Here is a 144,179-nt window from a genome sequence, read left to right on the forward strand (position 1 = left end):
CCTTCGCTATCTTCCAGTCAGAAGGCAACATTCCTGTAGTGAGTGACTGCCGAAAAATGTGAAACAGGATATTGCCAGACACATAAACAGTGTTCTTTAATATATTTGAATTGATATCCTCAATACCAGAAGGTGATGACATCTTCAGATTTTCAATAATTTTAACTGTGCCTCAATTGTGATATCTAGAGGTGACATGAATGAGTAATCGCGTACAACAATTTCTGGGAGATGATCATGCTCGCTAGTAAACACGGATGAAAAGAATGAATTGAAGACACGAGGACAATCAGTGTCGGAAAAAGGAGTGTTATTTGCATCGTGTAATGAAATGAAGTTATCGTCGCGATCAGGACTTATTACTTTCCAGAGTTTTTTCGGATTAGATTTTAGGAGTGAAGGCAATGCCTGGGAATAGTAATTATTTTTCGCAGTTGTAATTTCGTGGCAATATTTCTTTAGGCATTCCTCGTATCTATTCCCAGACGTGTGTAAACGCGAATTTTTCGCAGACCGATAAAGCTGCTTCTTTTTGTTTTTAAGTCTCCACAAAGACTTGTTGGACCATGGATTAGTTTTATCATTCGTAATCGTTATCAACGGCACGTGTTTTTCTATTAGGGCTGAAATCTCTTTCTTGAAAAGAACCCAGTTTTTCTCAACTGAGCGACTGTAAAAAGAAGGCAGTAGCACATTGTTGATTGATTGATATGTGGGGTTTAACGTCCCAAAACCACTATATGATTATGAGAGACGCCGTAGTGGAGGGCTCCGGAAATTTAGACCACCTGGGGTTCTTTAACGTGCACCCAAATCTGAGCACACGGGCCTACAACATTTCCGCCTCCATCGGAAATGCAGCCGCCGCAGCCGGGATTCGAACCCGCGCCCTGCGGGTAGTAGCACATTGTCAAGGAAAGACTCAAGTTTCCTGTTAATGGCTTCGTAATGGGCTTTATTATAATCTATAATTTTCTTTGATTCGGTTCCTGCAAAAGGTGGCAAAATAGAAAGATCAACTTTCAGCAGTTTGTGGTCACTTAAGCCATTCAAATAGTTTATGTGGTCTATAGTTTCAGGTGCAGTTGTAAGAACGAGGTCAAGTGTATTCAATTGAACCGCGAGTTGAGTGAGTGACAACCTGAGCCAAAGTAACCTAAGGGGGTTTTAATGAAAACTGAGACCACGATCACCGTAGAAGCAACTTCGTCTTCTTTCTCTACACATGCTTCCCATGTATTTCCTGGTAGTGACACTTTGTATCATTCTCCCTTTCTCAGACGAAACCCTGTGGGTGAGTCCTACGCGTAAACAAACGACTTCAGGCATGCAACATGCGACACCTCCGTCTTGCATGAACATCAACCACCAGTGGTCATACGTGCAACTTCATAGTTGACCTCACTGAGCGATAGAGTAGTATTGCAAACTGACCAGCGTAGTATGCGAGTAGTTTCTGGATTAAGCCATGTTTGCGTATTGGGGTCCACAGCTACAATAGATCACCGGGAGCATAGGTTACATGCTGCTCTTGACTCTCGTAGCAATTTTAGAGGACTGTTGCACTGCCAGCGTTTGTAAGCATGCAAGTTGACGTGCCTCTTCTGAACGACACAAACTTCCCGCAATTGTGGTATCGTCATGGGCGACAAAAGGAAAAATAGCGTCCAGCGTGTGTTGAGGTGAGCGAGCGTAGATCAGGTAAAAAGGGCTGTAGCCTCTAGTTTCGTGTTTTGCCGTGTTGAAGGCGTACATCACGAGTTGTAATACTTCATCCCAGTTCTTGTGGTTGTAGGCGACGTACATAGACCACATGTTGATGTGCGCTCGGTCAGGCTATTAGTTTGTGAATGATACGCAGTTGAGTGTCGAAACTTGGAGGCACACAAACGAAGTAATAATTCCACAACATCAGCGGTAAATTGGCAACCACGGTCTCTTATAACGATGCGAGGTAACCTGTGTCGGAGTACGTCTAAATGCAACAGGAACTTCGAAACCTGCGCTGCAGTGGCAGAGGATAAGGCAGCCGTCTCGCAGTACCGTGTCAGGTAGTCAGCGCATACAATAATCTACTGATTACCTCTTAAAGAGCATGAGAATTGTCCCACAAGGCCAATACCTACCATTTTAAAATGGAAATCGGGGGTCTTTACGGGCTGCAGGTGACCGACTAGACCTGAAGTGGGTGGCTTTTGAGTTACAGCTGGCCACGTAGTTTTGAAATGTTTCTCTCATTTTAGGGCAATAGAACTGCTCTTTCGTGTGACTAAGTGTCCGTGCAGTTCAAAATTGCCAGAGATCGGGTCGTCTTGCATTGAGCAGCAAAACAGACGTTTGAAGGGATGCAGGGACAACTAGCAGAAAGCAGGTGCCCATCGTTGACAAGTCTTTCTGGTAAAGAAGACTATTTCAAACGCAGAACCGACTTTTGGTTATTGACTTTTTTGCTCCAGGGAAGAGAGCTTTCAAGCCTGGGTTATTGCGCTGCTCAGCGGCTAAAGTCATGGCATTGGGAAAGCCAGGCGACAGAGAAGCAATAAGGTGGTCGAACTTATCGGCTTGTGATGTGGTTCACTGACGCTAGAGGTCGGGAAGCCCGACATGTGCTAACCATGAAGCGTCGAGGAGCGGCGGAAGTCAAGCAGCCAGAATCCGGGCAAGCGCGAGCTCGAGTATGGTGATGCTACTGACGCTGGTGCTTGCTTGCTTGCTTGCTTGTGCCTTTCATCGTCGTCTTCCCTTCACTACATTTGCCCCAGGGAATAGAGGAGCCATTCTGGTGACTTAAGGCATGGAAGTACAGGCGCGTCATAATAGGGCTTGATGCGAGAGACATGGATGATTTCTCAGCCGCGACGACGAACTCGTCAGATGGTGTCAAGGGCTCGACCTCGTAATTGACGGGAGAAGTCCGAGCAAGAATGCGGTAGGGACCGATAACTTAGAGAAAAGGCCAGGAGTATTCGGTGGGACGCAGAGCTAAACTAGTGCACCCCTTTGAAAATTAGCATGAGGTCGGTAGTCGTCATGCTTAAGCTTCGGGCGACCTTGGTCCTCACTCGTAAAGGAACGAGCCAACTTTCGACAATGTTCTGCATGCCTGGCAATGTCGGGAATCGGACTGTACTCTCAGGGGTCAGGTGTGTAAGGAAGCATGGTGTCAAGCATGCATGATGGTTCGCGTCAGTATAAAAGAAAAAACGGTGAAAATCCCGTGGTCGCTTGCGTTGCAGTGTTGTACGCATATGTGACGAAAGGAAGGACGGCATCCCAGTTTGCCTGGTCAGATGAGGTGTACATCGTCAGCATATCACTGAGAGTGCGGTTAAATCGTTCGGTTAGGCCATTGCTGTGCAGATGGTATGCGCTGGTTTTGCGGTGAACCATGTTAAACTCAACGAGCAATGCTTCGAGGGCTTCGGACAAAAAAAAACACGTTCTCTGTTGCTCAGAAGTTCCCGGGGTGTGCCGTGGTGCAGGACCAAGTTGTGTAAAATGAAAAATGCAACTATATATACTATATATATATATATATATATATATATATATATATATATATATATATATATATATATATATATATATATATATATATATATATAGTGGGAGTAATAATTCAATGGGCCAGTTAGTCTTCTTGAAGGTATGTGATATAACACAACGAGAGCATTGTCAACAAGGATAAATATATTTATTTCCCAACAGTTTCGGGAAAGGTCCTCCCTACATCAGGGGATTCGGTTGATGTTGTGCATTCGTATCCGCATGCACAATAAATAACGTCAGCAAAAAACTTAGGTGACGGTAGAGTATTTGGATCTCTCATTTAAATTTGCTGCCACAACAGAATATAGCAAACGAGAAAACCTTAATGGAGAAATAATCACCCTGCAAAGACTATGACGCCATACAAGGTTTAGTATTTATTTCACTCAATGGACTATCGCTCATTTTTATTTCGTAAGATGATGCTACCAAAACATTTCGCCCTGCTTTCTATTGCTTTTTTCTAGCATCAGGGGATCTGCTCAGATCCCCTGATGAAGGAAGGAACTCTCCCGAAACTGTTGGGAAATAAATATGTTTATCCTTGTTGACAACGCTCCCGTTGTGCCATATCCCATATATATATATATATATATATATATATATATATATATATATATATATATATGTGTGTGTGTGTGTGTGTGTGTGTGTGTGTGTGTGTGTGTGTGTGTGTGTCTGTGTGTGTGTGTGTGTGTGTGTGTGTGGGTGGGTGGGCGGGTGGGTGTATCTGTCTGTCTGTCTGTGCGCCCGCCCGCCCCCTGTTGGCTTAAACCAAAATTATTGTGAATGGGCAAGATGGTTTGATGAGTATGATTTTCTAGTCATGACATAAATAATAGGACGATGCTGTCACGTACTACGTTAAACCATTTTCGCCATACAAATGTTGCCCATACCCGTATTTCACGGGCAGGTATATGTCACAGGTAAGTGTTTACATGCCACAGGTGATCTGTCTAGCCGCCTTGCTGCGTTTTTGATCACTTCCTTGCGCTGAGCAGACAAAAATTAGTATTGGAGAGACGTACTGGTATGCGCGAACACTGCGCGATCCGTCTAGTGCAGGCGTACGCAATAAGCCGTATAACATACGTTGCCCCCTACCTCAAATTGCTAGGCTCAGAAAAAAACAAGATCGAATGTATAATACGAAAAGCTTTCAAGAGAGCAATTGGAGTTCCACTGAATGCGAGCACTGAAAAGTTACTAGAACTTGGACTGCACAACTCACTCGACGAGTTAATTGAGGCTCATGTCGTTTCGCAAAACGAACGCTTGTCGGGGTCTAAGACGGGTCGACACATCCTCGAGTCACTTGGCATCCGGTACCACACTCAGCAGGGAGAAAAAGCGGATGTTCCTGCCTCGGTTCGCGACCGCCTAATTGTTCCGCCGCTTCCTAAGAATATGCACCCGACGCACCACGTCGGGCGCCGTAACCAGCGAGCTAGTGACCTTCAAAAGAAGTACGGCACTAGCGACGAAGTTGTGTACGTAGATGCCGCGAGATATGGGGACGGGAGACACGCACACGCCGCTGCGGTCGTTGACCGTGCGGGCAAATGCCTCGCGAGCGCCACGGTGACCACGGGACATACGGAGGCGGCCGAGGAAGCCGCGATAGCCCTAGCAATCGCCACGGTGCCGAACGCTACGATCGTAATCAGCGACTCGCAGGCAGCAATCCGCGGCTTCGCGCGCGGCCGCGTCTCGCGGGAAGCGGCCCGCATCCTTAAGATGTGCGGTGATGGTGACTCAGCGTCGCGATCGCCACAACAAAATTTAACAGTCTTCCTCCTTTGGACCCCGGCACACACCGATGTCCCGCTTCCGGGCAACGAGGCGGCCCACGCCGCGGCTCGAGGTCTCACTCGCCGAGCCGCGGCACATTCCGTGGCCGCCGCCTCCGCTCCCGAGAACGGGGCTTCTGATCTGCCGGATCGAGACACTTTGACAGACACGCAGCGACAACACAGACCACAATGGTCGCGGGGTGATCGTCTCATCACGTTCCGAGATATTACGCAAAACTACAGACTGGAAAGGCGAAAGTTCCCGCCACCGCATGACAAATTAAACAGACACGATGCCGTAAGCTATCGCTTACTACAAACCCACTCTTACCCCAGCCCGGTCGTCTTACGCCACTGCCACCCGCACTTACACATTACCGATCTATGTAAAGCATGCGGGCACAGAGCAACGCTGCGCCACATGCTCTGGGAATGCGCCGATAACAATGGTCGAGAAACGGCCGCCGTTCGCGATGCGCCTATGGCGGCTGCCAATACCAGGCAACAGGAAGCCTCGAGCTCACTCGTTCCCGCCGCCGTCCCGTCTGCGGGAGCCGCGGGGGACCTTCTCCGTCGGCGACGCCGCCGCTGGGAGGCGGCGCTCAGAAGCTCGGAGCTCAACGACCAGCTCTGGGCTGTCCGGCAGGCCGAAGATGCCGCCCGAGTTCAGGGACTCAGCGCCGCCATCTGAGGCCACCAAGACCAAGCTGCCGGCCAAATTCTAATAAAGTTTCCTCTCTCTCTCTGGAGAGTTGGAGGGTTTACAGCTTGATCATGATATGAAAAATTGGCGGAATGTTAAACTTCGGCTTTTAAAGTGGAATGCGATAGCGAAATCTAGCCCATAGTGCGCCCTTCAACCGCTGAGTGCATACTTATTCATATGTTTCTTACTTACACATGCACGCACACAAACACGCACACAGTGGATTGGACCAGCGCGTGCTATTATCGCCGAATGGCCTCGTTTTTGTTGTGACACCTGTCGAAACAATTACGTTAAAGGGGCCCTGAAACACTTTTTTCAAGTAATCATGGAATGAATTCACTTGAAAAGCTTATTTCTACGTCAATTCAACGCCGCGAAAATTTTAAGAATCCGTCCTAGTATCGTATGGTCCTTGCATTGTTAATTATCCTCATGAAGCTGCTAATCTTGAGCTCTCCCTTAAATCTACGCACATAAAATATTTCTATAATCCCACCCTAAGTGAATACTGCCTCCATGAGAAGGAATCGAGAGCTTGCGGCGAGCTCAAACGCTCAACGCCAAAGCTGCAAAGGCACCACACTGAACCGTTTATTGTGCCGTCCCTCATTTACATTTTGCTGCCACAACAAAATATAGCAAACGAGAAAACATTAATGGAAAAATAATCACCCTGCGAAAACTATGACGTCATACAATGTTTAGTATTTGTTTTACTCAATGGACTATCGCTCATTTTTATTTCGTAAGATGATGCTATCAAAACATTTCGCCCTGCTTTCTTTTGCTTTTTTCTAGAGTGCTAAACTCTTTGAGTCGGCATCGCTTTTCTTCGGCTTTATTCCTGTGGATGGCATTTACTAAAGAGCACAATACTGTCTCGCTGAAGCTGCGGTCATTACACGACCCATCACCTTTCGCGCTAAAGTCGCTGGAAGGCAAGCAATACCACTCCCGTTGCGCTCGTGCAGCGATTGTTCACGCACAAAGCCGGCTACTCTGTTCCACCAACTGGAAAGAAGCCTCTGTGGACAAAATTACTGTGGGAGCATGGGTTTGTTCTTCAGTTCACTTTATACAGGAGACCCTCTGTGCCTTTATGCGTTCTCCGGGTTTTCCACAACGTTTTGTTCGTGGTCAGTCACTTTCCTTACCTTCCACGGAGGCCCTCCATCTTCAATGACCCTCATGTGCCGTTGAGGTTGGTTAAGCAAGTTGATTGTGCAAGTAGTTTGTTGCTGGTGGCCGCTTACTCAAGCTACTGCCTCTAATAAATAAGCCAGATGCAGTTTGTTCATGTTCTCTGCGTTTAGTACATGCAGCGCTTCGGTGGTTCTTCGGTGGTTCTGTTTCTCCTTCCTGCGCAAAGTTTTTGTTTCTCCAGCGTTGCGACGCCAGTCCAGTGAATCACCTCCATGAATGTCAATTAGTGTGCGTGTAACAATTTCGAGGAGCGAAAGTTCATCTATACCCGGTGAGTAATGATTTGAGAAAATGCGTGCCAGTGGCTTAATGAATCTCGACGTGTGTGGCTTAAAAATGTTTGGCGGGGCAATGCAAGCAGGTCAGATCATAACGTGCTGCTTTCTACAGTGTTTGCAATTTTATTACAAGTATGAGATGGCGGTTGGATGCTTTGTGGTAGATCAATTCTCAAGTATTTTTTACTGCATGTAGTAGACTTACTTTTAGCTCCTTCACGCGTAATGGAGTCAAGTTCGATGCAGAAAAACATATGTTTCTGCAATAAATCAATAAGACTTACACCATGTTCACTGCTGGGATTTTGAAGTAGAAAGTGATTATACTATTTTAAAAGCACCACAGCCTCTTGGGGACGACAGCTGCGACAAACATGCAGTACAAAATTAAACGAGTTATATTTGCTCGCGGCTTCTAAATGGCTTTTTATGTGGTGCCACATACCTCAACAAGACCTCGTAACATCACTTACTGTAGCAATAAAAAAATGTGAATTAATCAACGATGTATCAACGATTCAACAGAAAGTCTGGTCATATATAAGAATTAGGCCCTTCGTTAGAAATGCTGGTTGCTGGCTTGCGATTTCTAAAAAGCCAACATTGGTATTTTTAGCAGAGTAATGAAATTTGACCACTTTGGCTGACGAAATTTTCTCAAAGAGGGCTTCGATTTTTTTTTTCTGTTGATGCGAACCCCTGTCGCCTGAATGAAATAATTTTGTAATTGACGTCTTTATTTATGTCAAGACCACCAATGAGCAATTTATTATGAAGGCGACTTGCAAATATTCATGTTCGTTATTCTTGAGGATATTTTGACACACTTCTTTAAAAACCTCAAGTTCGATATAAATTGAATGTTTTGGCTTTACGGCACGCTGTGATTACGAGGGTTGCCGCTGTGCAAGAAATCGTGGCAATAAAGTTCTCTTCAACGGGAACCTCAATTCATGTTCGTGGGTGTCCAGCATTTTGTCTCCCTCGAGAGGCGGTGGTTGGCATTGAATTCCAGGGCAATCGTGTCAGCAGTCAATAATTTTAACCACTAAAACACCGGCCCTGGAGCACGCGGAAAGGAAGGGGGTACATAGTTACCTTTGCTAAAGTGTTACACATGTGTTTGTGCACGTCCCTATTGAAATGAATAACCAAATAGCAAGAAAGCGAGAAGCGTTACTGCCATGTCTTCAAGCTGACAAATGTGCTTTCGAGCGCACCTCTTTGCATCAAAATAACGGAATGCTGACCAGGAGCCTTTGATTATTCACTTACAATCATAATGAATTTCCGTGCTTTCCACAAAACCATTCATTATTAACAGCCGTTGTCTACTGAAAAAAACTGAAATTGGTTATTTAAGTAAGCAATAAATGCCACCTTAATCATTGTTTCAACATCTAAGTTACATACTGTTACTTTTCAAATAGATTTTGCAATGTCAAATCTCACCTTACTTTAATACGTTTTGGTTTTGTGTGCGGCTTTGCGTGCAGTAATCACTGAAACGTGAAAAATGTTTTTACTGGCAAGGTAGACACATACACATGCGGATGTTTATGGAGGCGATGGAGGCAAAAATTCTGTAAGTCCATGTGCTCAGATTTGAGTGCTCGTTAAAGAATCACAGAGCCCCAGGTGGTCGAAATTTCCGGAGCCCTCCATTATACGGAGTCTTTCGTAATTCTATAGTGGTTTTTAAACGTTAAACCCCACGTATGAACCAATAAAAAGGTAAACATGAAAGGAAAGGCATCATGCCTGGCTTAAATTCTCAGGTCTACACACATATCGTGCACTTTGATTGTTGTCGTGCCCCGTTTGCGCTAACCATCATTTAGAACAAGCAAAAGCGAACGAGATACCGACAGCTGCCGTAGGTGCCCTGGCACGTTGTCCCAAGGTTGTAGGCTTGGTTTCTATAAGTGTGAACGTTGCGTTTTTGTCATTTTTATTTGTTTGTGTCAGGATCACTGCACTACATTTAAAGACACAAAAAAACAATTTTGTAATACTTTCTCTGGCATCATTATTATATTTCATGAAGTTGTGTAAAAGAGTGTAAACAATTTGGGGGACGCCTTAGTTTCTCCTTCAAGAACAGATCGCGATAGCGTAATCTCGCTTCGTGCACATCACCCCCTGAACTGCTAGCCTGTTTCTGTTGTCGATGCGTGTCTCAACTGCGCCGCTAGGATACGAGTGATTGGTGCTTAACCCGGGTCGTTTCGAAGTATTGTTGAATGCCTAATATAAGAACATGTGAATAGTGCCCACTACGCCGTAATGATTTGGCCGCCGCCACCACTGCCGCTGCTGCTCTTGTTGTTGTTGTTGTTGTTGTTGTTGTTGTTGTTGTTGTTGTTGTTGTTGTTGTATATGAATACGTATGACTGACCACCTTTATATGGGTGGGCTTTGAGACATCTTCTCGGTTCTCAACTATCATCTTTGTACGCCTGATGCTGTTTTACGCTCCTTCCACTAGGTACCTGATGCGCTAAAAGCACTCCATGCACTACTTGTCATTCATAGAGCGTTTTTTTTTCTTGAAAAGCAGTTTCCACAGATATGTTGACTCTATCTTAGAACACCTCCTTGCCAAGCAAAGGACCTGGGTTCTATTGTCACTCAAAGCCGAAAGCTAATATTTGTTCGCACATTTCTCAATTTTTCGGTCAAGCAAGAAATCTTCATTTTTTGCTTACAACCAACGATGGCAACGCCGACACTGACGCTGGAATTTCTGATAAACAAACGCTTTAGAGGCACATTGAAATGGTTTCGATGATTTTGTACAAACACATTTGGCCAGTAAACCATGTCTTACGCGTCATTTACAGACAAATGTAAGCTCTCTGGGTAAAGTTCTTACATCGCTTTAAAGCTTCCAATCACTGCAGGTCACTGCGGCTCCGCCAAACGTGCTTCCAACCATCCATTCACAAAACTACATCGTCTGGTAGGGCAACGTCACCCAGGCTGTTGATCTGATTGGCTGTGGAATACGCGGAATATGGGCTGGTAGGCCAGTGGCACCTATCTGCCATTTTCGTCTGTGTTGCCAGACGGCATGCGTGCTGTCCGGTGTATTGGGTGATGGCCTCCGAGGTCGCACGCAGCCTGTTGGCGTGCAATCCCGGAAGTCCAGACTGGGCGAATCTGAAATATTTGAGTGGGCTAATGAGAGCTCTGTGAAAGCCAGGGGTGACAGCGTGTCTGATGAGCTGTAATGGCAGGGGTGAGAGGCAAGGTAGGGTATAATTGTCCGTAGCTACCTTGGTACACAACGTGTCGCTCAATGTGTGCTCTGAATGGTTTGATGTTTTAGCCTCAACGCTGACAAAACATAAAGAAAGGAATGTTTCTGGTTCCCATTATTTACTTTAACACTCATGTTAACAATGAAACGAGCTTCCATTCGTTCTCCTTCCTTCGTAAGTTTAAATAGGAGGAATTATATTGACCTGGAAAAGAAATGAACATCTGAGTGGAGGTTACTGGTGTATGAATATAATAGAAGCCTGTATATAGTGAATGGTGGCCATTTTCATTAGTAAATACAGAACTAAGCGGAGTCAGTCTTTATGGAACTAGTACAGTCAGCAACATTCCTGCCTGCGCACGCCAAGACACGCACATAATCAAAACTTATTCTCGGGCATGTGTTCGTAGACAAGCTCACGAAACAGGTTGTGGTCAAGAAGTTTCGTGGTCTCTCGTTGCGGTACACCGAGAGTACGAAGCTTGATTAAATATGCACGCAGATTTGCCAGCCACGTGTAACGTTCTAGCACCCAAGTTGCGTGGTTGGGCAACCAAGACTAAGCGTAGCCTGTGGCATCTTCTCTCCCAACTTTTTAATAACGAGCGTCTAAGAGCCGGCGCCGAAAGTCACCCAAGCTTGTAACGGGCGTAGGCGTCGTGTTATTGAGCTACGAGTTTCTCATTAGGGTGCCACGTGGGAAACTGTGCAGTGCATGAGGCCCAATGGTGAGAGTGTATTTTCGCGGCACGCCCTTTTATGTGGAAGATTCAGAGAAACAGAGGCTTATTTTCTTCCTAATTGTTTGTACCAACTTCAACGGGTTCATGTGGATTGACCAGGCGTGAGACCGACATCCAGTGAAGTAACTAAATGGCAGGCACAATTTACTATTTCTCCAAATAAATAGGGGCCGGAGTTTAACTCAGAATGCTACCTCATTAAAAATCTACAAATTAGTCACGATTTCAATATGCTCCTCAATTCGATACCAAATTCTAGTTCAAGCAGTCATAGTTACTAAAGTAAATAAATTTTTGGCTCATAAAAACTTTGTCAATATGGTAGCAGATCCAAAGTACCTTTTGAAATCTTCAAACAATTCAGCTTTGTTAGCCCACACATCGAAGTAATTTTTTTGAAATCCACTTTCTCTGGCTCCACCAAGTTTTCTTGAGCTCCCATTTTTGTATATATGGCAAGAGACACCCTTGAACAAAACCGATTTAGTGCGATATCAAATTGGCAAGATGGCTTTTTGTGCCTTAACTTCCGGATACCTAATTGGCAAGATGGTTTTTTGTGTCTTTCAGGTACCTAATTGGCAAGGTGCCTTTTCGTGGCATTCTTTCTAGGCAATTGGGCTCCTCGTGAAAGCACGCTCATAGGAGCATCCGCGCGTCACCTCTCTGCAGGCAGCTGCGTAATACGTTCACTTTGAAAGGTCGGTATTGCCGATATCTTCTCTACCATCTTTACGGGCCACTCCTCTGTAACAGTGAAAAGAGAACCGTTTGGCAAGAAAGCGGCAGCGTCACTTGTAGCAGCAAGCAGCAAAACCTACGGATATTTTCGAAGAGATTTTGGACTTGGGAGCCGAAGATAGGAAAATACTGCGAGAGACGACGAATGTGTGCACGACCGCAGTCATTTGTGTCCGCATGCAAAATAAATAATGTTAGCAAAAAACTTAGACGACGGTGGAATATTTGGATCAAGAGAGGAACGCGATCATATAGTAAAACCCTATGCGCATCGCCTTCTGAATGTTTAGCCTGGCATCGGTTCTTGATGCCTAAACCGTACCATTAGGTAAGGAATGACTGGCTTGTAACAGAGGTTATTTCACGCTATCGTAAAATGCCTAGAGCAAGTGCAGTTGTTAGCTGTCTACTACGTCAGAAGTCTTCCTTTTGCGAACCAGCAATGGGCCAAGTAGACGTCTGTAACGCAACCATGTGAGCCTATGCAACTGCTTCTTACATTAGTGTTTTACCAGCTGATCACAACTATGTCTGGGCGCTTTGCAAACGGCGGGCCTCTAAAGCACCTACTCGCTGCAATTGCCATGTCTTGGCATGATTCTATCCAGAGCAGTTAGGACCATAAGCATGACTTTGTTGTAGAACGCCAGCGTTCCTCGCAGATGACTTGGATTAGATTCGAATTTGAACTGACTACCTATATTATTTATAATTTTATGATCATCGTTCTCAATTTTTGGTCATGGACAAGTTGATGACTTTGCCTCACAGCCAACAACTTCAGCGCCTACACTAACTCCAACGCCTAAACTAGAATTACTGCGAAACAAGTTTTTAACGCTATCGCGGTAAATTTGCAAGACGCTGCAAGAAATGCTACTTACCTTCGTGATGACTCATGTTAGCTATGGCTGTAAATATACACAGTATGCTTACCAAAAACGGGCATGCACGCTCATCTCTTGAAAATATGAAGCATCATCCGTTGGGTCTGGCACACACAAATTACATATATTCGACCTGTTTGTCACTGTACTTCAACCACAAAAAATTAACAATGGCCAGTCTCTTGTGAAAGGTAAGCGTAGGCTTAGGGGCACAGCCTGAAGAATAAAGATTGTCTACTGTAGCGTCATATAGTCATTTCAATGAGGCTTGCATTGTCGGACGCACAGCTTCCTGAATAGCTCAACAGCACCTCAAAAAGCTCTGTCTAGGGTGCCTGCCATGAACATCTGCCAATGAACCAACACGGTATGTAGCTAAATATACAGCGACGAGTACATCACCTTCTGAAACTATAGAAAGGATGCCAATTCCAACTATTGTATAAAGGTCTTAAGTAGCTATGCATTATCCAAAAAAGAGCAATCATGCCACCTGCAGATGTGCCTTTTTCATCGAGTAAAACAACGAACACAAATGCGAATAGGCATCTAGAAGAATCCCGCTATCGCTAAGAAAGGTTCTTGCAGATTAGAAACTATTTGAATCGTTCATGATTTGTTTTCGTGCAAACAAAATAGTTCGAGCGTTCTGGCGATTTCTATACAATAGATATTTGTTTTTTTCGCAAGTGACATTTTCACGTAGGTAAAACTACCTCGAACAAAATGGTTAAAACATGTGCGAACCTTCGTCGGCATTACTATACACATGCCCTCTATTTCGCTTCTGCTCGGGATTCCTGTTCCGTAGTTTTGTCCTCTATTTACCATGCAGCCTCAAGAAAGAATTCCATATAGACATGATGCAATGCAGCAAACACAACCTTGGTGCATTCGCAGAGTTTGTAAACGCGCACGTGCTGTCTTTTCGGTCTCCTAAAACTTTTTTTTACAAAAAAACTTTCTTTCCTAAAGTTCAAGCCTATCAAGTTAGGACTCGGTATAGTAAATACTTTAAAAGAATTGTGCATTGCGCCAAATGCAACCCATCAGTCTCTTCTTCATGTCATTGAACACAAAGGACACTTAGCCATGTCTTCCTACAGTGGTTCTGTATGCAGTGAAGCGTTGTTTGCGATTTCAGGCGACAACTTCGGTGTTCCAAAATAGAGACGCATTTTGGCTATATGTGAAATCTTTTACAGGTCACCGTTTTTCCGCCTCAGATATTTTTGACATTGGAAATGTGTCTAAAGGTATATATTATCGTACCTATTCTCAAAAAATGTCGTCGGGGTCTTATATATATAACAACGCAGAGTCTCCAGCAAGCAGACCAGTGAAAGTGAAAAAAATATAGTCATAAAATGGAGACATACAATGTCTCAAGTTCTGCATCGATAGATAACACTCTACCTTGCACAGCTTGTATGCTCGGAATTCTCCAGACAGTACACAGGTTATACCAGCTGCTTTTCAGTGGTCTCCGAATTAAGTTGTCCGGATTTTCAGCAGCAGCACGAAAAGTGTAGCATATAGCCACAAACCGTATAGTGAAAACGCGTAGGAGTCGGCGTACTTTTTAACATGTGCTGCAGCATCATTTTTACGTTGTGCTGCCCAAATTAAGTTGTCCGGATTTTCAGCAGCAGCATGAAAAGTGTAGCGTACAGCCACAAAAAAACCGTATAGTGAAAACGCGTAGCAGTCGGCATACTTTTTAACATGTGCTGCAGCATCATTTTTACGTTGTGTTGCCGCTAAAGATTCCAAATCCCCAAAATACTGAAGGTATACGGCAGAATTTCCGCACGAGCAAATCGTTCCCGCTAACTGCGGGTTTTTCTTCGTTACTAACCGTACCGCACCTGAACAAAGCAAGTATTTATAAAAACGAAATGATATTTACAATCTTTTAATGAATGACCGCCTATGAAGACATCCTGTCGCTCAAGCGTGGAATATTCAAGAGGGAAAATTTGAAAGATCGATTCGTAAACTTCAAAATGTGTTCGCCGAAAACCTGTGTCCACTCGACTGGCTGTGTCATGTCTTTTTCTTGATATACTTTGTTTTGTTGTTTTTACGCTATCACGTGACTAGCGAGAGAGAGGGACAGAGAGGCCACTACCAGCAATGTTTCGTTGCACAGACGGACAGACAGACGCAAGTATCAGCTATTGAAGGCTTTCGCTTTAGAAACAATCGCAGGATATTCACGGAGAGTGGTGCGTAGTGAGTGGGGTGAAGCGTCCATCCATCCGGCCTGACGCACGGACAAACTGAGAGACGCCTGGACAGACGGACAGAAGAATGAACGCACAGACGGACGGATGGACGCACAGATGATTGGACTGATAGACGAACAGAAAGACGGACGGACACACGGATGGATGGCAGCATGGACGGACAGAGAGATAGACGAACGGACCCACGGAAGGGTGGACGGGCGGGCGGAAGCATGGGTGGACAGAGAGATGGCTAGACACACGGACAGACAGATAGGTGGACGGAAGAACGACTGGATGGATCAACGGCAGCACGGACGGACTCACGGACAGATGGTCGGAAGCACGAATGGAAGGATGGATGGAAGCGCAGACGTTTTGAAGGATAGGCTATCAAACGGATGAACACACGGATGGATGGACGAACGCTTCGTCCCACTCGTTATCATTCACCCCATGGATATACTGTAAAAACTACTAACGCCATGTACTTAAATAATTTCCAAATGCATGTACACACTACGCCATCTATTGAGCAACTCATAAACTAGAAGAGCCTACATACTAGCTCTACGACAACAGTTGAGGGAAAGACCCGCAGCCTAAAGAGCATCGCCCCTAAAATGGGGCACCCTTAAATTCACTTCTCAAGGTTGAAGACCATAGTGATATCTTGTCCCTAGTGCATACTTGAAACACCTAATGAATAAAGCATTGTCGAAATTGCTTTGCACTCACTACGTGGACCTAAGGGAATATGCGCAGTAATGTGTGATCCTTGTGTGGAGGTCAACCAGCTTTAAACCATTAGGTCATTATAATGATAACATGATCTGATGTTCGATGGCAATTTAAGTTTGTACCACACAATATTACTGCAATATTTATTTTTTGTTGTTAAGCATGTGTACAAGACGTATTTGTTTTTAAGCATGAAAATTACTTTTCAGTTGTTTCAAAGCAGAGATTATTGTTTTCACTGCATTCACACGCAGACGCGCGGCTTTGTAGTTGAACACCCACTTGCAATGCAAAATACTTGGATTCGATCATTACTTTCACCTAAGTTTATTTATTATTTTTTTATTTGCATTGTTCTCTGTTGTTGGATCACGCATAAGATTACACTTTTCTCACAACCAACGGCGCCGAAATCGTGGCAGATGGCGGAACTTCAGCGAAACGAACTCTTTAATGCCGTCGTGTCAAAACTACAATCGATCTTATTTCTTACTTTAAATGGCTGGTAGTGGCAATAAAAAGCCACCGTTCACATGCCCAGGTGTTTTTTTTTAACTTACCTTGTGTCATTTTACACTACCGAATCGGATCTCTGAGGCCACGTATAAAGAAGCGAGTGGTCAAGACCTTTCCCGCAAGGCGACGCAATTTTCTCAGATGCTCACAAGACAACCGTCTGCCCATTCAGTGAACGCAGTCAATTTTTCATATTTACCAAAACAGTTGATTGGCCGTGGTATTAGTTGTACTAGGAAATAGGATTTATTTCTTACTATCAAACAGAATCGTTTATTTCTATTTTTAGAAGACTTCTTGTGATTGCCCGTCAAAACAAAAGTATCTGCTCAACCAGATTTGCTTATCTTCGTACGCTGTTGAGTAGCCACTCCAATGCTTGAAAGTCAAAGGGGCTGATTCGTCACTTGTACCCCTTCATCTCGAGAGCAGGTTCAATTTGTGTGATTTTCATTTAGGTGTACGTGCGTGACAAAAGGGTAATTTCGTGAATCCATGCAATTTAACTCGTGTCACTGCATAAGAGAAAAGAAGAACAAGTTAAAATTGACCCTAAAATTTTCACTACGTAATAACTATTCAACATGTCTGTAGCTAGTCTTACTTCCTATTTAGTGCTTTATTTTTTACTACACTCTTTGCTCAAGTTGTGAGATGTGTGGCTAATCTTTCATTGCACGCTGGAGAGCTTTCACAATTTTCTGCAAAGGGTCAAAAGTCTTCTGAAACGTTGTTACAGCCTAAATAAGAATATTCAAGTATTTGGTCACCTTCGACAAGGTTTGATCTGCTTTCAAATAGAAGAAAAGAAATAGTAATTGTTGATAGAAAGTAACAGCAATCACATTTAAAAGGTACTGTCTATTTGAAATGTCGTTGAAGCCTTCTAACATGTTGCCCCGTGGCGCTGTTCTAGTGGCTAAGGTACTCGGCTGCTGACCCGCAGGTCGAGGTATGGAATCCCGGCAGTGGCGGCTGCATTTCCGTTGCAGGCGAAAATGCTGTTGACCTGTGTGCTTACACATGGGTACACGTTAGGACTCCAGATGGTCGAAATTGCCGGAGTCCTTCAATACGGCGTCTCTTAGTCATATGGTGGTTTGGGGACATTAAATTCTACATATATATCAATCAATCATTCCTCGGACACGTTCAGCACAACACCGAACCGACTAGTTCGCTCAGAATAAATATCAGCTGAGGCACCGGCATCGATGCTTGAAACCTTTCTGCAGGCCTGCAAGGATAAGTGTTGCTTCTCCACGTCACTAGCACTCAAAAAGCAAAGCACGCTCTACAGGCAGTTGTTCCAGAAGGCATTATCATATTTCTTACTAAAAGCAATCATATTTAAAATGTATTGATTATTTTAGTTTGTTGGTAGGTGGGGTTTAACGTGCCAAAACCACCGTATGATTATGAGAGACGCCGTAGTGGCACGCTCCGAAAATTTTGACCACGTGGTGTTCTTTAATATGCAGCCGAATCTCGCGGGCCTAAGGCATTTCTACCTCCATCGGAAATGCAGCCGCCGCCGCCGCCGGAATTCGGTCCCGCGACTTACGGATCAGCAGCCGAGTACCTTAGCCACTAGACCACCATGGGGGGAATATGCTATTTTATATGTCGTTGAAGCCCTCTGACACGTTCAGCACAACACCAAACCAGGAATCAGCTGAGGCATCGGCATCGATTCTTGACTTCTTTCTGCAGGCCTGCATGAATATGTGTTGCTTCTCCGCGTCACTGCCCATTAAAAAGCAAAGCTTGCTTTGAGGCAAGTGCACACAAGTTGGCGTTATAATAATTTTTACCTAAAGCAATCATATTTAAAATGTATTGACTACTTTAAATGCCATTGAAGCCCTCGGTCACGTTCAGCACAACACCTAACCAGGATTAGTTTGGTCAGGCTAAATATCAGCCGAGGCACCGGAATCGCTGCTTGACGCCTTTCTGCAGGCCTGCATTGTTTTTGTGTTGCTTCTCTGCGTCAATGGCATTCCAAAGCCAAAGCAGGCTTTACAGGCAAATGTATCAGTTGGCGTTATAATGTTACCCCCTACAGCAATCATATTTAAAATGTATTGACTATGTTAAACGTCGTTGAATCCTTCTGATATGTTCAGCAGAACAACGAACCAAGAACCAGCGGAGGCACCGGTACCATGTTTTTTTTTAATTAAAGACCGCCATCCAATAAAAACTTACGTGCATGCTATAAGAAATTTGCCAACTCACTGCCTGATCGACTTAAGGAAGCCAAAGCCAAATATTACGAAAACAATATACTTAGGTGTGGTTCTGATGTCAAGAAAAATTGGGAGATAGTGAATTTATCTTTAAATAGGAAAGAAGCAACGGGTAACGTATAACAAATATCCCATAATGATAACACTTATCCTACGCCACTTACGATTGCAGATGTTTTGGTGATTTTTTATTTTCCGATGCCAATCCACACACACAGCATACCTTATACGCCCCCAACGCTTTTCGCAATCATTTTATATGTTTCTAACTACTCCTGATGAAGTCGCATCAGTAACTAACAATTTAAGAATAACCAGCGCTGGGTTGGATAACATTCATCCAGGACATGTTAAATTAATGCGTAAACTAGTATCATTTGTCATGTCTCACATGATCAACCTCGTGTTTAAAACTGGAATCTGTCCGCGAGAACTCAAACGAGGTAGATTAACTCCAGTTTTTAAGAAAGGAGATCGCTCAATAGTATCCAATCATAGACCGATCTGTGTTTTACCTTTTTAGCAAGGTCACTGAAGAAATATTAGAGAAACGATTGTTAAAATATTTTAACAAATTTATTATACCTTTAACAGACCAATTTTCATTAGCTAAGGTTACTTTACTGACTTAGCACTTATATCTCTTACTGGCCAACTAAAGAAAGCCATTGATGAAGGTAAAATTGCAGGTTCTATATTCGTCCACTTTGCCCGGGCATTCGATAGCATCGATCATGACATTCTTAATATTAAACTAGACTTTAATGTCATAACTGGTCCCCCTTTACTGCTCCTAAACGACTACTTATGAGACCGGTATCAAGTTGTCAGTATATGCAATGCATATTCTAAACCTAAAATTACTAATCTGGGTGTACCGCCTGAGTCAACTTTGGGTCCCCTAATATTTTCAATTTATATTAATGACCTGCCTAATTGTCTTACCTTTTCCAAGTGGATATTACATGGTGAAGACACTACAATTATTCATTTTATTGAAGATCTATCAGTTGTAGTAACCCCACTCAACAGTGACCTTCACAACTGCTTAGGTTGGTGTTAAACTAATAGACTTACTATTAATCTCTCTTAAACTAAATTTCTTTTGTTCTCGTCACAAAATGAATCACTACTGTGCATTCCGCTCATTTTTATTGATAACCACTAGTTACAGGCAAGGGAAGAATGTTTTTACTTAAGCGTAAATATCGACTATCATTTGAAATTTCAAAACCAGTCAAACATTTTAAAAAGAAATTATCTCACGGAATACGCATCCTAATCAGAGCACCTTCATTTTTTTCACGTCCGGTCTTGCTCTCACTTTATTGCGCATTTGTGCACTCACACATAAATTACTGTTAACCTCATGGAATAACATGTACGCCACTCACCTAAAACCACTACAAATCATTCAGAACCAGGCTGTTCGATTAATCACGTTTAGTTCACCCACCCTCAATGCTAAACAGTTGCTACAAGAAAATAAAAGTCTCGAAGTTGCCGCTCTTGTTGAACTCATTTTCGCCACTTTTCTTTTCAAACTAATCAAGAAACAAATAGTATTATCATCAATTCATTCTTTATCTTTACTAAATACTAACCCAACTCGTTTTGTGCAGCATAATAACTTCATTCTGCCCAAAGTACGAACTAATTATTGCAAACAGACAGTTAATTTTGCGGCCATATTATGGAATACATTGCCATTTTTAATAAAAATTAAAAATACATTGTCATTTTTATTAAAAAACGTGTATGTTTTGGCATAAATTGAAGAAGTTTCTGTTATGCCACACTCACTCTTCTGCTTAACCGGTTTCTCCCTCGCTATGTCATTCACTTTTGACTATCTTTTTTTTTCCTTTTTGTGTAACGCTATCTATATAGATATTTATCAATATATTTTACAGGTTATACTTCCAATTGCATATAGTTGATGAGAGCATCGTCATTTGATTGTATCTGTATTTCATTTTTTAACCTTGTATTTTTTATTTTTGCACTGTTGTTGCCAATCAAATACTTATGTTTACATTTTATATGAGGTTCATTTTAGTGTATACTATGGGACCTGCTTCTGTATATCCTTTTTTGCACATCTTATTGTGAAACAATAAAACTTGATTTGATTTGAATTTAATCTGACTTATTTCTGCAGGCCTGCATAAATATGCGTTTCTTCCCTGCGTCACTACCTATTCAAAGTGAAAGCAAGCTTTACAGGCAAGTGTACCAATTGGCGTTTTAATATTTTCTCCCTAACTCTTTAGTTACCAAGCCTATTCAAATCGATCACCAGTGATTGATCTCAAGTGCTTTTCGATCATCAATCCTGGCCTGTTAAATTTCTTTTTCGCGCACCCAGCCCTTTCTAGTAGTTAGTTCGGCCACTCAACATTCAGAATTTTTTTTAATTTGCTGACTTGGGCAGCATAGTGATTTTTCCCACTTTTGCGCGAACCAATGTGCATGTGTAGCTAGGAAATTGCACTAGGTTGGTGAACTTAACATAAGTCTGTTCCCCTCGTGATTATGTTAAATTGACATCAAAGTTCTGTAATGAAAAAAAAAACTTTGCAAGCCAAATATCGAATTTATGCGTTAGCTTCGCAATTTGACTGGGTTGAGCAGTAATATTTGTCGGAAATTTAGGCCAGTTAATCAATATAGAGCTGTTGCTAGAAGTAAGGGAAAATTAACTCGAGAAAAAGTAATTTCCAAGGTCCGCCGCATATATAAAAGGTGCAGGTGACTCTCGAAGCCAGTTGCCAGCCACATTGGTTTGGTTTGTATCCTTATATCAGACACAGGGTCATATTTAGTCACTAGTTGCTCCTATTACGCAGTCGTCACGTGCGCATGGGTGCGCATCGGTGCTGCAAAACACGTGCACTGTTCGAAACTGTCTTGCGACCTAACCTGAATTGAGTGAGAATGAGCTGAGAGTTCGTGGATGACAGCCCCTTAACTTCACGTTTTATGGCAACAATGTTTCGCGTCAGCCTAAGACCTCCGTAGCTGTTCATGGCTTTGTTTTATTTATATTTTCAAGTTATGTACTCCACCGCAAGTGCGTATAGCTTTAGATTTTTGTGCATAATCTTATAGTTATTCAGGTTACATGCGTGGTCCACACTTCGCTAGGGCATAGTGCGCTGGCTCCAGAGGTTATCCTAACGGCAAAAAGGCCCCCGGAGCACAACTTGTCCCGGAATGCGAAGCAATGCGAAATATTTTAGAACTGCACGCAATAGTGCCCTTTTTTGCTACGATAGGCGCAAAGATACAAAGGAATATGCTTGGATGCGTATATTGGATTGCCAGCCTATGCAAAGTGAGGTGGTTCATGGAAAGAGGGGACGCTAGGTGAAGTAGCGAAGTTTATTGGACGTCTCACTTAAGTGGTATAATTCTCATCACGGATATTCAGTTATAATGGAATACCTAAAGACCCTTACCGCAACGCAACGAAAAGTTACTAAGAAGTGTGTACGAGTACACTTGTGTCTCACGAAAAACAAAACAATGCTTCACCGCATGGCATGAGCAATGAAGCAGCACCTCGGTTATGATTTTCTTTGTCTATGTGAAGAGAAAAAATTTGTGCAAAAATAATTATTTTTATACTGTTTCTGGGCCATTTATCTACAAAATGCATATTGTGAATTTTCTTTTTTAAATTTTTGTTCATATATAGTGTTTTTATTCCACTGTTTACCAGCTAGTGACAAAAATTTCAAAATTTTAACATTTTTATTCATATAAAATATATTATTGCAATACAACGTATATTTTTTAAAAAGAGCATTTCATTCTGCAAAGTTTGGTATCCTAAAATGCGTGCTGGAGCACTTTTCAAACTAGCAAAAACAATTTTCCCGACACATAAGACAAACAATATTCTCGCGTGATAACGAAAGAGCTAAAGCAATCATATTTCAAATGTATTGAGTATTTTAAATATGATTGAAGCCCTCTGACCCGTTCAGCACAACACCGAACCAGGAATAGTTCACTCAGACTGAATATTAGTTTAGGCACTAGCATTGATCTTTGAAATACTTCTGCAGGCCTGCATGTATAAGTGTTGCTTCGCCGCGTCACTACCTAGTGAAAGGCAAAGCACGCTTTATGGGCTGTTGTTCGAGATGGTGTTATATTTTTTGCTCCCTAGAGCAATTACATTTAAAATGTATCGACTATTGTAAACGCCGTTAAAGCCATCTGACTTGTTCAGCACAACACCGAACCAGGAATAGTTCGATCACACTAAGTATGAGCTAAGTACCAGCATTAATGCTTGACAGCTTTCTGCAAGCCTGCAAGAATTATTCTTGCTTTTTCGCATGGCTGAAGTTCAAAAAGCAAAGCACGCTTTACAAGCAAGTGTACCAATTGACATAATAATTCCTCCCTAAAACAATTGTTATTAAAATGTATTCACCATTTTAAATGTCGCTGAAGCCCTCTGAAACGTGCAGTACAACATCAAATTAGGAATAGTTTGCTCAGACTAAACAGCTTAGGCACCGGCATCGATGCTTGAAACCTTTCTGCAGGCCAACATGGATATGTGTTGCTTCTCCGCGTCACTTCCAATCCAAAAGTACAGCACGCTTTACAAGCAGTTCTTTGAGATGGCTTTATATAATTTCCTCCCAACAGCACCCTTGTCACCCATTTCATTCAGTGCCAGCTGTGTGTCATGCTGCAATTTTCGTAACACGGTGATTCCACGAGAGATCGATACGGGTCCAAAAGTTGATAGTTTAGATTTCATTGAGTATCTTATATTTCGTGCACCTCTCACCAGGTAGCCCGAAAGTCAACTTCGTTTTATGATTAACGGCATTACCTACGAGAAAAAAAAATCAAAATTCACCAACACGGAGGCACCAATTTCATCACCTGTCATTTTCGAAAATCGCAGATGCTATAAAAAGACAAATATTTTTGTTTCAAGGAAGATATTTTTTACCGGATATGCATGTCTAATGAAGAATGAATTCATATGGTTTCAAGTTTGTAGACCTTAAGAAAATAGCTTCTAAGAATGTCTCATTTTGCGACAGTTTAAAATAAGTTATGTATTCCCTATTTTTTTTCACCGAAAGTAATGCAAGCAACATTTTCAAACTTGACATATTTTAAGGATATAGTGTGTTCATTAGGTACATAAATTATTGCTGCCGTACGGCAAATGTAAGTTTTTATATGTTGCCTCAAAATTCTCATATCGGCAAAAGTGTACTCCACTGAAAGTTGAATAATAAAAAAAACCCATCTTTGAGTTTTCTTAAAATCTCGTAAATAGACAACTGAGGGCCATCATACAGTAATATAGAAAAACATATTGCATTATTTTGTTTCTAGCGACAATATTCGTGGTACAAATCAGAGCTTTTCGAGAATGCGCTGATAAGTTTAAAAATCTAGAAATCGGAACGGAAAAGTGGCCATAAGCTTCAAACGCGAGTAAACGTGACCACATTTGGTGAAGAAAGGCTGTTTTAGCAGATAGGAGTAACTATTTTGAACACGGTATTCTACAGTATCTGAATTCACTCTTATACGTAGAGCACTGAGACTTATATTATGTGGTGCCTTTCCATTATTGACACACAAATAGAGCTGCTGTTACGGCCATGTATTTTCAACACGTTGTGTAAGAGAATTGAATGTTGAATGAGTTCATATATGATTAATAACAAATTTTCATCATTTGCGGCACGAAGACTGCCGCATTAGACTGAAGAACACGCTTTAGGGCAAGTTGTCATCTGTTGTCTGCTCTACAGATGAATTGCTGTGCACAGCATCTCGGAGCAATGCTTTAGATCATATGGTTCAAAGTAGGGACAAAGATTACGCCTCCCGTAATTTTATCGATAAAAACATTGTGAAATTCCATTTAACGTACTATACTTCAGTTTTGCATTCTCATTGTGGATACTTGTGCGCAAGTATCCACAGTGAGAATGCAAAACAAAAGTATAGTGTGTCTGTGTGTATATGTGTGTGTCAATAATAGAGAGGCACCACATATTAGAAGTCTCAGTGCTCTACGTATAAGAGTGAATTCAGATACTGTAGAATACCGTGTTCAAAATAGTTACTCCTATCTGCTAAAACAGCCTTTCTTCACCAAAAGCGGTCACGTTTATTCGCGTTTGAAGCTCATTGCCGCTTTTTCGTTCCGATTTCTAGATTTTTCAACTTATCAGCGCATTCTCGAAAAGCTCTGATTTGTACCACGAGTATTGTCGCTAGAAACAAAATAATGCAACATGTTTTTCTATATTACTGTATGATTGCCTTCGGTTGTCTATTTACGAGATTTTAAGGAAAGTCTAAGAGGGTTTTTTTATTATTCAAATTTCAGTCGAGTACACTTTTGCCGATATGAGAATTTTGAGGCAATATACAAAAATTTACATTTGCCCTACGGGAGCAATAATTTATGTACCTAATGAACACACTATATCCTTAAAACGTGTCAAGTTTGAAAACGCTGCTTGCAATTCTTTCGGAGAAAAAAATGGGGAATACGTAACACATTTTAAACTGTCGCAGAATTAGACATTTTTAAAAGCTATTTTGTTAAGGTCTACAAGCTTGAAACCATATGAATTCATTTTTCATTAGGCATGCATTTCAGGTAAAAAATATCATTCTTGAAACAAAAATATTTGTCTTTTTATAGCATCTGCAATTTTTGAAAATGACAGGTGACGAAATGGGTGCCTCCGTGTTAGTGAAGTTTGATAATCTTTTCTCGTAAGTTGTGCCGTTAATCATAAAACGAAGTTGACTTTCGGGCTACCTGGTGAGAGGTGCACGAAATATAAAATACTCAATGAAATCTAAAATATCAACTTTTGGACCCGTGTCGATCTCTTGTGGAATACCCCAATATAAAGTTGTAGTGAAGATCCAGTGAATAGCATATTCGTCGCTGAAGTGTTTCTATCTTAAATTACCCCTCAAAATGTTCGATATACATGTCCGTAAAACGACAGCTCCTATACAGTAGTACTACTGTGTGTCGGGTATTTAGTTCTAGTCCACGAAGGTTTTCTTTCAGTGGTGCAAGTCAACCTATTCTAAAAGCGTTAGTATCACCGACTTTTTTCTCAGTTCCTGAGCAACTGCATGAAATAAGCTATGAATTAGGCAAAAGCGAAGAACGTGCTGTGTTCACTGGGTCGTGCTATGCAGTATGACCTGAGCTTCTCGGGCAGACGAGTTTTCTCCGACTTGCTCTACGGCAGCCATGGCTTGAAGCCAGTTTGGAGCGCGGTATAGTAGTGAAAATAACAATGGCCACGACAACGCACGTCGCGTTGGAAACGCATGTGGAGTATTTGTGTTGATTTTCTAAGATACAACGCGTGTGAACACGTCAGCGCCGCCACTCAGTCGACATTTTAATAGTGCGGCGACGTCAGCGTAATTATCGAGCTATTTTTTGCCAGCTATACACAAGCCTCCCACAGGCATGTTTTTGGGCATTTGTCTTTTTTTGAGCAGATTTTTTTCGTTCCACCTGCCACATAAAAGTTTCCATTCTCGGAGGCACCAAAGGTCACACGCAGCACTCTCGTGATGGTCATTTCGCTTATAATAAATATTGCAGATAAATATAAGGGCAGGAGGTCACTAAAGACCCTCGCATCGTGGCAGAAACGTAGTTGCGAGCTTATACGTTGTGAGGGCCATGAAATCAAACGCTGGACATCATAGCCGTGCGGGGATATCACTTTTACTTCTGCGTGCGTGTGCGCATAGTCCGCGTGATAGAACTGATAAATTATTTGTGCCGCTTGGCGTCAACACAGCTTTTCGGCAACAGCAAACGTGGCGGGCGTACCCAATATTCACTGTGGGCGTCTGTCAATCCAACTGACTGACACGTGAAATCGGATACAAACTCTCTGATTTTAAGAAGGCCACAGTTTAACTCGGGTATGCCATGACGTCGGTGTGACTATCAAGCGTTTGCTGTGGTGGACGCTAAGCAGCAGCTTCTTCGCATATAAGATAATTTGGTCACCTTGCAGTAGTTGTGCAAGGCTGAAGACACAGAGGAGATTGTGAGAACCTAGCTTCTTCCAGCTCTTTCAGTCAGTCGTGTACTCGTCTGTTTGGTCGGCTTCGAAGTGAAGACCGCATCAGCTCTCTCTCTCAATTTTTATCATACGGAGTGACTATAAGGCCTAATTAACATTAGACTGAATTGTTTTGTCTTCATCGATAAAGTTTTAATTGAAAGGCAACTATCTCGGGGGCAAATATCAAGATCATCATCAGTATAGAGCTATAAATGTAATCCTGGTCAGCACAATTCTAATCAACATCATATTAGTAATGCCTAATTAGCATAAACTTAGCTAGAGTACTCATGAATAAAGTCGTGGTAGTTGTCATAGTTTGTCTTGCTCATCAACTAGCATTGTTTAGTTATTATGGTGATAGTTTTATACATAGCTTCATTAGCTTGGGCTTCTTAAATATGGCGTAATTGCCTCGGTCTTGCCACGACTCAGTGTAATTGGCTAGGTAATAGCATGTCTTGGCCTAACTAGCTATGTATACCACCCTGCCGCGTTGGCCTAGGGGCTAAGGTACTTGGCCGATGACCCGCAGGTAGCGGGATCAAATCCAGGCTGCGGCGACTGCAATTTCAAAGGAAGCGCAAATGCTGTAGGGCCGTGTGCTCTGATATGGGAGTACATTGAAGAACCCCAGGTGATCGAAATTTCTGGAGCCCTGCATTACGGCGTCTATCATAATCATACTGTGGTTTTGGGACATCAAACTTCACACATCAGTTATCAACATTGCTATGTTCTGTTGTACTTTTAAGCATGCCTGATGATTCCGCATTTCCATTAAAATTTGGCGCATTGATTAGAAGCAGGCTATAGCACATGCTTTTCGCTGAATTTAACAGACGTAATAATTAATGAGCTTGAAGTCCCAGTAATATACACATTCACGAACACCACGTTCAGTGCCTAGTTCACCACTTAAAAATCTGAATTTACAGGCAGTATTTTCATTGTTTATAAATATAACAGATAAACACAGACAAGACGTACATCATTTCAATACCGGTAAAAAAGTAACCAGTATGACGACGTACCACAGCATTACAAGCTGCTGCTTGGAGAATGCTTTTAAATTACTGACTATTGCTTCGTAATTAATACTATCGACCACGTGTGTATGAAAAACGCTAGAAATACAAATGAGTGGGACTCAGTAATCTTACCATTATCTGGAAAATAAAACAAAATTTGCAGCACAAATCTGTTTTCTCGGCGTTATGTGGAAAAGATTGCATTTTGAGGAGAGAAAAGAAGTTTCGAAATAAAATTCCACATTCGTACACGTGGTCCACTTGCAGTGTTCTTTTAAACTGGCAAATTGCGTGAGTAATCAAAAGGCGATTTCTATATAGAAACAGCACTTTCGCTTTTAACGATGCAGGAATGGTAAAATCAATATTTGGAATGATTGAGTGGGCAGCCAGCTCTGCATCGCAAGTTCGCTTCATATACTCCAAGAACATAGGTAAATATTTCAAATTTAAAAATAAACGTGGTTCATAAAGAAAGCTTCCGAAATTTGGTGTGCTGCGTGCTCCTGTAGAACATACGGTTAGATCTGGAATATTGCTTTCACGCTCAGTATCAGACTATTGAAACCAATGAAGAAAAAATGGCCTCCATACTACCCTGCAACATGCAATGTTCAGGCTAGCATTATCACACACCACACGTACTAAAGGGAGGGGGGCTAGTATGTTCCTTATTTTTAGTAATTTAAAAAAAGGTTATTGGGATAATCGCCTTGTGGTCACTATAGAACAACGTGATTGGTTGTGTGTTTCAGCAAGACGAATTTCTTCTTTTACTCTAGCATTGTGTGCACGCTGTTCATCTAGCGTCTAACTTCAGCGTTTTACCAATGGCAATCTTAAAAATAACTGATTATTTGCTTAACGAGCGTGGCTTTTATGCATGAAAGCGGGAAACACTAGCGAGTGAAAGTAGGGGTTTGACAACGAATGGGAATAATCACTTTGTGGTCACTATGAAAAAAAGTGATTGGTTGTGTGTTTCACCAAGAAGAATTTGCTCCTTTACGATAGCATTGTATGCACGCTGTTTATCTGGCGTCTAAGAGAGAGAGAGACAGAGAATAAGGATGAATGAAAGGCTTGAAGGTTACCCATGGCTGAGCTTCATAGGCTACCTTGCACTGGGGAGGTGGTAAGGGGAATAAAAATTAGAGAGAGAGGCGGAGCGAAAAGTCACTCATGCCGTCGACAAATCGGCAGTTATCTGCTTAAAACACAGACGATGAGCCATACCCATGTCCTAATCAAATGAGCACATTCGTTGTATTACGTGACTTGTATGCCTTGTCCCGTGCACCCGAAATCCTGCCGATGGTGAAGCCATGATGATGCCACTTGCGTTCTCAAGCAGCAGACTGGTGAAGGCTTGCGAGAATTGGAGTGATAGTGTCAAGCAGTAGCTACGCGCTTCAAGCTGTCGGTGTCTGCCTCTTGCTCAGTAGCACGCGCATAGCACTAACCCGGGTGCTGCTGTAGAACTTGTCATTCTTCGTCCGTCAAGCTAAGCGGTACCAATGAAGTATCCCTCACTGCCGAAGTCTGATGACTCTCATCAGGCGCATGTATCTTTGGGAGTTCGGGCCAAGTGTCACCTGCAATGCTGGTAGAGGCATCACTGTTCTTTGAGACAGCTGCGTATGGACTGGGTAGCAAGAATGAAGCGTCTCCTCCACTGCGAGCAGAGGCGTCTATGTTCTTAGAACCGACAGCGCTTGGCTTGAGCGGGGGAGGTGGAGGTGGTTTTGGACGTGCTTCGCGAGGGGACGAGGTTTTGGAGGTTCGGTGTAGCGCTAGCGACAGTGCCGTCGTCACGTAATGGATGCAGCTGCTTCTCGGTGTGAGATGTAATCTTCTAGCCCTTTTTTGAAGTATTGTTAGCAACCTTCGAATAACAGTACACTACTTTGAAGAGGCACCATGTGGCCCATTGCAATTAGAGCACTTCAATATCTTGGCCTGGCACGTGTTCTTGTCGTGGTGCCCAGTGCATCAGAAAGAGACGGTAGAGCTCATTCACATCACTTACGTGACCTAAACTTCATGCACTTCCAGCACTGAAGTGGCTTCGGTACAAAAGGGTGAACTGCGTGTCAGAAGTGATTCGCCCTTAAATCTAATTTCAGTGTCTTGCCAATGGAAACCTTAGAATGATCTGAATATTTGATAGACGGGTGTGGTTTTCATAAATGAAAGCGGGAAACACAAGCGGGGGGAAGGAAGAAGTTTTACAGCGAAAGCTGTTTTGAGACGACAACTCTGGTCACGCGCCGCGCCGTAGTGGTCCGTCACCATCGCCGCCTGTGTCCGTAAGCCCATCGCACGAAATTTAAAAAAAACAAGTAAAATAACACAATGGTGCTCGAACCTGGGTCCGCTGGGTGCCAGCCCACTATTCTACCACTGAGCCTCGCCGGAGATTGGGCCTTGTTAGCAAACTTGCCTTAGGCAGTCTTGATGTAGAGAAAGCAATCGCGTTATTATGACCTATGAAGCGCCAGATACTCCCTGTCGGTCTCAACGTGGGAGATGTCCGCTACGCGCTAAGCGCGTCCTGCAGGACCGAAATAAAGTATTTTCACTCCATTACTAATCGTTACATTGAACCTATTGCAGGATGTTCCTGTTGCTCAAAGGCGCCTTATGTTGTTTTGTGGTTTTTGTTATTAAACGAATAAATAACTCTATACTGCACGTCTATTTACACAGAAAGATATGTCGTTTGCCCTCCTTTGTTAAGAGCCCCTGAACCACCCAGCAGTCGAAATTTTGCTGTCCCCCGTCACGGTGATCTAGTTGCAAAGGCGCTAGGCTGTTGACCCGCAGGTCACGCGATTGAATGCCGGCTGTGACGGCCGCATTTTCGATAAATATGAAAATGCTTGATGCCCTTGTGCTTAGATGTTGGTGCACTACGTAAAGAACCACAGTAGGTCAAAATTTTCAGAGCCTTTACTGAGGCGTATCTCATATTCATATGGAGGTTTTAGGACGTTAAGCACTAAAAGTTATTATTCCTAAAATTTTTGTTCTAATGTTCAAATTATGCACGAGTCTACAACGACCACGTTCTTCCACTTGTCGGCACAATCTTTTAGCGATAGGGTATTCGACATATTCGCGCTCTAACCGTTAAAAACGCTATATTTTTTATTCGAAGGTAGTGTTAAGAAATATACTTCAAATGAGTTCAGTGTTGGGACAATAGATGTTTAGACAAAGAAACCATAGTGAGTAGTGCTACGAAATTGTCCTGTTTTCTTGCAATACTCACGAGAGTTACCAAAAGGGGATAGAGATTTCTTTAGAGATTGTTTATGGGTCGTTTTCAACTACATCCGTTTCCAGGACAAATTTGCAACAAAAATCTGTGTGTGTATGTGTGTGTGTGTGTGTGTGTGTGTGTGTTTACGCGTGCACGCTCGGTAGATTTATGTACCAGCAGGCTGCAAAGAAAATATTGAATTATCTTGAAAAACTCACTGTAGAAAGCGGTTTTTTTTAAGTGTGAATACACTTTATAAGCGACCCCAAACCATCCACCACCGTCGGCGGCGTCCGCAGTCTTCTCTCTATCTTTCAAAAAAAAGGACTTGGCGGGCCGCAGCGCGACGCTCTACCGAATAAGCCACGGACGCGACGCTGATATCGGTGTCAGTAACGCGCCTTATAGCCCCTCCCCCTTCGCTCGCTTCCCCGCTCTCCTCGCTCGCTGCAGCTGCGCGCGCACCCCTCTCTCTCTCGCGCCCGCCTTCTCTCTCAGTCTCCCGTCAAGCGCAGGTCGGGACGGGGAGTGAAGTTAAAATCCGTTGGCATTCGCCAGTTAGTTAACGTAAACTCCCCCGTGTGATCAAATTGCGATTCCCAGGAACAATTACACCATAAAGGCACCATAGTGTGAATAATAAATATAATAGATCGAATTAATAAATACCCCTCATAGCATCACCCCGTGTATTCGCACTTAACCATGTTCACCCTTGGGGAAATGCTTGGGAGCGCTTGCAAGCGCGGAGAGCGTCTGACGTGGCAAACAAAAGAAAGACTAACAAAAAAGTGCGCCAAGAAACCTTGATTTTTGTAGCATTTCAGAGCCCTTGCTTCAATCTTCATCGATTCTGCGCTCACGGACTATCACTGATCTGCTGACTTCTAAACCTATTCACTGATACAATGCTACGAAACATCGTCTATAATGCGTAACTAACATGCGTTGCGCATACATTTCGATTCCGTACTCTCTCTAGATTTCATCTTCTGATATCAGCAAGCGAGCCGACATGGTTTGACTTGCGTGCCTTGCCTGCCAGCTTAAAGTAAAAAAAAAAAACACAACGCTTGGTACTAATCACGTGGATTTTGTGTGTGAGAGCATTTGTACTCCTTTATGTTTTTTGGGTAAAATGTTATCTGTTTTAATACAGAAGCGAGAAGGAGGCCTGCCACCACGCTGAGTTAATGAAATTTTTTAATCATATAAATAAAACTATGTCTGAAGGATCAGACGCCAGAACTTCGTGCCCTGAGTAACTTCATGCATCCAAACCTTCTCTCGGTGCACGGTGCGCGTAGTCAGAGTTATATAAATCCACCTTTTGTCACACTGGACATTAATTGCCTCTTGCCCCCTCATTGCATTATTAATGAAGAGCGTCTCGGCGCGCATGGCTGCAAAGTGAGCTTCAATTGTGTGATTACGCTTAGAGGATTGGGATTTAAGTCATTTCAAAACCTGTCAGCAATCCCCCAATTGTATGTATGGAAAGTAATTAACAATAATTAAGAAGCCACCTCATTCCTTATTAGCATGGGCACTCTGGCTGGTGGCTTTATGCTCTGTAACATTCGTCCAGCGCGTTTGAACGCAGCTTCTGTGCCGTTTCCTGCACAATGCTAATCGCGCGCTTAAATAGCATTTAGTTTCTCAATGAAAATTTCATTTATTATTATTATTATTATTATTATTATTATTATTATTATTATTATTATTTTTTTATTATTGAACCATATATTATTGTCATTATTGAAACCAACCAATTTCATTAGTGTCTCAATCATGCAAATGTTTAAACCACATGAGATAGAAGCATTCTATGGGGTTTTTTTGAGAACAATAAAATCCTCACTAATGCTGAGCATTGGTTTCGTCAAGGTTATAGTAGAATAACTCAACTTGTATAATTCTTGCATGACATCTCGCACGCTCAAAACACCGGTATCCAAATTGATGCATTCTTTATCGACTTTAGAAAGGCATTCGACACTGTTATAAATTCTAACTGCATAACCTTCGCGCTATGCTTAACCATTATCCATTGGCAGACTGGATTGCTAGCCTTTTAATCAACCGTTCTCAGCATGTTCTGGCAGTTCATAAAACTCATCTTTTGTGAATATGTGATGAGGAATCCCCCAGGACTCAGTCCTGGGAGCGCTTTTGTTCTTGCTATACACAAATGAAAATACGTCTTCACGTTGATGACTGTGTACTGTATATTGTAAATAGTACCAGTCATCACCACATTTTACTTAATGACTCTTTCACACAATTTTGCAAATGGTGCCACACATATAAAATGAACATAAACTTTGAAGAAATAGTCCCTCTTTACTTCTGTAAACGCACCTCTGTTTCTTTGTTCAAGTTCTCCTTCAATAGCTACTCTATGAAAAGTCTGTCTGATTACAAGTACCTAGGCCTCATCTTCAAAGTGAACATTTGTTGGTCTAAACACATTGAATACAGCTGCAATAAAGGTTTAGAAAACCTGGGATATCTAAATTGTACATTAAAAGATGTTCCACGCGAAACGAAATTGTCCACAAATAAATCGCTCATCCGTCCCATCCTCCAATATCCCTGCCCTGTATGAAACCCTCATAAGGTGTTTCACATCAACACACTGTGATGTCTTCAAAAGAATGCCATTCGTTCGATTATCTTCCGTTATTTCTGGAGTTTCTCCCTCTTCTTTCAGCTTGCTACGTAACGTCTACAAACTCCCTCCAAGCGACGCAATCTAGAATGACATGCTTTGGCCGAAAATAACACACACACAAAGTAAGGAAACACTCAACGACAAGCTTGTCATGCTTGTCATTGATTGTTTCTTTACTTTGTGTGTGTGTTATTTGCAGCCAAAGCATGTCATTTGGCAAGTACCAACTAGGCCAACAATCAGTATTGTTGCAATCTAGAATGCCTATAGTTTCTGCATATTAATGTTCATACACCACGCTACATATTAAGTAAAGAATATTTGTCTCCCAATAGACTGAAACCCACGAGAAATAGCCACAAACCCAAACTGACACCGTTTCATCCACGTACTAAACTATTTAAATTTAGCTTTTTTCTGCTCACTGTATAAAAAAATGGCAGCAAATCCATGGAGTGAATGATGGAGAGTGGGGCGAAGCATCCGTCCGTCCATTCGTTCTTGCTTCCGTCCGTCCATGCTTGCCTTAGTGGGGCCGCCCGTGCGTCCATTCTCCCGTCCATGCGTGCGTTTGTTCGTGCGTCCGTCTCTGCGTTCGTCCATGCATCCGCTCCTGCGTCCGTCCATGCGTCCATCCGTCCGTGCAGCCATCCGTGCGTCCGTCTATGCATCTGTCTGTGTGTCTTTTCATCCACCTATTCAACACTTCAAGTACTACCATCTGACATCTTTTCATCATATATTCCTCATATAGAAGCACCGTCATCCAGTGGACATTCCAAAGACTGGATGAGAGGAGGCACACGCACACTATATTACGGCTTACGCTTCGTGTCTACTTTCCACCTTTAACCACCTCGAGTTCATGGTATATACAATTTTACTGTATTCATGGTACTGCGGCCACCCCTCTCGATAAATCTTTCTAAAACCAAGGAGGTTACACCCAGCGAGTATAACGTAGCAACCCTTTCTTGTCAGATAGTGCTCAATGTACATGCCAATGGCTGCTAAGGGGTAATGAGAGACAGGAGAATTCGGCTTTTAGTTAACGCGCATGCTGCTATTTTTTTTATTGTTCAACAACGCACAGAAGAAATGTCCTACCGGCACCACCTTTGAGGTCAAAATCTAAGTCTGGTTACACACTACGACTACTACTTCGACGATGAGGGATGAACAGGTGCCGCTATAAGAAGCTTCACCCCTAAAAATTGAATATTTTATCTGGGTCAATATGATCATTGCCTTTATGTGATTTCTTGAATGAATGTATTGAATCGCGTCTTGTTCAGTAAGAGTGCTATTCTTGTTACTTTTCTCTTTATTTTTGTTTTTCTTTCCTCTGGCAGTGTCGCATTGCGTTCCAGTTTGTGTGCTGATGTTGAAAAAGCGCGATAGCCCGAACTTGGCATTAGTATATAAAAATAGAAGGTAATACTATTAGGAATATAATATTGATACTGAAAAATTATTATTATTATTATTATTATTATTATTTTGTCGTAGCTGTAGTAGAGGAACATTTGTTGAAAAGAGTTTAAAATATATGATGTATTTGCAATTGCGTTCTTCAAAACTAACACACCCGCTTGCCCTTGATTAAGCAGAAATAATACGAAGTTGAAGTTACGAGAAGGATGGAGGGGAACAGCAGAGATTAAGATTGACGAAGATGTTTGGCTGGGTACTAAAAATTTATCACAGCAGCATTGACACACTACTCGCAATATTTGAGAGACAGCTAAAGCTGTCATTGACTAGTGACTGTGCCTCTTTTCTGTCTTATCTTAACGGGAAGAAGTAACTGGTGTTAATCCAGTTAATTAAATTGTATTAAAAGCGCATCAACTTGAGCTCTGAATTTGAGCAGGATGCTGCTTTGTGGTTGGATATATGAACACACATAAACACGCAAAAATGAAGCACTCATAAACGCCACCCTACAACCATAAACGCACACACTCTAAAAGCTTATGAGAATTTAAGTACATCAAACTTACTGGTACCAAAGGGCGTAAAAGAATCCAGCGTGCAATGAAATGGGTTAGACGGAGACCCAAGTGCCGCAACTTGAAAGTCCTGACGATCCGAATAACACTGACCTCATCCAATCGACTGGCGAAGTATATTGTCACGCAGCAAAGCACGACGCAGTTGTCTTTGAGAAAAACAAATTTATTGGAGCGAACCTGTGGTCCCCTAACAACTGAAAAAGTACACAGGCGGCGAAGCAGCGGCCAGCAAAACGACGGGCACGCTAGTGAGCGTCGGCGATCGAATGACACGGCATCGGCTGTGCGGGAATTTATATCCCTTGGCGCGAGGGTTTCTCGAATAGTCGAATTGTATCGGGAACGCCGCGATAGCGTTTGTTAGAAATGCTGTTTGTTCGAACAGCGCTTCCAACAAACAACGCTTGAAGCGTTGTTTCTATCGAACAACGCCTGAAGCGTTGTTCGATAGCGTTTGTTCGAAACGCTGTGGTAGCGTTTGTTCGAAACGCTGAGAAAACGGCGATAGCACAGGCCGGCGCAGCCAGGCCGAAAAAACAAAACACAAATAAACAAACCCAATGCATGGTTCGCGGAATTACCCCCCTCCCCCCTCTAAGAGTGCATCGACCCGATGCTAACATAAGGGACAGTCCACACAAATTAAAAGTTCTATCGTCCGTAAATAGGTTTTAAGCGAACCACATGGACGACTTCGGGCCGCGTGCGTCGTCGTGATGTACGGGAGTCCCCATCGGGGATTACTTCGTACGTTAGTTCGCCAACACGTCGTAGAATCTGGTAGGGTCCGAAATAGCGTCGTAGAAGTTTCTCACTGAGTGCACGTCGTCGAATGGGAGTCCAAACCCACACACGATCTCCAGGATGGTACTCGGCGTCTCGGCGTCGGAGATTGTAGCGTCCGGCATCCACCAGTTGCTGGTCCGTCCTACGAGCTCGAGCGAGCTGGCGGGCCTCCTCCGCACGTTGGAGGTATCCTTGGACGTCGGCGTTGAGATTGTCGTCTTCTACGTGCGGAAGCATGGCGTCGAGCATCGTAGTCGGCCGTCTTCCGTAGACGAGCTCGAACGGTGTCATCTGCGTGGTTTCTTGAATAGCCGTGTTGTACGCAAACGTGACGTACGGGAGGACTTCGTCCCACGTCTTATGTTCAACGTCGACGTACATAGACAGCATATCCGCGATTGTCTTATTGAGTCGTTCCGTTAGTCCATTCGTTTGGGGGTGGTACGCCGTCGTTCTTCGGTGATCTGTGTTGCTGTAGCGTAAGATTCTTTGCATGAGCCCCGCAGTGAAGGTCGTTCCGCGGTCCGTGATTAAGACCTCAGGGGCTCCATGTCGCAGCACAATTTGGTTAATAAAGAACTTTGCAACTTCTTGTGCTGTTCCCCTAGGAAGAGCGGTGGTCTCTGCGTAGCGCGTCACGTAGTCTGTCGCTACGACAATCCATTTGTTCGCGGATCGGGATGTAGGGAACGCGCCCAGAAGGTCCATTCCGATCTGTTGGAAGGGCCTCGTTGGGACGGCGATCGGCTGCAGAAGTCCGGCTGGTCTCGTCGGTGGTGTTTTTCGTCGCTGGCAGTCACGGCAGCTCCGGACGTAGTGGGTGACATCGGATGTAAGGCGGGGCCAGAAGTATTTCGCCTTGATTTTTGTAATCGTGCGAGCTGTTCCGAGATGTCCGGAAGACGGGTCGTCGTGGCACGTTTCCAAAATTTCGTCACGAAGGTCTGCGGGGATGACAAGTAGATAATTCGTTCTCGTTCCGGGGTTGAAATTCTTCTTCACTAGGATGGAGTTTTTGAGGCTGAATGCTGGTAAGTTGCGCTTGAACGCCCTAGGCACGGCGACGTTGCGTCCTTCGAGGTAGTCGATCATGGCGCGGAAGTCAGGGTCGGCACGCTGCTGGGCGGCGAGGTCGCTCTCTGTCACGACTCCGAAGAACGCGCGGTCTTCATCGGAGTCCTGTGGTGGTGAGTCGACGGGGGCGCGGGACAGACAGTCGGCGTCGGAGTGTTTCCTGCCGGATTTGTAGAATATCGTAACGTCAAACTCTCGCAGGCGCAAGCTCCATCGCCCAAGACGGCCAGAGGGGTCCTTCAAATTGGCGAGCCAACACAGCGCATGATGGTCTGTCACTACCTTAAACGGTCTACCATAGACGTATGGGCGAAATTTTGAAATGGCCCATATGATAGCCAGGCACTCTTTCTCGGAGGCAGAGTAGTTTCTCTCCTCCTTCGACAGACCACGGCTTGCATAGGTGATTACTTTTTCATAACCACTTGGCTTTTGGACGAGGACGGCACCCAAACCTATATCACTGGCATCCGTGTGCATTTCTGTTTCGGCGTTTTCGTCGAAATGAGCGAGCACGGGCGGGTTTCGCAGGCGTTGTTGCAGCTCGCAGAATGCCTTTTCTTGGTCGTTTTCCCAGCTGAAAGGGGTGCTTTCTTTCGTCAGGCGCGTGAGTGGCTCTGCAATGCGTGCGAAGTTTGCGACGAAGCGCCGGTAGTATGCGCACAGTCCGAGAAACCTTCGCACACCCTTCTTATCTTTCGGCCTTGGGAAGTTCGCAATGGCTGATGTTTTTGCCGGGTCAGGTAGGACTCCCGCAGCGTTCACGACGTGACCCAAGAACTTGAGTTCCTCGTACGCCAAATGGCACTTCTTAGGCTTCAGCGTTAACCCCGACGTACGAACGGCCTCGAGTACAGATTCCAACCTTGTGAGGTGTTCGCCGAAAGTCCGGGCGAAAACGACAACGTCGTCGAGGTATACGAGGCAAGTGTGCCACTTCAGGCCTGCTAGCACAGTGTCCATGACTCTCTGAAACGTTGCGGGCGCCGTGCACAGCCCAAACGGCATCACCTTGAACTCGTACAGACCGTCCGGGGTTATAAATGCAGTCTTCTCTCGGTCTCTCTCGTCCACTTCAATTTGCCAGTAGCCGGTCTTCAGATCCATGGATGACTTGGCGTGGTAGAGGTGGTCGAGGGCGTCGTCGATTCGTGGCAGGGGGTACACGTCCTTTTTGGTGATTTTGTATAGTCTCCGGTAGTCAACGCAGAATCTTAAAGTGCCATCTTTTTTTCTTCACGAGTACAACCGGCGCAGCCCACGGACTTTTTGATGGCTGTATTATGTCGTCGCTGAGCATGTCATCAACTTGAGTCCGGATGGCTTCGCGCTCGTGTGAAGAAACGCGGTACAGTGACTGTCTGGTAGGTCGGGCTCCATTTTCGGTTATTATCCAGTGCTTCGCCAAAGGTGTCTGACGTAACTTCGAGTTCGAGGAAAAACACTCGCTGCAGCGACGGAGCAACTCCATTAATCTGTCTCGATTTTCTTGCGACAGCGCTGGGTTCACGTCAAAAGGATGTGGCAGCCTGGAAGCATCTGCGCGTGCGCGTTCAAAGGTGGCAACCGCGATCACTTGACTCGCTTCTTGCGTTTCTTCGAGGAACGCAATTGCAGCCTCTTGTTTAGATGCTGGTACTCCTCGGTGAAATTGGTGACCAAAACGTGGGATCTGCGTTGCTTAAACCGCGCAATGCCTCTTGCGACAGGCACACCACGGTCTAAAAGCAACTTTTGGTCAGTCTCCACGATAGCGTCGACATCAGGAGCACCACCTTCACAATAGACGGCGATGATCAAGCTTGCGCGGGGTGGCAGGGTGACGTGATCGTCGGCGATCCTTACAGCAGCTCGGTGTCCGAGGTTCGGCTGCGGCGTCGTGGAGTGATCGGAAAAAAACGTTATCGACCTGGTCTGCAGATCAATTATTGCGCCATTGTCCGTCAAAAAATCCATTCCGAGGATTACGTCGCGGGAGCAGTTAGGCAAAATGACGAACGTCGAAGGGTACGTAGTGCCGTCTATGGTGGCGCGCGATGTGCACATTCCACTTGGGGTCACGAGGTGGCCTCCTGCTGTGCGTATGTGTGGACCGTCCCATCTGGTCGTAACTTTCTTTAGCTTGGACGCGAATGACCCACTCATGACCGAGTAGTCGGCTCCCGTGTCGATGAGGGCGACTACGTCAAGGCCGTCGATGGACAACTGGACGTCGGATGCCACTTGTTGCTTGCACGTGTTGATGGTCGGGCACTATGCGTCGTCATCGTCGTCTTCTCAGCGGCAGGCTTCGTTATTTCGGGTACGCGTCGCGCAGCGTAGCTGTCGTCGTTTTCGGGGGTCTCGTCAGGGTGTCGTCGGGTCTTCGGGATGAGGGCATGTCGTGAGCCACGGTCTTGCGTCGTTGGAGGGTTTTCATTTTCTCGCCGTTGTGCAACTTTACCTCCAGAAGTTGCTGCTTTTAGTTTCCCCCTCGTGGGCTGGGGGACCTTCCACGGGCGAAGTCAGCATGGCTGCGACGGTTGGGGGATTGGTACGGCTAGGGCGACGGCGAACGGTTGAAACGGGATGGTCCACGGGGGGTGTTCGACAGGTATTCTTCGATCTCAAATGGGCGCTGGCCGGCTCGCGGGCGGGGTGCATCGACGGAGAACCCACGCAAACCCAGCCTCTTGTACGGGCAGCGGCGGTAGACGTGGTCGGCCTCTCCGCAGTGGTAGCACAGCGGACGATTATCTGGCGTTCACCACACCTCGGTCTTCCTGGGCGCCTGGTTTCGGGTTACAGGGGGTCGGGCGGGCGACATTGGGTGGCGGTACGGCGGGGCCTCTTGATAACGGGTTGGGACGGGTCGGGGTCGACGAGCAGCAGCGGAGTAGGTCTTCGCTTGTGGTTCGCAAGATGCTTCCGACGGCGTGGCATTCCCCAGTGCTTGCTGAACCTCCTCGTGGACGATGTCAGTGAGGGAGGCGACGGGGCTGCGGCGTTGCTAGGAACAATTTCCTCAGTTCCTCGCGAACGACGGCGCGGATGGTCTCCCGCAAGTCTTCCGTCGCCAATCCAGGGGCGTTTACCGGGTTCACCGAAAGGGTGTTGAGTGGTCTATTGTTTTACCGCGAACGCATATCCAAGGTCCTCTCGATCATCGAAGCCTCGGTGACGAACTCAGCGACGGTCTTAGGGGGGTTGCGGATGAGTCCAGTGAAGAGCGCTTGTTTAACTCCCCGCATCAGAAAGCGCACCTTTTTATCTTCTGCCATTTCGGGGTCAGCTCTCCGGAACAGCATCTTCATCTCTTCAGCGAACAGTACAACACCTTCGTTAGGGTGTTGCATTCGCGTCTCCAACAAAAGGGCGGCTCGTTCTTTCCGCACAACCGTAGCGAATGTTTTGAGGAATTCGCTCATAAAGACAGTCCAGTCGGTTAGGGAGCTTTCATGGTTCTCAAACCACGTTCGAGCTGCATCCTCCAAATAGAAGAAGACATTACAAAACGTTTCTTCGTCATCCCACCTGTTAAAGATGCGGATGCGCTCCAGCTTCTCCAGCCACTCTTCCGGGTCTTCACCAGGAGATCCTCGGAACGATGGGGGCTCACGAGGTTTTTGCAGAACGACGGGAGGGTTGGTAGCGCTGGTCATGGTGCCTGCGTTGATCATCCTGGTTTTGACGTCTTCTTTCCTTTTTTTATCCGGGAGCAGTCCAAACTCTGGCTGGAGGCCTTGCTGTCGGCGGCTGACACGAGTTGGGCGTGCTTGTCGGCTTGGCAATGGCTTAGGGTTCATGTACCCCGCACCTCCACCAGATGTCACGCAGCAAAGGACGACGCAGTTGTCTATGAGGAAAACAAGTTTATTGGAGCGAACCTGTGCTCCCCTAACAACTGAAAAAAATACACAGGCGGTGAAGCAGCGGCCAGCGAAACGACGGGCACGCTAGTGAGCATCGGCGGTCGAATGAGTGGTTCTTGAGAGAAAGGAAGAGAAAAGTGAGCCCCGTTATTGTCTGCTTCAGTGAGCGACACCGCCACAGAGCTCACAAAGGGATGGGGGTAAGGAGGGATAAAAGGGTAGAGGTAAAAGTATAGGAAAGAAGAAGAAGAAGCAACAACAAACTGAGGGGATAGAAGAGACAGGAAAGATGGAAAAACGGTCACTGGAGTCCGAGGACGGGGTACACTTGCGAGAGATGGTGTCGGCGTCTGTAGATGGCGTAGAGCAGGTCCAGTAGGTCAGAGCTGCGCTGTCACCGAAGACAGCCGGCGACAGGAGATGACGTAGGGCCAGCCCAGTCGGCCAGAGCTACGATGACGCCGATGGTCGCGAGCGCGCGGAGCGCGCGGGCGCACAACCGGTCGGCACGAAATCCAGGGAGCGTCTCCCCGGCGGTCGAATGACGCGGCATCGGCTGTGCGGGAATTTATATCCCTCGGCGCGAGGGTTTCTCGAATAGTCGAATTGTATCGGGAACGCCGTGATAGCGTTTGTTAGAAACGCTGTTCATTCGAACAAACAACGCTTGAAGCGTTGTTTCCATGCATGGTTCGCGGCACTATCGAACAACGCTTGAAGCGTTGTTCGTTGCGTTTGTTCGAAACGCTGTGGTAGCGTTTGTTCGAAACGCTGTGAAAACGGCGATAGCACAGGCCGGCACAGCCAGGCCGAAAAAACAAAACACAAATAAACAAACCCAATGCATCGTTTGCGGCAATATGACTGATGAGATAGAGTGTAAAAAACAAGCAAAGAAACGAAAAAAAAGATAAAATTGTTCGATGCAGGAGTTTCTGGTCTTTTGAATGTTACATAGGCTGAAGAGAAGTCCCTGGTGCTATATGTGATAATCATTTTTTAATGTATCCTGGTTGTATGGAGACAATGAGAGAATGCCCTTTTTTAAATGTCAAGCTTCCTGCTGCTAACAGATTCTTGTGGCGTTCCCCATCCTTAGTCAGCTATATTCACATTGGGGTCTTATTATTTCAATGAGTAGATGGACTGCCTGTTTGAAATAACCCGTCATGTGTTGCTATGCATTGGGTAAAGTATCAGACATGGGTAATTGTTTATCAAGGTCAAGACATCGCAGTATGATGTAAGAAAACTGGGTACCACCCAATGGACGGAAACACTTTATTAAAGCCTCATTTTACAGCAAAAGCTGTAATGAGATCACAACTCGGGTCACGCGCAGAGCCGTAGTCGTCCGCTGCCGCAGTTGCTGGTGCCTGTAACCTTATCACACAAAATTAGCAAGAAAAACTAGTACAAATGACACAGTGAGACCCGAATCCAGGTCCGCTGGGTACAAACCCAGTATTCTACCACTGAGGCACGCCGGTACTTGGGGCATGTTGGCAAGCTTAGTTTAGGCAGTAGGCTTCATGTCGGGAAAGATATCGCGTTAATGCAACTTGTAAAGCGTTTTCAACAGCGAAAAAACAACTAGTCGTCACACAATGCAAATAGCCTAACGAGTGGGTCGTCCAATGCTTCAACCCGATACAAATGCTTCTTCTTTTTCTTTTATATACTGTGGCGCATGCCCACTTTAGGCATAATTACTCATCGCCGTCAGCTATTGCATAAACAATTGGCACGAAATTCCTTGCAAGTGTTTAGCGGATTCCACGCTTCTCGGAAGGCCTCAAAAAATGGCATAGCGAATGCCGGCCTGCTACCCAAAAAATTATTAATAATGCCACATTGGGTATTAAGCAAGTGTGCTGAATAGAAATTTAGGGGCGAAGCTTCTTAAGACATGGGTCGTGCCTACTCGAGGTATGTAGTAGGTATCTACCTCTCGTTTAGTTCTTAGAATGTCCGCTAGATAGCGGTACTTGTATATAATCAATATGCGATGAAAATATGCGAGGTGTTGGTACTTCGAGTGTTCAGTAGACGGATGGACATACAGACGGACGGACAGATCCACGGACAAACAGATCGACCCACGGTTGGATGGACGGATGCTTCGCCCCACTCATCATTATTCAGTCCGTGCATGTGCTGTGATTTTTTTTTAATGCAGCAATAAAGTGACGTGCTGCGTTCAAAGCAAACTCACGGAAATTTGTGATGCCTGATAACTTCGTCGGAGAATATTACAATCAATACTACGTAATCTACACTAAGTTTTGAGCGTAACAGTAACAAGTTCAGACGCGAGCTTATGACATAAACTGAATACACGATAAACGCTTTTGTTTTTAACAGCAGGAAAACGAAAGCGAAAACGGTTTTTACATTTTTTTCTTTTTTCAGAAATATTTTCGAGCCTCTGTAATATGGGACAAATCTGCGAAAGATATTTGCGGTTTGAGTGAACTGTATTACACCATCAATCGGGATGCCCTTCGAGTAGTGAGTGTTCATCCGTCTTAAAATGCGCACTTAGTTAACACGGACACAGTGCAGAACTTATCATCTATAATATATCATATATATATATATATATATATATATATATATATATATATATTCATTTATTTATTTATTTATATATATATATATATATATATATATATATATATATATATGGAGAGAGAGAAAACTTCTTCAACGTGCTCGCACTTAACGTTATTTCTTATACACACAGCACTTGTTCAATAGCGTAAAAAAAGGACAGTCAGTATTAAGCAGCATGCACTGGGAGAACACGTGTATGTTTGTCATGCGTGATGCGTGTAAAAATATTACACTCTACGCTTTTTATGCATTACCTCACAACTTTTCTCATGAATACAAGTATGTTAATGGTGGTTTCCTCAACAGTAAATGCGTTTTCATTGAATGTAATTTTTACTGAGCAAGAGAGAGAGAGAGAGAGAGAAATAACGTTTATTGCACCCGTCTAGAATGACGGGGGGGGGGGGAGGCTTCGGCCTCTGCCCCCAATCATCCCCCAAGCCATTGGCCGGAATCCCTTGGGACTCGGCGGCGGTCAGGGCGAGACCGATGACTTGACGCTGTTCTTCGGCGTCACGGCTGTGTAATAAGGCCTCCCAGGATTCTACGTTTCTACTTGGATCATTGTAGGATGGGCAGGTTCATACCATGTGCACTAAACCCGCAGTGCTGTTGCAGTGCGCACATCTGGAGCTGAACACTTCCGGGTGCCATTTACTGTACAGGTGAGGGTTTGGAAACACCCCGGTTTGCAATTTTCGCCACAGAATTTCCTCCTTTTTGCTCAGCTGTTTAGCTGCCTCTGGATAAATCTTACGGTGGAGTTTATAGTGTTCGGTGATTTCCTGAAACGTTCATAGTTCGTCTCTTGTGGAGAGGGGCTGCTCGCGCGAAGGCGGCGGGTCAGCGTCGATCGACCGGAAAGTGAGCCCTCGGGCGATTGCGTGCGCCTTCTCATTCCCCTTCAGACCTTGATGGGCCGGGGACCATACTAGTGAGATTAGCTCTGCGGGTACTGGTCCTTGTCTTAGAATTTTGGCGGCTGTAGCAGAGATCCTGCCCATATCGTAGTTTTTAATGGCTGACTTAGAGTCGCTAACAATCACTCGAGTGCCTTTTTGAGCTATTGCCAAAGAAATCGCAAGTTCTTCTGCCTCTGTGGTGGTTGTGTTCTTAGAGGTGCAGCACGAGACCAGGTCCCCGTTCTCGCGAACCACTACCACTGTGTGTGCTCCCTTTCTTTCGTATTCTGCAGCGTCCGTGTAAAGCACGCCAGATCGACCTTCAAGTTTCGCCTGCAGGGCTACAGCTCTAGCTTTGCGTCTGCCTTCATGAAACGCCGGATGCATGTTTTTCGGCAGCGGTATAATTTTCAGTCTTGCCCTAGTTGATTTAGGTATGTTAGCGCTCTGCCTGGAACACTCCGTGGGCTCCAACCCCAAGCACTCCATGATTTTCCTCCCTGTTCTACTTCTCAGAAGTCTGGTGCTGTGACACCATGGCGGCTTCTATTAGTTCATCTAAAGTGTTGGAGACACCCAGCCCAAGAAGTTTAACCGTAGAGGCGTTCGGGGGAAGCCCTAGCGCAGTCTTGATGCCTTTCCTTATAATGGCTTCAATTTTATCTTTTTCTGCTCTACTTATATTTAGGATAAGGGGCAACGTATAGTACATGGCCTATCACGAAAGCTTGAACTAATCTTAAAAGATTGGCTTCCTTCATCCTCGCATTCTTGTTAGAAATGCGCTTAAGCAGGCGGCACGTCTGGTTCGCACTAGCTTCGAGTCTCCGGATAGTTACAGTGTTTTTTCCATTTGCTTGTATGCGCGTCCCTAGAATTCTAATACTGTCTACTGTTGGAATAGCATTACCATTCACTCGTAAAGCGATGTCACAACCCCTTCCGAGGGGATTGTGTGTTTTCCTTTTTTGCGATGGTAGAAAAAGAGCCTCTGATTTTTCTGCCGAGCATTTTAACCCTAGTGGTTCGAGATATTGTTCGATGGTATCTATAGCCGCCTGAAGTGCGCTTTCAATATGTCCGTCACTACCCCTGTTTATCCACAGCGTCACATCGTCTGCGTATATTGTGTGATGCAAATTTTCGATTCCTTCCAACTTCTCAGGAAGTCCAATCATCGCTATTTAAAAAGAGTCGGAGGGAGTACAGACCCTTGTGGCGTCCCTTTATTCCCCAATTTAATGTTTTCGAGTGACTGCCCTCCCATGCTGATAGTGGCTGTACGATTTGAGAGAAAGCCCCTCACGAAGTTGTATGTCTTGACGCCTACGTTTAGCGCACTAAGGTTCTTAAGTAAGGCTTCATGTTTGACATTGTCAAACGCCTTGGAGACGTCCAGACCCACAATTACTTTGGTGTCAATAGTCTTTTTGTCTATTATCTCCTCCTTTAGCTGTAGGTTAATATCGCACGTCGATAGGTGGGATCTGAAGCCTATCATAGTAACAGGGTACAGGTTTTCATCTTCAATGAACCTAGTCAGTCTTGTTTGGATGACGTGCTCCATCAATTTTCCTACGCAAGATGTGATGGAAATGGGTCTGAGATGTTCAAGACTGAGCTTTTTCTTAGGCTTAGGAATGAAGACTACATTGGCCGTCTTCCAAGCTTGCGGTATTTCTCCCTTGTCCCAGCATTCTTGCATATAAGCTGCAAGTTGACGAATGGAGCCGTCATCAAGATTCCTGAGCATTCTGTTGTTGATTTTGTCCGGACCTTTACTGAGCAAAAACAGCTCGCAAAGACGAACGATTCTCAGTTGCAGTGTCGTCCAAGTGAACGTGGCGCAGAGGTGGTGACGGGAAGAACACTGGCGAGGAGGGCCCTCGTGTCCAGTGGAGGGAAGCGCGGCGAGGCAATTGAGATGTCGCACTTCACTGAACGCTGGCTTGAGCCACTCGAGCGTGATTGTATTGAGTGCCCCATTGATGTCCACAAACAAGTTAGCAGGCCAGCGTCTAACACATGGAAGGGGCCGAGGTAGTGTGGTTGAAGCGGGACGCGTACAGGGCCGTACTACACGAACACCTGTGTTACTGTTTTAAAGACAATAGTTTTTCTTGGGGACCTTCGACGCAATAATTTCAGTCTGTTTGTCTGTACATTTGTCTGTCTACTCTTAATGGCACCGGGTACTTAAAACGGTCTACACCATCCACAGTGCCCACCAACGTTGCTCAAGTTTCAGCGTTCATACGTGTGCGATTGTCACTTACTAACCAATTGTCGCGCATATCTGAGGCATCTTAACAATACGTACATATTATTGATGTGCGTCTTTTATTAGAAAAGGCATACATAAGACATCCTAAGGATCGTAGCGCGTATCACGCGGCACTGACCATGCAACGCTTCCACAAAAACACGAGTGTTTACGACGCTTTGATAATACGACACGGTGGTGGCACCTGCCCACCGCCTCGCGTTCTACCCCTTATCACCTTTGAGACGGGCACACACGCTCGTATCAAACCCGCGCGTTTTCTTTTCCAAGATAACTGCCGGATAGCGCTCATGTCTCACGTGTGACGTGCCTTGATGCGCTCGTTCGCCTCCACTGCATGCTCGAGGCACTACGCAGCGCCTCCAAAATACCATTCACCAATTTTCTTGCGCAGAACATCAAATAAACGTTTTGTTCACTCTCTCCAGACTCAAGACTATCGTCTTTCGACGACATTTGCAGAATAACGTGCAGATACGGGGCCATTTTTTTTTACTGTGACAATTTGGATAATCGTGATTCCGGGTAATTCTAATGCGGTGCTCGGAACTTCCTGAAAAGTAAGAGTTCTACAGGGGTAGAAGTCCCGAAGCAGCGCGTTTCGGCTCCCGTTGCCGCGCTCTCGTCACCTGGTCAAGCGTGAAATGTTCCTAAAGGTGCGTTACTAACAACCTCTAGCTGCTATGCATACGTGAACACGCACACGTATTTGTACCAACTGGCATGCACTAGAAGCGGATTAGACGCGCACCTGGCGTTTCAATAAAAACAGACAAAACTCTCTTCGCAGATCCGCGTCAACGTAAATCGACGGGGTCGCAAGAAAGCGTTTGCCTGAAATGTTTAATAGCTACACTTCATGGCATGCTTCATATCGGAAAGCACGAGGTAAGTTGAAGTGAGCGAAACTGTTTTCTGGTGTTTTACTGCAACCCAACAAATTGTTGAAAAACGCAGATATTGCATTGAACGAGAACCGCGAAACAATCTTGGTCGACTTCACCCACACTGAAGCGCTCCTCTTCTTAAGTTTATGTCCTGGCTACGATATCGTCTTTGGTAACGGTGAGAATCCGGCTGGATCCATATGCACATGCGTACTTGTTTTGAACTTTTTGCATAACAAAAATAGCCCCACCAGCCATTTGCAAGATCACGTACAAGGAATGCACCAAATACAGACGCGAATGGCAGAAAAAATGAGTGGTCATCGAGAGAGTGAGGACGACGGTACAAGAAGAATGAGTGACGCTAGAGAGAGAGAGATTAATGAAAGAGGAAGAGACAAAAAGGACGCTATTTTCTGCCTCCCGTCGCGGGGGCACGGCTCAGCGCCTTTAGGGATCGGGGAAGGGGAAGTAAAGATGATAGGAAGAAGAGAGGAAGGAAAGAAAAAGTGAATGTCATGGCAAGAGAACGTCTTGTCAGTACAGTCAGTAGTGCGAGTGAAAAGAGTCCGTCTATAAGGCGGCGAGGTCCGCGCAAGCACAGAACTCGAGGAAGGCTCGAAGGGCTTTCGTCTTCGAGCGCGCGGGAAAAAGTATGTCTTCCATTGTTTCGGCAGGTAGTCCAAGCAGACGATAGCGGCTTACCAGTGCGCAACGCTCAGTGGCCAGGTCAGGGCAGGAGCAAACAATATGCTGCAGCGTTTCGTCATCACCGCACCTTCGGCACGCTGGCGATGAAGAGCGACCCGCGGAATACATGCGTGCCGCAGGCCAGACGCTGCCAGTACGCAGGCGAAGCAACAACCGGAGTGACGCTACCTTGAAAACTTGTTTCATCTAGGCTCTTTAGCTGAGACAAGAGGCAGAGACGAAGGGGCGCACTCGGTGCTATTTTACTTTTTTAGATACTTAAAGTCTCAGATGGTGTAATTTTTTTTAATCGAGCAAGAATAGGACAACGTACGTAGCCTTGAAATAATCATGCTTGCAGAAATGCTGTCATACCAAAAAAGTATATGTAAATATTTTATTTAGGGTGAATGTGACATTCGAATAAAGGCATACTCTACTTCTGCTTTCTGAAAATGCTCTCTGATCAGATTTACCTCTTGCTCAAAATCTCTTCAGCAATGAAGCCAAAGCTTCGTTCAGATTGCAGGGCTTCCATGATGGTTGTACTTATTAGCATCTGAGACGGCTCCGTGGACTGACTGGCTTCATTACTTACGCAATTCTTTGAGCGGCTCGTTTGCACATGCAACGAGCCGCTGAAAGAATTGCACATGCACATGCCTACGGGACGGCTTTATGCTCTCCCATAGTAGAGTGCCAAGTACTCTAAATCGTCTACCACTTTTTCTAAACACAGTTTGCCTTGGCGCTAGTTAAACTGGAAAAATAAATTGTAAGAGGATCTTTATCAAAATGTGGGACCTAAGGGACGGCATTCGGCTCTCCTATATTCAAGTAACTTGTGCTCTAAATTGCTACCCACTTCTTTTGAACACACAGGATCTATTCCTGCCCCCTTTGGCGGACTTACCTCGTAGGGCACATCTGAAGCCCACGAGACGGCCTAGTGCTCTCCCATAGAAAAGAACCAAGTACTCGAAGTCGTTAAACATTTTTTCTGAATACATGATACAATGTGTTGTAGAGACAGCTGCTTGAAGCTCTCCCATAATGAGCAGCCCTGCGAAGTGTTCGTCGGCTTCCGAGTGTTAAGTCAACAGAGCCTCATCAAGTGTGAGGCCCATGAGACAGCTTCATGCTCTCCAATTATAGGGTACGTAGTACTCTAAAATGCTACCCCCTTTTTTTCAAAACAAGGCCTCATCAAGTGTGAGCCCTACGCGATGGTTTTATGCTCTCTCATAGTAGAGTATCAAGTATTATAAAGAGAGAAAAAATCGCAGATTCCACGTACAGTGGGAATCGACGATATGCGAAGCACAAATGAGAAATGTTGATATGTCACATTAAAATCAGCAAAACGTTACGCGGTAGAGGTAAATGATGCCTTACGTGACTTCCGTGTCAAGATTATCATGTTTGAATGGGTCGGTTGCCTTCGTCATCTATTCACGTCACGTGATACCAAATTTAGTATATGTGGAGCTAGCAAAACGGCCGTGAGCACGCTATGAGCGTGGTATGTTGACATGTTCTTACATGACACGCGTTTTGCACCAGTCATTTTTGCACCATCATATATTTCGTCATCTATTTACGTCATGTAGCACCAAATTTGTTACATGTGGAGCTAGCTAAACGGCCGTGACCGCATCATGACGGGCCCAATATACTCCAGTGTAGCATTACCGCGTGCGCACGCTGGGCATAGCGACGCTAGGTTAGCAAAACGCGAGCACATAGTCTGACGCCAGGCGCGACCACCGTCCGTCGGTGCGGCCCTACGGCAACTGGTGCGAAATGCGACATGCTGCATTTTACACGGATGCATTACCCGGACAACACAGCGTTTCCCTCTTTTCCTGACGGAATGTCGCCGGATGCACTGAAACGCGCATACGTCAAAGCAACGCATGCAGCGCAGCGCGCGCCTGCGAGTATATGGTCGGACCGGTGCCTGGCATCGCAACGCTGGCGTGACGCGACGAAATGAACGCCAGCGAGCACGCGCACCGCGTCACGTCGAATGTATTGTCGCCTTGATAGTGTCATGTATAGTCAGGTTCTCACATGATACGCATCTCGTGATTATCATATTTGCGCCATTCACATACCTTCGTCATCCTACGGCTTCACGTATAACCAAAATTAGAATATGTTAAGCTAGCTAAACGGCCGCGATTGCATCATCAGTGTGGCATGTAGTCATGTTGCTACATGACACGCATGTTTTTGTTTTATTGTGACAAATAAATTGTTCAGTATTGCAGGGTCAATAGAAAACTGTATCCAGCACCACGTAAGAACCTCACAGCAATGTAATCAGTGGCATTACGCAGAATCCAAACAAACACATACACGAACGTCCACAGGCTACATGTATTCTACCCCACAGCATACAGGGATATGTGTCTGTGGTGTGGGGCCACACCAACTTTGTTTCACATCACGCGGGATTGTACACATCACAGTGAAGAACACCACAACATGAATAACACCAAGGAACAATGTCCCACTCCTGCGATGAAAGCAGATACGTGCCACCTTTTATGGACATGTAAAGGGTTGCAGCCACTCTGCTCCCGTCACCTCGCTCAAGCCCGCCTTCGCTACAGCGACACAGCCAGTTACAACCTCTGCATACATGAAAACAGATTCCACAAAACACTACTTCACTTCAAACACAACACTGGCCTAACAGCATCCATTTAAGAAAAATATTATGGCGTAAAGGCAAGTCTTGTTCGCGAGAGAGAGGGAGAGACAAAAATTGGCAGATCCCACGTACAGTGGGCGTCGATGATATGCGAAGCACGAATGAGGAAGGTTGATATGTCAGATTGAAATCAGCACAACAATACGAGGCAGAGGTAAATGATGCCGCACATGGCTTTCATGTCATGATTATCATGTTTGGACGTGTCGTTTACTTTCGTCATCTATTCATGTCACCTGATACCAAGTTTGGTATACGTGCAGCTAGCGAAACGGCCGCGAGCACGCTATGAGCGCAGCATGCAGTCATGTTTTACATGACACGAATATCACGATGATCATGTTTGAACATGTCACATACCTTCGTCGTCCATTCACGTCCCGTAATACCAAACTTGGTATATGTGCGGCTGGCGTCTGTCGGCGAGGCCCAGTGGCAACCGGCGTTAACTGCGACATGCTGCATTTCGCGCCGAGCTTCGAGACGGAAGAACGCAGGGCGTGCTCAAACGCGCATGTGTCAAAGCAGCGCAGCTCGGCGTGTGCCTGCGAGTATGTGTCAATGCAGTGTAATGTCAGGCAGATCGACACCTGGCGTGGCATCGCTGGCGTGACGCGACGAAACGAACGCCGGTGCCCGCGCGCAACGGGTAACATCGAAGTGTTTTGGTGTCTTAAGAGCGGCACGCAGTCATGTTCTTACATGACACGCATCTCATGATTACCATGTTTGCACCAGTCACATACCTTCGCCATTCATTCACGTGACGTAATACCAAATTTGGCATGTGTGAAGCTAGCGAAACGGCTGCGAGCGCATCTTGAGTGTGGCATGTAGTAATACTAATGCATGACACGCATCTCATGACTATCATGTTTGCATCAGCAACATACCTTCGTAATCAATTTACGTCCCATGATACCGTATTTGGTGTACGTGAAGCTAGCGAAACGACTGCGAGCCTACCATGAGCGTGGCGCGTAGTCATTACTCATGACTTACATGACATGCATATCATGATTTCCACATTAGGGTTGGTAACTTGTGTTCGCCATGCAGTCATGTCAAACGATGCAAATTTTACATGTCATGTGAACGAAGCCACCACAAGAGCAGCAAGACCATGAAATATAAATCATGACATTCATGACATACATGTCAGGATAGTCATGTTATGACTGGTTAAATATGCTCGCCATACTGTTATGTTATGCCATACCAAATTCGATATTGCTACCATTAACGAAACCGCAAGTAGAGCTTAAAGTCATAGATAGATAGATAGATAGATAGATAGATAGATAGATAGATAGATAGATAGATAGATAGATAGATAGATAGATAGATAGATAGATAGATAGATAGATAGATAGATAGATAGATACGCCTAAAGTCGCCGAAGCTCGCTAAGAAATGCTTCATGTTTAAAAAAGAGTGGTGGGAGATAAGCATGCACGGAAGGTTCTTATAGCCCCACTAATTAGAAATCTGGGAAGGAACATGAAGTGTGTGGTGGTGTTGCCTGCACCAAAATAGCTAGTTAGGAGGTATGAGAGACAGGAGTGGTGATTGGTTGAAATGCCGTCCTTGTCCAGGTGTTTTGTGATGTCATTTTACAGGAGTAAAATGCAGGTTTTCTACGGTGTTATAAAACCACCTCTCACCACTCGGCCCCAGGTGGGATAAAAAATAGCCAAGTGGGATAAAAAAACGTGCTGCCCGTATTCCAACAGCGGCGATTGACTTGCTGGTCGCCCGTAGACGGAGCAGAGCGCTGGAGAAGTTCTAGAAGGCTGAGAAAAACTTGTATTCACAGACTGTACAGGTTTACAAAGTTATGGACATCATAGTTACAACAAAAAAAAAAAACACTTTGGAAACGAACCATCTTCTGTAAAGCAATTCTACGGGACTCAGCAGAGCCTACGGCGCCTAACACCTCAAGCCCGTTTTAGAACCCTTGGTGGAACTTCAGGGCTTCTTATTTCCTCGGTGCTTCGCCTTACACAACTCTAGGCGAATCGTCGCTTGTTTGTCCTCAGATAGGACAATACACTTGGTTGATCAAAACCTCGTCACAAGGACGCCATCTTCGTGCACGTGGGGGCTCATTCCTTCTCCCCAAGTAACAAAACAAACAAGATGTACATAAAACAAAACTAGAAACTTCATAAAAGCATGGGCAAGCTCCGCGGCGAACAATTGTCTATAGACTTAATGTTACTGGGTGACTTTCGCGGCCAATGAACGGCTTCCCTGTAACACGTCAACTTCTTGACGACGGGGCAATAATCCGCCTGTCCCCTGTGCGCTGTAAGAGGAACTGCTCGCTGACCGCCCGTGGTTTCACTTACGGGCTAATTTGCAAGAATTAACGCGGGAGCAGTCGAATACATGCCACTGGGACAATACGCACCAAGTCGTCGACTGGGCGCCCAATCATCGCGTCATCAGCCACACTTTCACGTGTCGCTACCAGACTTAAAGCGGGCCGAACAAAAGGTTGTGGGTGACCTCCGAGTTTTCGCAATGCGCACTGCCTCGAAACGGCGTGCGCGAACACAGCATGCGGCGGCGCCACAGCTGAACCATGTGAGGAGTCACAGCGCCGCTCTGGGTCTTGGAAGAGGCCCATTGATGCGCCGACTGCCAGTGCCGTGAGGATATTAAGGCGTCGTCACAATGAAGATTCTAATCCCTGTTGCCACGGGGGGTCAGTTTCTTTTTCCTGAGTTAACAGAAACTTGTAACGCTCAGCCGTCTTTGGAGATGCAGAACTACGCGGAGTACCATGCTGGTGCTGTACTGTCTGCGTTCACGGCAAATGCGGTTGGACACAATTCGACCGAGTGCAACTAAAGCAATGCTGCCTGCCATCGGCTGACGTACTTCCGCAAGCTTACGACACAAAGTAAATAGAATTCCATCAAAAACTGCCGCGCAACCTACGCAACCGACGCAGCCGTGCAACCTTAGCGCGGTCCTACAACAGGTATGGCCATGTTGTGGTGTAATATTATAGTTCGTATCAATAAGTGGTGTTTACTTCGTGTAAGCTCTACTTTGTAAAATGTGATTTACGTTTCCCCCACCAGAATGCGAACGTAGGCGCTGTTGTTATCTAATAAATGAAATCAAATAAAGAAGTGCCTCAAGAAAATAGTTTGCCACATTTTTTTGTGAGAGATAGTTAGGTTTGTATGATAGAGGTGATCACAATGGCTGCGACGACCCCCACTACACGTTGAATGACTGCACAGGCCCTATATTCCTGGCAAACTTCAGTTTGTTTACACACACCAACACTTATTCACAAATAAAGGTCGGGGTGGCTCCTAAACCAACCTCGCAGTAAGAACTGCGCTGGAACTACATAGGCGTTACATGTCAAGCCCTTAACACATTGCACAAAGTATCATTGGCCTGACTACGCCCACTACAAAACAAAGGCTTCTCTCATTTTCCACCAGACAACTCAGTCATGTGCTTGCAGCTGCCATTTTATACCCGCTACCCACAAAATTCAAAATCTAATCTGCGCACCTAACTTTCTGCCTCTCCTTCATACATCCCCCTCCCCCATTCGCTGCACATAAAGAGACCCAATTGTCGATGTAATATTACTCAATCTCTGGATCAGAGCCGGCGCCAAGCATGACGTCTGTCCGCTCCTCCTGATATCCTGCTCGAGCACCAAGCTCTTCTCTCCATTTCTCTCCTTTAAATATATCCTGTATCATTTGAGATCATTGTGGGATCGACCCCTTCTTAGCGCTCCACCGATGAAGCAAATAACTTTCTTTTTCACAGAGGCCTGTTGCTGCCTCTGCATTCCCACACGTTGCTTCCGTTAGCTTTGAGGAAATCAGCTGCACTAGAAAACAAGGTGTTTAGTCAAAATACAGCTTAAGTATGCTGCCGCGGAACCACAAAGCCCGGCTAGACAGCCGGTCGGCTGTCTCTAGTTTGCACACAACGTGCCGCCGCCTGTCCACAATGACTGTGCAGGCATGCCGCCACGTTATCCTGTCGAGAGGGGCGTCGTGACGGGGACTTGTTTTGCAGTCTGGCTCTCTATGAGAATGCTTCTGCCAAGTGGACGATTCACCAGCAAGTGGAACGGTGAAAAAGAGTTCGTGTGGTTAGGTGCCATAGGCACGCGCAGAGAGCCAATGGCATAGTGACCCGTCTGATCAGCCGCTTTTTATATTATCCCCTTTTCGGCAGGCGCCGTCTACCAACCATTCATCTTTCACCTGCCACGAACATAACTGAAATCGTCTATACTTTTCTCTGTCTTGCTCTATGGTTCAAGTATAACAAAGTGTGTAGCAGGCGTTCGTCTTCAAGTTTCACATAATGTAACATGCTCGCAAACGTTCACTCACATTTATAAATATAAACGTTCTCACAGCGCTCTGGCTCAGGTATTGAGAGACGAGTATTAGAAAAGGAACACCCATGCTCCTCTTTTGCCGTAAACACAAACCACCACACAGTGCCGTCTAAGCACCGGTGCTGGCGGGTAATTGTGATAACTTGCTACTGCGAAACCACCTAACTTACTTGTGCTGCCAGAACCCATGAGTGTCCAGTCTGAAACCTGGGTTAGTTAGTTTCGCGTTCCCTCCGTGGTACGATATAGTGTGCCAGCCAGCAATCATTCCTTTCCCGAAACGAGCTCTGACAGGTGTTCAGACTTACCTGACCACACCTTTCAAGATTACGAGACGTAAATTGGCACCATGGAAATGGTCAGTAACTAGGGTACCTCGTACTTCCCTGAGAGCGGAATTGAATAATACCATTCAAGATCAAGTTTATAGCGCCATGAAGCACACGCATGAAGCTATGGTTTTTGAGATATCACTATTCTTGCTATTCATACAAAGAGGTATTTCTGATAATAAAAACCTTCGGGCCCACCGCCATAATAAAATTACACTTCATGACATGCTGTCGGGAAATGTTAGTTTGAAACGTGAAAGCTGGAGTATGATCGAATGTTTTCCTGCGTACGCTCTGCACCTTCTTCTACGAGACAAAGGTATTGCGGAAGAACTCATCACGTCAAACCCTAGGTCAGTAATTAGGGTACCTCCTACTTCTCTGAGAGCGGAATTGAATAATAACATTCAAGATTAAGTTTATAGTGCCATGAAGCACATGAATGAAGCCTTGAAATATCACTATTCTTGCTATTCATACAAAGAGTTATTTCAAATAATGAATATCATCGTGCCCACCGCCATAATAAGATTACACTTCATGACATGCTGTCAGGAGATGTTAGTTTTAAACGTGTAAGCTGGAGTATGATCGAATGTTTTCCTGCGTACGCTCTGCACCTTCTCATACGTGACAAATATATTGCGGAAGAACTCATCACGTCAAACCCTAGGTCAGTAATTAGGGTACCTCGTACTTCCCTGAGAGCGGAATTGAATAATAACATTCAAGATCAAGTTTATAGCGCCATGAAGCACACGCATGAAGCTATGGTCCTTGAGATATCACTATTCTTGCTATTCACACAAAGAGGTATTTCGGATAATGAATAGCTACGAGCCCAACGCCATAAAAATATTACACTTCATGACATGCGATCGGGAGATGTTAGTTTGAAACGTGAAAGCTGGAATATGATCCGATGTTTTCCTGCGTACGCTCTGCACCTTCTCATACGAGACAAAGGTATTGCGGAAAAACTCATCACGTCAAACATACGAAATATACTTCATTAGTGCGTGCATTTCGCCAATTCATGTGTCTTAAGGTTTTCAGTGATTTCAGCTTAATAGTCTACCATTCTTAAGAAAAGCAAAGCGCATATTCCATGCAGTAAAGCAACGTAATACCTCTCATTCGCGAGCACTGAATGGAGAGCATCCTCCCTGTATTGAAATAAACAGTATAGTTTCTTCAAGTGACTTACTTGAACATCACTTCTGTATTTATGAAATTGGGCTGTTTCAGAAAATTTTTGGTAATTTTTTGTAGTCTGCGCGTAATTTCTTTTTATGCTTATGTTTATTCGTCACTTCTTTTCCTTTGCCTCACCTCATCCACATTACGGCAACTATCAACCCTTGCCGTAGTACAGCTGAGATATATACATTTTCCACTGAACTCTGCCTCTTTGTCTTTTCCTCTCACTTGCACGCCGAAAGCCTACAGGGAAGCCTCGCCATGGAGGTCTAGTGGCTAAGGTGCTCGGCTGCTGAACCGCAGGTCGCACGACCGAATCTAGACTGCGGCGGCTGCATTTGCATTTTAGGCGGAAATGATGTAGGCCCCTGTGCACAGATATGAATGTACGTTATAAAACCCCAGATGGTCGAAATTTCCGGAGCCCTCTACCATGGCGTCTCTCATAAACATGTGGTAGTTTTCGGACGTTAAACCCCGCATATCAATCAATAAAGATCACAGAAAGATGGCTAAGTAGCAGAGTTAAGCTAGAACCGTTGGATCGAAGTAGGAAGTCTGATTTTGAAGACTGTAGGGTTCTTACTCATGCCCCCCCTCCCCTTTATGATGCATAAGAAAAATGTAGAGGGGAAGTTGTTGCTTTAGCGAAAGAAGTCAGGAACAGCGCAAATACATGCAGTAATCGCTGAACTTTCGCTGGAATGACAAGCTGTGGCCCATTGGCACGTTGCGTATAAACGTCTCGCCAGCTCTATGGGATGAAGATTAATGATACTCACTCTTCCTTTAGTTAGCTGACATCTCGGTACACGTGCTCTGTTGCACAGCAATTCGTATTACTGTCTAGGGTCCCCAGATGAAACAATTTTCCAAGGTAGCGTCACTCATGGTCTCACGCCGTCCTCCTCACTCTCTCGCTTATCTTTCTGTTTCACTTAAATCCGCATCTGTAATTAGTGCATTTTTGCACGTGATTTTGCAAATGGCTGATGGTGTTCATCGTCATCTTCATCATCAGCTTACTACGTCCACCGCAGGATAAAGCCCTCTCCCATGTTCCACCAGTTAACCCGGTCCTGTGCTTGCTGCTGCCAATTTACACCCACAAACTTCTTCATCTCATCTGCCTACCTAGCCTTCTGTCTCCCCCTAACTCACTTGCCTTCTCGGGGAATCCAGTTGCTTACCTTTAATTACCAGCGGTTATCCTGTCTACGCGCTACATGCCCAGGTCATGTCCATTTTCTCTTCTTGTTTTCAACTATGATATCCTTAACCCCTGTTTGTTCCCTAATCCACTCTACTCTCTTCTTGGCTTTTAAGGTTACAACTACCATTTTTCTTTCCACTGCTCGCTGCGTCGTCCACAATTTAAGCTGAACCCTCTTTGTAAGTCGCCAGGTTTCTGCTCCGTAGCTAAGTACCGGCAAGATACAGCTGTTATATATTTCCTCTTAAGGGATAATGGCAATCTACCTGTCATAATTTGAGAGCGCTTGCCAAATGTGCTCCACCCCATTCTTATTCTTCTAGTTTCTTTAGTCTGCGGTTCGGCTCCACGGTTATTGCCTGCCCTAAGTAGACATATTCTTATACAACTTGAAGTGCACTATTACCTATCTCGAAGCGCTGCCCTCTTCCGAGGTGTTTGTACATAAATTTCATTTTCTGCAAATTAATTTTAGGACCCACCTTTCTGCTCTCCCTGTCTAACTCCGTAATCATGAGTTGCGATTCGTCCCATGAGTTACTCATCAATGCAATGTCATCGGCAAAGCGCAGGTTACTAAGGTACTCTCCATTAACTCTTATTCCAAACTGTTCCCATTCTAGGCTTCTGAAAACCTTTTGTAAGCACGCTGGTGGTGTTATTATTATGCGAAAAGTTTTAAACGAGTACGCATGCGCATATGGCTCCAGCTAGATTCTCGACGTGACCAAAGACGAAATCATGGCCAGGACATAAACTGAAGAGCAGGAGCGTTTTAGTGTGCGCCATGTCGGCCAAGTGTTTTTCTCAGTGATTGTTCAGTGCAACATTCGCGTTTTCCAACAATGCTGGATTACCATAAAACAACAAAAAATGCTTTCGCTTTCAACAACTTACCTCGTTCTATCCGATATGAAGTACCTTGTGAAGTGTAGCTATGAAATATTTCCCGCGAATGCTTTCAGTTTCAGTTTCAGTTTATAGCACTTTCTTCACAGAAATGCGGAAAGAAAACGTAAGGTTAAGAGCAAAAAGCTGCTATGTTAGCAGCTTGACGAGGCTCCTAACCCTTTTTCCTGGCATTAAAACTCCGCACGGCACAAACATGAAAAAGCCATTTGACGTTGATTTTCAAACTTCAAGAAATTAGGAAATGAAATAACAGGCCTCAAATTACATCAATTTCAGGCTTACATAAAATAAGCAAACCACAAAGAGAGAAAAACAAGTATTAAAACAAGGAAGCAGCGTACGGTTAATCATGAAACAATGTTCACGTTGCTAAACGGCTAACAAAGTATTAAAAAATAATTATAAAACCTTTAAACACTGGGTATGCGAAAAGCACAAGTTTTGATGTACAAAGGAAACACTGATGAGTGAAAAGTTACATGTTTTACTCGTAAAAAAAGCAATTAAAAATGGCAAACAAAGCAAACATCATAGAATGCCATGTTACACACGAGCACTATTATAGGGTGTTTCTTTTATATATAGTAGTCTAGCCGGACAATCAGAAGCTAAACTACACGCCACCGTTCTTTGGTGCAACTCCATCGACGTACGCCCATGCTATCTGGGAAGTGAATTTATTTGTCAATTTTAATTCAAACTCCAGGTACGTGTCCAGTGCATACCAGTTGTTACAAATACTTGTGCCAATGCACGTAAACAGAACAGCTGGATTGTGTAATCAACGCACCTTCAGGAACATTTCGCGCTTCACCAGTTCAAGCCACTTTTTCTAGAACGTGGCATAAATGAGCCGAAACGCGCTGCTTCGGGACACCTCACCACTAAAACTCTCACTTTCAGGAAGTTCCGCGCACCGCAACAGAATCACATGGCACCACGATTGTCGTGATGGGCACATTAACAAAAAACGTCATCGCAGCGGTGCTAGTCAAGCATTCGTACCAGTCTGGCCGTGGTTTTTCCTTGCATGTGCACACGCCAGCTGTAATCTCTCGTCACAACGTTACGCCCTGTGGTCACTGACAGATATCCAGCAAAAGGCGTGTGCACTATGTCACAGCACGAATGAAAATCATTCTGAGAGCTGGACTATTTATAACTGACGAACTACGATGTGCGACGCAAGACGCCATGGCTAGTGGTGAAAAATATTGAACAGCACAACGTTGTCAGTTGAGTAACGATCATCCCGCTTGCTTTTCTATTGCACCATTTATGTTCATATAGGTGGCCGTTCTAAATACGAAGCATTTCTTGGCGAACTTCGGCGACTTTGAGCGTATCTACCTATCTTATTAGCCGCCTACGACTTTTAGCTCTCCTGGCTGTTTCGTTAATGGTATCAATACAAAATTTGGTATGGCGTAACATGACTGTATGTGGAACATATTTGAATTGTTATAACATGAAAATTATGACATGTATGTCATGAATGTGATGATTAACTTTTCATGATCCTGCCGCACTTACGGTGCTTTCGTGTACATGGCATGTTGCAAAACTGGTATGGTATGACATGATTGAATGGCGAACACAAGCGACAGACCCTAACATGAAAATATGACATGCGTGTCATGTAACAACATGGCTACATGCCATGCTTATGATGCGCTCGTGGCCGTTTCGCTAGCGTCACATATACCGAATTTCGTATTACGGTACGTGTATGGATGACGAAGTTCTGTGACTGATGCAAACAGGATAACCATGAGATGTGTGTCATGTAACAACTTGACTATATGCCATGCTCATGATTCGCTGGCGGCCATTTCGTTAGCTTCAGTTATAACATATTTGGTATTACGGGACGTGATTGGATTATGAAGGTAGGATAACGGTGCAAACATGATAAACATGAGATGCGTGTCATGTAACAACATGACTACATGTTACGCGCATGATGCGCTCGTGGTGATTTCCCTAGCTTCACATCTACCAAACTTGGTATTACGTGACGCGAACAGACGACATATGTATATGACACATCCAAACATCATAAGGACGACATGCGTGTCATGTAACAACATGACAACATATCACACTCATGTGCCCTCGCGGCCGTTTCGCTAGCATCACATATGCCAAATTTGATATTACGTGACGTGAATGGAAGACGAAGGTATGTGATTGTTGCAAACAAGATAATCATGAGATATGTGTCATGTGAGAACATGACCACAAGCCACAGTCAATGCGCCAATTCATTTCGACGTGACGTGGTGCGCGAGCTCGCCGGCGTTTATTTCGTCACGTCACGCCGGCGTTGCCACGCCGGGCGCCGTCCCTGCCATATACTCGCAGGCGCGCGCCGCACTGCGTTGCTCTGACGCATTCGTGTTTCAGCGCGTTCGGCATCCTTCCGTCACGAAAAGAGGGAGATGCAATTTTGTCTTAGTTACGCATCGGTGCGAAATGCAACATGTCGCATTTCGCGCCGGTTGCCGTCGGGCCGCGCCGACAGACGCTGGTCGCCCCTGGTGTCAGACTATAGAGTGCTCGGGTAGATATAGAGTGACCCGGGTGCGCGCGCGTCAACGCTACATAGGAGTATGTAGGGCCCTTCATGATGCGCTTGCGGCAGCTTCGCTAGCTCCACATATACCAAATTTGGTGTTACGTGACGTCAATGGATGACAAAAGTATATGACTGGTGCAAACATGATAATCCTGACACGCGTGTCATGTAAGAACATGACAACACACCACATCCATAGCGTGCTCGTTGCCGTTTCACTTGCTCCACATATACTAAATTTGGCATCATGTGACGTGAATAAATGACGAAGGTAAACGACACATCCAAACATGATAATCATGACACGGAAGTCATATACGACATCATTTTCTTCCAGCTCGTTGTTAGAAAAAGGGGTTAACGATTGAGAGCACTTAGTACTCTACTATGGGAGAGCATATAGCCGTCCCGTGGGCCTGATTGGCTTTTCGAAAACGTTATGCTGGCTGTAAAGTGACATATAAACGTTTCTCTTTTGTGCTTCGCATATTATCAATTCCCACTGTATGTGTAATTTGTCAAGTTTTTTCTACGACTCATTTCCTTCTATTTTGTTTTACTTACATCTATTCACGATAACAACTGAACCCAAATATTTGTTTTTTGTGAAAGTGTTAAACCTTTTAGTGGGCGCTCCGGGAACATAAGCGAGGTGAAAAGGAAAGGTTTTGCTACCTTGGGAACTTTTTCGATCTAGGCACCTTATTACTGCTATGTTACTAGCGGCATCTCGTGGACAGTCGATCAAGTCATTGCAGCCTGTTCGTGAAGCATTCAAGGTAGCGGCAGCAATGCGAGTAGCGTGTCAGAATGCACTGATAGCTTCTTTATCAATGATCGGCCAACTTTATTTGTTGAGCATTTTCTGCCTTTGCATTGTTCTTTTGAATTCACGCTTGAGTACATCTCATGCAATGTAATGGCATTGGGGAAGAAGCATGCAAGCTCCCGTAGTATTCATTTCTTCAAACGCTAGCCTCCACTTAGAAGGGATGCTTATCACTTCTGAACTTAACAGCAAAATAAGACAAGTACTTTTAAGCATAGAAAACGACGTCATTGCTTTTCTCGCTGCAGGTTTTACTTTATTATATTTAAGCCAGCGAAATGGCTTACTAAAAAGTATATATCCTGCAGAAGAAATTGAGATATCCCAGGTTCTAAATTGTGGAACCTAAACGTATACCTAGGCATCTGTTTGCTGTGGTGAGTAATTAAAACTAACCATCCGTCCTGGAAGCCGGACCCGTGTAACACACAAGCGTTCAAACTTTGGTCTGTTCTCAAAACCTTTCGCTATGCTAATTTTCATACGTCTTGCGTAGGAGTTGTTTTCTCTTTCTTTTTCGGCCTCTGCCTTTCACACTGAAGGCAGCAGCACGAACGATAAAAACAAAATTGCTTGTCTAAATCATTCCATCAGCTCGTAAGAAAAATAACGCACAAACGTACGAAACAGCACATTACAACACTTGCGTGAACACACTGCTGAGCGCCACTTGCACCGAACACTATAGCGAGGCAAAAATATTCGATGCTGCATAACGGGAATATTGACTGCCGGCGCCAACATCAGCATGAGCGGTGAGAAAAACACAAAATCATGTTCTAGCGATACCGTTACCATGATGTCCAATATGCACAATTGGTTACGTCAATTTATCAAGATAACACCTGACGTCATAGCCCTGTCCAATGTGGAGAGATCACGGAGGCAGTGCAGAACCAGGTAAGGTGCTCAAAGCTTGCTGTGCCTCCCATCTCAGAGGCAGGTCAGTACCACGTTAGATGCAGAAATCTTTCAGATGAAGGTGGCTTGGAGTTTTCTATATATGCGCTAGAGGGAACTCTGGCGCTAGGCTGAAGGGAGCTGCAACGCGCGGCGCTTCAGCAAGCATGGGAGTAGAGTGCCTCGATGCCCACTCCTGCACTGCGGGGGGGCGCTCATTGAGGCACCCTACATGGGAGTGATGGGTAGAATATGGGTTTGTCTAATCTTCATACTTCTGGCTCAGTATGTGTTCACGTGTCTTGGAACTGTTTTGTCACGAAAGAACAACAGTCAAATGCTCAGCAGTTGCGCTTCAACACCTTAATCTTTTAGGCTTGACATGTCAAATCAAGTCACAAAGTTCAAAAGGTTGATTGATTGATATGTAGGGTTTGGACCTGAACTTGGCAACGTTTAACACTAGAACCTTATCTAGTTAGGCAAGCCTAGCTGTACTATTTGAGGAGCTAGAGCGTGGTCAATAGGATATAATAGGGTTCAGTGAGGTTAGGAGGCCAGATGAGGCCTATACGGTGCGACAGAATGGGCACGTCCTTTGCTATCGGGGCTTGGCTGACAGAAAAGAATAAGTAGTGGGGTTCCTTATCCACAGAAACGTAGCTGGCAACACAGAGGACTACTGCAGCATTAATGAAATAGTGTTCGGGATTGTATTTAAACTCAATGAAGATACAAGATGAAGGTGGTACAGGCTTAGGCGCCTACATTAGGCCATGATGACGCTTCAGTTGAAAGCTTCTATGAAGACGTGGAATCGGCAATGAGCAAGGTAAAAACACAGTATACTATACTGATGGGAGACATTAGTTCAAAGGTAGAAAAGAAGCAGGCTGAAGACTAGGCAGTGGGAGATTACGGCATAGGTACTAGAAATGCCAGAGGAGAGCCACTACTATAATTCGCAGAACGCAATAATTTACGGATCTTGAATACCTTCTACCAAAAACGAGGACATTGTAAGTGGACATGGAGGAGCCGTAATGGCGAAAATAACAACAAAATAGACTTTTTAATGAGTGCACACCCTGGCAAGGTGCAAAATGCGGAAGTGAATAGAATGGTACGGTCACGAATTCGCCTAGACTTGAAAAAGGAATGACAGAAACTGATACGCAAGAAGCCAGCCAATGAGCTAGCACTAAGAGGGAAAGTAGAGGAATTCAGAGTCTCACTTCACAACAGGTACTCGGCTCTTATTGAGGAAACCAGCCTTAGCGTTGACGCAATGAATGATAATCTGACGAGTATCATTAGGAAGCGTGCAGTGGAAGTTGCAGGTACAGTTCTTATACAGGGCACTGGCAAGCTGTCCCAGAAGGCAAAAAACCTCATTAAAAAGCGTCAAATTATGAAAGTCTCAAGTACAACAGAAAAAATAGAGCTGGCAAAGCTTTCGAAGTTGATTAATAAGCGTAAGGTATCTGATGTAGGAAAGTATAACATTGAGAGAATTGTACACGCTCTGAAAAACGAAGAGAGCGTCAAAGCAGTGAAGAAGAAACTTGGAATAGGCAGAAATCGGATGTGCGCACTAAGAGACAAAGAAGGCAAAATAACTACACATATGGATAGGATAGTTAAAATAGTGGAGGGGTTTTACAAAGACCTGTGCAGTAGCCGGGACAACCCCGACCTTAGTACTATAGGAACGGGCAGTAACCCAGATGACACCCCACCAGTAATGATAAAATTCAGAGTAGCCTTGGAGAGCATGCAAAAAAATAAAGCGGCTAGTGAGGACCAGATAACATCCAATCTGCCGAAAGGTGGAGAAAAGATTGTGTTAGAAAAACTAGCCACCCTGTTTACGAGGTCTCCTGACAGGAAGAGTACCAGAGTCTTGGAAGAATGCTAACATAATCTTAATACATAAGAAAGGAGATGTCAAGGACTTGAAGAATTACAGGCCAATCAGCTTGCTCCCCGTAGTATACAAGCTATCTACAAAGGTAATTGCTAGCAGAGTTAAGAAAACATTAGAAGTCAATCAACCAAAAGAACAAGCAGGATTTCGAACAGGCAACTCAACAATCGACCACAATCATACTATCAATCAGGTAATAGAGAAATATAGCCAACCACTATACACAGCCTTCATAGATTACGGGAAGGCGTTTCATTCAGTAGAAATATCAGCTGTCATGCAGACACTGCGGAATCAGTGAGTCGATGAAGTATATATAAACATCCTGGAAGAAATCTACAGGGGATGAACTGCTACCATATTTCTTCATAAACAAAGCAACAGAATACCAATCAAGAAGGGTGTAATGCAGGGGGATACGATCTCCCCAATGCTATTTACTGCGTGCTTACAGGAGGTGTACAGAGGCCTAGATAGGGAACAGTTAGGCATAAGGGTTAATGGAGAGTATCTTAGTAACCTGCGCTTCGCTGTGACATTGTGTTGCTGAGTACCTCAGGGGACGAATTGTAACTCATGATTACAGAGTTATAAGAAGAGAGCAGAAAGGTGGGTCTTAAAATTATTCTGCAGAAAACGAAAGTAATGTACAACTACCTCGGAAGAGAGCAGCGCTTCGAGATAGGTAATAGTGCACTTCAAGTTCTAAACGACTATGTCTACTTAGGGCAGGTTATAACCACGGAGCCGAACCACGAGATTGAAGTAACTAGAAGAATAAGAATGGGGCGGAGCACATTTGGCAAGCACTCTCAAATCATGACAGGTAGATTGCCACTATCCTTTAAGAGGAAGGTATATAACAGCTGCATCTTGCCGGTACTTAGCTATGAAGCAGAAGTCTGGAGACTTACAAAAAGGGTTAAGCTTAAATTGAGGACGATGCAGCGAGCAATGGAAAGAAAAACGGTAGGTGTAACCTTAAAAGACAAGAAGAGAGCAGAGTGTATTAGGAAAGAAACGGGGGTTAAGGATATCGTAGTTGAGATCAAGAAGAGGAAATGAACATGGGCCGGGAATGAAGCACGTAGACAGGATAACCACTGGTCATTAAGGGTAACTAACTGGACTCGCAGAGAAGGCAAGCGGGTTAGGGGGAGACAGAAGGTTAGGTGAGCAGATGAGATTAAGAAGTTCGCTGGTATAAATTGGCTGCAGCAAGCGCAGACCCTAGTTGACTGGCGGAACATGGGAGAGGCCTGTGTCCTGCAGCAGACGTAGTCGGGCTGACGATTATGATGATGATGTTGGTGGTGGTGGTGGTGGTGGTGATGATGATGATGATGATGATATTGTGCCACAGATTTGCGTAATATTTGCATGTTATCGACAATCGCACAAGTATGAACGCAGAAACCAGATCAACATTGATAGGTGTTGAGGAAGTGATTGAACTTTAGCCAATGTGGCCGACCGACAGACTATTTGACCGAGAGACAGACAGACAGTTGTACATTGTGCGTATAGTGAGAGATAAGTTAGGGACACCATATGGGCTTGGGCATTTTGGTTAATAGGTGTCGTGTATATTGTGCTAAGTCATCTCTTTATTATTGTGCATGCTGTCATGACCAGGATTTCAGGACATGTGCACATAGCGTCCTCTCTCGTCTGCAATAGTAGGGGCCTGCCGTAAATGAATGAGAAGTAGGCGAAAAACATATTTGACGAAAAAAGCTAGTTATAAAAAATGAAGCCCGCTTTTGTACAGTGGAGATTTATTTGAGAAGCTCGGCAAAGTTACAGTGTCGCACTATAAACCGCGTGGTTTCCCACAGCGTTTGATACATCCGATCAATTTCGTATAGTTCTATGGGCGATGTTCTATTGCCCTGGGAAGCTGTACGATTTGTGGTGCGATACCGCAATTTTACAAAAATATACTATTGGGTCTCTTCGACATTGGGTTTTTTCAAAAAGGTACGATTTATTTCTTCTATTTACCATACAGTTATAGCAGGCTGCCATTCTTCCCACCGAGAAATGGTGCCTGGAACCGATATGCATTAAAGCTCCTTGATCTAAGGAAAGTACCGCTATCCACTGTATTCGCCGCCGTGCGCTCGACCTTCTCTCTCTCTCCTCGCCCCTCTTCGCACCCTCCCGGTCTCCCACACTTTTTTCATGATGATTGGTCTCCTTCATGGTTGCCCTTGGATATGTGTGGATCTTTCGCTTTGCTTGTGTTTTTCTTTTTTGCTAGCGTCATTTTTTGCCGAAGCTGTGCGTACCAAACGCAGCGTGCGCTTTGTTTTTCGTGCTTTGTCTGGACGCCAAGCCGTGCTGTTGCACCTGTGACTGCAACAACAACAGGCAAAATGGGTACGCACTTTGTATTATACCCTAAGGTAAACGCGATGGCTTGTGCAAGCAGCAGTGACTACACAACATCGGCCGAAAAAACTTCGTTCTGACAAAGAACAGTGTACTTTGCGAAGTAAGGTGCCTTTCTTATTGCTCGATTCAAAGCATTAGCGATTGCTGCACTTGAAGTGTTGTTTTAGCCTGCTCATCAACATATGCGTTTTTTAGGGGCGAAGCTGCTTACGCCTTGGGTTGTATGTCCCATGTCGTCGTAGTCTTCGTAGTTACCAGTTGGATTGCACTGAATGTCAATAAAAGTGGTGTCCCAGCATATTCATGGAGTGAAGGATGATGAGTGAAACGAAGCGTCTGTCAGTCCGTCCGTGCTTTCGTGGATATATGTGTGCATCCGTGTGTGCATCCATTCATCGGTCCGCGCGTCCACCCGTCCGTCCATCCGTCTGTGCGTCCGTCCATCCACGCGCTTCGCACCACTCGTCATCATTCACCTCGTGGATATGCTGTTCTTTTAGATGCGAAGCATCTTATACTCGCGCCTAGTAGTGCGCCGTCCGCGCCGTCCGCACCACTTCTCGAACATTCGACAGCTGACGCGCGCGCATGCGCCGTCGCCCACTCTTCCACCATCTGTGCATCCCTTCCTCCTCTACACACCGCGCGCGCTTCACTCCTCCACCATCTGTGCACCCTTCCTCCTCTACACACCGCGTTCGACATCTACAATTCTCCTGATTCTCCAGTGGACGCGCATGTGGCGTCGCGCTTCGAGAACATTCAACAGCTGACAGTGCATGCGCCGTCGAGCTGTATATATACTCAAGGTCGGCGCTCGCTCGCTCAGTTGCCGCTCGTCGGTTGGTTTGTACGGCGCGTCGACGTCCAAGGTCGCGGTGAAATGAATTCCAACGAACCCACAAACACAATGATCGACGTCCCTTCGACCAGCGCCGCCCTTTCGCATACGTGTGTACGTGTTCACTCATTTAACACCCCCTCCTACAACCACGTTAACCAATTTAGCCATCGACCCAAGTAAGTCGCAATTTAACACCCCATTTCACAACCACGTTAACCAATTTAGCCATCGACCCAAGTAAGTCGCACTTTAACACCCCGTTAACCAATTATATGCTCCGCATCCTCCTCAGTGTTCCCCCGAGGGAAGCTACGGGCAATTTTTTTTTCTCGACTATTCGTGCGTTGCTTCAAAGTGAAGTAGTCATCAATATGCTGCATTCCTTTGTTAGAAACAAGAATAAAGTTGAATTGTTTAACATTTCATACAAAGTTATGTCAGGGAACGTTGCCTTAAATGTACTTTGTTGCATTTAGCCAGCCAATGCTAATAATACCCACTGTAAACATGATCGATCCTTGGCACCCATATTTGCACAAGCTAATGCTTATAAATACAGTTACTTTTCTAGAACAGTGGATGAGTAAAATTCAGTGCCTCATGAGATTTATTTGGCTGACATTTTTGCTATGTCACTGGAACTTATCTACCTGGTGGTCGGAATGTTCCAATGTGTTATAAATTTTGTTGCTCTTTCGCAGACATGTGACTTCTGTTAGCGTATAGATACATGTTTTTTTTGCTGTTACTAATCTTTTGATGTTTCTTATGCCCCTCCTGTCTGGACCAAAATCCTGGTATGCAGTGTTTATAAATAAATAAATAAAATAAATAAAAATATCCAGCTCATACTTTTTCACCTCGCACGCACCTCGGCAATTGTCATAAGTCCACAACTGTACTCTGCTTTCACTGCGAACAATTACGTGGGATGACACAGCTTCTCGATCGCGCTTTTTGTGACTGTTAGGATTCGTTTACAAGAACGTGTGTTGGAGAAAACAGTGAATAGATAAATAGCGATGACACTATCTTGCGCTCTACTCTACAAAGGTATTTATTTATTTATTTCGTTACTTGTTTTTTTTTTGAGCGGGGAATTTCGTTGGTTGGTAACAACTTTATTGGAAGTCCGGCAGAGCTTTCGCTGACCGTAGCTTAGGTCTCCCGCGTGGGGACGTCAAGACCTTGCCTGACCACCACCTCGCGGGCCTGCTGGACGGCCCAGAGTTGGTCACCGAGGCTGGCGCTGCACAGGGCAGCGGCCAACCACGGTGGAAGGGTTCCGGGTTTAGCACCTCGTGGATTTCTAGCGCAGTCCCAGAGCATGTGATTTAATGTGGCAACCTCAATATGGCCTATCTTGCATATATTTGTCGGATATATATTGGGGTATAGTCTGTTAAACAGCGATGGGTTTGGATAGGTGCGCGTCCGTAGCTGTCATAGGGCCGCCGCCTGCATCCTGTTCAGCTTCTCGCTGGGTGGAGGAAAAGTTCGGTGGGTGAGGTAGAAAGCCTTGGTAATTTAGTTGTAGATCGTCAAACAGTCTTTGGTGTTTCCCCATAGAGGACGGTCGCTGGCGCGGTTCACGAGCTTGCGCGCCTTGGCGTCTGCCGTCTCGTTTAGGTTGCGGCGTGTCTACGATACCTCATCCATGTGAGCCGGGCACCACAGGAGCCTGGTTTGAAGCTCTACCTTTTCATAAATTTTCTTATTGCGCTGGAATTTCGCCACTCGTTGCGAGATCCATCCTTTGGCGAAGTTTCTTGCGGCTTGTCTCGAGTCACAGAGGACAGTATGCATGACGGATGGGAGAGCGCAAGCGCCACCACTACATCCTCCACTTCTTGTGCGTGGTGACATCGAATACTTGCCGATATTCTCATTTAAATAGAATAAATGTCCGATGAATAAATGTTCGCTGATTTAGACAATGATGCACTCTACTATTCCGACACAGCATGGGAAAAACTAAGCATATTTAAAACGTTATGTTCAACAGAAAATACAGGCTTGCACTGTAGTTCTTGTAAATGGTTGTCTTAAAATACCAAATACTGGACAGTACATTGTAGCTGCTATATTCCCGTTTAGTGGATATATATCATCAGCTTATATAGTGGTTCTATGTTTCATGTGCGTCAATATTTTTTTATTCGTTGCACTTGCTCGACTGGTGTATTTGGTGCGTTGTGCTTGCTTGGGTGGTGCTCGAGTGGTGTAGAATAAAAAGAAGGTATAAATAATGTTTTGAATGCTTCTTGAACGCTAATAGCTTACGCACCACTGAGTGCGATGTAAGTGCCGGGCTTGAAGCTATATTGTGCAGATGTAATAGTACAAGTGCGCATGCCAATACAGTACGGATCAAGGATGAATGGATTAATCAAAAACTTTTATTCGGTCCTGAATGATTCCACCCCCGTTTAATAGGGGTAGGACCGCGGGCCGCTCCCACGTAGGGACGGGGAGGCCCAGCCTTACCGCCGCATCGTGGGCCTTCTCGACAGCCTTGAGTTGTTGTATGAGAACCGGACTCATGAGCATTAAACGAAAGGAGTTGGGTTTGAAAAATTGCAGGAGTGGAAGCTCCCGCAATGTCTTGTCAGCAAAACTGAAGCCAGCTTTTACCGTCCAAATATGTTGAAAACAACCTCTTTTATCGTAGTGGCCACTTGGAGATCGAGTGGCTTGATACATCAGGGTAAATGCTATGTTAATTCTACATTGAAATATAATTGTTCTCGACCAAATCACACACATATTCAAGCGAGTATTGGCAACAGAATTTCTAATTAACTTTGCCTCCAATTAGAGGCTTACTAAGTAAAAGTAGAAACACAGTGTCACCAGAGGAGCCCAGCAACGCTACCGAGAAGCCAAGTGCGTCTGCTGCGTCTTCATCAGAGGAACCTAAGGCTACAAAAAACAAAAATTCTCGAACACAACACCGTTGGAGGAAGTGTCTCGAGAATCTCGGGGCACTCGGCAACAGGAAAAATTGCTCAACAATATCCGACCTCCTGAAAGAAACTCCCAAGCATTTCCCCGAGGGTGAACATGGTTAAGTGCGAATACACGGGGTGATGCTATGAGGGGTATTTATTAATTCGCCCTATTATATTTATTATTCACACTATGGTGCCTTTATGGTGTAATGGTTCCTGGGAATCGCAATTTGATCACACGGGGGAGTTTACGTTAACTCACTGGCAAATGCCAACGGATTTTAACTTTACTCCCACTCACGACCCGCTCTCGACGGGAGACTGAGAGAGAAGGCGGGCGCGCACGAGAGAGAGGTGTGCGCGCAGCTGCAGCGAGCGAGGAGAGCGGAGGAGCGAGCGAAGGGGGAGGTGATATAAGGTGCGTTACTGACACCGATATCAGCGTCGCGTCCGTGGCTTATTCGGTAGAGCGTCGCACTGCGGCCCGCCAAGTCCTCTTTCTTTTAAAGATAGAGAGAAGACTGCGGACGCCACCGACGGCGGTGGATGGTTTGGGGTTGCTTATAAAGTGTATTCACACTTAAAACAAGGGCAAGTGACAAGCTCGATGAACGGCCACCTGCGGGCCTGGAAGATAGCGTGAAGACGGCGTCCACAAAGGAAGGAAATACCATGGCGTCAAGAAAATCTAAAACATCGTGCACATAAGCTGTGCAGACCCAAGAAGAAGATTCCGGCAAGAGTTCCAAACATTGTAGCAGCCACTCACAATCATGAAAATTAAAGAATGGTAGCTTTTCTCTTGCCGCACAAATGATATCTCCGTCTCCGGAAAATTTGTGTTCTCCCAACAAGTTGTCCAGAACCACCAACTTGCAGCGTCGCTCAGAGACTGGTAGCTCAAGCAGTGGAAGTTACATCACTACACCCGGAAAGTTCAAAAAGCCCTGACCAGATTCCGCAAACCGAGATCCATCACATCATGGGGATGAAGACGCCGCGCTTTTTTAATTTGTTATTTCCACATCTGTCCCTTCCACTTCCTGTTGCCTGTACTGTTAAAATGCTTGGCTCCCCACCCTACAATCACTAGTCTGTTGCTTTTGATGTGCTTAAACTGTCTAGTATATCGTATGTTAATGTCATTCGTTATGAAACCCTTTATACCGCAATTTATGAAGGAGGAAGAGGAATAAATGAGGAAGGACAGGGAAGTTAGCCAGTTCTCAGACCGGCTGGCCACCCTGTACTGGGGAAGGGGGTAAGGGGAGATAAAGGATGAGAGAAAAGAAACGTTGTAAAAAAAGAGAGAGAAGGTCATCAGACGATCCACGACGCTGTTTACAGTCTGTCTCCAAGACCACTTGCCCGCAAAAAGCGCAACAACGCTCTCAATGCCTTGTGTGCAGAGGACGGTCTCGGCCAGTGTCCTAATACTCTTTCTTCCGACAATTGGCGATTGTCTATTCTATCTAAAGCTTTCGACAGTTTTTTTCTTGGCACGCTGAAGCGGCGACTCTCGCAGAGAAGATGGTAGAAAGTCTCTGCGCAGCCACAGTTTTCACATGTCGGGCTTCTGGCCATTCCGATTCGAAACGAACAAGCATTCGTAAAGGTCACCCCAATCCAGAGACGGCACAAAAGCGTCTACTCTGCTCTGGGTATTCCTGATGGAAGACGCAGCTATAGGTGTGGGTCCAAATTATGAAGGCGGACGTTGGTGAATGCCGGTGAATCACACTGAGCGAGTGTCAGTTCTCGTGCAAGTGATCGAAGCCTTGCAGCAGCGTTCGTTCTTAATAATGGTATAGCTACACAAGGAGCATCACCATGAGCAGTTCGGGCTGCTTCATCTGCACGGTTATTTCCATCAATGCTGCAGTGGCCTGGTATCCATTGATACGCTATGTCATGTTGTTTCTCTATGGCCCGGTAATGAAGCAGTCGTATTTCAGCAATTAGCTGTTCGTTTGGTCCATGACGATATGGCAAGGCAATGCCCTGGAGAGCTGCTTTGGAGTCGGAGAATATTGACCATGTCTGTTGCGGTTCTTCAACTAGGAACTCCAGAGCGGCACGAATGGCGGCGAGTTCTCCCGCCATGGATGATGTCAGATGCGAGGGGCTGAACTTTATCGTGATGGATTTCTCCGGAATTACCACTGCGCCTGTTGAACTTATTGAAGTGACCGACCCATCCGTGTAAATGTGAATGCGTTCACTGTGTTTCTCATGCAGAAACAGTAATGTTGTTTGTTTTAGGGACAAATTTGACAATTTTTTTGCATTCCGGGGATGGTTATGAGGGCTTCCAGTGGATGTAGACACCACAAGGGTAACGACGGTCTTGCTGCGTGCGTGAAGATTGTGGGAATTACCGTGTGATGTGGGGCAATAGTAGAGCAGAACGCAGAGCGTGGCCTGGAAGTTGGAAGGGCGGCGAGGTGATGCGATTGAATCCGGGTGGCATGTCTTAAGTGCGTACTTAAAGCATCGACACGAATGTAGGTTGTGATAGAGTGTTCATGAGCGAATGCGACAGTCGCTGCTGAGGGTGCGCATCTCGGCAGCCCAAGGCATATTCTCAGTGCTTGAGCTTGTAATGACTGGAGGACGTGTACGTTTGTTATGCGGGCCTTGCCAAGCACAGGTAGGCTGTAGCGCATGAAGCCAAGAAAAAGTGCAGCATACAGTTGAAGCATGGCTTGTACCGATGCACCCCATGATTTTCCCGCAAGAAACCTTAGGACGGGGGTGGTCATGATCAGTTTCTTCTTCATGTAAGCGATATGAGGGCTCCAAGACAAATCGCGATCTATTATTACTCCAAGGAAACGGTGAGTCTTTTGATAGCTGATTATGTGTTCAATAATTCTGATGCGGTATGGCGTCATTGTCTTGCGCGTAAACGCAACCAGTGAGCATTTCCCAGATGACAGCTCCAGTCCTCGTCCTTGAAGGTAGTTTGACGTCAGTGTAGACGCTATCTGAAGCCTGGCTCGTACGTGTAGACGCGTGACCCCTGATGCCCAGATGCAGATGACGTCCGCGTATATCGACAGATGTACGGAGTGTGGCAAGACGTCAACGAGGCCAATGAGCGCAAGGTTGAAAAGTATGAGGCTCAGGACCCCACCTTGAGGTACGCCACGATAAGTATAATGTTGCGTTGTTGCGCCATCTTCTGTCTGAGCGAAGAAGGTTCTGTCCTTCAAATAGCTGTAGATCCATTGGTAAACGCGGCCTCCCAATCCAATGCTGCCCAAGACGTCCAGGGTGGTTTCATGTAGTACATTGTCGTACGCAGCCTTATTATCCAAGAAAAGTGGCACCGATAATTTCTTTTGTGTTTTCTGCTGTTGTACAGACGTCACAAGATCAACAACATTGTCTATGGAAGACCGTCCACGTCGAAAACCGGTCAAAGCATCGGGGTATATATTGTTATGTTCCAAGTACCACTCCAGGCGAGTCAGCACCATTCTCTCCATCACCTTTCGAAAACAGCTGGCAAGCGCGGTGGGGCATTAGGAGGCCAGGTTCAGAGGCGATTTGCCTGGTTTGAGCAGTGGCACAAGGCGGCTGCACTTCCACGAAGGAGGAACTAAACCGTTGCTATACGAGTCATTGTATACAGCTAGAAGGACACGCCGAGCTGTTCGTCCTAGACTAGCAAGGGCCATGTAAGTGACTCCATCGGGTCCAGGCGATGACGAGCGCTTGCATGCTGCCAATGCTGCCTGAAGCTCCTCTAGAGAAAACATATTGTCCATCCGAGTGTCTCTGAACACTGGCGCGTTTCGTAGGTTACTGATGTTGATCCCGGACCCCTTGTTTGCAACCCTGGCACAGAAGTCTTCCGCTACATCTAATTCACGCCGGCCTTGGTGGAGAGCAAGGCATTTGAACGGACGATGCTGTTGTGGCAATGTTCGTGGGCCGCGAATTATCCTCCATATTTGCGAAAGAGGTTTGTGGGGATCCAGCGACTCTCATAGTGACTTCCATGCTAGCGACTGTAGTGCATTATTTCGACGTTGAAGCTTTTTTGGTAGACGTCTCGCTTCCCTCAAGTCGTAGATGGATTTCGTGCACCTATAACGTCGTTCGGCGCGACGACGGATTCCGCGAAGTCGCTCCAACTCCACCTCATACTTGCAAAAATGTGGCAAAGGTCCACAATTAAACGTTGCCTCTCGGACAGCGGCCTTCATTATACCTTCTAGGCTTTCAAGAGAACCTTCTTGGTTTCTCTCGCATTGCTTCTCTGTCGATGATCTGTACTTTGACCAGTCTATCCGTGAAGTTGGCGCGATTTGCGACTAGCTTAGCCCCTTCATTTTTATATAGGTGGGGATGTGGTCACTGCCAAGCGTTTCATTGTCCGCAAGCCACTGCACCTTGGTACTTAGGTTACTTGACACAAAAGTTAGGTTGAGACAGCTACTATATGTCAGACCCAGTAAAAAGGTGGGAGTGCCGTCATTTAAACAATATAGTTGGTGGTCAGATGCAAAGGAGGACACATCTCTTCCCCGACGGTCCATCTTCTGTCTTCCCCACAGGGGGTGATAAGCGTTAAAATTACCGGTAATAATCCATGGCCCAGGTGTCGCTGATATAATGGCGCTTAATCTTGCTGGGTCTAAGCGGCCTGAAGGCGAAATATATACTGCCACTAACGTGAAGTTTACATTCTTACGCTTTACTGTCAGGCACACGTCTTGGTTGCTGTCGCCCGGTGTTACTGGATGCTCAATATATGTGAGTTCGCACCTGATGTAAACAATGACCTTACTGGTTTTGTTACGGCTTGCAGATCTGAAAGCCTCGTATTTAGAAAGTCGTATAGCATTGTGATGACGTGGTTCACAAATTACGATAACTGGAAACTGATTCTTGAAAACATATGGTCGAAAATCCGAAATGCGGGGCGGGGTTTAAGACCTCGGGCATTCCATTGGAAAATTGATGCCTCTTTCCCTTGTTTACGGAAGGGCTGCAGAGAAAGAGCCATGAGCTTCTCTAGATTTGATAGCACCAGGTTCAAAGTGTCTAATATTTGAAGAGCGCTGTGGGCAGCCGGAGTCTGAATATCATTCAGAAGTACTCGAATTGTCTTCATGGGGCTCTTAATCACGTCTATTATTTCGTTATTTTGACTTTCATGACTTACTCGATCTGAAGTAGTTTTCAGCGGGCGATGCTGTGGCTCTACTGGCGGTGTCACTGACGGCAGCACTGGCCACCCGTCAGAGTCAATGTTTCTTGCGTCTTTCTGAGGATGCTTGTTGTTGACACTTGTGGATGCTTGTGGTGGTGAGTGCGTGATATGGGGTAGCGGTGTATCCCTGGCCTTGGCAGAAAATGTCCTAGGAGTTTTCCTATGGCACGAACGCCGACGTCGCACTTTGGCAGCAGCCTCCCTGTGGGTGAAACCGTCTCTGGTCATCTGCCTCAGCACTTGCATCTCCTTCTTCACATTTGGACACTGCTTTGATGACGCCTGGTGAGGACCTTGGCAATTGCTGCTCCCGATGTTGTGCTCCCGATGCTCGGAGTCGCACAACACGGAAGCCTGCCAGGCAGAACATCGCAAATGCAGCAATACCAAGGGGGGGGGGGGAGCAATTTAAGAGCTCACTGCTATGTCTACTATGCTCTGGTATAGTACCTGCATCATGCGAGTTACGTGTTATGTAGCGTGCGCTAGTGTTATGTTAATGCTGTTGCTTGCTGTCTCCGTTCTATTTGTGCGGGTGGGTAAATCACAGCGTCAGTCCCTCGAGTATCATCATGCCAACTTCATGTACACTTGACACAGGAGATGCCGTGGCCTCCACTGAGTCACTGTTTTCATGGCAAAAACAATTGCTTCTTATCGCTATAAATTTATTTTAAATGGATAGACTATCTTTTATGGCTTTCAATGTTCGTGTTTTCAAGGATCGTTTCAAACAACAGCAGATAGTGAACCTTGCGTGCTCGCTCATGGTGGACATGCTTTTCCTGCAAAAGACCAAGACCAAGTTTAGAACGCGGCACGACGTCACCGCCTTCCGTATTCGGTATTCGGTTGAAGCCTTCTCCTCATTAACGCAGGCGAAGTCACGTGGCAACGGTGTCGTGTTTCTCAATTCGAGGTTCAGGCGGGGTACGCGTTGCCTATTCGATGCAGAAGGCCGTGTTAACGCGGTGAACATGAGGATAAACAACGGAAAAATTCCTTTCACCAACCTTTACGCGCCCATGAATATGTCTCTTGTCAATGACTTCTATATAGGGGTCAAGTCGTTTCTGCTAGATTCCACACCGAGCGTGCTGTTAGGTGATTTCAACTGCCTTTCATATTCAAATCGGTATGTCTGAGGCCCTAGTCAAGGACGAAGCACATTTATTTCGAAAGAGCTGCAAAAATATGTAGAGAGTTGAAGCTGGTCGATCAGATTACGTCTCAGAGCAGTCTTAGATCAGGGTACGCCTCAGAGCGTGTTCAGGGTAGGTCTCAGAGCAGAAATGACGGATTATACATCCCTAACAAGCTCGTTGCAAGTTTAGAGACATGCGATGTCATTTCTTCAGCGCCTGGGCAACACAAGCTCAGCGACCACATGCCGGTGCTGTTCATCTTTAAAGCCCAGCTAGGAAGGCATATATAGTTGTGGCGAATAGATTCATCAGTTCTTAATTCTGAAGCTTCGGTATCTTAAATACGCATGGAAAACTATGCGTCTTCGGAAGACGCACCACAAACTACGCCGACATCATAGAATCTCTGAAAGGCCAGATGGCATGTGATTGTGCAGGGGGCACAAAAAACGCGCCATTGACGTCCAACATCACAAGTAAATGAAACCTTGAGGCTGATCAAATCGTTGAGCGCGCCGGTACTGCAACCAGCGCAATGCAAGAGTACATCGGTGAAAAAAAAGGCTAAATACGACCTCTTGTTCGGGACAAGGTCCGGTGCTTCAAGAAAGTAGAGAAACGGCATCTGCCTACAAATGAACTAGGTAAATTGACATACGCACTGTGAGTAGGGGTAAGAAAACACCAATCCAGTATTATCAGCGCAGTGTGGAGATAATGTGGGATCATCGCCACCGATGTCAAATCAATCAGGAGGTCTTTCGGGCGTATTTTGAAAGGCTCTACTAGTACTGCAGACCATCCCTCCAAAGGCAGCAACCAGCACCAAATAATCGCAAACTTTTGTGAAGGCTTGCCCACGTTTTGTCCTAAGACGTCTAATATACTCATCGCTGGAGCGACAAACGATGAAGTTTGGCAAGCTCTGAGGAAAATGAACGCTGCCACGGCTCCAGGCCGAGATAAAATACTGGCGGGGTTTCATAAACCTTTCTTCGACGTCCTAGGCGACGCACTTTCTGACATGGTCATCGGGTTCATTGTTGATGGGCAGAAACCGAGGTCCTTCAGTAAAGGTAGTGTGGTCTTGCAGCCAAATGAGGGCATGAACCCTCACGATCCATGGTCGTGGAGATTCATTAACCTTTATAAGGTGTACTACAAACTTGTAGCTACGATGTTTCGTTTGAGGCTAAAACTTTTCCTGCCCGATATAGTATCGCTTACTAAAACGTGTGCAGTGCCGGTTAGGTCGGTTTTTCAAGCACTTACACTGATAAGAGATTTTTTCCACTATGCCAACGACAAAAACGTTACCGCTGCTTTCGTATCGTTGTACCAACCTAACGCCTTCGACAGGGTTGAACATTACTATCTATAATGAGTACCTAAAATGTTTGGTTTGCATTAGTAGTACGTCCACCGCATAGAGCTTCTGTACGCGAACGTTACCAGCCGGCTCCTCATCAGTGGCGTGGAGACAACAAGCTTTCCAGTTGCATTAGATGTTCGCCATGGATGCCCAATCACACCGGTGCTCTTTCTTCTTTCCATAGATCCTCTCATAAGGAAAGTGGAAAAGTGCCATATATTCCGGGCTTTCTAATGACAAGTCTGGGATCAGTTAGCATCACCGCTTATGCGGATGACATCTCTGTTTTCAAGCGAAATAAAGCCAGTTACCAAGCTTTCTTGGAGCTGTTCGAAGAATATGCCAGTTTATCGGGTGCTTTCCTGAATGACTTTAGTTTCGGTGGCTTCCACGGCTCTTTGCAGTTAATATTGAATACGTGGATGCCGTAAAAGTTCTCAGGGTATACTTTCAAGAAGGTGGCCAAAAGAATTGGGAGGACGCCGTGCATAGAGCCACGCAGGTTTTCGCGTATGCTGCTGACATCAGTTAGTCACTTGACTCCAAAGTGACAGTGGTGAAAACCAAAGCATGCGCATATATGCTTTTTATATCGGGCACATTGTGCTCATACCCAAACTTTTTGCGAGCCACCTTCCATTGTTGGTTAGAGCCTTTTGTGGGACGGCTAGACACTGAAAGTTCAACAAAAGTTTCTGAAGCTCTCAAAAAATTGTGGATGACTTAGTCTGCCAGGAGTTGCAACATTTACAAAGGCACTTGTAGCTAAAACAGTTTACAAATTGTTTCAAGACAATGACTATCGTAGTCATAGCATATTGCTATTATATGCGAAGCATTTCTTAGCGAAATTCGGCAATTTTGAGCGTCGATAGATCTATCTATCTAGCTATCCAACTATATATATATATATATATATATATATATATAAATATATATATATATAGATATATATATATATATCTATATATCAATCTTTTACTTTTACGACATTTAGCTCTCCTAGCCGTTTTAACAATGGTATCGATGTCAAACTTGATGTGGCATAACAGGACGGTATGACGAGCATATTTGACTAGTCATAACATGAATATCATGATATGTATGTTATGAATGTCATGATTTACATTTCATGGTCTTGCTGCTCTTGCGGTGGTTTCGTTCACATGTTATGTTGCAAAACTGGTATGGTAACTAACGTGGTTGCTTGGGCGAGTTGGTACGACATGATTCACTTAAAAAAACAGCGCCAATAACGAGGGACAAGAGGAAGAAGGAGACAGACAGCAGCACTGGTATGGTAAGACATGATTGTACAGCGAACACAATCGACAGACTAACATGAAATTCATGACATTCATGTCATGTAACAACATGACTATATGTCATGCTCATGATGTGCTCGCGGCCGTTTCGCTATCGTCACATATACCAAATTTGGTATTACGGTACGTGAATGGATGACTAAGGTATGTGACTGGTGCAAACATGATAATCGTGATATGCGTGTCATGTTTGAACATGACTACATGCCACGCTCATGATGCGCTGGTGGCCGTTTCGCTAGCTTCACTTATACCAAATTTGATATTACGGGACGTGAATGGATGACAAAGGCATGATACTTGTGCGAACATGATAAACATGAGATGCGTGTCATGTAACAACATTACTATATGCTAGGCCCATGATGCGCTCGCGGCCATTTCGCTAGCTTCACATGTACCAAAGTTGGTATTACGCAACACGAACGGGCGACACATGTTAATAACACATCCAAACATGAGAATCACGACATGCATGTCATGTAACAACATGTCTACATGCCACACTGATGATGCGCTCGCGTTCGTTTGGCTAGCTCAATATTTGCCGAATTTGGTATTACGTGACGTTAATGGATGACGAAGGTAGTCACTGGGGCTAACATTATAATCATGAGATGCTTGTCATGCGAGAGCATCACTGCATGTCACAGTCAAGGGGCGACGTGACGCGGTGCGCGTGCTCGCCGGCGTTCATTTCGTCGCGTCACGCCGGCGTTGCCACGCCAGGCAGCAGTCCTGCTATATATATGCCCGCAGGTGCGCGCCGCGCTGCGTTGTTTTGACACATGCGTGTTTCAGCGCGTGCGGCGTCCCTCTGTCACGAAAAGAGGGAAACTCAGTGTTGTCTGGGTAACTTATCGGCGCGAAATGCAGGAGGATACAACTTTATTAAAGGAGATTTCATAGGTTTCGAGATGGCCGCTTGTCTGCGGTGACCTCTTGTGCCCATTCAATGACTGCTTTCTGCATTTTCGTCGGGGGACCATATTAAGGTATCTCATGTCGTTTCGGAGGAAACTGGCAGGAGCTCTCTGGGTGGGGGAAGGCCCTCGCATTCCTAGAGTATGCCACTTAGGTTTGCTATATAGATTTTTTGTCGCAATTTTTGCATGTTGAGTCAACCTCTCCACCTGTGAATATCGCTAAGCGGTGAGGAGTGGTTAGGCTGTTCGTTTGAATTCGGCGGAGGATAATGGCCTGCGCTCTCGTGAGGTTGCTGTGCGGTATGGGATATAATCTCCTGTCATCTTTATACATATCTGTAAGTTCGTTATAGGAGTTCACTGCCTCTCCTATCGGGGAGCCCGGTTCCAATGAAAGCGCGACCCGCTTTGCTAACCCTCGGGCCACTTTATGCGCTTCCTCGTTACCGGGGTTTCCCGAGGGAGCGGGGACCCAGACCAGATTGATTTTGATTCTATCACTCTGATTAAAGTTTCTCAAGAGCTTGGCTGTATTTAGTCGCACACTTCCCCATACAAAGCTGAGAATAGCGCTCTTAGAGTCGCTAAGGACAGTGTGGGTGGTTGGATGCATAATGGCCAGCGCTATGGCCATTTCTTCGGCCTCATTGATTGATGCGGCTCTAGTGAAAGTCACATTTACGATTTCAAGTTCTCCGTCCACGGCACTTAGGGTGTATGTGTTGTGTCTCTGGTTGGCGGCATCGACGAAGACCGTGGTTTGGTCTTGCTTTTGCTTTTCAGTTAGCCTATCTGCTCTGGCTTTTCTCCTGTTGTCGTGTCTGCCCGCCAGGGAGTTTTTGGGTATTGGTTTGATCTGTAGGTAATGTCCGATTGCGGGAGGTAGTGAGGCTCTGCCTCCCGTGGTGTGTATAGGCTGAATTTTTAGTTTATGCAGGATATGTAGTCCCGTAATCGTGTCTGAAAGCCGTATTACTTGTGCTGTTTTGTGGTGCTGGTATAAACAGGCAAACATAGGGCCCATTTATACGCCTGTCGAATTATAGCTTCAATTTTATCTTTGTCTGATTTCCTGAGTTGATAATAGGGGAAAGAGTAGACTATGCGGCTGCTTAGGAAGGCCTGAATGAGCCTACACAAGTCCATCTCCTTCATGCCTCTATGTCTGTTGGCCACTCTCCTGAGCAGTCCACAAATTGTTTTGCGGTGTTCTGAAATTCTGTGAGGGCCATGGTATTTGGCGTGTTATGTTCAATGAGCATACCCGGTACTTTAATGGTCAGAACCGGAGGAACCGGGCCGCTTTCCAACATAATTTTTATCGGTGCTTGTTGTTGAGCGTCCGTTCCTGGCGTCTTTTTGGCTTTACTTCTAATGATTAGGAGTTCGGGTTTCGAGGGGGAGCATGTTAACCCGTTGTGTCTAACATACTCTTGCACAACGTTGGCTGCCTTCTGTAACGCGTCATGTATCGCACCGTCCGAGCCACTGTTCGTCCAGATTGTAACATCGTCCGCGTATATGGCATGTTTGATATGTGGTATCCTGTTTAGCTGTTGTGGTAAATTCATCATGGTGATGTTGAAGAGTAGGGACGAGAGGATGGCACCTTGTGGGGTTCCTCTTATGCCTAGCGTAAACTTTTGGCCGCGCACTTCACCTAGTTGGATGGTGGCCGTTCTTTCTCTGAGAAAGTCGGAAATGTAGGCAAAAGTTATTTCGGCCACGTTTAACTGGGATAAGCCATTTAAGATGGCCTGATGCGCGACATTGTCAAAAGCTTTACTGACGTCCAGGCCCATTATGGTCCGAGTGGCTCGTACTGGGCTGGGTCAAGGATGTCTTGTTTCAGTTGAAACATAATATCTTGTGTTGATAGACACTCTCTGAAACCGATTAGGGTGTCAGGTAGCAGATGATCTTTTTCAATGTAATTATTGAGTCGGATTAATATGATATGCCCCATGACCTTGCCTAGCAGGAGGTGAGAGAAATCGGTCAAAGGTTTCCCAGTTCCAACTTCTTGCCCGGTTTCGGAATAAAAATGGCGGTAGCAAGTTTCCAGCTAGGCAGAACTTTTCCATCAGCCCAGTAAGTGTTGAATAATTTAGTGATCTGTCTGATCGAGTGGTCATCTAAATTTCGAAGCATTTTGTTTGTTATTCTGTCTTCTCCCGCTGCAGCAGTGGTTTTAATGCGGTCGGGGACTGCTCTAACTTCAGCTTCGTATATATCGCTATCTAAAACTGGATTGATTTCTCCTTCATATTTAGCCTGAGTGGGCATTTTGTGTTGGTGTTGAAGTATTTGCTTTGCAGTTCCCGTATTAGGTCATTCCCCTGCCCAGGTTATGAATGGATTAGTTTCTGCAAGTTCTTATTTGCGTTAGATTTCGTTTGTTCGGGATCTATCAGATGTCTGAGTAGAAACCAGGAGTTTTTGTTAGCTAATCGGTAATTGAGCCGGTCACACATTTGGTGCCAGTGTTCTCGACTGAACGCTTGTGTATAATTCTTTACTTTTTTGTCAATTTGAGCTATCTTCTTTCGTAAAGTTCTGTTGTATTTTGTGACATCTATCTCTTCTGAATTTTTTCCCTAGCCTTCCACAGGTGTATAAGCCGTGAGTCAGGGGCCGGGTGATCCTCCTCGATCTCGGCTTCAGTGGTGGCCCTGTTCGCGCCTTGGATTAGAGTGGATGTCCATTCTTCCAAGTTTGTGAGTTCTGTGGGTTCTCTCTCATTTCTAATGTCTCTGAAAGTGTCCCAATTAGTATGTTTCACTCTGAAGTTTCCTTTCTTTATTTTACTGAGTAGGAATGTGGTGGCTATGATGCAATGATTGCTGCCTTCATTAGTTTCTGTGTTTTTCCATTTGGTGATTTCTATGTTTTTGATGAATGTTAGATCAGGTGATATGTTTCGACAGATGCTGTTACCTACTCGGGTGGGACGCTCGGGGTCTGTGAGGAGGGTTAAGCCCAGCTCCAGTGAGGCTGTCCATAGGCTGGTCCCCTTCTTGTCACAAGACTTATAGCCCCATGCCAGATGGTGAGCATTGAAGTCACCTACTATGATTAGTGGTGAGCTTCTGGCATGTTTTAGCGCCTTTACAATAAGCTTAGAGGTGACGATGCCTCTGTTTTTTGGTGGATGATATGCGTTTCAGATGTACAGGATGGGGTAAGTTTTCTTCTTGGGGAGGATTTCTACAAAGTTGTAGGCTATATCCTCGATTGCGAGATTGATCGCGTTAGCGGTGAGGTTTCAATGTATCATGAGTGCCGTGGAGGGATTAAAGCCTCCCGCGCGCGAAATGCAGCATGTCGCATTTCGCGGCGGTTGCCGTCGGGCTGCGCCGACGGACGCTCGTCGTGCCGGTCGCGCCTGGCTTCAGACTAGAGTAGTCGCATTTTGCTAACGTCGCATCGCTGTGCCCAGCGTGCGCTCACGTCAACGTCACGTTGTAGTATATTGGGCCCTTCATGATGCACTCGCGGCCGTTTCGCTAGCTCCAAATATACAAAATTTGGTGTTACGTGAGTTCAATGGGTGACGAAATATATTACTGGTGCAAATATGATAATCATAACACGCGTGCCATGTAAGAACATGACAACATACACGCTCATAGTGGACTTGCTTCACATATACTAAATTTGGTCACACGACACGTGAATAAATGGCGAAGGTAAACGACACATCCAAACATAATAATCATGACATGGAAGTCACGTACGGCATCATTTGCCTCCGCCTCGTAACGTTGCGCTCACTTTAAAATGAAATATGAACCTTTCTCATTCGTGCCTCGCATATCATAGATTCCCACTGTACAAGGGATCTGCCGATTTTTTTTTTTCGACCGGAACTCTTGGAGCCACATTCATATCGAAAAGGTATCGGCAGCTACAAGCAGAACACCCACATGCATTTTATAAAGCAGCCGAGGGCCTCAAGCGTTCGGTCCACGACGACGCCACCGATAAATGCTTTGCAAAGCTTGCACCCGCACGTATTAGTGAAATGCTTATCGGTCACTCCATTACTAACGAGGAAGAACAGATGGAGGCCCAGCAAGTGGATAAAATGGTGGAGAAACTACGTGCCGGAAGTCGTTAAAGAATTTGATTAGCTGCGGTGGTCGGCTGCGCTGCCCGCTCGTTAGAGACTGTCACAAAGGGGCGTCGTTCCCAATGATTTCTGCCCCAACAGTGGCAAAGAAGAAACGATCCCCCATACGATGTTTGAATGCGTAGTGGCCAATCGCGTGTGGCACGTCGTGTGTCGTCGATTGGTTGTGAAGTCTTGCGGTTGTGCAGTCTCAGTTCCTTCGGGCGGATGGTGCATAAGGAGCTTATTTGAACAACTGGTACTTTATGTCACAACTTTTGTCTTGTGGCGTCGGTTCCATACAGCCGAAGCGCGCCGGCAACCCCGACGAGCAGCGTTGCAATAAAATTGTAATGATCATGATTCTATACGTTACCGAACAGATAAAAACTCAGGGGGAAGAAGCTTTCATCAGAAGGTGGCATGCACGATTTTTCGCGTTGAGGAATGGGAATGGTAAATTTTTCTCCAAGGCCGTTTTAGAAATCACTCGCAAGACAAAAAAAAAATGTTGCTTTTCACCACAAACGATATGTCACGCTGTTCGAACTTAGAGATTTTTGTGTTCCTTTTCTCTTTGTTTATGAGTGTATCGTAGTGCTATAAGTTACATCGTGTCTCTGTACTATTGTTCGTATATGCCACTGATGGAATTTTGTTGCACAAGACAGCTACTCACCTGAAATGCTGTAACTAGTATGCAATAAACTTCGCTCTCTTAATTGCTGAACACATTTGTGTGCACGTTAATGAACCCCAGGTTGTCAAAATTTCCGGAGACCTCCACTACGGCGTGGTTTTGGGACGTTATATGGTGGTTTTGGGACATTAAACCCTATATATTATCAATTAATTGCTGAACTTTGATAGTTTATTGTGCCCGCCACCACCCTTTCGGACTCACTCCTGGGCAGTATAATTTTCACTCCAGAATTAAAAAAAAACTGCTTTGTACGGACGTATTCACGCGGGAATGTTCTCATATCCTTTATTGACACACGCCACGTAAAACCATGCGATGAACAGTAGGTGTGCATTGTATTCTACGCACGTCATCGATTACGAGACGTGACATTTCTCATCGTGTGATTAAGAAAGTGGAAAGCGGTGTTGATATCAATTGTACCTGTGAACGGCAAACTCCGCGACCCTGACAGTAACAGAATATTATTTCAGGAATAGGTGCGTAGCAAGAATTTTTTTTCTTTCTTATCAGGGGTGGAGATGTTCAGTCATACTTTATGTATGCTCTAGCATGTGTTTGTACGTGGGCGTGGGTATATACGCAAGCATCATTGATAATTTGTGGGGGGCTCTTTACCCACCTCCCTTCACGGCTACGTCCTGTTCAAAGACAAGTAACTTTATTGGTAGAGGCAGCTTTTAGGAATAAAAACATTATTTTCTTGCAATTTGCCTAGACAGCATGTGGTTACGTCGATTCATAATTCATAGCTGTCATAAATCCACTCAGTCTCCTCTGGGATTCACGAAACTGAGGCATACATGGCCAAACCTCGCCACGTGCGTGGTCTCCAATATAAGAAATGATCTGCGCTATTTTTGATTGCCGCCTTTTTGTATCCACTTTCTTAAGCCAAGATTGTCTGATCTTTCTTCCGATTTTACCCGTGGCATTCTCATATTTCTTGAAATGCAGCAGTGAGCATTTAGTGTACTTGTTATTTTTAAATATAAAAAGGAATGACATTATTACCATACTTGTATCTCGTACGTCTTTCCTTTACTTTTTGCTTGCCAACACGAGAGCACTAAGTATGACAGGTATTAAACCCATTATTTATGGAATTGACCTTCCTGTAGTGAACTTGTTCATTCGTCCAGAAAGCTTCATCAACCGTCATAGGTAGGTTTCTGCTCAGAAATGAATTTTAGGCAATGGGGAAAGCCATATTTCTAGTGCCTTGAGCACTCCCTTGTTTCTTTTTCAAGAACTCATGGTCGAGCAAACACTTGTGGTTTTCCGAACATTCATGCAAAGTCTTCAACAAATTAAGACTCGCACAGAATTGATTCTTCTGGTTGAAGTTGCAAGTTATAATGTGTAAGTGCGATATCGTAGCATAAATGAGCCGTTTTTTTCAAAAAGAGTCAAATACACTTTACATGAAACTGAGAAACACGCGCTTTTATTTTTACTGACAATATGGTTCAGCCTTCTCGAAAAACTTTTTGCCAGTAAGTTCTTCTAGCCTAACCATCATAAATTCATATTGTGGCTAAATTATACATAGCCTAATATGTTAAATATTGTGGAGTAAAGTTTGTATTTGGTTCTAATAGATTGACACATTTCATTTGCACTTGAATTAGCTGATGAAATAATTGTAAAACAGCTCGAACAGCACGTTTTCGCATACTGTCAAAGAATTATGAGAGATGCGCTTGTGAAGAGCCTGGGCTCTAACTACCCGTCTCGCTCGATTACGCTGTAGGTAGTTGTTTTCGGCGAGTGGCAGGATTCACAGCTTACTGCTAACGGCAACTGAAGTGCATGCGGGGTCGTAGTATGACCAGGAACGTTGATTCCGAGTCAACACTTGCCCAGGCTTTCTATAAGCAATAGTATTTGATATCGAGTGAAGAGGTGCGCTTTGAAGAGCTCTACCGGCGTCCAGACCCTCTGGAAGCAGACTGCAGTTTCGCACCTCTGGGTAAATACGACTTGGTAATTACCCTGAACAGAAAACATATTTAAACACATAAAAAAATTAGCAAGTCGTCGAAATCATTTGTACTGTTAGCGGGAGTATTATGAGTAGAAAACGTAAATTTGCATAATGGCAAGCTTTTGTGTCCACGTGCAGCGTTATGCACATTTCCATGCTTTGGGTCCTGAGAGTGTGTTTCTCTTTTCAAAGAGTTTAGACTTCTCGGTTGTCTGATTATTTTTAAAGCATCGCTGACATCAAATTCACACATGTTAAAATTCTTGCCTCCACGATTAGTAATCGGCTCCGAAGCAGTGATTCGGCACCCAAAATGCAACTAATGAACGTACAACTATCTGTTTTATTTAGGTATAATCACTGGTAACTAGCCGGAATCAAACCAGCCGGCAAACTCGACAGTTTTAGCGCTGGAAGTCCTTCCTCGCAGTCACCTTCAGAGCACGCCCTATACCTTAAGCCGTGTGAGGCACAGCTACAGAGTTAACATTTAGTTTTATATAGGTGCACGCGTTCAGTCATGCATTGTCGTCAGTATCTCTGTCGTCGCCATGGAAAGTGTCGAGAAGTGCTATAGAGACGGAATTCTGGAACTTAAGACCATCACGATTCCCAATGCTACGAATAACTTCCATTTCTGAGTAATGATTTGTGGGGTTTATCGTCGTAAAACCACGATATGATCATAAGAGACGCCGTAACGGAGGGCTGAGGAAATTTTGACCACCTGAGTTTCTTTAACGTGCATCCAAACCTGAGCCCATGGTCCTACAACATTTCCGCCTCCATTGGAAAAGCAGCCGCTGCTGTTGGGATTCAATCCCGCGACCTGCGGGTCAGCTGCCGAATACTTTAGCCACTAGACCATTGCAGCGGGGCTAACTTCCGTGTCTACCCATTGTAAATGAGTAAATGAGCAGTCCGAAAAATAGACGTCGCCCCAAGCAGCAGCGAGGAGGTGCCCGAGGAAACATGCTTATGCCGAGCTTGCGTGTGTTTCTCGATTACCTATAATAAAAAATTTTAACACGCATGGCTTTACGGTATACGTGTCATATTATTATATAAGGAATGCACACCGACAGAGAAGTAGGATACGCCAGCTTTGTATGTTAGCATTTCTGTGTTGTGTTTGTCAGCTGGTTCTTTGCGCCGCCAGATCGTGCCACCTATCAAGCCTCACGGACAGGGCTCCAGTAACCTGCTGTTAAGCTAGCTAGCACAAAGTCTATGAACAAATTAATATTAACTATTAGTGCTACACGCGTATTACTTGTTAGCGACATTATTTATATCCACATGCTGCTTCACTTCTATAGCTTGTGGTTGTGTTGACATGTACCACAGGTTTATCAAGACGGTACACTGGTTCCGCTTTTTCCTCCCTTCCAACAACAAAAGTGCAGCTTACAATGGTTTCCTGGCATGCTCACTGAGGAGCACACGCGTAATCGCGCTCATTACTTTTACTTGTCTTTTCATTGAGGTTTGCCTATGGTAACCTTATAGAATCAATTGAAGTGGCGTGACGAGGATTAAGCAAGCATAGTGATTGCGTAGACAGTGAGGATGCTCGTTTTGTGAACGAAAGCAGTTGCTTATATATCTGCGCAGCCCCTCTACATCCCGTCCAGTGCGCCCCCCCCCTCATGCTCTTTTGCCAGATTATAAAAGGGCGGGGTATTTCCTCTTTGCTTGGCGAGTTATAGACTGTAGATGGCAGCACTAGCACGCGAGGCAATGTTGTCGCATGCACACTTCACGTGACGGAGATGACCGACTCGTTTTATCTCTGTTTCAGTTGCGTTCGTAGACGGCGCTCACATGCTCCTGCTCACTTTAGAACATACCTGGCACTAGGTGCTAATAATTATTTGAGCTTTACATGCATCATAATGGACATGGTGACGGTGAAAATCTGCCGGAGTGTTCATGTGATTTATATTACAATGAAAGTGAGTTAGATTGTCAATTTGGTACAGTAAGTTGAAACACCTTCAATGTTAGGCGAAAAAAAAAATAGTCACGCAGCTTACTTAATTAAGGGCTATCTTTCAAGCCTAAGTGTAGCCTTATTTGCAATTGTGACCGCATAATCATAGTTGATGTGTCAGTTGTGGCAGAATACTCCCATTTGTGCTGGGCTAAAGATTTACTTATTTATTCTTTATTTATTTATTTAAAGATACTGCATGCTAATACTCCATTTCAGGCAAGAGGGCCATCAAAAAGTAACGTTAAACACATAAAAATATTTGGTAGATGCCACGTACCATGGGAATCAATGTTATACGAAGCAGCCGCATGCAAGAGGGATGTCTTTTAGTTTTATTTTATTGAGTTAGACCTTAGGAACTGATTTTCGGTATGTGTGCAAATCCACAAACGCACGTGCGTTAAACAGCCGCATATGTTTTATATTAGCCATTGTTTGCAGTTGCGTAATGAGGCGACCAGCAACATGGATGTTAGCAACACCAAAAGTGGTAAGCTTATATGAAACGCTGGTGTCTGTGCTGGGGCTCACGCGGATGGTAACCCTCAACACTGCTACACAAATAAACCTTAACGGATGGCGCCTAACTAGCAATGACCTTAATCTGACATGATGGCTGTATCATATCAGTACATTTGTAATTTTTGTAAAGTTTGATAGCGAGCACTGCAACCAGAATAGACATTTCATGAACATTAGCGTCTATTTGCAAAGTATTTCCGAGACCTGGCGGGCTCTGTGGTAAAATAGTTTATTTCTACACAACATGCTAGGGTTCGATTTCTGCTGGGACAGGATTATTCTTTACATTCGCCTGTTCAATGCTGCTTATGTCAGTTTTTTTTCCCTAACGCTCAAGCGTTAAAATTATCATTGCGTGTTCTCGCCGTTCCTGGATATGTATGAAATGTCTATCACCTGTGGCACATACCCGCATACCAATGGCTTGTACCCACCCATGAATATGGGTCACTGTTTTCTGGAAAGTGTTTGACAATGTACGCGACAAAATTGTGACATCAGTCACGTCATGATCAGCGCGACGTATTCGTCAAACAATATTACCCATCCCCTAATTTTCAGAGCACCCAGGCGCAGGCTGATAGATAGATAGATAGATAGATAGATAGATAGATAGATAGATAGATAGATAGATACAGACAGACAAACAAGCAGGCAGGCAGGCAGGCAGACAGACGGGCAGACAGACATGCAGACAGACAGACAGACATGCAGACAGACAGACAGACAGACAGACACATAGATAGATAGATAGATCGATAGATAGATAGATAGATAGATAGATAGACGGACAGACGGACGGACGGACGGACGGACGGACGGACGGACAGACAGACAGACAGACAGATAGATAGATAGATAGATAGATAGATAGATAGATAGATAGATAGATAGATAGACAGACAGACAGACAGACAGACAGACAGACAGACAGACAGATAGATAGATAGATAGATAGATAGATAGATAGATAGATAGATAGATAGATAGATAGATAGATAGATAGATAGATAGATAGATAGATAGACAGACAGATAGATAGATAGATAGATAGTTAAAGTGCTTGCAGTACGCAAAAAAATGCTTAGCATTTAAAGAGCCATTAACAAAAGAAAATATAATCATGCGAAAACAATCAAAGAAAATGAACGTAATGCATTAATAAAGGCAGCAACCACAATTCGACATCGCCAAAGTATACAAGAAACAATGGTAGTGTGCCAAGGCCGCCATGAAATCATACGACTCAGGAACATCAATAGAAAGGTGAAAGGCTCACTATTCGAGAAGAAACACCATACTTGTGAGCGTTTGTTCTGACGAAAATTGGCGCAAAATGTTTGTGAATGTGTCTAGCTTTTCTCGTAGTGGACCTACATACCTGAGAGGGCAATCTCGTAATTTTTGCAGCAAGTGTGTTGTCTAGTAGCACAATACAATTAATTTACCCGAGTGGCCGCATGGCATAAGTTGTTCAAGGAAGATGCCCATGGTATGCATAATTCAATCGAAACATCCTTATCTGCCCCGTGCTTTCACTGTCTGCAAAAAAACACAGGAAAGTGATCTGAACTGTTCATGCAAGTCTTAAAAATGTAGCTGTGATTGGCAACTCGTGTTGTTATCTAATCTTTTACTTGCTGGCATTTACAATTCATGATCAATCGAAAACAATGCTCATTTGTCTGTGCATTTGTATCTTTGTCCACTTTTAACGGCATCGGGTACTTGAAACAGCGTATGTTTTAGGGGAAAGCGTTCATCAAAACAGCTCAGGCACACTGTTTTGCCCACTCGCAGCGCTGATTCAATGGTCCTGGCATCATAAGGCGGAGAAATGCTATGTTTAGGTTCAATAGATGGAATAGCTCCTTACTATTGGCTGTGTTGTCTTTATAGGTAATTAACTTAAGGTTATTGTCCTCATCAAGGCCACATGGTGAATAGCCTGCGATAGAAGGTACACTTCATTGGGGATGATATTCCGACATTGTTGCTAGTGGGCTCTGTAGAATTGAATTCAGTGCTCGTGTGCATACATTCATACGTATCTTAATCGCAAAGATAGTATACAATAATATACTGCGTTCTTCACTCACGCATTTACGAAAGCTCTAATTCAGTGTTGAGGCGTTCGACTCTTTTATACCGCGTTGATATTGTCGTGTGGCTTTACGGTTGCACAATACAAATCTTTTCGAGAAGCCTGTTGTGTATTAAAAAATAAAAGCAGAGCTAGGTGCACTTCTTTTATGCTAATTTGCTAAAACAAAAAAAGAATAACGTGGTGGCCGTCGCCGACGTAGGCGTGACCGTGCATGCATAAAAAATATAGAAGGCTGTGATAGCTGTCTCAAAGGCTGTCTTTTCCTGCTGCTCAGTTTACTCGATTTCATTGGTTCTTGAGCTCATGTTTTATGCATGGTCACCGGTAACGTCCATTGTTTACGCACGTCAGTGAGGCTCAATTGCGACTGAGAATACAACTTTGGTCTTTCGTCTCAGAAGCGCTCTTTGTTCTATCTTTGTATTGCTACGCAGTCGACAGTGACAACCAGCCAGAGGAGCGTCAAACATTATGTGCCATCTACAACCATACCATATACTGCAGCACTTGGAATGCACCTGCTGCAAGGAACGGGTGCCGGCGGAGGCGAGTCGTATGATTGTAATGAATTTTTTACACACTGTGCACTCTGCAACATACGTGACTGGTACCAACTCAACCACAAAACCACGAAGCGGAAAATTGTACTGGGATAAGTTTGTCCAGAAAATAATAGAACAGCAAGAAAAGTCTCATCAGGCGGCCACGTTGAGGGCAAGGGCCGGGAAGCCCAGCATGCCGAGGTCGTACTAGCATCTGCTAACTTCGAATTTCGTGTGAGGTTTGGCGGCACAAGAACCTCCAAGTACGTGGAACATTTTATTAATTGTTTGTGCGTGATCATTTAAATAAAGTAAGAGCAAGAACTTCCTTTTATAAAGCTGTAGAGCATTTACTTATTTGATTTACTAAACCATCGTTTCCCAAAGACATCTATTTTTGCGTTGGATCTACATTACCTTCTCATATAAATATATATTCGCCAGGGAAAGTTTTGGCTTTACTTCATTGTTTACTGTTGAGTACAATATATTGCTAGTAGAACGGGCTTTATTGGCACAAGTAGTGCTTGCACAGCAGGTCTATTGATGCGGGAACCGGGCGGCAGGAACCGACGCAGGATACACAACGCTCGGGGCAACAGCTCGCGCTCGGCTCCTCTAGCTAAAGGCGTGACCCACTGCGGCACATATTCTTCTTCCTCTCTACAATACCCCGGCGACGAAGACGAGCCATCCTGGCAAGTGAAGGTGATGATATTAGGAGTGGGTCGTGATATGGCTTGAGACGACTCACGTGCACAGTTTCACGACCAAGGCGTCGCCTGTCTGTAGATGGCGTGACCGGCTCGATCACGTATGTGACAGGAGATCGACGTTCGACGACGCGATAAGGACCGTGAAACTTGGGGGCAAACTTAGCGGACAGACCTGGGGAGTGGAAGGGCAGTCGAAGCCAGACAAGCGAGCCCACGGCAAAAGTCTCGACTTGCTGGTCGCGGTCGTGGCAGTCTTTTTCGAATGCTTGCTTGTCCGAGGTGAATGATCGGGCCAACTGACGACACTCTTCAGCGTGGTGCAAAATTTCAGAAAGAGGGCTGAACTCTGAGACGTCGGGACGATACGGCAAAATGGTGTCAAGGGTTGAGCATGGCTCACGCCCATATAGAAGAAAGAAAGGCGAGAAGCCTGTGGTTGACTGCGTCGCGGTGTTGTACGCATAGGTCACAAATGGGAGAATGACATCCCAGTTTGATTGGTCGGAATTGACATACATAGCGAGCATGTCTCCTAGCGTTCGGTTGAAGCGCTCAGTTGGACCGTTGGTCTGCGGGTGGTAGGCTGTAGAGGTGCGGTGCACCGTGTGGCATGCCTGAAGGAGTTGTTGTACAACTTCGGATAAAAAGACACGCCCTCGATCACTTAGCAGTTCACGTGGTGCCCCGTGACGCAGTACGAAGCGTCGCAAAATGAAATTGGCTGCGTCACGTGCACCAGCCGTAGTTAGTGGAGCTGTTTCAGCATACCTCGTGAGATGGTCGACGGCGACAATGATCCATCGATTTCCAGTGGCAGTGTAAGGAAGGGGACCATATAGATCGATACCAACGCGGTCGAAAGGGTGCGCCGGACACGGTAGAGGCTGTAATAATCCGGGTGAATGAGCAGCTGTCTTTCGTCGTTGGCATAATGCACAAGACCGAATGTATTTTCGTACAAAAGTGTACATACCACGCCAGTAGTAACGCTGGCAGATCCGCTGATATGTTTTTAACACACCAGCGGGAGCATGTTGTGGGTCGGCATGAAAATACGCACAGACATCAGATCGCATGTGGCGTGGTATAACCAAGAGCCATTTACGACCATCCGCGTGGTAGTTTCTGCGGTATAGTTGCGCGTCCCGTATCGCGAAATGTGTGGCTTGGCGGCGAAGAGCGCGTGGGTACGCAGACGTTGAATAGTCGGAAAGAATGTTAAGGAGAGATGTTATCCATGGGTCTTTCCGCTGTTCAGACGACATGCTTTTGACGGAAATGGGAGCGATCGAGAAGTTGGTGTCCGAATGCAGGTCTGCGGTCGATCTCACTGGTGATCGTGAGAGGGCGTCCGCATCAGAGTGTTTTCGTCCTGAGCAGTAGACGACACGAATGTCGAATTCTTCTAGTCGAAGAGCCCAACGTCCAAGGCGACCTGAAGAATCTTTTAGCGACGCAAACCAACAAAGTGCATGGTGATCGGTCACAACGTCGAAACTCTGTCCGTACAAGTAAGGACGAAACTTGCTTAACGCCCAAACGATTGCGAGGCATTCTTTTTCAGTTACGGAGTAGTTCATCTCCGCTTTCGTGAGTGCGCGGCTTGCGTATGCGACGACGTACTCTGGAATACCTGGCTTTCGTTGCGCGAGTACTGCTCCCAGACCAACGCCACTGGCATCTGTGTGCACTTCAGTGGGGGCACTTGGGTCATAATGGCGTAAAATTGGTGGGGACGTAAGTAGGCGGCGCAGTGTAAGGAAAGCTTCGTCGCATGCCGGGGTCCAGTTAAAAAGATTAGCTGGACCGTTCAGTAGTTGTGTAAGTGGGGCTATTATTGTTGCAAAGTTGTGGACGAAACGACGAAAATACGAGCAGAAGCCGATGAAGCTCCTAAGTTCTTTGAGTGATGTCGGCTTCGGAAAGTCTGCTACGGCTCGAAGTTTGTCTGGGTCGGGGGAAATTCCATCCTTTGTCACAACGTGACCAAGTATCGTAAGTTGTCGAGCCCCAAAGCGGCACTTCTTTAGGTTAAGCTGGAGGTTTGTCTTGGTAAGACACTGAAGAATGGTGCGCAGACGGTCGACGTGGGTAGGGAAATCAGGAGAAAATACAATAAAATCATCGAGGTAACATAAGCATATCTGCCATTTAAGGCCGCGTAAAATGCTGTCCATCATTCGCTCAAACGTTGCAGGTGCATTGCACAGACCGAATGGCATAACCATGAATTCGTATAGGCCATCCGGCGTAACGAATGCTGTTTTGGGACGGTCACACTCTGCCATCGGAACATGCCAGTAACCTGAACGTAAGTCCTGCGAAGAAAAGAATTCGGCACCTTGTAGGCAATCGATAGCGTCGTCGATGCGAGGAAGAGGGTATACATCTTTCCGGGTAATTTTGTTCAGTCGCCGGTAGTCGACACAAAATCTAATCGAACCGTCTTTTTTCTTCACTAGCACCACACGTGAAGACCAGGGGCTAGAAGATGGTTTGATGACGCCGCGCTGAAGCATATCATCCACCTGTTCTGCAATTACACTTCGTTCCTTGGGTGATACGCGGTAGGGGCGTTGCCGCAAAGGCGGGTGCGTTCCAGTGTAGATTGTGTGAGCGACGGTGTTAGTTTGACTCAGTGCCTTTTGAGGAAGGTCAAATGAATCTCGGAATTCATGGATAAGGGTCATTAGCTGGTCCTGTTGATCCGGAGGAAGCTTGCTGTCGATGGAACGATTGAAGATATCCGAGGAGTAGTCATCCGGCGTGAAAAGAAGAGTAACGGCGTTCAGTTGAAGTTGCTGGCCAGGGTCGTGGGACTCAATAGGCACAATAACGTTGTCATCAACAGAATGAACATAGCCCAGTGTTTCGTGAGCTCTTAAGGTGAGAGGGCATGAGCTAGGATTGCAAACGACAATTCCGGAAGTATCCTGGTGAGGTGGCAGAACGGCGTATGGCAGAGACGTACCATGGCGGCGACTGAAAACGTCAGATGGCGAGAACACAACGGTAGAGCCGGATAATTCAGTGCGATTGACGGGGACAACGATGGCACTAAGAGGAGGAACATCAACGTCGGAAGCAACAAGAAGCTTGCCCAGGTGAGTGCACTCATTATCGGTAGATGGCGCATCTGAAAACACAGATAATTCCACCTGCGCGCGAGCGCAGTCAATTACGGCGTGGTGGCGTGACAAAAAATCCCATCCAAGTATCATGTCGTGGGCACAAGTGGTCAACACGAGAAACTCGATGTGGTACAGGACGTCTTGAATGTTTACTCTCGCCGTACATGCTCCGACTGGTCGAAGTGGTTGCGCACTCGCGGTATTCAGCAAAACGTCGGAAGGCGGCGTCGTTACTTTTCGTATCGAACGGCAGAGTTTCTGACTCATCACAGATACGGCGGCACCCGTATCAACAAGCGCAAGAGTTCGTATACCTTCAACAAACACTTCCAGAACGTTTGTGGGGGACGGGCGAGGACTTGTACAATGCGCCGATTTCGCAGCTCGTGCCTCCGGAGCTGCGGCAGTCAGTTTTCCGTCTCTACAGGGTTCGGTCGGCGACGCAGAGGGGACGAAGAACGGTAGCGGCGTGGTGAGGATGAGCGACGGGGACCGAATGATCGGTAGTCGGCAGCAGGGCGGTGGTCTAGTTCGGTTGGTGACGGGTCGCGTTCCACTGATTGTCGGTCGCATTGACGTGGCAGTTCTCGTTGCGCGTTGTACGGGGCCAGTAAAGAGCAGTCAGGGTACCTCGGAGGTGCAGCCGGACCCATTGCGAAGCGCCGGTGACAGAAGCGCGCCACGTGACCTGGATATCCGTATGCGTAACAGATCGGGCGATTGTCAACTGTGCGCCAAGGGTTTCCGTTATAGCGCTGTTGTGTTGCTGGAAATGGCGTCGTTGATACTCGTACAGGCTGGGGAGTCGGCCCAAGCGGAGGTCGTGGTGGAGTAGCAGCAACAGCAGCATAAGTCAATGGTGCGGTGACGGGTGCTGTCTGAGAGACGGATGGCAATGCCTCAGAGACCTGCGCCTGTATTACTTGCCTGATGGCGGGCGCGAGACGCTCAGAAGAGGGTTCCGTTGCCGGTAGATACGACAGGCACGAAAGTTGTCGGGCCACCTCCTCGCGCACATATCGTTTGATTTCGCACATTATTGCGCCGTGGTCTCCACCCAGGCTCAATGCCGCGAGAGTTTCATCGGTAGCCGCTTGACGCCGTGTCATGACTCGTTGTTTGCGCAACTCCTCGAAGCTCTGGCAAGAAGTGGCGAGTTCGGACACGCTACGTGGGCCCTTGGCCAGCAGCATCAGGAAGGCGTCGTCGTCTATCCCCTTCAAAATATGTTTGATCTTGTCTGCCTCGATCATTGAAGGGTCAAGGCGCTTGCACAAGTCCAGCACATCCTCGATGTAGCTTGTGAAGCCTTCTCCTTGAAGCTGTGCGCGTCCCCGTAGGCGCTGTTCGGCACGGAGCTTGCGTACCTCGGGGCGACCGAACACATCGGCAATGCGTAGCTTGAAGGCACCCCAAGTGGCAAATTCCGACTGGTGGTTGTTAAACCAGAGACTAGCCACCTCTTTCAGGTAGAAGGGTACATATTGCAGCTTCGAAGGGTCGTCCCACTTGTTGCTTGCGCCTACCTTTTCAAATGTCGACAGCCAATCTTCGACGTCTTGCTCACCAGTACCGTCGAAAAAAGGTGGATCGCGTACGCGTAGCGCAGTGGAAACGATGACCATCGGAGGCTGGGTCGTACCTTGCGGGATGGTTTCTTCAGCCATGTCTGGGATGGCAGGTAGTTTCCGGTTGCGGAGTTCCAGGTTGAGTTACCCCGCACCTCCACCACTCTGGAACGGGCTTTATTGGCACAAGTAGTGCTTGCACAGCAGGTCTATTGATGCGGGAACCGGGTGGCAGGAACCGACGCAGGATACACAACGCTCGGGGCAACAGCTCGCGCTCGGCTCCTCTTCCTAAAGGCGTGACCCACTGCGGCACATATTCTTCTTCCTCTCTACACTAGCCATAAGTATACAATATGAAAAGTCAGATTTCTACATGCACAAGCTCTAAAAGAGAGGTTGTTTTGCGACGGGCCCGTAACGCGAAAAGTGATAAGCGCCTGCAAAAAAGATCCGCGTCGTGGCTCTATCACTGGTGATGACACTTGGGTCCCAGGCTTCTCTACTCGTTAGCATTAGCGAGCCAAGCCTCTCGTCTTCGCTGTGGAAAGCAAGTGGCCCCTCCTTAGAGCACCCTTATCACCAAGTCTGCAGAGTGACGTAGCTACCCTGTGCGTCCCCATTTCTGGGGACCACGAACCTCCGGCTTCCGCACAGACGACACCGAATGTCGCTCGAGGCGCATGCAGCTGCTTAGATGGTCCGCCTCAGCGAAAGGGGCATTTTGTGGACGGAATATTTTTTTTTTGTGTGTGAGGTTTTGTACCAAGAGTATACGCACTCTCTACCGTGGTCGCGAATGAGTAAAGTCCTGGGAGCAGATGTGCAGAGAACAAACGAACGACCTTTCAGCGGCATGTTCGAATGAAAATGCGGAAGATAAACTGGACTGTCGTTGACCCGGCTTCCTCTCTCTCACAGCCTCTGTTTCCGTTTTTTTTTTCATACGAGTTTTTATACGGGATTTCATACGAGTTGGTTGCGTAGCAACGGCGCCATGCACGCGCCTTTGTTGCTGTGGGTATGAAATTATGCCTTCGTGACATGGCTGCATCTGCCTAGACGACAAGATTACTTTGGTGTCCTTTTTTTAAAGACGATAGTCTTTCTTGGGGACCTTCGACGAAAAATTTTTGGTCTGCCTGCCTGCCTGCCTGCCTGCCTGCCTGCCTGTCTGTCTGTCTGTCTGTCTGTCTGTCTGTCTGTCTGTCTGTCTGTCTGTCTGTCTGTCTGTCTGTCTGTCTGTCTGTACATTTGTCATTTTGTCTACTTTTAACGGCATCGTGTACTTAAGGCGGCCGACCCCATCCGCAGCGTCCACCAATGTTGCTCAAGATTTAGCGATCATGCTTGTGCAATTGTCAATTAAAAAGCAGTTATTGCGCATTCCCGGGGCACCATAACAACAGGTATACATTTTTTATGTGGGTCTTTTACTATAAAAGGCATACATAAGTAATTTAAGGACCCTAGCGCTTATCACGCTCCGCTGACCATGCAACGCTTGCACGGAAAGGCGAGTGTTTCCAACGCTTTCATAAGACAAGACGGTGGTGGCACCTACCCGTCGCCTTGCGTTCTACACCTTATCACATCTGAGGGTGTGCGCGCCCATCTCAGATGGGCGCGCACACCCGCCTCAGAGCCATGCGCTTTGTTTTATAAAAAAAACTGCCAGATGGCGCTCATGTCTCACGTCTGACGTGACTTGACGCGCTCGTTAACCTCCACTTCATGCTCGAGGCACTCTAACGCAGAGCCTACAAAATACGCTTCACCAATTTTCTTGCGCAGAACATCAAATAATTGTCTCGTTCACTCTCCACACGCTAGACAATTGTCGTTCGACGAAATTTGCAGATTACATGCAGATACGGTGCCATTTTTTTTAGAAAGATGAAAATGAGGGGTAACGCAGAAAAGTCAACTGAATGATGTCTCTGGTTCACGCGATCGTGTTGTCATAAAAACCCATGGTGTTGTTTTCATTATTAACTCTCCCCCCCCCCCCCCCCCCCGAAGCTTTGTGACGCATTGCGACAATTGGACAATTGACCACTCTCTATGCAGATGCTACTGGAGCCGTCCTCGTCTTTTGGCGGCTCAAAAGGCAGTCAAAGCAGTTTTGTACTTTTTAAGGACTACAGGCCTATGTGAACACCTTGAACTTTTGTGTCCCCTTCCTGATTCCCCAGTGTAGGGTGGCCAACCAGATGTCTTTATGGTTAACCGCCATGCCTTCTCCCTTTTGTTGCTTCCTCCTCCTCCTTCAACTTTTGTGTAGTGCCACCGCTGCATACGCGTCAGCCCATTCACTGACAATCCTTTTTTTTGTCTCTTTCTCTTTCTTTCCTCTATCTGTCTCCCTCATCTTTATACTCCCCCTTTCCGTTCCCCCAGAGTGGGGTATCAAACCAGGCATGTGCCTGGTTAACCTCCCTTCCTTCTCTCTTGTTCTTCTTGTCTTCCCCCTCTGTTATCTTGCGTGCTCTCAATAGGGCCAAGTCTGCATTGTGCACAGGTTTACTCTTGTGCCATTCAGGCGTGACCAGATCAGCTCTGTTAAAGAAACGTGCAATCCCATGTCTGCATGCCACCGACCTATTAACCAATGGCCTCTCCTTCTGTTGCTTTACAACCCGAATAAAGGCCACGTCGGTAGACCCTTATTTCCATAAGCAACATCATCTCCGCATCACGTAATTTGCGTTGACTTTCCGTTCTCTGTGCATTTTAGTAGGCCGGCCTGTAGTGCGACGCTACAACCTTTACTTCTAATTGACAAAGAAGTTGCCATCACATCATCTGTTTGACAGGTACCAAGGATATACTCACGTGTACACTGATGACTCCGTCACCAAAGAGATAGCGACATCAGCATTTATAATTCTGGAATTGCACGAAGAATATGCGTGTCGGTTAGGCCACTTCTCCTCTTCAACAACGTCGGAGCTCGTAGCGATTTTGCTGGCCATAAGCTTTATTAAACTGTCAACGACACCAATAAAATCGGTGGTCATTACAGACTCTCCGGCGGCACTCGCATGTGTGGAAAATTCTACTTCAAGACACATTGATGTGCGTATAATATACGCTATACTAAAAGAGCTCTCAGAAGCTACGAAGTCGAATAATCGAGTGGCATTTCAGTGGGTTCTCAGTCACTGCGGAATTAAGGGAAATGAAATGGCGGAGGAGTTGGCGAAAACCGCTCATATTTCTACGCAAACGCGCCTCATTCTGGTATCTCAATATATTGTTTATAGAACTCTAAGAACAACAAAACGAGAATTATGCCTGTCTGCCTAGTACACAGACAAAACAAATGAATCGATCCTATATTCTGTTGATCCTAATTTTGATTACCAATTATACCGTGACCTCCCAAAACGAATTAACACACTCATACATCGCCTACGGCTCGAAACTGCTTACACAAAGCACTTCTTACTTCGTATTCAGCATGCAACATCCTAATTATGTTCATGCGGCCACGACGACGAGGATATCTGTCAGCTCTTGCTCGACTGTTCGAAACACGATGCACACCGAAGGTGACTAGAACAGGAAATCCATAAGTTAGATCCCGAGCAGCCATTTGCGTTGTATAAAATACTAGGTCCATGGCCATCCAAAACAAATGGCAAAGCAATGAAGGTGCTGCAACACTTCTTCGAAGAAACGAGGATTTGTTACGAATACTGAGCGGAAAAAAAGTTAAAAGAGAGTGTGGCATCTACGTGTTTCTTCTGCCCATAGAACTTTTGCTCTCATCCATGTAGGATTGTATATATGTATATATGCTAATGTTTTTTTTTTCAATTTTATTCGTACCAATCAAGTTGAAAGGAGTAGCCGTCGCCAAGTAACGATGACAAAAACTCCTTCGTTTATTTTCTATTTCAATTTTAAAAAGTTGCAAAAACAGTAACATGCAATCACTGTCTCTGACGACGCTACAAAGCCATGGCTACAGCATTGTCTAATTACGACACGCCAACACTCTCAGGGAACAGTCATAATTTGTCATTCAATAAGCTTTCCTTTACTGCACCTGTCGTCACTGCTACATGATGATCGGACGGTCTGCATTGCCCAGTGATGTGGCAGCTTTCATCTTTCATTGAGCAAAATAATTACAATCAGAACTTAGATCCGATTTCTTCGAGGATCACGAGTGCTTAGTAGTATCCTACAGCCTAAAATTAACTATATGTACGACCAGCACACGTAAATTTCCTCGCAAACGCCAATCACAAATTATATTATATTAGTTTAATTATAACTATTAAAATGACAATATTATTAACAAATCTTCTGGTTTTTCTGTTCTGTTCTGTTTTGTTTTAACTGTTTTACTGTGGAGAGGTTGAGGTGACTATTGCCTCGACTACTCCATATCACAAAGTTCTGCAGCGAAAAATAAAATAATAATACATAACGGTACTTAAAAATTAGCAATACGGAAAAAAAAGAAAAAAAACACATAATAGGACACTGAAACCAGTTCAAATAACATGCCAATACACAGTTTTCTTCACGCAGTTCACACAGTCATAAACACGCACACCTTACTTCTCTATAGTGTCAGTATATACATGACCACATTTTACATAACATACCTATCTCTGGCTGTCAGTCATAGGCGCTTGTCCAGTCCGGTCTCCACTAAAAAGTCTGTCAGGAAGATTTTTGCCTTTTTCTGGAGATGCATCTCAGGCCATGGTCCAAGTAGTTTCTTTATTGTGAGGGGCCGTTTGTTCAAACTTGCTAATTTGTTCTTTAATTTTTCTCTTTCATTCGGGTATTTAACGCACTCCAAAAGAATATGGTGAACATTTTCTTCTGCATGACCACAATGACATTCCGGTGAGTTGGATCGATGTATCTTGTGCAGGAAGCTGTTTGTGTATGCTACTTCCAATCTAAGTCGGTGGATCAATGTCTCTAGGTGTCGTGGGAGGTCTGTAGCTATGGAAAATTTTCTGTGTGGATCTACTTCGTAAAGTATCGTTTCCTTTGATTTAGGGCTCTCAAACCCCTTCTCCATCAAACAATGGTTAGCTCCTTGCGATATGAAATGTCGAATATCCGCCCCAGACATAGGGATTGTGCAATCCCGTCCTTCCTTCAATGCTTTCTTCGCGAGACTATCAGCATCTTCATTTCCCTTTATTCTAATGTGGCTGGGTGTCCATTGGAATACGATGTTGTGACCCTGCGATGAGGCATATTCCACAGTTTCTGCGATACATTGTGCTATTTCACCATTTTTGTAAGGTGATCTCACATTTCTGATTAGCTGAAGAGCATGTTTGCTATCAGTGCATATCACCCATTTTCGTGGCTCGGGATTCTCGCAGATAAGCTTAACTGCTTCAAATATAGCCACCAATTCTGCTGTCGTCGATGAAGATTTGTGCGATAATTTGTACATCATCTTTTTCTGAATTTCGGGTATAAAGACCGCACAGGCTGACGCTTCTTCTGTGCAAGATCCGTCTGTATATATCTTCGTTTTTTCATTGTGCATTACATGAAGCTGATGAAGTACCTACTGTGCCGCTACTAGAGGTGCCATGTCTGCTTTCTTCTCTATGCCGTCTATTTCACGGATCACGTTGAGAAGTGGCAACGTCCAAGGTGGTTTTGAAGGTTTCCATTGCTTAAATTCTGGTACTACTGCTTGAAATGATGATATAGTATCCTGTAGTCTCGTTGCCGTCGTTTGCGTTAGTGCGCCAGTTAAAAAATGACTTTCATGTTGCGTGAAAATTCTAAATAAATTTCGAGATGTTTCTTTAGTTCTGAGTACTGCCAAAGGTGGCTCTCGAGCCTCCGCATACACTAAAGCGCAGGAAGTTGACCGTGGTAAACCCAGACATACCCTCAAGCTCCTTGCCAATAACAAGTGAAGTCTCCTTTCGGTGGAGGCTGGGAGTCCGTGCAGCAGAGGCAGTGAGTAAGTTACGATGGGGCGTATCCAGGCAACATGTAGGGCTAATAATGACTCTGTAGTACCACCCCATTCGGCCCCGCAGAGATGCCGGAGGATTCGAATGGCCTGATTTACTTTTTGTTCCAGGGACTGTACATGAGGTGACCATGTTAGTCTCCGGTCTAAAATTACTCCCAAGAATTTATGAGTTTTAACCATTTGAATAGGCTGATTTTGCAGAATAATCTGGAAATTTCCAGGTCTTTTTAATGTAAACGGAAGTATGGCTGTTTTAGCCAGACTCAGTGTCATACCTCTTTTTTTTTAGAAAATGGTCTACATAATCCAGTCCTTCTTGTAGAGTTTGTTGTACATCCAAAAACAATGAACCAGACGTCCATATGCTTATATCATCAGCATATACTGAACATCTGATGTTAGGTGGAAGGTTATACGGGAGCTGCGCCATGACTGCATTAAAGAGAGTAGGGCTTAGCACGCTGCCCTGTGGCACTCCTTGGTTGACGACATGTTCTGACGTTGGGCCCTCCTGCGTAAGTACAAAAATTTTCCGGTGCTTCAGGAAGTCAGCGATCCAACGCAGTATCTTGCCCTTGAATCCCTGTAACGCCAGGCCTTCCAGAACGTGAACGTGACTCACTGTGTCGTATGCTCGGTTGACGTCAAGGAATACAGCGACAGTGATGTTTCCTAGCGTTTGTTGGTTTTCCACATCTGTGACCAAATCCAGAATGCAGTCCATTGTGCATCTACCTCTTTTGAAGCCAGCTATGCTTTCTGCTAGTAGTGTTTTCATGTCTTGCCACCATAAAATTTGTTTATTGATCATTTTTTTCATCACTTTTGAAAAACAACTTGTCAAACTAACCGGCCTAAACGAGTCAATCTGCATAGGGCTGTTCCCTGGCTTTAGCAACGGTACTACTTTTGATATCTTCCAACTTTCCGCAACTTTTTCTTCTTGCCAACTTTTATTATAGATGTCCAACAGGTGTAATTTTCCTTTCTTGCACAAGTTAGCAAGAGCAGCGTAAGTAACTCCATCTGGTCCTGGTGAACTTGTTCGTTTTACTGAAGACAGCACATGTTGGAGTTCCTCTGGTGTGAAGCTGTCATCCAGATCTGATGAACTGATCGCAGAGAACTTTGTTACAACCGCCGAAGCTGATTCTGCTGAGGATTTATATTCACTAGTTTGGGCCGTATCTCCATTTCTCAGTATAAGATCGAAAAATTCTTCGGCAATCACACGTTCGCTAACTCCTCGAGACAGCGCTAGAGCCTGTAGTGGTCTTGAGTGGACTACTGGCTGTCGGAGGGCGCGTACCATGTTCCACAGTTGAGGCGCCGAGGTAAATGGAGAACGTGAGGCACATAAATCTTGCCACCTTTTGGCTGAAAGCTTCTGCAGTTGGTTACGCATTGCAGAATGTACTTTCTGTGCCACCTTGAAATCTTCTAAATTGCCCGACCTGCGATATCTTCTTTCAGATCGGCGTCGTATTGCCCGAAGCCTCTCATACTCAGCGTCCACACCCGAATACCCATCTGGAACGTGTACTGCCCGAGTTGCTTTTGTTAGAAATTTTTTTATCTTCGATGCATAAGTTTCTGCGTCAGAACAAGGTTCAAGATTTTTTCTCTGTAGTTCTCGAAAGATTGCCCAATTTGTAATTCTTGTTGTGCGGTTATTTTTTGTTTTCTTCAACTTTGGGTGATATATGAATACTGGCAAGTGGTCACTGCCTCTTGTGTCGCCGTCTGCAGTCCAGTCTGCTCCAGCCGCTAATTCAGAGGAGCACACAGTAATGTCTAGTACGCTGCAGTAGTTATGCCCCCGTAGAAACGTCGGAGAACCATCATTTAGTATAGTGTAACCATAACCTTCGCATATTTTTACTATAGCAGATCCCCTTAAACTACAACGCTCACTACCCCACAATTCATGGTGCGCGTTAAAATCGCCACATATAATTATGGGATCATGGTCAGATCTACACACTGCAGCCAACTCTGCGTATGAAACGTTTGCTTGAGGGTGCACGTAAACACTAACTACAGTTACAGTAACGTTACCAAACTTCACCTTGCATCTAACGAATTCCGGCGCATCCGTTTTTGATGTAGCCACAAGTGTCGACGGAATATCGCGTCTCACACACAACATCACTCTGCTTTTTGCAGCAGTCCGTTCTGCTTGGTACACCACATAATTGGACAAACGAAAGTTAGTGGATACTCTTGTTTCGGAAATACACAAATTCGGAAACCCGTGCAGAGCGACGAATTTCCGAAAATCTCCACTCTTATTCTGCAAACCGTTGCAGTTCCACTGGAATATTGCACTCCTTTTGTACCAGTTAGATAGTCCGGTAGCCATGATTACGACAAGAGAAGATGCTGAACATCTAGCAGCAATTTCACTTCTGGTGAAGAACCTGCTTGTGGCAGGGATCGTAGAATCGCCTTGAGAGTCGCAAAGATTATTGGCAGAATGACTTGCTCATTTCCGGCTGTCTCCGCCGAGATCGCATTTCTTGAAGAATTTTTCCTCAGCAAGCTGCTGTGACCCTTCCCTTTGGTAGTCAGTGGCTCCTTGGCTGTGTCTGGCCCGGCAGATAGTTCCACTCCAGCATGTTCCTGGGCCCGGACTTCTTTGCCAACGCGATGTTTTGGTGCTGAGCGCTTCAATACTTCCGAGTAAGAGTCGTGGCGCCACTGTTTTGCATTTATTTGTGCCGCAGGAACATCTTCGACTATATCCGCATTAGGTGCTGGACCTCTTTGTATCTTATGGTACCCTTTTACAATTCTCTCTTTTTGTGCCGCTGATGCCAAACGGTTTCGAGGGCAGCCTGAGAACGACGCCGGATGTGGTCCAGCACAGTTGGCACACTTAGGTTGACGCTTCGAGGTGCATTCTTTGTAATAATGTGCACCCGCACATACTTTGCATCTCTTGATTCCCCTGCAAGTCTTAGCCTTATGCTCATATCTCTGGCAGTTGTAACACCTCACCGCCGGCTCAATGTATTCCTCGACAGTGTGAACCGTAAAGCCGAGAGCAACTCTTTTTGGCAATGGCATGTCATGTCTAAACTGGAGTATTACATTACGTATGGGCTGCATTGTGGCACTTCCATCTTCATTTCTTACCCATCTCTTTTGTCGTGTGACTGAGATTACTCCAGCATCTTTAAGATACTCCAGTAGGTCGTAATCACCGTACTCGAGTGGAACATCTCTTATCTTTGCTAGGGTCTTCATGTAAGACTGAGGTATCATCACATGTACAGGCAATCCAGCCAGACTATTGATCAGCAGCAACTTGTTTGCCGAGTACGAAAACTTCCGTCTCTGTTGATTCTTGATGATGTCACTTTCTCATTGATAGCAGAGATTATCTCAGATGCTATGCGATTGGGAATCACCTTCCAGAAGGAGTGCTCGGCAGCGATTGGTCTGAACACCACCGGTATCCCCGTAGCTCGGTTCTTGTGATGGGTGACCACCGTGTAAGCTCCCTCGTCTTCTTTGGGTGCTTCTGTATCTATCTGTGTCATGTCATTTAGGGAATACGTCGATGTAGCGTCATCGTTGTCAACCTCTTCTTCCTCCTCTGTACGCCTCTTCTTGCACTGCGAGGCCTCGCTGTTCTCTGTATGGGACGTCGATATTGTTGCTGAGCCTGTAGCAACTTGAAGTCGAGCGGGATGGATAAGTGGTGCTCGGCTTGGCGCTAGCGGCATATCGTTGTCCCCCATACCCGGGCTTTGCCAGGTATGAGGCACGGGCCCGCTAAGGGGCAATTCTGATCGCGATGCGTTGTGAAACTCCGACTCACCGATGTTTAGCTGCCACTCTGGGGACAGTCCACCCACCGCACACAATGTAAAAAGATCCTGAACTCAATATAATAACTGAATTAAGAGAGCGAAAAAAAAGCTACGGGCGTCTTCCATTCCTTGTGGTTTTTCATCAGGAAGCCACGATATTTTATGAAATACTGAACTGAAGAGCCCTATAAATTTCTACCTCCTAGAGTTTTCTTACGCAAACGTAAATCTGAGCGCATGGACCTATCTGATTTTTTCCAGCGTCAAAAATTGGCCACTTCTACCAGGATTCAATCTCACGACCTTTGAGCCAGCGATCAAGCCTCATAACCACCTTTATAGCACGGTGAGTTTACGCCGATAAAGTACGCAACACATAAAAATGAGCCACCCGGGTAAATTTAAGCCTGCTTAGCTGAAAAGTCAGGGACTATTTTCCCAGACCCGAAACGTGCGCAGTACTTCTAAACATCTTGAGCGAGATAAGCCAAATTAACGATTGCTGCGACAAAACCAATCAAACCCTGGCTAGGTCAGATTATGTACGACGGCAAAGTTTCTGTGAGTGACCCTTGGCACTAGTAAAACCCGTATTCGTGGGATAAACACGGACACTGGTTGCTGAGGGGAGAAGACATGGCCCGTGAGGTTATGTATCTATTATACCGATACGAAGCAAACCCCCAAATATACAAACATATCAAGGGTGTTGCGTCCCAAAACTGATTATGAGAGACAGCGTGGAGGAGGGCTCCCAAAATTTCGACCAGCTTGTGTCTTCTATTGTCCGCTGACACCGCATAAGCCTTTACCATTTCGCCTCCATTGAAGTGCTACTGCCACGACCGGGATCGAACTGGTGACCATAGGATCAGCAGGCGAGCGCCGTAGCCACTGTTCCACGGAGGTTAACTCTAAACTAGCAATAAAGCCACAAAAAGCGTAGGAAGAGAGCCTTGTTATAGTTCGGTTGAAATGTTACAACATTAACAAAAAAAATTCAACGCGACAACTCCAGGTAGGCCTGAGGCAGTGTAACCTTGAGCTTCTCTTTGACTTTCTTAGATATTCGCGTTGCTGTCTTATGTATCTGAACCGTCAAAGCTAAAACAGCTAAACGAACTTCTCCAGGGAGGCTTAGACTACCTACGAGAATGTTTAGCAATCCACATTCAGGTGTTTCACTCGTCGGTGGCGAAACGTACTGCAAATTGAATTAGCATTTGTCTTTGTGTTTAATGTATTGGTCTTTACACGTCTGAGTATCGTCATTCGGACGATACAAGGAAAATGTAGAAGGCAAGGGTAAGGGTAAGATGGCGACTTGAGAGGGTATGCGATGAAGTAGTCCAACAAGAACTCTGCCAGAGCCAACGTGCCCACCAGCAGCCGCTCTTTCTTCAAGACAGTGTTTTTGACGAAAACACGTTGTCTTGTCAAAATGTTGTCTGGAACGCTATGAACTATTAGAACAATCGCCGTCATAAGAGAACGAAACCTGCATGACGATATTGCTTGCTTACTTATTGTCCTTTCTTCACCTTTGATTGTCCATTCATTGCCACCTCTGTGTGCACATGGATCTCAATTGGAGAGCCGAAAGATCATTATTGTTAGAACAAATTGGCGCTTTTCAAAAGGAATGCATTACATGCGGTGCATTAAAAACAAAGCATATTTACAAGAATGCCAAAATAGCATATGAATCAGCAATATAGCCAAATACAAAAACATTACGTATCCTTCAACCCAAACAAGCCCCTATGAAGAAAAAAAGGCAAGAAACAAGTAACAAAAGTTCCTTCATTTCTTCGTTTCACTCGCGCCTGCCGGCACTCTGCCTCTTGTGATTAACCACCAAGCACTAGAGGCACCGTTACAATTACATAAATGATCCCTGTTCTGGTTCACTTTGAGTAAAACCACACCTTACCTGAGGGCATTTTCTGCCGCGGCATTACCACTCTCTGTACCTCCACGCGAGGACGAAAAAAAAGTAACTAAACAACCAAATTGAGTAGAGGCCGTTAGAAGCGCTTCTTTTTTCTTATTCTCAGAAGATTGCGCGTCGACATAACACAGTTTACAGCACAGCACAAAAGCACGAATGAGGCGTAGATTGATCTTGCAGCTGCCGGAAACCATTATTGATCATGTTTGTCAGATTGCTCAACATACTTATCTTGACATTGTATTTCGAGCAAGTGTACTAGCGCCCAGCTGCTACCTAGAAACTTCTTCTTCAGAATACGGCAAAGCGCAGTTACTTTAGTTGTGGTTTGAGGATAGCAAGGACACGTATTTCTGGAAGCGAAAACAAAGAACGCTCTTATTTTTCACTTCATTTCTCACGTCGACATCTGCCCATGCTGGTATTGTGATATCGCCCCGCCGCGGTGGTCTAGTGGCTAAGGTACTCGGCTGCTGACCAGCAGGTCGCGGGTTCAAATCCCGGCTGTAGCGGCTGCATTTCCGATGGAGGCGGAAATGTTGTACGCCCGTGTGCTCAGATTTGGCTGCACGTTAAAGAACCCCAGGTGGTGAAAATTTCCGCAGCCCTCCACTACGGCGTCTCTCGAAATCATAAGGTGGTTTTGGGACGTTAAATCCCACATATCAATCAATGGTATCGCGATATCGAATTAAGTGGACACTGTCAGCGGTTCTTGAAGTCCCCGTAAGGTGTTGTATATATATATATATATATATATATATATATATATATATATATATATACATATATATATATATATATATATATATATATATATACATATATTACTTTGCGCTTGTCTGATGTTTGTGTGCCCGTTTTATTTTCCACGCGTTCTTTGTGCCGGAGCAACTCGCAGCAACTTAGATCTGTTCCGTCCTTCGTGTTACATTCCTGTTTGATGCTGTAACATTCATTACTTCCCCTTAGAGGCGAAACTGACGTTTTCCATGCCGTAAAGTGTAATCTCCTGCTTTGAAGCTGCATTGTCATTAGACGTTTCAGTATAATGTCACGGCAGCGAGACATCATTTGCTTGCTCTAATTAGGCTTCACATGTCAGGAGAGCATCTTGAGGAGTGATCAATGGTTTTTAAAGGCACAAAATTTCTTTCGCGGCAAACCAATAAACGTTCACTGTTATCTATCTATCTATCTATCTATCTATCTATCTATCTATCTATCTATCTATCTATCTATCTATCTATCTATCTATCTATCTATCTGTCTATCTATCTATCTATCTGTCTATCTATCTATCTATCTATCTATCTATCTATCTATCTATCTATCTATCTATCTACGTCTGGGTTCTCTCGTGGTCACCTCCTCAACTTGGTGTATCTGAAACAATGCAGACACCAGTGTACGGTGAAAATTGTAAATAAAGTGACATGGCTGCCAAATTTATGTGATCACACAGTTTTGACAAGTTGCGTGTTGCGCATAACAGAGTATCACAGTCCGAGGGTTAGTGTACGCACGATACGTGGTTCAACCAGGAAGGGTATCAACCCAGGAAGGGTGATAACACTTGTTGAAAACTTTGTAAGCTGTTTATTAATAATTTTCGTGGTTTGGTGTGTTGAAACCACGAAATGATTATGAGGCCCACCATTGGGAAAAGCACCGAAAATTGCCTCGCCATAATGGTTTAGTGGCTAAGGTCATCAATCCTCATCAATCTTATCTCATAGACGCCTTAGAAATTGTGCAAAACCGCGCCATCAGGTTCATTCACTCATCATATTCGTATAATGTTAGCGTATCCTCAATAAAGGCGGCAACTGGCCTGCCCGCCCTTTCTTGTCGCCGCCGCACTGCCAACTTATCCCTGTTTCACGAAATGTATTACAGTTCACTCAATCAGCGACCTTACATCTCACCGCCTGCTCGCATATCCCTTCGAAAAAGTCATTGCTTAAGTGTTGGTCGTCCTTAAACCCGTACTCTCACCTTCTCGTCTTCTTTTTCCCCACGCACCATTGTAGACTAAAACGGCCTTCCCTAAGCCGTCGTTGCCACCACCAACCCAGATGCTTTCATTGATGCTGTAAAAATGCACCTCTCATCCTGAATGCTTATGTATCCTGCATGCTTACTGTACACCCACCCCTTGTGTAATGTTCCCACTCGGGGCCTTTAAGGAAATAAAGCGAAAGTGAAAGGTACGCGGCTGCTGACCCACAGGTCAAGGTATCGAATCCCAGCAGCGGCGGCTGTATTTTCGATGGAGGCGAAAATGCTGTAGGCCCGTGTGCTGAGATTTCGGTTCACTTTAAAGAACCCCAGATGGTCAAAATTTCCGGAGTCCTTCAATGCGGCGTCTTTCATAATCTTATGTTGGTTTTGGGACATTAAACCCCACATATCAATCAATCAGAGCTCTAAAAATTTGCATCTTCTGGGGTTCCTTAATGCACACCTAAATAAAAGTGTGCGGGCTTCTATAGCACTTTCGCCTCCATCGAAAATGCGTCCATCGCGACTGAGATTGAACGCGTGACCTTAGGGTCCGCGTAAGCTTAGGGTCTGCGTAAGAGAAGCGCAAGTTCTGTACTACGACAGTGGCTCCCACTGTGCAAGTAAAGGTGCCGAAAAAGAAAGAGCTGTGTGTTAGCGTAACCTCTTATAGGTCTGCCGCAGCGCTTGGACGAGAGCCGAGCTCCGAAAAACTTCGCCACTTGCCGAAAGGGCTGAACTCCGAAAAACGGAGGTGAACCGGGCAGGCGGTGAATGTCTCATCCCCGGGGCAGATTAGATGACGGCGCCCTTTTCTGTTGCTGCGCTTCGTGAGAACTAAGAGGACAAGGGGCACGAGCTCCCAAAGCAAAGCTGCATTCCCTGCTGTCGTTGTGGTAACGCGACGACTGTTGGCCTCGGGGAATAAGCGCTTAATTGTACCGTCACGCCCACAGGGAGCTCCACAAAAAGGTTTTTCTTTTGTACTTTGCTTGCTATCCGAGTGCTAGAAGTCGGCGCATAACTTGCTCTGTGTCTGCTTCCTATCTTTCTGCACGCTGTCAAGCATAAAAAAAGAAGAAGCTTCTAAATATTTTCATGATATACGTGTAACAGATTACTGTGTGTCGGCTGATCTATTATTTAGATATAAATTTTCTATTTCATGAGGAATGAGAGAAAAAAAATTAAGGTATGACGTGCTTCAAAAACCGGCCCGTCTTGGGTCCCCGCTTTTCCGGATGAAGGAAACGAAGTGAACAATTCTCGAAATGCAACATTATACGCCCTGAAACGCAGTTGTCGCCAAAAAGCTACGTGGCTATATCCTTAATATATATGTCGAGATTTAACCTCCGAAAACCATGATATGCTTACGAAAGACGCGGCAGAGTATGGTTCTGGAAATTCGGACCACTTCGAGAGTTCTTTATTGTAGCCCTGAGGTCGCATCCCGGCACTATACACGATGGAGTAGCAGGCCCAACCGGGTGAAGTATTGCGTAAACTTTTCTTCCTTTTTCGATGATTAGTAGCGCGCCTTGAAAAGCAAAGATTTGTTATAGCACCACAATTGAAACTGCGATAGAGCCCTGGCGCACAAAACATTGTGCCCACTTTTTGATGTTCTGGTCATCTAAAAATGACGCTTTTGATTAAGCTTGTCCCCGAGCTTTAATCAAAATCGTTCGAAAACGGGTTCAGTGAAACCAGATTAGAAACACGCAAACAAAATCGAGCAAGGGCAGATTCTGGGGCAAGTGTCTTAAATTATACTAGTAATTCCCCACTAAATCCATGCAAGTAACAAAGTTCCTGAAGAGAATATAAAAAAGTTCTGGCCGATTCGGTGGCCGCTTCACTTCCGAGAGCGGGGTGATGGCACTATCCACACAACAACAACAACTGGAATGGTCGTGGGGTGATCGCCTGACCAGATTCAATTAGATTACACAACATTACAGCCTAAAGAGACGCAAATACCCACCGCCACTCAACAAATTAGAAAAAAAAGCCGCAACACTGAGGTTATTACAAACAAATATGTACCCCAGCCCGGCGATCCTACGCCTGTGTTATCCTCACCTATACCCGACGGACGCGTGTAAAGCGAGCGGGAAAAGGGCCACACTGCAGCACATGCTTTGGAAGTGTGGTGAAAAAAATTGCCTGCAGCTTCCCTCGGGGGAGCACTGAGGAGGATGCGGAGCATATAACTGGTTATCGGGGTGTTAATTGGGCGTGGCATACTGCTTGGTGCGCCACGCCGCCACCTCGGCGCGCTTGCGCTCGCGGGCAGCATCGGGATCGGCCTCTCGTCACCGACGCTTGCACTCGGCTTCCCGTTTTCGAAAGTCCGGGTCCTCTTGTCGACGCTTACGTTTCAAAGCGGCCGAATCCGGTGCTGCTGCTCGACGCTGACGTCTCTCAGCGGCTTCACGTTCTCTAAGTTGAGAATCTTCCGCTCGACGCCGACGTTTACGTTCGGCGTCGCGAGCTCTTCTCCGGCCTGCCTTGTCTTCGGACGACGACTTGGTTGCGGTTCCACCAACACTTTGGCCGGCGCTGGTCGAAGGGACGTCGATCATTGCGACCTCGGACGTCGACGCGCCGTACAAACCAACCGACGAGCGGCAACTGAGCGAGCGAGTACCGACCTTGAGTATATATACAGCGCGACGGCGCATGCACTGCCAGCTGTCGAATGTTCGAGAAGGGGAAGAAGCGCAACGGCGCATGCGCGCGCGTCAGCTGCCGATGTTTTCGAAGCGCGACGGCGCATGCGCGCGCGTCAGCTGCCGATGTTCTCGAAGCGTGACGGCGCATGCGCGCTACATTATACAGCTAGCGAATGTTCGTGAAGAGGAGAAGCGCACGCGGTGTGTAGAGGAGGAAGGGTGCACAGATGGTGGAGGAGTGAAGCGCGCGCGGTGTGTAGAGGAGGAAGGGATGCACAGATGATGGAAGAAGGAGGAGGAAGCTTGCGGACGGCACCGCACTACAAGCCTCGAGTATTAGATGCTCCGCATCTAAAATTTAATGTCACTGCCACCGCTCCCTTCGCGACGCATGTTAGGCAGGGACGAAATCCGAGGCCAATTGCTGCTGCCACCACCGCGCGAGGGCAGGGGCCGGCCTCCGCCGCGGCTGCGGTCACTGTTGCCGATCGGCGGCGGCACCTGCGCTGCTGCTGGGAGGCGGAACTCACAACCGACGAGCTGGCCGACCAGCTTTGGGGCGTCCGGCAAGCTGAAGATGCCACCCGGGTGCAAACACTTCGAGTGGTCACCTGAAGCACCACCATCATAATCAACAGAGAGCAGGAAGAGACAGGGGTTAATCCCCTCTTCCCCCACCTCGCCCTGTAAAACTGCCGGACTTTATTTTAAATAAAGTCTATTCATTCATTCGTTCATATGTAAGAGTGTTTATAGGGACACGAGCAAGACCACAAATAATATCGCCATCCCCCACTAAAGGAAACTATGAGCAGCACGCGAAACAGCGCATGGGTCGAAGTTCTGTTTATCACGGACACTTTGCACGATGTTACACGTCCTTGCAAGGGGAGCTAACCATAAGTTCGCTGCGGTTTCTGTTGCTGCTACTCGTCCCGAATTCTCGTTGGAGCAAGTTGTTAGTGTGTCTGAAAAATCTCGTTCCCCAACGCCATCTCATGATAGCTGAAAGAGTGTAATACCCGTGTCAAACGGACATCATCAAGTCTTTTAGGCAAAAAGAATTTCTCTCAAAAAATGGCAGCATATCCACGGAGTGAATGATGGATAGTGGGGCGAAGCATCCGTCCGCCCATTCGTTCTTGCTTTCGTCCATCCATGCGTGCGTCTGTGTGGCCGCCCGTGCGTCCATCCGCCCGTCCGTGCGTGCGTCTGTTCGTGCGTCCGCACGTTCATCTGTGCGCCCGTCTCTTCTTTCGTCCATGCATCCGCTCCTGCGTCCGTCCATGCGTCCATCCGTCCGTGCAGCCATCCGTGCGTCTGTCCATGCATCGGTCGGTGTGTCCGTTCGTCCACCTATTCAACACTCGAAGTACCACCATCTCGCATCCTTTCTTCATATATTCCTCATATAGAAGCACCGTCACCTAGCGGATATTCCAAGAACTGAACGAGAGGAGGAACACGCACACTTTCTTACGGCTTGCGCTTCGTGTCTACTTCCCACCTTTAACCACCTCGTGTTCACGGTGTATACTAGTTCACTGTATTCATGTCACTGCGGCCCAACGCTCGCTAAACCAATCTAAAACCTAGGAGGTTACGCCTAGCGAGTAGAACGTAGCAACCCTTTTTTTTTGTCTTTTCTGCGTTGTTTAACAATAAAAAATTCGCAGCGTGCGCGTTAACTAAAAGCCGATTTTTCCTGTCTCTCATTCCCCCTTAGCAACCATTGGCATGTACATTGAGCACTATCTTTTATTGTTCAACAACGCAAAGAAGAAATCTCTCACCGGCACGACCTTGGAGGTCAAAATGTTATACTTGTTACACACTACTGCAACGGCTACGAGGGACGAACGGGTGCTGCTATAAGGAGCTTCGCCCCTACAAAGTTCCATGTGGAGACACACGACAGGGAGTGATCTCGTCTTCAGAAGTGGTCTTTTCTGGAAACAGCGTTCGATGAACTCTTTCGCGGCGATAAAAGAGTAGCCTGGAAACAAGCGCGTGCCAGCCATTTCTAACATGACAGCTCCCATGCAGGCTGCACCACCCACTTCAATTCAAACTTGCCCGTGATGATCACCAAGTGCACTCACAGAAACACATGGATAGTCCAATTAGCTATCGCCTTGTGCCGTCTCAAGATCAGAACAAAAAACAAGGTTGGCTTTGTTGGCGAGATGAGCTGTTCGTTTGATCCCGCTTGCTAAGCCTAACGCACCAATAATTTGATAGTGGTTCATGGAAATAGCACAGTGTAGTCACGAATACATTGCTGCCGAAGCTCCAAGACATAAACGTAAAGCAATTAAAAGCAACAGTCTGGAACTTGCGGGTCACAGAGAAAACGACGACGACGTGATAAACTCAAAGCGGAGGGTACAATGGTCGTTGGTATCAGCCATGTTTTATTATTCCCGGCAATGCCATCTGCTCGCCGAAAGTGTGCGCGCAGACGCGCAGGAGTACGCTTAGCGGATAGCGCGACAAGGCTGAATTCATGTGGAGGGGCTAATCGCCCTAAATATTCGCTAAGAGGCCCTGCAGTCTTCATAGCGCTAAAGGGGACGTCCGAGACAGAGTTATAGAACGCATCGGGAGTATCACATCGGGACGCTCGTAGACGCTCTGACTCGTGCGTGACATTTTTCACACGCGGAAAAATTGTTTTCAGCAGTCATGTGTGTATTTGGCATTCTAGTTCTCCGAGTGTCTATAGCCCATTCCTAGTACCAAGCACCCGGTGGCGCGCGGAAAAAGCAGCGTCTCCAATGGTAGGAGGCGGACACCTGGAGTTTAGTCAGACTGTGGAAAGATGCACACTTTCTTAACTAGGGCAACAAACCTATTTGGATGTCTTTTCGTCTGTCATACTGCAATTTATTTGAAGATACGAGCAGTACAATAAATATTTATTCTCTATAATGACATACATCATTTTTTAAAAATTTTTCTATTTTAACTGCTAGCACCACTGTTTTGGTAGCGTCTTCAAAATAAAACGCCAAAAAGAGATCTCTAGTGTCATGTGTCAAAGCCGTAATGCTTCTTCAATGAAATTCTCTCAACTCTGTAAAAGACCACTTACGTAAAGACTTTTCTGCGCGCCCGTGTGACACACAGCCTTTTACACAGTCCCTTACAATGGACGGAACGCACTAGCGCGTCCTAGCGCGTTCTTGCTAAGATACAACGCGTTAGTTCATGGCGCGTGTGCAGAATCTCGTTCTCCGATGCCATCACAAAATGCCCAGATTGTTTAGGGGAAAGGCCACAGCGTCTTAGCCGGCCTCCTACACTGGCCAAAACGCGCTAGTGCGTTAGCGTGTTGTGGGAGTGGTGCGGTCAGCTGTTGCGGATGAGCAGTGAGGGTGGCAACACGCACGGGATTACGCTCAACCATAGGCTACTTCGCATCTGAACACATCTGGCTCAGAAATACATCTCTATCTACTTTCGAGAAATACCAGGAACAGAGAAAAAGATGAGAGGCCAGGCAAAGATCGCAAAGAGCGATATAATGCACGCGACAAATCATGCGTACAGCCTTGCGTTTTACCGCTTCCGGGAACCGCTATTGCATTGAATGGGATGTAAGTTGGTTGACTGCGCTTCACTATTTGTTTTTCTTAATGCATGTTCTGATAATAAAGGCAAAACAATATATTAAAGTGCAATCGCCACTCCTTATGCGCCATCTACAAATTTTCGACAGGTATAGTTCATTTATTCCTCTTCATGTATTATTTTTTTTCATTTCTCAAACATGCTTTTGATGTTACCCCTTTTGGGCGTCACACTTTTGTGCCCCACTTCTTACAGCTCTCAATACCCCAATGATTTTTCACATACGTGCTTATTTCTTGTCTTGTTTCAGTGCAGCTTATATATCTAATATCTGAACTGTTATCTTTGCTTTCTTAGGATAATTAATTTTCAAGGAATAATAACTTATTTCGAACTACATGATGTACCTTGGTTATGGTTCTAGACAATATTGCACATATTAACACCAACTGTATGTATGTGTGGTTGTGTGTGTGTTTGTGTGTTTGTGTTGTGCGTGGGAGGTTTCAGTGTCCCTTGTAGTGTACAGAAAGTTTACAAAGCTTCTAATCCTGGAGGCCATGTGAAGCGGCGTTAAGTGCAGGAAGTATTTCAGAGGAGAGCGGGCAATGATCACTAAATCAATTGCGAAGAAAAAGAAGGTGGCCTTTACCTTCGAGTCCTATTATCGAAGTGAATAGAGGGCTTAAGTTTTTTTTCTTTTTTGTCATTGCATCGACATGCTTAGAGGCGATATTGGTGGTTTGATTTTGTCCGCAGCGTTGGATTTTCTATATATACCTACACGCAGGACAGCCCGCGTACCCTACGTGTTTAGTGGGGCTTCTATGAAGTTTAGTAATACGCAAAGCAACAAAAAAAACAAGAAGGAAACCGACAAAACAACAAAAAACAATTTAAAAGTCACCAAAAAGCAAGGTTGGTTATTTAAAAGTCACGTACATCTACTTCGTGTTTTGTTCTCTCGTTATTCTACCAAGAAATGTGATACAATCTTGAACTTATTATGTCTCTTTGCAATACTAAGTAAATTGAGTGTTCGTGAAGCGTCCCCTCGTGGTAATCATAAATTTAGTCCCAATATCAGCATCAACTACGCCGCACAACATGGTTTGAAGACCAATATAGAACGTGAAACCAGGCGAAAACTTTACGTACCACCACTGTCGAAAAACATGCACCCAGAACATAACAAAGATAGGTGATTAGAACGCTCGAAAACGTTTAGCAATAGATTCTCAGTCTCAACAGGCGCTGTCTACGTAGACGCAGCGGAGTGTGTGCCCTTGTGCGGCACTGTCATGGCGGTCGTAGGGAACGATGGTGCCCTAAAAGGCTGGCAACTCTATTCAAATCGGCAGCGTGGAAGCTGCGGAAGAGTCAGCTATCGCATAGGCCATAGCTTTGGCGCAGGTTAAAGTGTAATCAGCGACTCCAAGGCTGCAGTCAGAAATTTTACCAGAAGGTGAATCTCGCTGGAAGCACAAAAAATATTCGTCAACTTTCGAGACCACAGAAAACTCTGAATTGTTTGGGCACCTGCATAATCCTCTCTTCTTGGCAACGAGGCGGATCACACCACGGCTCAAGGACTCACACGCCCAGCCCCTGAAACGCCCTCACTAGGCTGGAGAGGAGATCGCAAGGTTGCCTACAAGGAAATCACAAACCGTTACGATTTGAAAAAAAAACCCGGTATCCTCGCGCGCACCACGCACTTAGCAAACAGCAAGCGGTGGCCTGGCACTTCCTTCAAACAAACACGTACCAAAACCCGGTGACCTATAGCCACTATTACAAAGGTCAATACACCTACGGGTACAAGTTATGTAAGGAAAGTGCGGACCTATTTCACATCCTGTAGGCCTGTTCAAAGGCGGTTCAACAGGATCCCACAATTGAAAATGATGAGCAGTAGGAGACTGTGCTGCTCAGCTCAGACCCACAGGAACTGCTCTGGGCAACTCGACGGGCCGAGGACGCCGCCAGGGCAAAAGGGACTCTAACTGACACATAGAGGTGGAATACGCACCACTGAGGCGCACGAATTTTTTAAATAAAGTTTTTTCCTTCTTCCTCCTAGTACGGGTACCCAGAGTGTCAAAATAACGGCGAGGCTTGCCCTGAACTGTCCCAGCAAAAGCTACAAGAGTGGCCTTTAGGAGCCTTTTTTTAACACTCTTTGGGTAGGTACTGAAAGCGCACTTACAGGGCGCCCACTGCCCAATTAATCATTGTGTAGTAGGCAGACATTCACTATGACATCCTTCATCATTCTTCGGAGAAGCGTGGTACCTGCTGCACATTTCCAAGGTACTTTGTGCAATTTTTGTGGCTGGCGAAGGTGAAGAACTATCCCAGAAGCGTTTGTAATCCCCACAATCCCCCATACTGGGTATGCGCCACAGTAAGTAGGTGAAAAAGATCGAGCTTTTGTAAAGAATTGGAGCATTCAACGGCCCACTCGTCGCACAATTTGCATTTTCTCACACTTGGTTGTTCTTTTACTGTTCTGTAACGCTTTATTACTCATATTAACGCAATTTCTTTCCCGACATCAAGCCTGCTAAAGGCTAATTTGCAAGAGAGTTCCAAACACGGACATGGCTAAGTGATAGAATACTGGGCTGGCACGCAGGGGATCCGGGTTCGAATCCCATTACGTTCTTGATGCTATTCGTTCACGTAACCTCTATCGCGCAATCGTATCGTGCGATTATGGTTACGTACACCGGCGGTGGCGGTGGTGGACAACTACTGCGCACACGTGACCAGTGTTGTGATTTGATAACATATTTGGCTGTATATATTATAGCATATCCACGGGGGGAATGATGATGACTGGGCGAAGCACCGGAGGGAATAATCGGTAAACCTTGAATCTTCCATGCTATTCGCTCACTCTATCATCATTTAAGAACGTGAGAAATGCTGTGTGTGTATGCCGTGCCGCTTGGTCCTCCCGCTCTCGTACGGCAGGGTCTTGGTAGCGGTGTCGGGCAGCTTCATAAGGCGCCAACAGCGAGTGAAATTTACTACAACGCTCACCCTAGCATGTAGCCACACTAAATGGAATGGTTGCCTTCCACCTATGACACGCGCCATATGTAACATCATTCCTATTATAACATCTCGCATCTTTCATTATTAACTACAGGTACCGCCATCTAGTTTTATAACATCTCGCATCTAATAATTGACTACAAGTACCACCATCTAGTGAACACTCCGAATACCGCCATGTAGAATTATCACATCTCGCATCAACTACCGCCATCTAGTGAGCACTGCAAGAACTAAACTAGAGTCGGCTACTTGCTGCTACTACTACTACATGATTGATTTGATTGATATGTGGGGTTTAGCGTCCCAAAACCACCATGTGATTATGAGAGACGCCATAGTGGAGGGCTCCGAAAATTTCGACCGCCTGGGGTTCTTTAACGTGCACCCAAATCTGAGCACACGGGCCTACAGCATTTTCGCCTCCATCAGAAATGCAGCCGCCACAGCCGGGATTCGAGCCCACGACCTGCGGGTCAGCAGCCGAGTACCTTAGCCACTAGACCACCGCGGCGGGGCTACTACAACTACATACCTCAGAGGATGCACAAACTTATGCCTTGAAGGAGCTCCGCTTCTAAAAGACTCCTGAAGGCAGCTCTTCTAGCTTTCGCTCTGACAGTACTGCGCGTTCACCGCAGGCGTGGCATTTCCTTACGTGATACTTTTTCCACGATAAGCCGTAGTCTTTAGGGAATCATTGCATTCCTCGTCCATATTTGCTTCGTTATTACCAGATGCGAAGTTTCATGACTTAGTATAACTTTTTAACAGATGCCACATGTGGCACCATACTTTGCCCATTCTCTAATATGCTAAAATAATAGTGATTGTATCAGGATGTAGTAATTTATTAGACCTGCACGAGTAGCCCTATTACTGCAGAGCCATGGTTTCATAATTAAGAGGAAGAACATCGTTCAGAAATATTATTCAAGGTAGTTTTCAGTTTCTATTTATCTTATTCTTCTAGAATAAACCGCAAATCCCAGGTGGTCGAAATTTCCGGAGCCCTCCATTACAGCGTCTCTCATAATCATATGGTGGTTTTTGGACGTTAAAACCCACATATCAATCAATTCAACCACAAACAAGTGAACTCTCCACTAAAACCATTGGCAATACTTAAAGAAATTAAACCCGCTGGTTGCGGGTTCGATTCCCGGCTGCGGCGGCTGCATTTCCGATGGAGGCGGAAATGTTGTAGGCCCGTGTGCTCAGATTTGGGCGCACGTTAAAGAACCCCAGGTGGTCGAAATTTCCGGAGCCCTCCACTACGGCGTCTCTCATAATCATATGGTGGTTTTGGGACGTTAAACCCCACAAATCAATTAAAGAAACTTAATACTGGGTATGTTTCAAATCCATATTTACAAATAAAGGTGCTAAAAATAAAGGACATGAAAAAGAGGATAACACGGCACAAATGTTTTCATTATTGTCTGCTATTAAAATGACTTGTTAGATTTACGTCATCACGTCCACTCTTTGCCGTATTTTGTTTTTCGCACGTTTCACTACCATTGTAGGCAGTGTTTGATTCCTCAGTTTCAGTACTATGCAAAATGAGTAAGTAAGCTCCAAAAAAGCAATAAAACAGAGTAACGCTTTCTCTACGTTTCTTTCCAGGATGCTGTACCATGTGTGCGTGCCAACAATGGATTCGGTTCAGAGCTTTATTTGACGATTTCTAGAGGTTTTACGCGTAAAAACCACAATTCGATCATGAACTTCACCATTTGCAAGAGTTTCACTCAAGCTGCTATGTACCTCCGTGAACGAGGTCTGGAAATTTTCTCTGAGAAATGTGCACTTGTGGCGTTTACACGCAAACCAATGCAGAACTACAGCGCTCTCATAAACAGCGAAAGGATATTTTACTTCCGATTGTACAAGTTCCTAGGTGCTATAGTTGACAGAGACCTGTCATGAAGCCGACATGTATCATACATGAAGAGGCGGTTGATAGGAATCAGTCATTTGTTCAAGTTCTTCGCTGGAAAGAACTGGGGAATGCCCACATCCGCTATGTTGAGACTAGACAGGGTTCTATTCATTGGATTCATTTGGTACAGCTTACCTGCGTTAACCAACGCAAATAAAACAAGTATACAAAAGCTTCAAAATATCCAGGCTCAAGAACTCCGGATTTGCCTGAGCTTGCCCAAAGTGCATCAACAGCGGCAACTATTGCCATCACAAGAGAACCACCTCATCAAGAGCCACATTGGTGTTGAAGTGCAGAGGACACATATACGACACCTTGCTCGAACCCCTCGACATCACCTAGCCTCTCTACCAGTGGACCGACCACGCACATCTTACTGCAAAACAGTGCCCACACATGGTGAGTAGATCCCAACTTCGTTCTCTCCTGCCGCTAGACCTGTGACTACGTCATGGTGCCTCGCTCAACCAGATATTATATTAGCATACCTGGCGTCCAGAAAAAAAAGCAATTTGTCATCACCGGCCCTTAAGCAGCTCACACAACTTCTTTTGTATGAAAAATACCAGGCCTCCATACATATATACACTGACGGATCGGTTTGGCCGAACAGCTCAACCGGAGCAGTCATGACACCAAGGTTGGTCACGATGATTAAATTCAAGACACCCCACGCAACAAAATCAACGGCAGCAGAATCGGCAGCCATTCGTACCATGTTACAATTTCTCATTGATAAACGCACACGCAAGCGGACTATTTTCTACGACTCAAAGTCGGCACCGCAGTCTCTACTATCACCCTTACGCCGTGGATTGCACGAGCCAGTGGTACTAGAGGTAGCAGAGGTTATACACCATCTGACTGAGAAAGAGCCCCAAATTACGTGTCAGTGGTTACCTGGTCACTGCGGAATCATCGGCATTGAACGGGCCGATCAAGCTGCCCACTCAGCCCACACAGAATATCATAAACTGCGACTACCACTTTCTAGGACAGATGCTGCACGAAAGCTCCGCAGACTTGCTCGCTAGCAAACCACGTCACAGTGGAATCAGCCGCGCTTCAAGCATGCCCGATTGTACTCGCTTTACCATACGTTAAGCCTTCAAGTCCCGTCGAGGCTTTGTCGACGAGACCAGACCCTTTTATGTAGGCTTTGGTTGGGCGTTGCGTTTACCAACGCCTACGCTTTCCGCATCGGGATGGCCGGCACCGCAGCCTGTGGCCCCTGTGGCGAAAAATAAACCATCCGACTTATCTATTGTGACTGCCTAGAGTATAGTAGGCATCACAGAAGAAAGCTCTGAAAGTGCTACTATACTTTTTTGCGATCTACCGGCCTTTCTGAACGGTTGTAGCCAGACCGCCCTTCCTGTGTGTGTTTTCGTTCTCTCATCAATGCACGTGCATTTTTCCCTCTCTATTTATCCCCTCTTTCTTGCCCCTATTTCCCCACCCCCAGTGCTGCAAGTGTAGCAAAACGGATGCCAATATCTGGTTAGCCTGCCAGCCTTCCTTTTTCTCTATCTCTCTCCCAGAATCTTAGTGATGTAGTGTTATTCAACTTACATTTACACGGCCCCAGTAGGAGCGCCCTTAGCATTTCGCTTTTATTGAATTTCGAACCATGAGCCCAGCTCAAACCCACTGCCTTTTCACAGGCAACCACGGATTATAACCACTGTGCTACTGCAGTAGAAGATTTGGGGGTTTGCTTTCTTTAACTCACAGTAAACTTTCCTTGCCGACGCCAGAGCACCTTGTAGCAGGAAAGGGACGTATCAATTTATGAACTGAAATTCCGCATCGCGAGCTGCATGCATGGCTAGCAAAGCTGGGTTTCACACGAAATGCCATAAACGTTACGACCTTGCTATGCTATGTTCTAAGTCGACCCCTGAGCTCTACTTTTCAGTTTTCTTGTTTTCCTTTTTGTTTTGTTTTTTTTTGCACAACGCCATCCTCTTTATCTATATTGCTATTTGAAACATGCGGAGCCGCATTTGCTACTGTGCGAGTACTGGGCGTTTCAAACAGGGGGGGGGGGGGGGGCGTGAAGGTGCTGCAGGGCATCTTTTCTAAGGAAGGCTCCATCTGGCGCACTTATCGTCTCAGTTTACGACTGAGGAAGCGAAACATTGCATTCGAGATGCGGTATCTGCCCCACAGGCACACACGCCACGCCAAAGAAAGCGGGAGATCAAGCGGTGGGATGCTCCAATTCTGATAGAAAAGGCATCTGGCAGATTCCGCATAGCCGACAGTCATTTTATGAATGCGTAAATAGAGAAGGCCATGCGAAATTTGTAATACACAAGCATTAAAAAAGCACAATATGTTGACAGTTTGTGAAGTAGCAGCGCACATAGTAGTACCCTTGCCAGCACTTCTCAGTTATATGAAGAATTAAATATCGATACTGCTTGCAGGTAAACAAGTATTAGGGGTCCTTAAATGGTACGCTAGTTTGTTCTCCGAAAGAAAGGTACTTGTTGTAGGTACCTTTCTGTTAATATTTAAAAAAAACATTAGAAGGTTGGCTACGTCACAACCAGCTATCCGGTAATCATGATACTAATACTGAAGAAAAACAATACGAGAAAAACTAGAATTTTCCTTCGACTACATTTCACCTAGATCGATTAACTTCCCATGTCCATTACGATGGACCATGTTCGTGTTTTTTGGAAAAAAAACGGCCGTATTTTTAGCTTCTTATAGATATCCTCAAAAAATGACGTCATATTATCTCATAAATTTCGCTTGCATAATTAGTTGGCTCTTTTTGTTTTTGTTTTTGGCTGTCTGGGGCCCTATGCAGTAAGTATGCTTCGGCTCGACATTGCTATTCTCAAGAAATAATGAAACATTCTTTTCAGCGGTGGTGGTCAGTGAAGTTCCGTACTACGCCAAAGAATTCTCATTCAGAGACATGAAAATTCCCTATTCTGAGGATTTTTCCCTGCAAGCGTGGACGAAATTCCCAGCATATTTCCTTGCACAACAGTACTAATTCCCGCACCCATCCACGCACACACATACCTATATTTTCACGTATTTGACATACTGGCGACTTTTGACACAATGACTAGCCCCTCAGCTGCCACACAACGAAAGCATGGCTTTCTTATATACTGTTAGTACAATGCAGATTGTGGGCTTCAAGTCTAACACTAATTGAATTATAGAAATCGCTCCGGTTAAATATCAGAAACAAATCTCAAGGACTATGTTTGCGTGGTGCATGCGCCAGAACCGATTACAGCAGTTGAAGGCACACTGTGACCGCTAATTATCAGTCCTCATAGGAGAATTTAACCAATCCAGAAATTCCCTGCAATATCACGAAGATTCCCTTTTTCTCTTTGGTTCAAAATAACAGGTGGCGATTCCCCAAAAAAGTGAAAATTCTCGGCACGGAACATTCCTGGTGGTGGTTACGTTTGTGTACGCAACTTCTTTATGCTAGTTTTGTGAACTTGTGACTGAAAGAGAACGACATACTTTGTTCATTAGATGAACAGAACCTTCTCCAAAGTCGATATGTCCTGATTAGACTTCAGTGTTATTTGAATTCAGTGATTCAGTGATTAGACTTCAGTGATGACTGTAGCCGATCAGATTAGTGATGCTCTGCGAATCGTTCGCGTTTACTCGTTCCAGAACGAACCTTAAAATAATTACTTTTCATTTGTGTAAGTGAGTGAATTCAAAAACAAATTGCACCCACTTTTGGTGCCTATAATTTCACTCTATTTATGTTAAAATGGGGCATAGGCGGCCACCGATTAATAAACTAACTAATCGCATGCTCAATATAATTAGTCATTGAAACTCCCATGAAATAACTTTCTATTACATTTTTTTCTTGGAGTGCAATATCGAGCGTTCTGGGTTTATCCTATGATAATTTCACACATACATACACAGTGAATCATATTCCGCGCCTTAAGGGGATATGGTCACAACTACAGTATATTGAAGTGGAATTATGCTTTGACATATTCGTAACGAACTTTAATGACATGACATTTTGCTCACGATACACCCAGTCGATGGTCCTGATAAAAGTTACTGCTCTTTCCCGTCCACTGCGCTCAAAGGCAAACGGTTTAACATGGGCCGATTTCCCACACCATTGCTTCGCTTGTGTCTCTTTTGCAGGCTACGCGGAAACCTATTTCGAACGCACCGTCTGTACGTGGCGATCGATAACACTATAGCTTAGGTCAAAGTTTCAGGCAGGGAGTATATGTCAAGAGAACGAAACACGAAGCCTGAAAGATGTCCATGCAAGCAAACTGTCGCGTGCCAAACTGCTATATCCTTTCTAAAACTTCAAACTGCGAACTATGAGTTCTTTATGCGAAACCGAAGAAACTTGTTGGTTGCGAGCACTTCGCAAATACTCGACCACGCGGCATTGCCCTGCTTTAGTGGCAACGCAGTGTTTTCTTCGAATAAAGTTTTGTTCTTTTTCCTCTGCAACCTCGTTGTGGACTTGGTCGGTATGGTCTCGTCCACTTCGAAACGCTGCACTATCTTGGTAGTAGCTGAAAGTTCACCTCTCTCAAAAAAGTTGTAGACCACCTGTAATCATAATGTAGTTCACTATAACACCACCCTTTGAAAGATGCTTCTGTCAGAATCGTCCAGCTTCTTTCCCGATCAAGGCCTTTCTCATCAGAGTGGTTTTTCGGTGATAGGGATCTGCCCGCGTTCTCCACCAGCATTTCCCGCAGGTAGAGCGTTTGTTCGCTCACCTGGTTAAGATTTGCCGTCTTCTTAATAAGTAAATCCGCGCTTGCACTTTCCGCACTCCATGCGAGGCCTTTGAAGAGTGTTTAAAGGTATCTGCGTCGGCAGCTTTGGAAAATCACCCGCACTAGATGAATGGCTCACTGGCGACCGTTTGTGGGACGCATCCCAGACGCATGCCCAACTTGGGCGACGTCATGGTGGCGCATCAACACCTCACTCATTATATCTCCACTCATTATATCTATGCGGACTTTTTCTATATATTTGAGAAATGAATGAAACGCGTAGGACTCTTGAAAACACCAATCCTAACCATACTGTCACGTTATGTGGTTCCAGTTTGCGAAATAGTTTTGGATTCCTAAAACAGTTGAGGGAATATTTGCTGTGCTTTCACAGCTCTGTTTAGACGATAGAGCTGTACCTTTTGCTGCACAGCCAAGAACTTGCGAAACAAAGTATAGTAACAATCAGCCTAAAGCCGACGTGATGGCTGTTTAATTGGAAGATATACGTAGTGTTTATCAAATCACATAGCCAGCAGTCCAACCACGATTGACGTTCCAACAATATTAGGGCCTATTTTAAAAGCAGTTATGAGACCTTGGTTCGATATTGTGGTAGAATACTTCATGGCCACGCAAAATCTTGGGGTTCTATTGATGCTGGGACCCTGATTTTTTATTCCTTGCGTTTGCCGGGTCGACACTGCTGATATGAGCCTTTCCTTAACGCTCTCGCGTTAGGATTAGCAATGCATGTTCTGGTTATTCCTGGTTAGATATAAACTGTCCCTCCCCTGGCGCATATAACCGCCTAGCTGTGGCACATACCCACCCGTGGTATACGGGTAGGTGCCACTCGAGTCTGGTGGAAAGCGTTTGACGACATACGCGACAACGTAATTGTCACGTTATTGGTCTCATGACCAGTGAGTCATATCATCATACTAATTTTGGTACCCGGTGGTGATCATGAGAGCTGGATGGATGGATGGATGGATGGATGGACGGACGGACGGACAGACGGACGGACGGACGGACGGACGGACGGACGGACGGACGGACGGACGGACGGACGGACGGATGGATGGACGGATGGATGGATGGATGGATGGATGGATGGATGGATGGATGGATGGATGGATGGAGGAACGTCGACGACGACGACGAAAGTGTGGGGCAAGGCACGTGTGATTTCGTGCGAAGTGTGTGCGTGAAGTAAACTAATTCTGATGACCTGTGGCGGCCCATAGAGGTGGCGTGCCACAATTGGGCAACGTGTGACCATTACGTCACGGTAATCTTCGTGGCTGGGGACGATCCGAAGCAGCGACAGACGGAAGGCAGCGGGCCGAAGCGTCGGACGCAGGCGAACCAGGATCCAGCCAGGGAACGCGGCCGTCCACGCTGCTGCCGTCCAACCACCAGCAGGGGTGGCATAGCCGGCACGAGTACTGAATCTCGGGGCGCGGCCTTGCCTGCTCTTCTGTTTCTTGCCAAGGGCATCGCGAATCTCGGCGAGGCGTCTGAGTGGTGAACCGTTTGGCACAGCAATGGACGTGGCCTGGTCATGGTTGTGCCAAGCATCGCGTTTGGATGGAAGTTGTTCGCTGGGCGGGCTGGCCATTCTTTGCATGGAGCATCGCGTCTCCGATGCGGGTTGACTTCTCCGTAGTCACACCCACGCCGTCGAGCATCATCGTCACTACAGCGTCGAACATCGAGACGCACCCCGCTCCGCATCCCCTGTCGCCGCCTCCTGCCCTGCACCTCAGCGTTCGTCTTGCATATCACCGTATCTTGAGGTTTTGAAGCTTTCTGCCTTGAACTCGTGTTCATTAGTTTCCTCATTCGGTCAGACAGTTTTGGTAATTATTTACCATAACGCTTTCTCTGGTTCTGTATTCTATGTTTATATTCCGTGTTCTGTCAGACACGCCGTGTGGCTTTTACCACGCCGTCTCTCTCAGTCCATTTCTCCTCGTACGGCACCCACAACAAGCGTTGACGAACGTAGTCCCTTCAATATTTTCATTACACGCGGTTACGGATATCATAATTCGAACCAAAAATTATGACAGGTAGATTGCCACTATCCCTCAAGAGGAAAGTATATAACAGCTGCATCTTGCCAGTACTTGGCTACGGAGCAGAAACCTGGAGACTTACAAAGAGGGTTCAGCTTATATTGAGGACGACGCAGCGAGCAATGAAAAGAAAAATTGTAGGTCACACCTTAAGAGACAACAGGAAAGCAGAGTGGATTAGAGAACAAATGGGGATTAAAGATATCGTAGTTGAAATCAAGAAGAGGAAATGGATATGGGCTGGGCATGTAGCGCGTAGACAGGATAACAGCTGGTCCTTAAGGGTAACTAACTGGGTTCCCAGAGAAGGCAAGTGGGTTAGGAGGAGACAGAGTGTTAGGTGGGCAGGTGAGATTAAGAAGTTTGCGGGTATAAATTGGCAGCAGCGAGCACAGGACCGGGTTAACTGGCGGAACATGGGAGAGGCCTTTGTCCTGCAGTGGACGTAGTCAGGATGATGATGATGATGATGATAATGATGATGAATTGGAACCAAAAAAGAAAAAATGAACATGGGCCGGGCACGTAGAGCCTAGCGCAGGATAACCGTTGGTCATTAGGGGTAGCTGACTAGAGAGACAGAGAGAGAGTGAGAAAGGAAAGGCCGGGAGGTTAACCAGATATTGGCATCTGGTTTGCTACCCAGCGCTGGGTGCGGGGAAGTAGGGGCAAGAAAGAGGGCGTAGATAAAAAACGCACGCGCTTTCATAAGAAAACGAAAACACACACAGGAAGGGCGTCCTAGCTACAACCGTTCAGTAAGGCCGGTCGATCGCAAAAAGTGTAGTAGCGCTTTCAGGGCCCTCTTCTGTGAAGTCCCATCCTGTCGATACTGCAGAATTCCCTGCTCCGACAGAGGTTGATCATCTAATTTGTTGAGTTCCTTGCGAAGGCATAGTCGTTGTTTACTATACGCTAGGCAGTCACAAAGAATATGTTGGATTGCTTCCTCTTTGCCACAGTGGCCACAGGCTGCGGTGTCAGCCACCCAATGCGGAAAGCGTAGGCGTTGGTAAACGCAACCCCCAACCACAGCCTACATAACAGGGTCTGGTTTGCTCGGCAAAGCATCGACGGGACTAGAAGACTTAGCGTAGGGTCAAGCGAGTACAGTCGGGCATGCTTGAAGTGTGGCTGATTTTACTGTGATGTGGTTTGCTGGCGAGCAAGCCTGTGGAGCTTTCGTGCAGCATCTCTCCTAGAAAGTGGTAGTCGTAGTTTACGATCTTCTGTGTTGGCTGAGCGGGCAGCTTGATCGGCCCGTTCATTGCCGATGATTCCGCAGTGACTGGCAACCACTGAAATGTAATTTGGTGCCCTTTCTCAGTCAGGTGGTGTATAACCTCTGCTATCTCTAGTACCAGCTGCTCGTGTGGTCCACGTTGTAAGGCTGATAGTGGAGACTGCAGTGCCGCCTTCGAGTCGCAGAAAATAGTCGACTTGCGTGTAGGTTGATCAACTTCAAATTGCAACGCGGCACAAAGTGCTGCCAATTCTGCTGCCGTTGATGTTGCGTGAGATGTCTTGAATTTCATTGTCGTGGCCAACCTTAGTATCACTACTTCTCCTGTAGAGCTGTCCGGCTGAACCGATCTGTCAGTGTATATATGTGTGGAGGCTTGGTATTTCTCATACAAGAGAAGTAGTGTGAGCTGTTTAGGAGCTGGTGACGACAAATTGGCCTTTTTCTGGACGCCAGGTATGTTAATATTAATCATTGGTTGAGCGAGGCACCATGGCGGAGTCACAGGTCTAGCGGCAGGAGAGAACGAAGTTGGGATCGACTCACCATGTGCGGTCACTGTTTTGCAGTAAGATGTGCATGGTCGGACCACTGGTAGAGAGGCTAGGTGATGTCGAGGAAATCGAGCAAGGTGTCGTATATGTGTCCTCAGCACTTCCACATTAATGTGGGTCTTGATGAGGTTGTCCCTTGTGATGGCGATAGTTGGCGCTGTTGACGCACTTTGTGGCAAGCCTAAACATATCCGGAGTGCTTGAGCCTGGACACTTTGAAGCATTCGTATGCTTGTTTTAGTTGCGTTGGTTGACACAGGTAGGCTGTACCGAAGGAATCCAAGGAAAAGAATCCTGTATAGTCGCAACATAGCAATTGTGGACATTCCCCAGTTCTAGATGACTAGATTCCCAGAGAAGGCAAGCGGGTAAGGGGTAGAGAAGAACTTAGGTGGGTAGATGAGATTAGGAAGTTTGTGGGCATAAAGTGGCAGCAGAAAGCACAGTACCGAGTTAACTGGCGGAACATGGGATAGTCTTTTGTGCTGCAGTGGGTGTAGTCAAGCTGATAATGATGATGATGATGTTGATGATGATGATGATGATAATGATGATTCCAAAACCACACATTTCCCCGGCGACCTTCGGCTTCGCAGCCGAGCACCGTGGCCACTATTCCATAGGGGCGGACGCATCGAGGAGATGGCGCGACGCGTTGTGTTTGCGAGCTTTGGGGCTAAAAGCTGCTAGCCCATAGTGTGAGACCTCTTTGTACATCCCGCGTGGGAAAAGAGTAGAGCTTTTCTTGCACAACTGAGCGATCACCTTGTACGTATTTTGGTAGTAACGCTGTTTTAGCGGAAGTGCACTGCAAGCCACAACGGGCCCCCTAAGTGACAGTACAGAAACTAGGTTTCATTGCGTGAAATTTTCTCGATGAGCAGCTGGGAAGACGCGGAGAGCAAACTTCTATTCTACGATGGCACACACGGTTCTTCACATTATGGATGAGACAGCTGTAACTTCTGATTGCTCTGTACTGAAAAACATCTCATTGTTTTATGTTTTATACGTGACAATCTTTATTATGTCAGTATATTTTCAACTTTATTGTTTCTATAGTTTGTGTAATTATAGATATGCGAAATATATCAGTGTTTTGGTACTCACCTTTGAAATTTAAATGCTGTTCTTGTTTTTTTGTCTTGTTTGTTTGCTTGTTTGTTTGTTTGTGTGTGTGTTTGTTTGTTTGCGGGCAAGTTACTTGTACAATAAAACTTTGCCTTTCGGAATGTGGATACCTAGTTGCCACGTCTCCATAGCACAGTACATTTACAGAACCATCTTTTTTTTTCAAATTATATATTCTTTAGGTCGTGCTGACGCTATTATACAGCACCGCCTTCTGCCTCGCAAAGATAACAGAATTCATGAATATCACAAAAATGGAACGAAATCCCACACAAACGCACCTAGGGACAGTTCATGTAGGTCATTTAAGGCATGAAAAAATTCTCTGAACACGGAGTTCATATATTTACACAAAAAACGACACTTAATACCATTAATTGACTGTAGTTTACATAACGTTCAGTTCCTGAAACGCTGTAAATGTTTCATTGAGGTGGGTGCGGGACACAGTAAGGACACCTGAGAACAAGGTAATTTAACGCTTGAAATAAAAATAGAATATATTTTACGTCCCAAAACAACGATTGATTATGCAGCACTCCGTAGTGGAGGGCTACGGAAATACTGTACTCCTGGCGCTTTCTCTCATGCACCTTTAGGACCTGGTACACGTGTCTCTAACACAAAATTTGCAAACGTCACGGACTTTAGAGGGCGCGTAGCACATTACTCCCCGCTATACTTCACACTCTAACCTCGGCGAAATGTGGCCATCAGCCAGACGGAAAACTGAAGCCATGAGTCTTCATTCAGTTGCAGATGGCCAGAGCTGCGTCAGACGTTACTGAGTCTGCTATTGGTTTTTTTATATTACATATGCTGTTACTTTGCGTGGATCTGTGTCGATTTATTGAGGTACAAATAATGTACGACATCACTGTTTGCACAAAGAATCGAATAAAGAAATGTTGTCCATAACCAATGTAAAGTACCAACGTATAAAAATGGACTTCGTTTTTTTCTTTATTTTAGTCACTGTACTGACCCAACGCCCGAGAAAACCACGTTAAATGGCTGTGAATGTGGCCCCTGACAGTAATTCATTCTCTACTCTGAGTATTCAAGTCAAAATTTCTCCCATAATATACGAACTGTAGTGGCTGTAAATAAATGTACTTGCATTACTGTGCCATGAATTTTCATGTTTTGGTCAGTGGCCGCCAACTACTGCACTCGCGTAGCTTGTATTCCTACGCATCACACCGGTCATGGCATTTACGTTAGTCTTCGTTTTTGTTTTGTGCTGCCGGTATGTCCTACGTATAAGTTAAAGAACAGTTTGGTTTTCTAGATTTTTTCTAGATGAAATAAACGAATATTATTTGTTGGAGTATTACATGCCAAAAGCGCAATGTGATTATGAGGCATGCGCATTTGAGAGCTCCGGAAATCTCAACCACGTAGTGTTCTTCATCTAGCACTTAAATCTAGCTATACACACGGACCTCAAGCATGTTGCCTTCATTGAAACTAGATAAAATGCAGGAAAGGTCGATGGAGAGGACCACGCGTCCATTGCGCTAAGTCAGGTGGTCGATCCGGGTGATGGTTAGGTCCGCGTTTGTCGTGGTCACGGCCTCTGTGGTGGGTCTGTACAGGTCCCAAGTAGGTGATCCAGCGTTGTCTCTGGCTAGGGCCACGTAGAAGGGGCATGTCGTTGGCTGAGGCTGCGCATCTATGCCGAAGTATCCCGGGTGGCGTGAGTTAAGTCAGGTGGTCGATCAGGGTGATGGCTAAATCTGTATTTGTGGTGGTCACGGTCTCTTTGGGGGTCTGTACAGGTCCCAAGTAGGTGATCCAGCGTTGCCTCTGGCTGGGGCAACGTAGAACAAGGGGCATGCAGTTGGGTGGGGCTGCTTACTTATGCCCAATTCAAAGCGGGGATCACTCGAATGCTCTTAAGCGTGACCTCATCTCGGCCAGTTAAGATGCTGGGAAGGTCCGATACACACAGAGAGGGGAGGGGGGTTGGCGTGGAGGTCCGGAGTGTTTGTGCAAGAAAAACCTGACTTTTGGGGACAGAAGTAGTAAAGGCACCGGGATTCGAATTCCCGCTGAATGACAATCAACATCTGCGTGCAGTTGGTCATCAATTGTGCTTGTGCACTGCAGCCCAAATTATTAACGCGATATCATTAAAGGGCTACAGAAATTTAGGCACCGCCTCGTGTGTTGGTGTCCTAGGTTCTGAGTGATAACTCATCATCTTGTGCGTGACCGAAAAAATTGAGAAAAGGCAAATAAAAGGAATAATAAAATTTTGCGGCTCTAATTGAGGATGGAACCTGGGAAGTTTGCATGACAAACATGTGTTCTACAACACAGCCACGAGTATGCTTGGAAATACGGTTAAATGACTTCCTCTGCCTAGTAATTTAGGAAAAATAACCTTGATGCTTTACAAACACACAGGTCCTGTATAAATATTTCACAATATGGCATGTAGTATCGCATTATTATTGCATGGCGCAAGCATGTGTGGCGCCAGGACTCTAAAGAAAAATCAACCAACTAACCATTACACAAGGCACATTCGTTACTGGGTGATTCCACGAGAGATCGACACGGGTCCAAAAGTTGATATTATAGATTTCATTGAGTATTTTATATTTCGTGCACCTTTCACCAGGTAGCCCGAAAGTCAACTTCGTTTTATGATTAACGGCATAACATACGAGAAAAAAAATATCAAACTTCACCAACATGGAGGCACCAATTTCGTCACCTGTCATTTTCGAAAATTGCAGATGCTATAAAAAGACAAATGTTTTTGTTTCAAGGAAGATATTTTTTACCTGAAATGCATGTCTAATAAAGAATGAATTCATACGGTTTCAAGTTTGTAGAACTTAAGAAAATAGCTTTTAAAAATGTCTAATTTTGCGACAGTTTAAAATTAATTACGTATTCCCCATTTTTTTCTCCAAAAGTAATGCAAGCAGCATTTTCAAACTTGACACGTTTTAAGAATTGATTGTGTTTATTAGATACATAAATAATTGCTGCCGTAGGGCAAATGTAAATTTTTATATATTGCCTCAGAATTCTCATAGTGGCAAAAGTGTACTCCACTCAAATATGAATAATAAAAAAAAACCATCTTCGATTTTTCTTAAAATCTCGTAAACAGACAACCGAAGGCCCTCATACAGTACTATAGAAAAACATGTTGCATTATTTTGTTTTTAGCGACTATATTTGTGGTACAAATCAGAGCTTTTCGAGAATGCGCTGATAAGTTGAGAAATCTAGAAATCGGAAGGGAAAAGCGGCAATAAGCTTCAAACGCGAGTAAGCGTGACCGCATTTGGTGAAGAAAGGCTGTTTTAGCACTGTGACAAATACGTACCCATGAAGGTGCATTTATGTTCCTGATAACACAGCTCTAATGGAGGAAATCTTCAACACTGTAACTCAGTTGCAAAACTCTATATTTGCAGATAAACTGAACTTGTCTATATTGCAGATAAACTTGTCTATATTTGCAGATAAACTCAAACATTAAAATGTTCCAACGCAAGTATTGGGTCTGGCAAAAAAGCATATGGGCTTGAAGTACCCTCACTGGTATTTTGGTGGTGACTGCGTGAAACAATAGATGTGCTCAAAATGGCTGCATCTTTTGCAGATCACATTTAGCAGTACGTGACGCTAACAAAACACGACGACGATCAGTGCCCTCAGATGTGCTTAGCCAAAAGCCAAGAACGTATGCCTGGAACACGTGGCAACAATTTCCACTGGCTCTTCTTAAACTGACGGAACGTTTCTAGGTCGTGTGCATTTGCACACAGCAGCTTGACATTCTTGAGCTTCGCACTCATTTGCGCCACCATTTGGGATGCTGACATAATCACAGCTGGGCTTGCCACTCTGAGGTTGTAGAGCGTAGCCTGATGCTTTAGTAGGCCACCAACGCCGCCACAAGAATTCTTGCCATGTCCTGTGGCCGAAAAAATCCACTTTGTTGATATATGATCTCTCTGACATAACTCGAACAACTCGTACTTGTTTTTGAAGTGACTGCATGCACCATCAGAAACATAAGTAACATGCGTGTCAGGCTTAAGTTGTTCCTTCATATAAATGTGGATTATTTGTAGAGCAAAACAGGCATGTGCAGCATCATTGCATTTGTCATCACTGATGATGGCAAAACTTTGAATTGATTGCTTCCTTGTGACGACACACATGAATATAGACACCTGTTTTTTGTGCCAGTGATACGACTGTACCTCATTCGTTAAAATGGCTGTCCAATTTTCGGCTAAATCAAAGTGAATAATGCAAGATTATTTTTCTTGGTTCTCTTTCGCCTGGCGTATTGCTGATTCTTGAATGTATCTTATGTAATCATGGGTAATCCACTTCATGAACCATAGACTTAGCTCTCGCAGAAAAGCACTCGCCTGGGCTGTTTTTTTTACGAGATCGCCATTTTCCCATACTACATAGGCTACCTCAATATCTTCAGGAATTCCTAAACATGTGGCTGTCAGAGCGTTCTCCTTAGCACAATAATCACAATGGCCTAAAAAACAATCACTTGCAGGGGAGCTGCAAAGACATAGTTCTTTCAAGAAGTCTGCTGTGTAGGCACCATCGGTGACGTCTTGTAGGGCAGAAACACACTCCGTGGCATTAGCACAGTATATACAAAGGCACACTTCTTGATGTGGTGCAAGAAGAACCCACTTCGGCCTCAGTGAATAAAACTTTAAGAGCCCAATAGACGTGTTTGGATTAGCTTCTCTAAAGAGACGGTAAGCCTCTCGCACCGAACGGGTCATAAACCTTTTCGAAACAAGCTCCTTTTTTCCGTCAATGATAACAGATACTACATCTTATTTGTTGAGACTCTGCCGAGAGCAGCTATACTCATCTTTGGAGTTGTAAGCCATAGCTGCCTGTACGTCCATTAGGTTCAGCCGTGTCCTTTTTATCGCATTTGGTGCTAACCATATCCCGTGTTTTGCGCGCCAGCGTCGGGATCTGCATATCACGTAAGCTGACAAGTTTGGTATAAGCGCTTGAAGTTTTCGGCGCTCTATATCGCTCGGCAACAGTGTCAACAAACGCATGCGCTCTTGATACGAAGAACACGCTTGATAGGCTTGCTTGAAGTTCTTGAACCACTGGGCACACACACTGCATTTTAGATCTGATGGTTGAAAGTGGCGGTTACACACGTTACTGTGGCATTTCACGCTTACTGTAGAATTGCTGCTAAGTTGTCTTGGCTCTGCATGAACTTTTCTATTTTGCGCATGCAGCTTCTCCAGTCGCATATGTGACAATGCTTCAGGCGTGTTTACGCACCGCTCTTGACTTCTGCCTTTTTCTTCTTCCGGAAAAAACTCATCAGCTGTTTCAGCTGAAAAGCCATTAGACGAAGACTGCATATCTCTGAGGCATCTGAAGCAGTTCTGGCAGACGTGCTCGTTGTTATGTGCATGGCGGGCAGCTTTCGGCAAAAGCTTCTGAGGGCGAACAGGCCGATGTCTTCGACCTTGCGGAAGTTTCTTTAATAAGGTATTTTCTTTTTATGCAACATGAGCTAATCTGAACAAAAAGCTCTATCCCGGCTGAAGTGCTCAGCCATCGCCACGCTCCTTGAGGCTATAGTTACTGGCGTGAAACCTATGCGTGAAACCAGCAGCACGAAAGTGATCTATCTGTCGTCTGTCCCTATGTCTCTCAACTTTAATGAGAGCAGACGTAAAACAGCGTGCGCAAGTATCCACATTGCGAATGCAAAACTGAAGTATAGTACGGTAAAGTGAATTTCACAATGTTTTTGTCGATAAAATTATGGGAGGCGTAATCTTTGTCCCTACTTAGAACCATATGATCTAATGCATTGGCTTCAAGATGCTTCGCACAGCAATTCATCTGTAGAGCAGACGACGGATGACAACTTGCCCTAAAGGGTGTTCTTCAGTCAAATGCGGCACTCGTCGTGCCCCAAATGATAAAAATTTGTTATGAATCGTTTATGAACTCATTCAACATTCAATTCTCTTACCCAACGTGTTGCAAACACATGGCCATCAGAGCAGCTCCATCTGTGTGTCAGTAATGGAGAGGCACCACATATTAGAAGTCTCAGTGCTCTACGTATAAGAGTGAATTTCGATACTGTAGAATATCGTATTCGAAATAGTTACTCCTATCTGCTAAAACAGTCTTTCTTTACCAAATGCTGTCACTTTTACTCGCGTTTGAAGCTTATTGCCGCTTTTCCGTTCCGATTTCTAGATTTCTCAACTTATCAGCGCACTCTCGAAGAGCTCTGATTTTTACCACGAATATTGTTTCTTAAAACAAAATAATGCAACATGTTTTTGTATATTACTGTATGATGGTCTTCGGTTGTCTATTTACGAGATTTTAAGAAAAAGTGAAGATGGTGTTTATTTGTTATTCAAATTTCAGTGGAGTACACTTTTCCCATTATGAGAATTTTGAGGCAATATATAAAAATTTACATTTGCCCTACGGCAGCAATTATTTATGTATCTAATAAACACAATCAATTCTTAAAACGTGTCAAGTTTGAAAATGCTGCTTGCATTACTTTCGGAGAAAAAAAAACGGGGAATACGCAACTTATTTTAAACTGTCACAAAATTAGACATTTTTAAAAGCTATTTTCTTAAGGTCTACAAACTTGAAACCATATGAATTCATTTTTAATTATACATGCCATTCAGGTAAAAAAATATCTTCCTTTAAACAAAAATATTTGTCTTTTTATAGCATCTGCAATTTTCGAAAATGACAGGTGACGAAATTGGTGCCTCCGTGTTTCGTGAAGTTTGATATTTTTTTTCTCGTATGTTATGCCGTTAATCATAAAACGAAGTTGACTTTCGGGCTACCTGGTGAGAGGTGCACGAAATATAAAATACTCAATGAAATCTATAATATCAACTTTTGGACCCGTGTCGATCTCTCGTGGAATCCCCCTGCTGCACGTATTCCCTTAAGATCATGTAGTGGGTGCATAGCAAGTTAGAAACAATTTCACGCGAATAATTACTTGTGGTTTGATACATTTTGCTCATTACAGAGAATGCAGCCATGTAGCTGTACAAGTAGATCCTAAATTTCTGTCTCACACTCACCCCAGGAGATTGGCCAAGAATGGGGTAGCTATATGCGAAAGCTTCGCTGACACGAGCCACTTTCAACTTCATCGATTTCCGTGAAGTAATTCAACATTTCATCTTCTCGAGTAGCATCATACAATACAAAGTATATCAAGCCGGCCCGGAGAAATTGCTTGTAGGGACTTTGGCTCATATGCAGCAAGTAGTTATAGCACGCACTATAGGGACAGGGTGTCGCTATTGCGTTCAACTTTTCAAGGCAAAGCTTAAGGATCCTCCAGTTTTTCATTTATGTCTCAAAGGTGTCAGCACAGAATTTTTGCGTGGCACGTCCGTGCACCTTGCGTTGTTTTTCTTTGTGGTAGTCGCCAGTGTTACGTGGCTACGCAAGTTGAGTTGCTGTCATCACGGTTTTGTGGAAACGTTGGCTGTAAAAGTTGTGTGAAACTGCCGCATAAAACGCGCTTGCTCCAACAATTCGGTGATTGGGCAACTCGTACGGGCAGTTCCTCCTCCATGTAAATGCGTTCCCGCCCTGCCCGTCATTTCGCTAGAATGCACACGCCGACCGCATGTGATGAAGTACGCACGCGAGATGTGTACCCGCGCGATAACGATGCCTATGCATTTACTGCCGGCTACTGACGATCATTTACTGACGGCTGATGCTCGAAACTCCGTGCCAGACTCGCGCGTGTGGCTATAAGTGAGCGATATTGCTCTGCGGCGTAATCACACCGGCTATAACCCCGGAATGAGTGTTGTCAGAGACTGACTCGGAGATGAAGATCATCGTAATTAGCTCAGCCGGTCTATCGCAATTCAATTATATATTATGCCGCGAAAGCTGCTCCATGTCATTTCATTCCACTGTCTAATTATTTCCAGCACACAAATGACTTGGTGGCGCCACGTCTAGGGCCCTCATGCACCTTCGATAACGGTACGAACGACAGTCAGGATACAAACGCGTCTGAAGAGCGCGTAATTGTTTTCTCCACGAAGTAAACGAGCACATGGATAGATAGAAGGTTGTACGAGTTGGTGCAACTCCTAATTTAAAGGTAACTTTGAAAAAATTGTGAATAAAGAGATAGGACCTTGTAAAAAATTGAAAGAAACCGTTAATTCCAAACCTACTTGTTCAATTTTAAACTGGGTTTAAACTTCCTTGTGCGAGATCCTGAAGCCACTCGACTATTACGTCATGTCTTTTTTTACACTCCCAGTGGTATGGTACCTAAACATAATGTGTTCATGTTTAGTTTTTCTTTTTACTTCTAATAGCAGCCAGACGCAAGGCTCATCTGCTTCCGTTTCACGTCCATTCGTATTCTCACGCTCAGCGGATAGTGCAGACGCCATCCGCGTTCTAGCACTGGTAAAGCTCATTTATGCTTCCGCGTGAAGGGGAGCCACCAGAGCTGGCCAGGAGACCTGACGGGCACCGGTCACCGCGAGTATAAGACAATAAAGACTTTCGCCCTAATATGTGCAAAATGTCACCTTGGGCGCGCGCATTGTGCTCCATTAGGTGTGTGGGGCAAAGTTTTATCGCACAGCACCCCCCCCCCCGCATACACATTTTGATCGTGTCCAAAAGAACATGCGAAAGAGAAAATGAAGTTATGACGCACTTCATATAATGGCCTCCTTTGTGTCCATGACTCCCTGGAGGTAAAGTGGAGAAGAAAACAATCCTGAACAAGCAATATCTAGCACCTCAGCCACTATTATCATCAAAAACCAATGTGTCCCTAACAGCGTGTTTATGATGGTTATTTGTGTTTAAAGTTTCCTGTAGATGGCGCCACAAGGTCTATCGCTTAAGCGGCAGACCCTAACATGAAAATCATGACGTGCGTGTCATGTAACAACATGACTACATGCCGCGCTCATGATGCGCTCGCGGCCGTTTCACTAGCTTCACATATTCCAAATTTAGTATTACGTGACGCAAATGGATGACGAAGGTATGTGACTGGTGCAAACATGATAATCATAAAATGCGTGTCATGTAACAGCATGAATACATGCCACGCTCATGATGCGCTGACGGCCGTTCCGCTAGCTTCACTTATACCAAATTTGGTATTACGGGACGTGGATGGATGACGAAGGTATGTGACTGGTGCAAACATGATAATAATGAGATGCCTGTCGTGTGAGAACATTACTACATGACACAGTCAAGACGCCAATACATTTTTATGTTTTTATGTGTCGTGGTGCACGTGCTCGCCGGCGTTCATTTCGACGCGTCACGCTGGCGTTGTGCACGCCAGGCGCCTGTCCTGTCATATACTCGCAGGCGCGCGCCGCGCTGCGTTGTTTTGACGAATGCGCGTTTCAGCGTGTCCGGCGTCCCTCTGTCACGAAAATAGGGAGACGCAGTGTTGTCTGGCTAACGCATCGACGTGATGCAGCATGTCGGAGCATGTCGCAGTTCGTGCCGGTTGCCGTCGGGCAGCGCCGATGGACGCTGTTCGCACCTGGCGTCAGACTATAGAGTGCTCTAGTTTTGTTTACGTAGCGTCCCCGTGCCAAGCGTGTGCGCGCGTCAGCGCCACATTGGAGTATATGGGGCCCTTCATGATGAGCTCG

The sequence above is a fragment of the Rhipicephalus microplus genome, chromosome 5, assembly GCF_043290135.1.
Source record: "Rhipicephalus microplus isolate Deutch F79 chromosome 5, USDA_Rmic, whole genome shotgun sequence".
Classification (NCBI taxonomy): Eukaryota; Metazoa; Arthropoda; class Arachnida; order Ixodida; family Ixodidae; genus Rhipicephalus; species Rhipicephalus microplus.